At 35.0% G+C, this 144,179-nt stretch overlaps 1 protein-coding gene and 1 long non-coding RNA gene across 4 annotated transcripts in view; one reads left to right on the forward strand and one right to left on the reverse strand.

The window, feature by feature from the left end:
* Window positions 1-50,551: 50,551 nt before the first annotated feature.
* Window positions 50,552-107,693, reverse strand: LOC149804570 (globin-2-like). 3 transcript variants are annotated; one of them, XM_089941664.1, is made up of 4 exons: window positions 107,579-107,693; window positions 83,050-83,386; window positions 62,765-62,996; window positions 50,552-54,385 (listed from the first exon to the last, which is right to left on the reverse strand). In XM_089941664.1, the coding sequence occupies exons 2-4, from the start codon at window positions 83,193-83,195 to the stop codon at window positions 54,239-54,241; spliced, it is 525 nt and encodes a 174-aa protein (XP_089797790.1). In that variant the 5' UTR covers window positions 83,196-83,386; window positions 107,579-107,693; the 3' UTR covers window positions 50,552-54,238. The 3 variants fall into 3 exon arrangements, with proteins under 3 accessions (XP_089797790.1, XP_089797798.1, XP_089797805.1); XM_089941672.1 differs by lacking the exon at window positions 107,579-107,693 and adding an exon at window positions 100,164-100,180; XM_089941679.1 differs by lacking the exon at window positions 83,050-83,386 and having other exon boundaries at window positions 107,579-107,666.
* A 34,793-nt stretch (window positions 107,694-142,486) lies between these two features.
* Window positions 142,487-144,179, forward strand: part of LOC149804571 (uncharacterized) — an 11,291-nt gene continuing 9,598 nt past the window's right edge. The window contains exon 1 of the long non-coding RNA XR_016413963.1: window positions 142,487-142,685. This is a non-coding gene — a long non-coding RNA (uncharacterized LOC149804571). The remainder of the gene's footprint in view (window positions 142,686-144,179) is intronic.

Consider the following 144,179-nt stretch of genomic DNA (forward strand, 5'->3'; position numbering starts at 1 on the left):
ATTCCATTTGATGCACCTTTTTATATGATTCCATTTGAGCATCTTCTAACAATGTATACAATATATTCAATGTGCTCTTGACTGAATATATATAGGTTTTGTAGCCTCAGTGTTAAATTCCCCGTTTGAGGTTATAAAACGGCGTGATATTAATTCCCCTTAAGCCCCACATCATCCCACGCACTACTTCTGAACCAATATGGCTCTATCACTCAGGGCATGCACTACAGTGCCTAATTATCAAGCTAGCATATAAAATCGAATTGATCGGAAGTTACAATAGATTTCATCGTACAAAGTCAGAATTTTCAATATATTACTTTGGCAAATGAGTGGTTTGAAATTCGAGAATTTCGTTCATTTCCTTACATGTTAAAATTTTCAACCATTATAAGACACTTGATTTGCATTACTTTAATTAGATACTTGGTACTTAGTAATTAACAGATGTACGCTCGTGTATACAAACAGATATTGCTATGATATGTACTGTGATTGTTCTTTATCTGTGTGTTTAACATTTGGAGTTTATGGAATACGTTATTCGGATCGTGTAAAGAAAATTATAAGCAAAATTAAACTTTTAAAGCGATATTAGACTTTTAAAATTGTTAAACTAGACCAGAGAAGCCTCCACAGATATCCATAGTTTATGTTCGTGCCCCACCCACTTCGACTGCATAAATAATTAGAAGCCTTTTATCATCTGTCCATTACTTTAAATAATCGAACCAAATATGATCAAACTTTTTCAATCAGTTTACATGGAATTTATGTTACAAGGAGTCCATAATCTGTGATAATGAGACCTTTGACCACACCCCACTCTAGCCCATATTTCCTTGGTGCTGCTTTCAAGATCCAAAACATTTTTTGTCATCTGCTAATCGTCACTTGCCATGACATAATTTGGCGTAGTTTGGAATTAAGGTTGCAATGATAGCATTACGAGGATGGACGTACGTCGGGACATGACCTATCACAAGATGTTCACATTAATATTGATGCAACAATAGTCTGTTACATAACTATTCTTCTTAATGACTAGCAGACAATTACTATTGGTAGGATATGTATAATCGAAGTCCGGCAATAAATGCCATTCAATTCACTTGCAATGTAAACTCTGCTTCAGCGACTCTTGTCTAATGCGACCACTACATGTCCCGATTTTCTTACTATTGTGGATTTAATATTTAATCCAAAGTATATTCTCCATTTTTGGATTTGATACTTATTATCTAGGCTCAGTTCTCAGTCCAGCAATAAGGTTTTCTTACAAATCATGTTTTTCACAGTTCTAATTGTATATGCTTAAGTACAAAACGTAGGCGTGCCTTACAAACTTCTACTTCACATTTAACATCGACACAGAGAGCTATGTGTCGCCCTCTGATACTTTGACATATTTGTCCAACGTCTTTCTTACACGTATATGAATACATTTGTGCTCGTCATCTGCTGAAACACTGAAAATGGTGAAATACTTGGATTACTTTAACGTTCTTTTATCCCAAGCATATGCATGTAAGTGTCTAACACACTAGTATAAAGGCGGTCTTCAACAAATGCAAAATTAAATCTGAAAGATAGCAATAATAGCACATATATTGTGCAGGGCACTAAGCTTACACAATGTAAATCTGCAATAAAAATCCACAGTGGGTACTTCGTCTTATAAATGAACGAAGGACATGTTGATTTGAGCACGTTTTCTTTATTATCTGAGGATCGTCGTAATCAGTTTGACAGATGTAGTTTTCATGAGTAGGTACTAATGCAGTTTTTTAATTTTGTTTTCAGTTCAATAATGCATATCTGGAATTTAATATTCTGACTTTTATGGTTGTCCAGTTCATGTAAGGTTGCTCAGTTTAGGTAGGAAGACCGCGCTCATAGACACGAAAGAATGTATATATTGAACAAACCTTTTATTGATAGCTCCTACAGTCTGATGTATCTTCACTAGTATATTGTTACCCTATGTATACATATCTATCATGTGTGCAATTATATCTCATTCTGGAAAGTGACTCTATTTTCAAGAATAAGAAATCAAGATCGGATTTTTCTTATATTACGACTCCATTGTCTTAAACTAGGTTACAGAAAGAAGCAAAACCGACACGTTTAGTGAACACAGTACGCCATTATTTCCATTGAATACAAAGATTATATTCAAATGACACAGTACTGTGAATTAAATAATGTTCTATAACAAATCCATAACTATATATTGCTCCGAACGAATTCCAGTAATCTTGAATATTCTGATGTACCACAGTGATATTATCCATAATGGCATTAAATGAGTTCTCAATAATTACAAATAGTGTTTTAGTCCGCAAAGTCAATGGGCATTTTGTAATTCTAATGAAATATTTAAATTAAAAATCCCTTTAAAATTAAATATGAAAACAACTATAAGTGATTCCACAGACTGATCAGAAAACAGGAGTGATTCATTGTTTTCCAACACCTTTATATATTTCATTTGATCAATGTCGCCATAGTGTGTTCTGGAAAGTCCAAAAATCTTAATCCAAAATTACACCAAACTATAAACTGGTTCGTTTCCAGAACATTCTAAACTCGTAAACAATATTAGGCCTTTAACTCAGATTTGAGTAAATATCTTGTTTACTTCTTAGAATTATGACAAAACTCAAGAAGGAAAAATAAAACATTCACAACCCATGGACATGATAAAAGTCAGGTACACAATATAAATTAAATATGGATACAATTCACATGTGAAGGAGCGTGAATAATATCCTTGGTATCCTCTAATATTTTATAAGACTTCAGATACACATACATCAGTATTGCTATGGTGACTTCATTCCTTATAAGCACCTTGGACAATTGTCTTATCATTGTGGGAGAGTTTTAAGACAAAATGTCTTATACAGAACCTATGGGCGGAAAATGTTCACCATTGAGAGCAGTTTTCATACCAAGTAGTGTCTACAGCTTATCCTCGTGCACAAAGCAAATGATCCAATTCATAGTTGGCGTGGTAATGCAATTTCATTCTTACATAGATTACAGCAAAACGAGTATTTTTCCAAATTGTTTCTTTTCCTCTTCCATCTTTACTAGTCACTTCGTCATTTCAGGGAGAGTTTGTATTTTGCGCTAAATGTTGAGGTTGTTTTTTATGTTGTATGACATTGATCATATCGGGTAATTATTTTTAAGTAACGCTTTATTTCTTAAAGCAAAGGACCGGTCAAAGAGAAAAATAACATAGTCCATCCATGTGTAACCTAAAATTTCTTTGAAAAGGTATCATTTTTTTAAGTACAACTTGTCCTGTGGAATGAAAGCTGAAGTACATCGTAATTTTTGGATAGTAACCTCATTGATTAAAGATTCTTTAGGCGTTTTCGAGGAGACCTTTAGCTATCAATGATAGTATATGTTAATGGAACTCTGTAGAATACAATTTGTATCATTTGCTAAGGGCAATGTATGAGAAATATGGCAGAATTTAACCGGGGAAGAACACTAAATATATTTATCATATATCAAATGAACGAACGTAGCGATTGCGTGCCATGATAGATACATTTCTAGAATTCTATTAATGCTTTCGGCTGTTACTTTCTCGTACAGTTTATACAATTGTATAATAGTCCATGAAATGACCGACCGTGGTGGTAAGTGTGTCTTGAAAGCAATAAGGCGACAACGATTCGAACTTTGAAAATTAATCAAACCCCTCCAAGCTTGTGTTGTGTTAGTCCTATTCTGAGATCCATGCAACATTTTTGGTCTCATTTGATATTTTTATGCCAATCTATATCTTAATAGCATAATCTTTTTACGAGCTTGCACAATCCTAAATAGTGTAATGTACAAGCTTGCACAATCCTAAATAGTGTAATGTACAAGCTTGCACAATCCTAAATAGTGTAATGTACAAGCTTGCACAATCCTAAATAGTGTAATGTACAAGCTTGCACAATCCTAATATACAAGCTTGCACAATCCTAAATAGTGTAATGTACAAGCTTGTACAATCCTAAATAGTGTAATGTACAAGCTTGCACAATCCTAATATACAAGCTTGCACAATCCTAAATAGTGTAATGTACAAGCTTATGCAAGCCTGAATTATGTAATGTACAAAGTTGCGCAGCCACAAAAACGTAGCAATCAAGCTTGATCAAGCTAGCTATCAAATTTTGTGCGAGCTTATGCAAGGATCATTACTGTAAAGCTATTGGATGCAAACATGACATTATAGACTCATCTTGATGATAAAATTGTTGCAGCTTAATTAGAAAAGAGGTTATGTACAAAATAAATCTGAAATAAATGGAACCAATTTCAATTATTTCATAAGTAGATTTATATACAAACATACACATATTTTGAAACAGCCTTCTTTCAAGTATAAATTTATTTAAACTTCTTATAAAACTGTCTTTCTTATTCTCTGTATTGTATGGTGAAAAACACATGCTATCTAATTTACATCACATACTGCATTTACCAGACACTGTTATCGGTGTATTCATGATTTGCATTTCAAAGCGTGAAGGGTAAACCGATAAAACTTTATCATGGATCGCAAAATCCGGATGTGCAGATTGCAAATGTGGTATAGGTTTTATTTAAATTACCAGTTCTTGTGGATCATATTAAGAAAAAAAGTACTCTAGGGTATTTTTAGTGTAAACTTACAAGTACTAAATATGACTTCACAATTACAGCTCCCGCAATATATTAATTGCCTATGTCCCCACGAGATTCTCTTGCGAGAGTGTACCCTTGTTACTCTTGTGTGCATTTTAACATGTAAATTAGGTACAACTCACATGCGCAGTAGAATCTAGCAAACTCTGAAAATCACGTAAGCAGGATCATATACAGTGTATGAATAAGGGAAGATTCCAGAACTTCAGGCTGCTACACAGGAAGGCAATCTTTTCAGTCTAATGAATCTCTCACATTCGTTTTCCTGAATATGTTGGAAAGTCTTTCATAAAATTCTGTATCACTTTATAAACTTTTAACTTTATTGCCATATAGAAATGAATTTTGGTGAGGATGGTGTCAGATTGTCAGGTTCCCTATCCCATCTGTTAAAATCGTACACGTTTATATAAAAACCAAGAATGCTTACTACTTGATCACCTCTTCTAAACAAATCCTCTTCGAAAAAAATCATGCATTCTCCTCTGCTTCACGCAGATTTAGGAACCATCTACTGGAATGGATTACAGCAACATATACTATGTAACCTGGGAAAATATTTGGCTATTTACCTGTTTAGCAAAAGCATTTCAGTTTTTAGTTCAACATTCAAAAATTATTTGAGAATTCATAGGTATATTCTCTGCGTATTATTCATTTCCATCCTTTAAAGAGATCCTAAATTTAAGTTTTACCGTCAATTTTGAAAGAGCTATGACATCGGTTAACTATTGGTACTTTATATCTTTAAATAAAGAGCCATTAAAATTACTCACTTGATACCTTAATACCATTGGAATAAATTCACTGCCATCTTCTTTGAAAACGAAAACTCAAACATTATATATAATTACATCTGAACTTTCTCAGTTAAAGTTAATGGCGCGAAATCAAATGATGAATTGGATATGCGTGAAGAAACTAGTCCCTGAAAATAACGGAAAAGAAATTAACAAACAAGCACTAATATGTCAAATGAGATAACTTTATAATCTTTCCCCACACTATCATTCAGTCGACAACTTTGGAGATCAATATTATTTACTGCTAGAATGATTTGACAAACTGATCTCCTTTTCTAAAAGCAAAATTTATGAAGATTAATTATGTATAGAATGCTGGCGGAATAGGATGGGTCTCTCTTTCTCTCTCCCCCCTTGCTCTCATTCTCTCTCTCTCTCTCTCTCTCTCTCTCTCTCTCTCTCTCTCTCAAAGAAAGCAATAATTAACTTTATTTTTATTTTTTATTTTGTATGAAAATAACTGCCAATTATGTTTTTACTTTCATACAGAAGACAATAATAATAATAATAATAATAATAATCACCATCATAATAATGATACTATTGCACAGTATTCACAACAACACTTACAGTAATAACAACAGAGGCAGTTATAACATGCATGATGATATGACGCATAGGATTCAGAACAACGGAATTTAAAAAGTAAAAGTTTTATATAGGTATATGCTTGTATGCACATATATAAAAGGAAATATCTGCCTGGAATGTCATTACTTATCTTTTCACATGCATAAAAATGAAAACTACCATTATTCATTTTTATCTATTATTACCACTTTGCATGTATGTACAGTGCCATACAGTGCATATACAGTGCCCACTTTTATACTTACAGTAGCCTTTAATATATTAAAGAATACTTTGTTTTATTGTGGTATGTAAATAAATTAGCTAGAAATATGTGGGGCCAGAGTTGACATGCAGTATTCATGGATGAAACATAACATATCACATAATTTTTGCAATTTGAAAATCACACAGAAAAAAACTAATAAAGGCATCTGATGTATATCCTTATATTAGAGCTCGAGTCCAAACCAATAATACTGTTTGAAATATTTGGGACGCGTAATTATTTTATTCGTGCAAGTAATTTATTTACTGAGAAGCTTTATTCGTGCCAGACAATTAGGTAATTTGATTACTTTTTATTAGTCTTTAACCATTTTACAGACTAAAACTGCATCTGTTTAAAGTGGCTGAGTAAAAATCAGTAATTGCTTTGTTAAAACCAGTAAGCACATAGTTTAACATTTATTATCACTTAAAAAATGCCACGAATTTTTTTTTATCGTTTTAAGTAAAATCTGTCTTTTTCAAGTATAGCATTTAAGTAATTCGTGTTTGAAAATTTAGTAATTTCATTACACAGTAATAGTCTTAAGTAATTAATTTTATTAAAATAAGTAATATCATGTAAACTAATAACAAATAATTATTATTTGCTAAGTAATGACAAGTAATCGGGTAGTAAAATGTTTACTTAAATAAAGTAAAAATATATTGCAAAGTAATATTTGAGTGAAGAAAAGATTTTTATATATGTATATAGACTAGATAGAAAAAATATGGTTGTTATGAAGAATGAGGTAAATTTTGGACTCTCTGCTCGTTCAGAAGCAGAAAGTATATCAAGACAGTGGTTTAATGTGCAGATGCGATGAAGTGGAGTACAGGAATATTTTAGGTACCGGTGCGCGGACCGTTGGGTCTGTGGTGTTCCACAGTGTTTAGAAATGCTTTTGGTGCATAAAAATGTCGAGTCATTTCTTGGACGACCGGACCTTTGCTCCGGAATCTGATGCGTATAAAATTCTCTTAACAGTCCAGCTTCTTCAATCAAATATAAAATCATGTTTCATTGCCTTCGACAATCTCATTCAAACGTGTCTGGTAGCAGTTTTCACATTTGGAGAGTAGCTGTTTGGCGAATTCAACCCGAGTCTGTTTTTGATCAGCCGTTAGCAAACACCAGATCTCTCTTGTCCAAACCTTTATGAGCAATGATCCTTCAATATATTAAAAACTGATGACTAATTAATGCCCGTGATAATAAAAATATATCCCACTGTTCATAAAGTATTTTCACTATTTTCACCCTTTCACATGAGCCATTCACGCTCACAAATTGTTGATTATGGTCTTCAAGCATGTAGGTCACCGTTCATGAATCCGTTACAGTCTTTAAAACTATGAAACAATATCAAAGTTGTATGATAACACAGAAAATTACAAAATTAAAGAAACGAAAGATTGTTGAATGGATAAAAGGTGAAATAAGCTAAATTATTATTTCAAATCCATCCAATTTGACACTGAACCATATCGAACCATGTTTGTCGCACTGATATCGCAATGAAGTATCAGAATGTTTTAGCAGTAATTATCCTTGTAGAAGAGATTTAACATATCTAAACATCTCTAAGCTAATATGAAAAGGTAAGGTATTCACAAGCCTAGTACTGGTTCACAAAACAGAAGCGTATGCATATTATGTGGCTAATGGCTTGCAAGAGAATAGCGTACGTGAATTCTTTTGCAAAACCTATTCATCCTAGGATTCCTCATTGGCAAATGTTATTTCATGAATACAGTCACACGATACCAAGACTCTCGGTACTGTGTCCTCTCCAGTCAATGTAAAGACAAGGATGGGGGAAAGACAGCGCTGTTCCAATTACACATGTGCATGAGTCTACCTCAAATACATATCTATACATGCATAAGTGGTGCTAATATGGCATATGAATCACGTGCATATAAAACTCTTCATTCTGTTCCGGACGTGATCATGCTTTGTTGACATATATATCTACATTTGGACATAACCCTAATAAACCTAAAGATCTGTTGATATTGCCTTCTGATACATAGACATGGAACATGTCTAAAATTCTAATATTATGTTTTCTTCTTAATACCACGAAGAACATCATTAGGATGTTTAACAATCCAAAACAAGGAATGCAGCCATGATTTACCTATTTCCCCATGAGAGGGGAGCGTACAGACACCATGGTAGATATCTCACTTACATAAAATAGTAACACTCTGACAAACTAGCAATAATTTACAAATTTTAAATATCGATTTTGGATCGTTTATATTATACCTCATCAGAATATATTTGATAAAATTTGTTCATTTAAGTAATCGATTGGTACTGATTATAATTGCTAACCGAAATCATAATCACAAATCGAAAATATAACCTGGATATATTCTCAGTCATTCGTGATTGATCTGTACCAACTAATGACACTACCAAGTAACAATAAATATAATGTTCGAAGAGTTATCAGTTTGACTTCGATCACAAAACAGTGCGCATTCCTCTTAACTTTCTCTAAAATCGAAGCTAGAAAATTATTATTTTGAAACTCAGTCTTTTAGATAACGTACGCGTTATCAGCAGTATGGTACCTACAACTTCTACCACATTCGTCCCAAAATAGTTTGCTTGTTCGTTGTTTCGGTATAGTCAATCAGTCAGTCAGTCTGTAGGTCGGTCAGTTGTCAGTCAGTCGCTAAATAGCCGCTCGCATAGTTTAATTTATTCGATTCTTAAAAGTTTCTTTATTACCTTGTGGGCAAACTTGTTAAGAATGCCTTCCAAACAATAGTTTCTCCTTGTGAATGAATAAACCTATGACAACGTGATAGCTACCGCCTTTGTGTCTATAATCTTCCATTTATCATAATTTTAAAACCAAATATAATTTCGTTGTGTCATTGGTGCTCATAACGTCTGGTGAAGGAGTTTAAAAACTTAATGCACCGTACAAGATTGTCATTATACATTGCAAACCGTGTTACCTTATCTACAAGAGATTCAACTTCCTTGCATATTATGTGCGATAGCTAACATGAAATCGGGTCACGCTTGATAGGATGAATGTTTAATTTTGACATGCTCACGTCTTCTCTCTGCCTGCGACTTAATATAATATAAAGCCCCCATTGCCAATATCCCTACTCATTTGTACAAGGATGATTATAGCATGTCTAATTCAGCAAAGCATTGCGAAGGGCTTCGATAAAGATGCAATTTCAAAAGTGAGCATGAACGATATAGGATGATTGTAATACCTATTTGCTGCGATTTACTTTATTTTATCAGTATTTATCTTTCAAAAGCCGAACATGAGATTTATATGTGTGCGATGGTGTTTTATGTGTGGAAAAGGAGAACTAGTAAAGATATTTAGAAACACATATTTATGAACGATAGTTTGTTAAAATTTAACTTTGAGTTTCACGTTTATCTTCTGTTCTGAGACAGATAAACAAGCCTGTTATCTAAATTTGTCTTCAGAACCATTATCATGCAGGAATGTTCGGAATAAGGCATTTGCATTTAGTTTGACATTGTGTGTCTTTATTTAAACTTACATTTATTTTAATAGAGTGTTTAAAGGAACAGACAAAGCAAATTCTTCTGAGTCGTGGAACAATAAAATGGCAATGATTTTAAGAAAGCCTTCAGGGCTCGCCGGCAAGCCCCCATACAGACCAGAGACTACTAAAACAATTACTATTTTTTCTAGAAAAGATAACTTGATTTGTGCTTAATTTCATTAACAAATGTAGCCATAAATATAAGACTAATAATCATTAGGTAATACAAACATAAAATATATGTTTTCCTACAATGGTCTTATGACTTTCCAGGTTGACACTTATTTACACATAAGTGGATATTTCTTAAATACTGTGCAATGTGTAATACTTTTGTTATATATAGTATTTTACTAATATTTTATGACATATTTTCATTTTTCGTCTAGATATTTGATAAAAATGCAGCGCATTAGTATTTAGTTCAGATGCATCAAGGCTATCTTATTTATTTTCGAACTAATTTGGATGCATCATATAAATTCAGCATGATTATTTCTGTGAGAATGTATAGTCTTATTTTTATTTGATAATGTTTAAACTTTGAAATCACATCGCAATAAATATAGAAAGCTAATATGGAGCTTCGTCCTCGTACGAATGATTATCAGCAGATTGATTTAATCTCTACTGGCTGTTAATATCATCCGAGGGATTAGTGAGCTATGTTGTTAAAAGATTGTCCCAGATATGCGTCAGGTTGTGACGACACCCGTTACTGTGTAACGTCGGTTTGTGTACACGGGTGTAGATATATTCTTGAACCGCTAGCTTAACATCGCTCACCATTCCTTCATGTGATGTTAACAGTCCAGGTTAGCCTTCTATATTTGTATGTGATATAAAAAGTATCACATATCAGCATGATTATGTTGCATTTTGTAACAATAATTGCATTTTAATGAACTGACTTGAATGTTCAGTGAAATTAACCTTTCCGGAACCGAGTGAATCACACCTGTTTGATTTGTCATCGTACACAAAAGCAAAGAGGCCGAGCTCGAGAAGCATTTCTTTTCTGGGGTGCTCTCGATTGAATGCAACTAACACTCTTCACTGGACGGAATATATCTACACAAAATTGGCAGATTGGGAGTAATGATACATGAAATCGATTATTGAATATCATATTCTATTTTGTAAGATTTCCTGCAGCAAAATTAGTCCTGGCTAAATTGATATGGAGCCTAACCACTATTGAAATTGTCATCCTTTTCATCATTTAGAAAACAAATGCTGTCATTACCCTAGGCTAGGTGCAACGAACAGTGATCATAGATTATTTATTGATGACATGTGAATATTCATGGGTACTTTTAATCCATTTTCTTATCCAAAAGCGTCTATTAAAACAAACGTCGTTCTCTTTTATGATGACAGACTTATCGCCGTGGAAACATAACTATGTTTAATGATTATCAGGAAATGATCCCTTTTCAGAAACAAGTCCTAGCAACATATCAAATACAGATGTGCAGAAGTAAGTTAAATTAAAACTGCTCTGGTAATCATATCTTTGAGACAGTATTATATTTCTTTTAGCTCAGGTTTTATATTCCGATTATAAGGCCCTTTGATTATGTAAGCCAAATAATTTAATGTAATAAGACTGAATCCTGAAGTACAGAGTGTTACATAAAATTAGCTACATAAACGAAGAAATGCAACCAATTTTCGAATATCTCTATATGCTCGAATCCCGTTCTTAATTGTTTTGGTTTTTTGTGTGTTTATGCCCCTTTTAAAACATATTCAGAGTTTTTTGGCAAATACGACGTGTATGAAATCAACACAAATTTAATACTATCATGTTCACATTTTCCGAAATGTATGCTCAGTGATTTTATTATGCATTTCGGGCAAGCATCTTACGGGACATGTCCTGACAGAAAGAAAGATTGACATCTGCCTACCTTAACATCTACCTTGAAACCCATCGAAACCGAAACCCCTTTGGATCCACCAAAAATGTCGGTTTCGACAAGCTCTTGATTGATCAATATATTTGCAGATTTGAAAAATCTTTTTGTCAGCGAATTGGTGACGAGAGAGAGAGAGAGAGAGAGAGAGAGAGAGAGTAATTGTAAGAGTGCAAAAATTATGAAACCTGTTATTTTATTTTGTATCTTTAAATACATATCATTAGATGAACAATATACTTTTCCTTCCGAAAATCACATCTAGTCACACAACTAAATACAGTTCTTCCACAAAAGAAATACAGTCATCGTCACAAGAAACGTTTGAGGAATGAGATACTTTTATTACTTCACTATAAGTCCATTAGAATTATAAATACTCTGTACAGTTCATAATGTTTAAAGTTTAAGAGCATCGCTTGAGGAAAGCATGTTGCGTTGTCTTTTGATTCTCACATCTTTCCTTAACTATTGTGACGCGTTAATGACTAAATTTCTTGTGAATCCAGCAATCGGAATGGGTGATTGATAGGTAGATTTGCATGCATAATCTGCTCTCTCAGTATTCACTTATAGCAAAATGTCTGGGCATCAAAGATTATATGATACTTTTTTCCACGATTTTTAGCAAATGATTTTTCAGGAAGACTTCAGATACTTATGGATTTTCAAATGTATGGTCTTGCAGGGCTTTCAGTTTGAAAATTAAATTTGGTAAAGATAAGAACAAAACAAAAACAATGAAATAAGTTTTTGAGGGCTTTTGATATAATTCAAACATGGAGCTGAACTTTCTGCTGCGAAAATCTAGGCTTTCGCGATTAAGTGATCTGGTTTTACAACGACAGTTGCAACCTTAATTTTTTTTCGAACTGTCTGTGTAGATCGGAATGTAACAATGAGAAGTTCTTATTTTGGTGAATTTCGTCCGAAAATCAACAGGATTGGTAGAAAAAGTCACCAAACACTATTTTCAAATTCAACGGCCTTGTAAAACCTATTTTGTACTTCATTAAATTTTCTTAATGAGTTATGTAACTAATCATGTATTAATCCAATGAGGACATTCAGAGTACAATGTGTTTTGGATCAGTGCTACCAAACAATCACTTTTGACTCCACTCGCATAAGATCTATTTATATATGAAATCTGGCTCACTACTGGTAGTTCATTCTTATTAGAATAATATTGCTTAATTGTATATGGTTTGCATGATACATCGTTTTCTGTTATCTGGTTCTGGATCTCTCATGAGAATAAAATTAGCTTAATTCGACCTTTCTGCGTGTTCTATTGATTGTTTTGATATTGATTTTTCTCGATGTCTATAAATCAGGATCATAAACCTTTGATTAAGTAATTTGAAGATAGATAGGGCAGTCACGACTCACCAAGTCATACAATCTTATCGAGGCAGAATTATTAGGTTTTGGCAAAGGTTTCGAAGTTCTGGGTTGAGACGTATAACGTACACCCCGCCCGATATCATGTCGCGTAACTTAGAGTGAATAACAAATATTTCATCGAGTGAGTGAAAATACATGAGTTTGATCTCGCGAGATGATGAAACATTTAGTTTTTCACACGAAACAAGCAAATTTTCTTTTCATTTTAGGTTTAACGTATTGACTAGCAATATACAATACATCTTAAAATACTGGTTTCTTACGGTATCCCGCGCGATAATATCAGTGTATATTTTCAAGTAAAATATTGGTACTAACATAGTCCTCTTTACTAATTAAAGGCAAGAAAACATATAAATATAAAATGGAAGCAAACAACTTAAACATATTGTGTGATTTGAGCTTCGGACTCCTACTAGACCACTCTATCCACAAGACCAAGCAAGTGACAAAATAAAGCATCTAATTTTTTGGTCGTGATGTTATCAATATCTGCTGACTGCAGTGAAAATATATTTTTCACATACCACTCGAGTTAGTTATCAGAATTATTTCTTGTGGAAAATCGACTAATTCATGGACTAGTATGAAATAAGTTTTAGTTAATAATACTTTCGTGAGACAAAGAAAAAGATGCTTCTTCTCTCAATTTACTGCATTTCATTCACAAATAATGAAGTCAATAGTTTATGACACGTTAATAACATTACGCTTACTATTTTTATCCAGAGTTATTGAATATTTTGAGCCGGATCTTTTGCTTGATCAACACATATTGCACTTTGTTTGATTAATGCATTTAAGAAAACATTTACGCTAAAGTTAGACCAAAATAACTTCTGTAAAGAGGAGAGCGTATAGAGGCTAAATACCAACGCCATCAATTATGTGGGATTCATTTGAAAGTTTTGAATTGTTATATAAACATTCTCCATTTTATGTCAATTGCACAACAGGTTCTAACAATTCTAACAAAAGTCACGACGGCTCAGTTGTCAGCATGACGTGGACTTAGTGGCAAAAAAACCAGAGAACACGACAAAATGAATTGACCATGAATTGGCAACCACATCTCACTGAACATCCAGAACTGGGATTTGAAACCGGGACCACAGAGATGCAAATGGAGTGGGTTAATATAATTACTCAGGCCATTAAACGAAACAATATGCCCCGTAACAGAGCATCATTTGTAAATGAAACTGATCGACTGCGCGGTAACTCGGAAAAAATAATGGAAACAGAATATAGAAATAATCGTTTATGTCGATCTATTCAATGAAATCACTCTTATTGTCACAGAATTAATGTGCATGCATAATCTATCTTGCATATGAGGAAATAATTGTGAAATTATAATTCTGATTATTTTACAGAGGGAAATGAACTTCATCCTATGGTTAAATATTCAGCCTCAATAACTAGATATTTTAATCCCGACGAAATTGCAGATGTTTAACATGGGCAGTAGCCACATATGCATTAATGTCAATTGTATCTTTTAGCCTTCCAGGAGGACTTTTATGTAAATTGTATCCTTTAAGTCTTCCAGGAAGACTTTTATGTAAATTGTATCCTTTAAGCCTTCCAGAAAGACTTTTATGTAAATTGTATCCTTTAAGCCTTCCAGGAAGTCTATTATGTAAATTGTATCCTTTAAGCCTTCCAGAAGGTCGTTTATGTAAATTGTATCCTTTAAGCCTTCCAAGAAGACTATTATGTAAATTGTATCCTTTAAGCCTTCCAGGAAGACTTTTATGTAAATTGTATCCTTTAAGTCTTCCATGAAGACTTTTATGTAAATTGTATCCTTTAAGCCTTCCAGAAAGACTTTTATGTAAATTGTATCCTTTAAGCCTTCCAGGAAGTCTATTATGTAAATTGTATCCTTTAAGCCTTCCAGAAGGTCGTTTATGTAAATTGTATCCTTTAAGTCTTCCAGGAGGACTTTTATGTACATTATATTCTTTAAGTCTTCCTGGAGGACTTTGATGTAAATTGTATCCTTTAAGCCTTCCAGGAAGACTTTTATATAAATTGTTTACGAATTACATGAGGACTTTTATGCAAAGTATGTCCTTTAAGCCTCTCATGAAGACTTTTATGGATATTGAACTTGAAGTCTTCGATGGGGCCTTCCATGAAGACTTTCATGGAAATTGTATCCTTTAAGTCTTTCATAAGGTCTTCCATGGAGACTATTATGTTAATTGTATCCTTTAAGTCTTCCATAGGGACTTTTATGGAAAATGTATCATTTAAGCCTTCAATGTGGACCTTTTTATAAATTTTCCTTTAAGTACATTTATGCATATTTTTACCTTTAAGCCTTCTATGATGACTTTTATTTAAATTGTATCCTTGAAGAATTCCATGAAGACTTTTATGAAAATTGTCCTTTAAGTCTTACATGAGGCCTTTCATGAGGACTTTATAGAAATTGTATTCTTTAAGTTTTCCATGAAGTTTTTAATGGAAATTGTCCTACAAGCCAGCCATGAGAACTTTTATGGAAATTGTTTCCTTTGAGTCTTCTTTGCGGACTTTTAGAATCTTTGAGTTTATATTTTGTTCGCTTGTTTTCCTAGTGTTGCACATAATGGATATCTTCGTGGTTTTATTGTAACTGGAAATCACACTTTTGTGCAAATAATAGACCTAAGTATACCTCTTAGCAGTTATATTAAAACTGTAACAAATATTTTCCAGCCCAAGGTACACGTATTTAGCGAAGCATACTCTAAACCATGTTTTCAAAGACGTACCATCGTAAGTTTAGCTTTCTTCTCCGTTTCTTTGTTATTGAGAGCACTCATTCAAACTGGAATTTTGTTTCCTCTGGTAATCTCGTTGAAGTCGTTAAACCATATGATTGCATTTTATTTTTTGAATTTTGTATCCTTCAGACCAACAATAAGGATTGAGGATGTGTATTTAATCCAGAACGTAAGGGATTAGTGCGTGCAGGCGAGGTTATGGGTGCCGCAACCGTTCATACAGGGATATATTCTCGTTAGGGATTGAGAGAAACATTATCCAACTTGTATGATAATTTCTCTCTCCCTCTCTGTCTCTCAAAACTTTTATTCCGAAGAATGACCAAGCACGTTTCAGAGTGTTACTCAAAGCTTTAATACAATATTTATTGATTATTGTGCAACGTACGTCACATGTCCTATCAACCAACATATATATTCGATAATTGATACGACATAAGTGATTCTCGCTGACAAATTGCAACTCAGTAACGATACACGCTATAGAAAAATTAAGTACTATTGACCATAATCTATCCAAAGTGTATTCATGGTCAAATATTTCTTTTCAATTTTATTGTCAACGAAATGATGCAATTAGTCCAGGTGTACTGATACAATAATGTCCCATTGTCACCGATGTTACGTGACTCTCTTGGTATTCTTCATCAATTTCTCATCCAGAACACATTGCGAAAATTGCTCTGTTGGTGTTGTTAATATGATGCGAGACTATTTCTCTATATGCAAAATGGTCTTTCGTGACAATCGCGAAATATTTAATTGCAGGTAAAGCATCATCCAGTATTAAAAAGTATTCTCCCGAATAGGTGGAGTGGAATTTAACACTCGTGATTAACCTGTAGGGAACATTTTTCGTACAAGTCCTAACACGTGGATCACTAAATCCGATAACACTTTCAGCCACATATAGTCAAATGCGTCATGAAGTTTAATTCTAACGATTGTTCCGTGCTTACTCTATCGCTCTTACACACCCATACACACACACATACACACACGCACACATTTAAAGTATGCCATGAAGATGTTTTACATATATACATACCGTCTACAGATTTTCATATATTTCAGTTAGTTTTCCTGATAGCCTTTCCTATGGACTTTCATGCGATTCAAATGGCTTTTCTTATGATATGTTAGATAAATCAAATTCGTTCGGCACCTGCTACCAAATGATCAATTTTTGCGCCTAATCAAACGACGATCTCGTTTCTTGACGTTCTTCGACAGGGCTACGGTCAGCTCATTGTCAACAGCAAGAAGTGTCTTAATTTATTCGAGGTTTATTTTTATGCCTAATTTTAAAAGTTTACTCTTCCATGTAAACTCCATTGATATATTTGACGCTGATTTTTATCCACTGTCGAGACTGATCAGAAAATTCAAGCAAGAAGAGTAGAGAATCTTCAAATGTCGAAAAGACTACTTTAAAAATCGAACAAGAATTGTAAGACTTCACTAATTGTTTTGAGACATATGCGGCAAAAACCATTTCCTGTCACCACCCGTCGCCCTAAGATGTGTCGATGATTAATGTTTGCGCGCTCCTCAGCGTGGTGCATGATGCTAACTGTAATTGAAATGAAAAGTAAAGAGGATGTGAGTATGGTAAGTTGTTAGGATCATTATGTATTAGATAGTAGTTACTTAATTGCTGATATAGAAAATACATGACGGAATACTAAAGAACGGGATATTCCAACACCAACCATAATAAGATGTGAGTTGCGACAGATTTTATCCAAACGAACCCGGAGCGAAAAAATCTTGGAGTGCAAAAACATGAAACTGACGAATTACCACAAAAGCAAACTAGGACGAGCTCAATGAATTTGAGTTCTAATTACAAAGTCAATTGCGAAGAAATCATATATGACAGAAATTGGAGATACAGGCTGAGAATATAGTCTTACAGTGGTATATAGATCTTGGCCGTATATGCTTTGGATATATTGTATATGGAGTTTAGTGCCGTTTATATTAGTCCCATACTTTATGTCAGTGTCAGATTGTGCAGATTTTACCGCATCGCATGAATACGGCGCTCATGAGTTATTATATATAAGACCTTTAACAGTACTTCGTTTGCTCCTTCCTTTATTTCTCTGTCTTCTTTTGAAAAAGCAAAACCATATAAAAGGGCTATCTTGATAAATTGATGCAGTAGTCGACTATGCCTTCTCCAGCCTGGAGTAACTTTCAGTTTTACAGCACTGCAAGCTTATGAGATAGGCATAAAGCGTTGGTGAGATAAATAGATAATAAGTAAATATACAAATAAATAAAAAGTACGATATACTATATTGTATGCGTTTAATCGACAATAGCACTTATGGCGACACTTCATGTAACGGATCCGTTCTGATATAAAACTACATGTTCAATTGACAGTCTTATATTCTGAGACCAACTCCTTTTTTGCATACAGTAATATTTTAAACTGTAAATTTTGCAAAAGGGTTTCAAGGAAAAGACAAGAAACCCGAATTTCTTCTTTTGTCATTTATGTCAGTAACATATAAATAATAGCTGACATATAACGTTCTGATCTCGACATCTGTTCGAGTACCTGACCTACCTATAGACTTAGAGATGTTTCAGATGATTTAATTGTGCATTGGTCGTGGACCTATCCCACCCGTAGATTTAGGAATTTATCAAGCGATAGCACTGCACATTGGTTGTGGGCCTATCCTACCTGTAGACTTGAGGATGCATGGTGTCACGGAATTGTATAAATCCCTTTATTTATTAAATACATGTGCTCGGGTTTCGTTTTATTGTGTACAACGATACCCGAGGGTGATTTATGTATATTGTACAATATTTCGAAACAGTGAGATCGGTTCATCCTATGCCGCACATGCGATGTGCTTTCGATGGGAAGAACCGAATGCTTTCAGTGCACAAACGATGTATTGGCGACATCGTCTGTGTATAAACGCCTCTCCGTAAGACTAAATCGACACATTACGGAACGTCTTGTCAGTGAGCGGTCTGATTCACTCTGTTGTTCACTGGAACAGGAGTAATGCTAGCAAGAAGCATAGCCAGGGACGAAAATACGTGTATAAGCCTGACCACGAGACGAGAGTGAATCAGCTGGTACTTCTTAGGAATTATAACCCATAAAACAAATCTACAATACCATGGCAACAAAAGAGGAACGGATATGGACGTTGATTCATGACTTTGGATTAAATCAAGGATATTGGAATTCTTGACTTGGAATTTCTAAAGAAATAAAGCCGATAAAACATACCATAAAATAAATCATACTACGTAACGCCAACGGATCAGGAACAGATACGGACTTCGATTCAGGACTATAAATAAAATACATATAGAACTTTAAATAAGGTACTTTTTATGAAGTATTACCCATACAACGTGACTCTTCATGGAGCCTAACAAAGAACACGATTAGTAAACCAATGGAATATAACAGAACGGAAGTGGAAATGCACATAATTGATACAAACAGGACATAAATTATTCTAAACGAAGTGAAGAAAAAGGTCTCCGAAACAAGAATAGAGCACCAAATTACTCAAGTGCTGAGACAGTAGTATAACCCACAAAAACGAACTTGCACAATTTAACAACGAAACAGAAAATGAACCAAAAGAAACAAAAGAAAACAGATTTCATGCATACATAATTACTATAATATGCATTTTGCCTGTTAACTCACTCCTTTTCTCTATCTTCCACGCTTCTAATAATCTAATTGCAGACATGCAAACACCAAAACAAACACACATGCTATTAGACACTATATATATTACTATATATATTACTATATAATCATTTTGTCTTTAAAAACTGCTCAGACCACTTTGTTTTAATCTCTGAATTTTAATTTATACATTTACTACACTAAAGAAAATAGTTTCCCATTTTTAACAGATTATAAATAGAATATAACCCAAACCAAGATATAGATAGTGCCAGTCCTCTCACAAAACTGGGGCGCAACTCAACAATGCAAACACACCATCTAACACAGGACAAAATCCGACTTGGCAAAAGTCACTATAACTAAACAAATCTTAGGAATTTACGAGCTCCATGGGGCGCAAGTACGACCTGGACCCAGCAGAAGGGATAACTAAAAAAACAACACATTGATAGAGCAGAACCAAGATCATCCCCGACAAAATCTACTTATTTAGCACTGTTACATTTTTTACGTCAGCATTGCACATCTATCACGGGCGTGCAGAGAAACATTGCAAAAAACACACATTTGGAAAACCATGGTGCCATCTCTAGACTTCAAACCAGTTTTGTGCTGGGGAGAAATGAGAGATATCAGCAAATACTTTAAGGATTGCACATCTTCGGCTGTATATATATGTGAGTTATTTGATAATTTCTTGTGTATAAGTTATAACTATTGTACTACCACGTTTATTTTTGTATATTTTCTATGTAGCTTTGGCTTACGTAGTATATTGCAAATATTTTCAATTCTTGTATGTGACTTAACAAGCGATTTATATTAGCAATATAAAGTTGCATTTTTAGTACCGTAGGATTCTTATCGTGCACGGGTTCACTTCTGAACCTGTGCGTTGTTTTGTAATTATTGTGCCGATAATGTTAACTGCATAGCTTGTCGTATATAACGTCATTACGTTTTGTCTTATATACCCGTGTCATGCATAGTACACAGTGTTAGATGTATTTTCAACTGAACGGAGTCGTAGTTATAGAGCTGATCGGAGTCGACGTGGTACCAGCTGTAGAGCTAACTATAGAAGTTGACCATAGCAGCTGTAAAGCTGAACCATAGCAGTCGTAGAGATGAGTTAACGGTGCTGCTAGTCGAGTAGCAGTTGATCGGGCGTTGCTGATCGATTGGTGGGCGCTGCTTACTTGATTGACCAATGAATTGAATGGTGGTCGGTGACTACCTGGAATACTGACTGCTTGATTGACTAGTGTGTATGGTAGCCAAGTGTACTGGTGACGGAGTGTGTAACTCCTTACATGTAATCTTTTAGCCGTGGGCTAATTTTAGAGTTTGTAATACCCAGTGTTTCGAGATTGTAAAGATATTTGGTATATATGTCCCTTTGTTTTTATCATTTTACTGTTTGAGTAAAATACCACATTTTTTCACTATTAGAGGGAATATATTTTACTATACGAGTAAAGTACCACATATTTTTAATATTTGAGTAAAACATTATTTTTTGTCGTGTGAAATCACTGTCTGTAAATCATTAACCTTTGTCCTTGTACTATTGCGCACTGGTCATGGACCTAACCTACCTGAACACTTAGGGATGTGTAAAGTGGTAGCATTGTGCCCTTGGCCGTGTTTCTTACGTAGCTTTTAACAATTTTTCAGTCATATCCCTACGATGTCTGCAGTGTGACAGTTTATAGTGATGTCTAGCACTGGGGCATCATGCTGCAGACATGTAGCATCATGTCCCACCCAGTCACATTATCCTGACACCAGGCCGACCAGTCATAACACTAACCTCTTAATGCTGAGCGCCAAGCGAGGTAGCTGTTAGTAACATTCTTGTAAGTTTTTGGTACCACTCGACCGGGGATTGAACCCACGACCTCCCGCATACAAGGCTAACACTCTAACCACTAGGCCACCGGAGTGGTCGCAAGTAAGGTACCATCTGGACAGAAAAGTCGACATAAAAAATAACTCGCGGAAAGCAGATGCAAACATAACTTATCTGCATTCCTGAGAATTCTCCTTTCTTCATTACAGGTGTAAAACTATTTAATTATATATAGATTCTAAATCCTGTCACTTTGTTTTTGTAGGTTTTCAATTCATTTCTCATGACATATCAGCATATAATAATGATTGTACCTGAGAACTTTGTAGTCATCGTTTAAATGTTGTATTTGCCAAAATTCTCTTAAAACCGCTTCTTTTCGATTTTTATTACACGATTTTAAAAAAAATACAGAGTGTCGCAAATTGTTAGAAATGTATATATAGTAGTTAGGAAAATATGGTAATAATATTGGGACAATAAGGTAGTCATAGGAACGGATACTTCATTAATTTCGTCACTATTTTCACTATTTTCTTTCAGTTGATGCCACTAAAACACTTGTGTGTTCATTAATACTTTCAAGACTGGGCTATTGTAACTCAATTCTGTCTGGTTCATCTCAATATCTACTCCAGAAACTTCAAAAAGTTCAAGACACAGCTGCTCGGATCATACTTAGAGTACCACGATCAGAGCACACCTCCCCGCTGCTCTGTACTCTACACTGGCTATCCATTCGATCCAGAATCAAACACAAAATTTGTTCCTTGTGCTACATTTCACTGTCGGACTCTAGTCCAACATACCTATCTGATCTCACCCATGTGTACACACCAGCAAGATACTTACGCTCCTCTTCTGACAATTGTATACTCATTATTCCCACTATGAAAACAAAGTCATATGGACAGCGTTCTTTTGCATACCAGGGCCCAGCAGCGTGGAGTGAATTGCCCACTGAACTTAGACACAAAGACACAGTAATTACATTCAAGAAGGCTCTCAAACTCACTTATTTCGACTGCAAGAACAAACTTAAATACCTAATAATGTTTCCTACCTGAAAGATTCTCAGCATGTATTTTATTTTTTAATGTTTTTCTAATTTCATGTTGTTTGTTTTTGTAATAATATTATTATGTTTCTTATCGCATAGGTGTTGTCTAATGTTGTAAAGCGCTTAAAGCTTCTAAAGATTAGGCGCTATACAAAGTCCTCATTATTATTATTATTATTATTATTATTATTATTATTATTAAATGAGATTATAGGATTAATTGTTTTATTCTGCTTCATATTCTACGATACTCATCGTCGAAAATAATTCTTCATACTTCGAAAGTTACAATCCTTGATTGGTCGGTATTATTGGTCTAATAATCGAAATTTTAATACTTTTGATATGTTGTACAATGATTTGATCTTTGAAACCATCGGTTTACTACAACATCGCACGTTTATTTTGCATAATTTTAATTAATTGCTTATTGGATCATTTACACGATTTAAAAAATTAAGTTTGTAAAGCCTACTTTTAATTTTTAAAGAATAATCTGATCAAATTGCGTCTGCATTTTAAGAGTTCTCTTGTCCTCGTTACAGATAATAGTGTTCTGGTCACCCCCAAAAATCTAGCGTCCTATTCCGAATTAATTTGATGGAATGACTCATCTCAAGTCAATGTGACGAAGAGAAGGTGAAAATGTTCTCACATGCTCTCATCCTTCTATCTATGGAGTTTTCCGGCAAACTTGTTTATTGAAATCATGGTGGGAACGCAACTTTTACCATAAAATGGCAGACAAAACAAATTATTGCATCGTAATTGGTGTGGAAATTTTTTATATAACCGTACATGTGATGTCCACCGATTCACACGACTGAGAGGCCACGTCAGTGTATCAGCAATAGAAAGCATGACAACGTCTTGTATGTTAGAAGCTTAAAGAAATGCACTATCAACACATTTAACAAAGAGATGCGTATTTAATTGATTTGCAGCATTGACTCATTATGCATGCTCACGGTGAAGCGAGAAGCTGAAAAATTGAAAGGCATCCACAAGAAAACTTATGGCCACATGTTCACAAGTATAAGCTAATATGCATTTATCAGACATTTAGTCAGGAAAACTAATATGCATTTATCGGATATTTATTTAGGGAACAAATTTCATGAGATTAAGAAGAGTAGACTTCATTTATCGATTGGCAAATAAAGAGTGAGGCACACTGGGATTGATATGGAACGAATGACATGTTATTGACAGATATATTAGATCCGGATAGGTCGGTTTTTAGAAGAGTTTCATAGGCAAGTACTGTACTTTATATACGTGCTTTTAGACTCTTGCCATTGTTCGGAAATTGTTGTTCATCCCAAATTCCAGTGTAAATGCTAGTTTTACGCATATTTAATTTGTATCGTGTGTTGGCTTTTGTTGGTTTTAGTCCCTGATTATGTTATGTTTATTTTATTCATATTGCGTGATTGACCTTTGCGTGATTGACCTTTGTCCATAATCGAGAGTAAGTGTTTTTGGCCTACCTGACAAATGTAAACATATTACAGCACTAATTCTTGTCCATGATTTCAGATTGTATATTTAAATCATCATTACGTCGTGGTAAATGTGTTTGTGTCCGTTGGGCCTTGGAATCTGCTAGAATGGATCTTGTCTATGAGTTTGATGGGGAAAATAACCCTCATTCTGGTTCTATTATTGTGTTCTAGTTTCCTTTCATAAAAAATATGGATAACAACATAATTAATCATTCTCTATCTTAACATCAGATTAAGTGGAATCGACTTTTATTGTGTTCAGTTGAGAGGATTTATATTATATATTTAAATTCTTGACTGGAATTACAAAGTGTTCATTGATTTAGAATTAAGCCACTAGTATGGAATTATTGTGAATTCATCCGAGGACATTTTGGATTATATCATTATGATAAGACTTGTGGCCCGTTATTATATTCGAGCCTATTGCCACATCAACACATCCAATATCTAAATTCATTCGGAGCGTCGCTGGAATTCGTTTACAATGATCTATACTTTTGTACTTGCGATATAACTTTTATGACTGTTGTGGGATTTAATTCATTGTTACGTATATTTGATATAATTTATATTTGATTTAATTTCTGTTTGATTTTATTTTATTGTTTGTGGGTATTGGAGTCTTTTTATTTTCTTTACATGTCAATATAATGTAATTTTGTTTACTAGGAATTAGATATTTTCCAGAAAATTTAGTTTGACCTGAGTTTTCCTTAGATACCTAATAATAGAAACACTTGTTTATATTTGTGGCATAGTTCCTGGCCTTGATTGAAGGTCAAGTAACCAACATTTTTATAGGAGTAAAATGATTAATTCTTATCAAGGACATACAGGAGCTATGTGACTTTTACATGTAAACATGATCACATCATCCTCTATTTTGCAATATATTTCGCAATTAGGCATTTCCGAAATTGCCAAATACTTAGTATTACTTGTGATGTTTAGAGAGAGAGAGAGAGAGAGAGAGAGAGAGAGAGAGAGAGTCCAGGGGTTTTAAACACTTGATGTCAAGTTGTTTTCTTCTGTTTAACCAGAAATGAACTTTTGAGTTTTTGAGTTATTAATTGATTGTTCTCCAAATTATTTGGACTCTAAAAGATTAATTAGTTTCTCTGGAAATATTATTGTATTCATACAGCATTCTTGAACAAGGACATTTATTGAAAATTCTGTTTGGATTTCCAAGACCGGAGGATAAATTTTTATGTTTGTACAAGGAACTGTAGACGTCAACACAGTACATGCTAAAGCATACGTCATCGCCTTCCATCTTGGATTCTTCGTCGGGACTCGAACTTGGAATCATTAGAACATTACAATATTAGGACTGCAAAAAATTAATTCGTGGATTATTCTTGTATTAATTTTGATTTGATTATGGAAACGGTAAGTTCTCATATTTTTATTATTTTTACAGTATTTTTTCAGGGAAATAAATTATTTGTTATATTTTGCAAAGCTTGTTGTTTTCACTGTTTCTTACATTACTGTTTATTCGAGCATAAACATGTAACATAAGATCATAATACTGTAAGTTCTTTCAAAACTGTCAGCCCCGTATTGGAAAATAAGATTTCTTTCTTATGTCAGGGCAGCTAAATAAGATAAATAACTGGCTGGTTGCTAAAGACCGTTCTGCTCGAAACATAAAATAAAGCATTTATTGTTCGGCCGAACCAATATTGGTTACGCGGACTGGGCGATCTGTCTTACGCTTTTCTACCGAACCACGCAAATTATCTATCTTCTAAGTTATCGAGGCTGTTATCCAGCTCTTGCCATTAAGGTGATATGTAATGATTTCTTTTGGCATGAATCTTTGCAAACACTCAAAAATACATCTGTGAACATTTCGTACTTTTTGACATTTTCTGTTGCTAGATAATGTTATCATACTGTAGCCATTGTTATTAGTATATTCTTCGTAAGACTTTTATGTCTATCATCACCACTTTCCTTTGACTCGTACAGATTATAGGTATGATATTCTTTCCAAACTAGGCCATATAGATAGGATGTAATTGCTTAAGCGGTACATTTATTGTACGTTCTGACATAAGACAACATAAAATTTCAACTGTCTGCATGTAAAATATGAGAAGGTATCAAATACGTGAGCCGAACAATTGACAATGCCCTGCAGAATTTTTTTTTTACTTCTTCAGAAGCTAAGGAAACAGTTCCAACTCGCCATCGCACTGACCTGATCGACTTAAAAGTGAACGAAGTTCCAAACCTTGGAACGTTCTTCATCCGCTGGGCAGTGTTTCCCTCAAACATTGATGCGTACCTCGACTTCCGCTCCAATGCCAGGCCACCACAAAGACCTCAGATCATTTATCTAATCAGAGACACAACACTGTAAAGTTGTGTTGGGAAAACTTTGTACATTTTGTGTTACTAAAAATAAAATGCAAGCAGCAAAGGAAGTATTTCATAACTGCTGACATCATACCGAATCATAATGTTAAACCTATGAACATTTTTAATTCTACATTTTCCATTGATCCCGTAGCGACCCGTTATGCTAAATGTATGTACTAATGTCAAATTCCAATTTAAACCATATCGATCCATATTGTTAACCCAGTGAACATTGCAACATTGAATTCGTATTTACCCGATATCGACCAATTTAAAGACGGGTCCATAGTCTTTATTCCCACTGAAAACATAGTCGGACATAATCGACACCATCTTGGTTCATATTGCTAATCATATAAAACTAAAGGGGGAAGTGTTGTTTATATGAGATTATTAAATTGCGTCTTGCATATAATGTCAAATTCCCATTTACTCCATATCGATCCATAATGTTAACCCTGTAAACTTTGTAACATTGAATTCGTATTTACCCGATATCGACCAATTTAAAGACGGGTCCATAGCCCTTATTCCCACTGAAAACATAGTTGACATTTTCGATACCATCTTGGTTCATATTGCTAATTATATTAAACTAAAGGGAGAAGTGTTGTTTATATGAGATTATTACATTGCGTCTTTGCATAGAATGACAACATGTTTTTTTTCGATAAGATTTAGAAGCACATTCAGTTATATCACACAATTCGTACGAGCTTAGGATAGCTACAAAGGTTCATTACAATTTAATGCATTTTATTCAACTTCAGAAATTATAAACATCTGTAATAACTATATAGTAAGACCTCACATAAAGATTTACCCTAAGTTTAAGTGTGCATACGTTAAGCTTTCTTCTTCACTGTTGCAAAAGCGTTGAAGGCATTAACTTTTTCTCAGTGCAGTATACGATGGACTTGTCCTTTGAGACGGTTTTATACTTACATTTTTATTTAATTGTATATAAGAAACGTGTATTCACGCATATTGCTTACATAGACAAAACATTGCGTTTCTCTTCTCGAAACGCTTTTTCATTTTCATACATGATTAAAAGTGCAGAAATACTAACTATGGTCATTCCTTTGTTTCTATATATATATATATATATATATATATATATATATATATATATATATATATATATATATATATATATATATATATATATATATATATATATATATATATATATATATATATATATATATATATATATATATATATATATATATATATATATATATATATATATATATATATATATATATATATATATATATATATATATATATAAACAAGGGAATGACCATAGGTAATATTTCTGCATTTTTAACCATGTATGACTCCTACAAATTATACCGTGATAACATACGATGTGAATCGAGTTACTTGCATTTGTCATGTAACAATCTCATTAAAGACGCTGTGGAAAAATACAAAACAATGTCGAATCAGTGATGGCGATTGTTTTAATCAAACGTATTGGACATCGTATTTCATTATGGACCTGCCAGATAGTAAAGATATTAATCAAATATAAACAATAATTTTGATAGTAGGTGCAGCACTAACATTCTCCGTTGATATCTTGGATATATGTATTTATATTGCAACAACCTATCGGCTCGAATACGTACACTTCATTTAAGAATTCATGGCGTAAATCCTAAAACTTGCAATTGTTTTACTTGCATATCATTTTTGAAATACGTTTTACAAAATGATTGGTAAGGACACGTTTGCAATACACATAATTAATTTCAGTTATAAAGGTCTACTGCCGTGGTGTGGCATTAGCCGCTATTGTGCTCACATGCCATTAAATTTCTTTTTATGAATAAATAGGTCATTGTCCAACAAACGAACTTGAGGAATAAAGCCTTAAAGCGGAGTTGAAAGGAAAGGTATTGTGCATCTCTAATGCACACTAATATTTTCTTTTGAAACGTCTTGAATCTGTAATTGAGTAAAAATATAGAAAGTTTAAGTTCCACATATAAACAATAACGGCTCTATTGAGTTATTACTTTGGAATTAATATTAATATTAGAAGTCCTTATAAATGCTAAATTAAATGTGATTAGAACATCGTTCCTTATGACCTTGTGTGTTGGATAGGTTCAGAAAATGAGAAAACAATGAAAGCACAATTTTCAATGAAGTACAACTACCAAAGAGAATAAAGCTTGACATAATGAATTTTCTGATTTTTTAGACTCCTCAATATCCCATTTACTAAGGGTATATCATGCACATTTTCTGCCCTTCTCAATATCACATGTATTAACGGCATATCACGCACATTTTCTACCCTTCACTATAACCCATTTATCAAGGGTATATCACGCACATTTTCTACCCTTTACTATAACCCATTTATCAAGGGTATATCACGCACATTTTCTACCCTTCACTAAACCCATTTATCAAGAGTGCATCATGCGCATTTTCTACCCTTCTCAATATCCCATTTATTAAGGGTATATCATGTATATTTTATACCCTTCTCAATATCCCATTTATCAAGGGTATATCATGTACATTTTCTACCCTTCTCAATATCCCATTTATCAAGGGTATATCATGTACATTTTCTACCTTTCTCAATATCCCATTTATCAAGGGTATATCATGTATATTTTATACCATTCTCAATATCCCATTTATCAAGGGTATATCATATACATTTTCTACCCTTCTCAATATCCCATTTATCAAGGGTATATCATGTATATTTTATACCCTTCTCAATATCCCATTTATCAAGGATATATCATGTACATTTTATACTCTTCTCAATATCCCATTTATCAAGGTTATATCATGCACATTTTATACCCTTCGTAATACCACATTCATCAAGGGTATATCATGCACATTTTATACCCTTCTTAATACCACATTCATCAAGGGTATATCATGTACATTTTATACCCTTCTCAATATCCCATTTATCAAAGGTATATCATGCACATTTTATACCCTTCTTAATACCACATTCATCAAGGGTATATCATGCACATTTTATACCCTTCGTAATACCACATTCATCAAGGGTATATCATGCACATTTTATACCCTTCTTAATACCACATTCATCAAGGGTATATCATGCACATTTTATACCCTTCGTAATACCACATTCATCAAGGGTATATCATGCACATTTTATACCCTTCTTAATACCACATTCATCAAGGGTATATCATACACATTTTATACCCTTCGTAATACCACATTCATCAAGGGTATATCATGCACATGTTATACCCTTCTTAATACCACATTCATCAACAGTATATCAATTATATCTAATGTAAATTGAGTAAACACATTGACGAATTCTTGAGAACGTTTGAAGATGAGATCAAGAAACTTTCTTTACCCAGCCTGCGTTGATGGAAGAAGTTTAAGGATATTTTTGGAATAAATTGTAATGAATGCCAAAACCAAAAATAATGAAAGAAATGTAAATTAAACTAATTGTGACAGGACAATCGTTTCTCATTATCCTGGAAGAATTCGACCATTCTATAAATTATGCAAGGAAGTGCTATTAATCTTGTTTGTTATATATAACAACTGTTATTGATCTGACAATCCTGTGATAAGTCTGTTAATAAACCTTAGCATGCAAACATGATTACGTAGATAATGTTTCACTTAGTTTTGTCTTCATAATTAACGTTTAAGACATAAAGGTTTGGGGTTCATTGTAAATGGACGGAGAAGAAACTGAGTAGATTTCTGGATAGCATAATGAATGATATTGGAGAGAAACATTAGCCGCAAACGTGTTTCAGGCTTGTGTGCTTTATTTTCATCTTGTAAATGTATTTATGTTGCTGCTGTGGTGGGTATTAAGATTTAAATTCGTTAAAGAAGATAAGTCTTCTCTTTTTCGTTTATATTGTAACTGATTTATACAGAGTTAAATGTTCACCTCAAGAAAGTTTCTAGTGTGAGATGATTAACGTGTAGTATAATACGTATGATAGGCCGTTCATATGCTTTTAACATTCCACAGCGTTGTTATGTTTGGATCACGTCAAATACATTGTACCGGTACAAAAGAAACTTACGAATAATCTCGAAAGGCTCCGAACAAATCTTTAAATCGTACTCCAGACGCTTAAATTAGACACAAAGCTTTCTAACTGAAAATATCGTACAACTTACAACTATATTTTGCAATATTGGTTATGCTATCTCTTTAACTTTTATGCAAAATAAATAAAATATAGAGTCTAAGTTTGTTTTTTGAGCTTAATACGTTTCGAAGTTATATGTAATTATATGTCCTTTTCCTCCAGTGAAGATTCTATGAATGTTGTCCCAAACGTTCCAAGATAATTTGTTGGATGAGAAGTTTGTATAAAAAGTGTAAACGTTATGCATTTTTGTGGTGTTAGATCCAAACACGGCGCGTTTATTGCCTCTTTGATAATTTTTTTCGTTAGAACTTTCAAACTCCAGATAATATGATATATATATAAGTGTGTGCATGTGTGTGTACGTTATTAAATATAGGCGAATATATCTCTACGAGGCTGGTATATATTAATAGACAGCATAAACAACATATATATGCATAAATAGTTGGCATTTAAAGATTTACACATTCGTAGGTAACACCACAGGTTAAATAATGAGGAGTGTTAATCGCTCAATCCCATCTTTTCTGCATTTCATGGCTATCAACTAAGAGCTGTGCGTACACTTTTTGAAAAACAACGATTTATGTAAAATCAAGAAGAAAGGCATCTAAGTTACGAAGTGAAAATTTAAGAGAAACAGTATTGTGAATTAAATCCGAAATATTCTCAAATTTTCCATCACAAGTCCAAAGTTCCTAATGAATTTCAATAATTTTGAAAGTCCTGATCTAGCACAATCTAGAATGTCTTTGAATAAATTCACAATAGTCCCAGAGAAGTGTATATCAAGTCAACGATCACTTAGTAATTCCATGGAATAACTGAAGCATATAAACACAAATGTAAAATCTGAAAACAAATTTATTCCAGAGACTCATCTACGATAAGAATTTGTTTAACATATTAATATTTGTACACACTTTTACGTGATATATGTCGTAGAACAATATGACTCATTCTTATGGAAATTTACTAAGAGTAAAATGTTCCAAACTCAAATAATACGTCACAATTTTGTTGACAACTTATTAAATCACGGACAAAAGTTAGCCATGTAAACATTCTGTTTACATTATCAACAACTCACAATCAGGGACAAAAGTTAAGCACACAATTACATTAAATATACACAACAAATCATATAATACAAATACACTTATATATACTTTCAATAGGTTTATTGTAAGGAAGATCGTTTTTCGCATCATTCAGAATTAAGGTCCATCTTGGAACATAATAAATTATATCTATATTTTTTTATTATACGCTCATTTTTGTTATTATTATGTGCTCATTCTTTTCCATTACCTTTGCATTGTCGAAATCGTGCTGTATTTTGTTTTCTCATTGCTTGGCTTCATATTGCACGACACGTTTGTCTAAAAATAGTATCGTACTTTGATTGTAAATAAAAATGTACGCCCATAGAGCTTTTTGGTTTATTAGATTTGTTTACGAAATAAATTAAACAAGATGTTTCGTCCATTTGAAAGTAGAGATGATAACGTTCGCGATGTGGACAAGTTTACTGACTCACAAATAAATCTTCCAAAGAAGCGAACGAATGAACGTGATATTCGCACAACAAACGCGAGAAAGCAGCATAACATAAAACATTCTGATCGGTTATTTAAAACATTCTGATCAGTTATTTAGAAGCAATGTTCGTAAACTTTTCACAAATAGAATGTTAATGATTATGAACCGTGCTCTCTTGGGTCTATAACATAAGCATGATAAAGTATATTGAGGCCATGGGCTGTTGCATATCTAGAAGATAAATAACATTTTTCAAGTCAGTCAAAATAATAAATTCGAGAACAAAAATGGAACTGAAAGTTTTGATGCAAAACTCAGAGCCTCAAAGTCACTAAGCCAAGACGAAGTCTTATTTCCACTAGCTGTCACACAGTAGCTGTTTTGCAAATTTCCCCGTTTAGGTTTATTGATAAAATATTTTGAATGTATGCTTGCTATATAAGCCATACAAGTCATGTGCTTAGCCTGGGTCTCTCCAACATGCGAAAACATACGTCTTCTTTCGCTGGAAATATTAATGTCAATAGATATACTTATATTTTTTCATCTTGAATTTCATCAAAATGCACAGTCAGTTCTATAACTCTGAATTGCCTCACCCATGTCAATGGTTCCAAAACTTGATACACACCGCAATACTTTAGAGTAATTTCGACTACATTTACAAGAGATATCACATTCTCACAACGAAATGAATATGATTTTCTATAACGTCATTTTTATATTTTCAATTAAAATAAATATTATTTCGCACAGTATCATTCCAAACAATGAATCACATAACAAAAACAGAGATGTTGTTCATTCAATGCCATTCCTCTGGTCAAATCACGTGTACATTGCACGGAATTGACTCAGGTATGAAATATCTAGTTCATCACAAGCAGAAAAGCAAATATGAGTTGGATCAAAAGTAAAAAACAAATTTCATCGAATCCATTTTAACTTGAAAAGTTGTTTCAATGTGCATTCATCCACAATATGACTCTAATCTTCTATTTTGTGAGACCAAAACAAGAATTGTTTAAAAACTAATGTCAAGCGCGCGACGAATTTCAAAGGTCGCTCGTCTGCACTATTTGCACATTAATATTGTTACTGTGTATTCATGAATCTATAGTTGTGTATTTACTTTAGAATATAGCATAAATTCTATTTACCTTGTTTCTTGTAGTGCATTCTGTTTATTATTAAGCTTTAGTAAGAAAACAAAATTAGTATTTAATAAAAAGGTTACTGCATTTTTAGGGGGAAAAATGAACTCGTTCTTCTTTCGGACTAATACTGCACTTCCGACTAATACTGCACTCCCAGGCCGGTTCGTATTTACCAATACAAACAAGTAACATATAAATCATTGGTATGATATGAGGGTAAACATTTCAAACTGTATATCTTCTATAAAATCTTAAATGTGACTATAAAAGAGATATGACAAACGGGAAGGTGTCTTGCAAGTATTATGAAAAATACGTCTAATGTTGTTTTTAAAATGTAATAACTGTCCATGATTCACGTGTACTGTAATACAGTTTTCATAGAATTGTATTAAGACAACATAAGTGACTTCTGTCATATTGCATCAGTTGCATGACGTACACAGGCATAGTAGTGAAACCATGGCAACGTGTTTTGACAAGACACGACGCTGGGATATTCAGGATCGGAAATGAGAAATGAGAGAATACGAAACGCAGGCTAAGATTTGGTCTCAGATATTTCCTCTCATTGATAAATGTCGTCTTTTTCTTTTCAGTAAATGGGTCGAAGTTAGACATTGACTTAAACTCTGATCCTTTTTACATTTCACACGTATGACAAATGTATCCCTTTCAGACCTCTCAAATACAAATCCACATCGCTAACAATTGCGTATTTGGAAAGCTAATCTTGTTTAAACTAAGCAGCACCCTTGTTTTATCTCATTACCGAGATTTGATATTGGTTGCTTTTTTGTCATTACCGACATGTGATAAATCATTGCTAGTATCGCTTTCACAGTATTATCAGAACATGTCTAATGTGTGCATTCCGTGTATGAAGAGAAAGTTTCATTTCAAACACTATTAGTATCAAATTAAGTAAAACATAAAAATACTTCGTAATGTATCCGTATCAAAATAATTGCCTTTCTTGAAATGGTGCACATATTTAATTCCTTATCCATAAAAACATCAAATTAAAGAAGAACGTTAGAATGATAATGTTACCGTAAACGTGTTGTTACCTCCATCAATGCATTTCCAATAATTCAGTTTTATTTGCTAAAAAATTTAACTGCGGTGAAGAATAGAGAAACAAAGTGTCAAAAACAATATTACCTTAAGGAACAATTATAAACGGAACGAAGTTTATAGGAACACATCCTAATACATGCTGTCTTTGTAAGCATATCTGACTGTTACCCTTGGAAAGGCCGAAATGAGAAGTCGTTTCAGCGCAATCGACCATCTCATACAGTCGGGCACAGAGAATACACTGAATTTCTAAAGAAAAAAAAGATTCCGAAAACGAAATGTAGAGTTGTCTACGCTTGCTACGACAAAGATCTACTAGCAGAAGTAACAACGAAGAATCAAACAATAAAGCAGCAATGACCTCTTGCAATATAAAGGAAAGCACAACGTTGATTGGACACCATTTATTCTGACATTCCATCCAGACAACTCATTAATAGGTCACATCATCTACAAGCACGAGTCCATTGTGAAATGGTACGATACACGTTAATAATCCTCTCTAGCAAAGCTTTAATAACCTAATGCATACAGAAAACTTAACACATAATAATCAGAGCAAGCCAATTTTAAGCAAATCAAGAGCCAAGACATAAGTGATATATCTGGATGATGTGGTGATACAAGTGCTGGACATGTCAACATAATCTAGAGATAAATCGATTTTCTAGCATAATAACAAAGAATAATGGAACATGCAAACTGAAGAATATAATTTATATCATCATATGTAAGGATATCGGAGAAACCGTAATGCTACAAAAATGATCAATCTTCACAGATCGGATTGGATGACAAGGAAGCTTGACAGAATTCCAGTAGCAAGACGTTCATCTTATCCTGCCATAATACGCAACTGGAATCCCGGGGTCAAGTAAGAAAGAAAAGGAATTTTACTTTATAAGACGCCTGAAGACACTTTACAAAGCGGTTTTAAACAATTCGAAAAGGTACACGTATTCAAATAAAATAAAATAAAGTCACTTCTTTAATAGCCCAAAGCTCTACAAATTCCTATTTATATTCGGTGATAGTAAAGGACATATATATTTTCAGCTGAGTTGCCAGATTCCAGTGCTCTTTCGTTCATAACAATACCAGAGAATACATACCTAATAGTCGGCCCTCCTGAATTTCATGCGACATAACTTTATAAAATTTTCCTATATTTAAATCTGATTTGGTATGCGGCTTTATACTGATGACACCTTACACGAGTTGGATTTCCAATGGCCCACAATATCATTTGCAGGAGTAACGCATCAAAAGTATATATATCATTCTGTACGGTCGACCTCTTTCTCTTTTCAGGTCCTTGCTGCGATAATGGAAATGAGATTGACCCCTTGCGACTCAGCCATCGCTAATAGTTATAATATTTGGGGAAATTTCTCTGACGCCGTTGCTTATAGTCATGAACGTGAAACTGTGGAAAGCTGATTTCTAAAGTACCACATTGCTATTTGAGATCCATGTCGTTGATATACAATGGATATATTTGCACAACTCATTCTCATATACACTCGTATATTCTCTCTGTATTAATGGGCATAGTGATACGGCATTCTCGCATAGTACTACACTTGGCTCAGATGAACCTCCTTTAGATTCTTATAGCTTGTTATGCACAGAAATGTGACATCAAAGTTGTTGAGACTGGTACTTGAAGAGTGGCTACCTTTTCCAACCATCCATCATGAATCACAACGTTTGGGTGTTGACTCCCTTTTTCCCCCATTCTGTCAGCATGGTCCTAGTCATAGGGATGTCGTCAGGTTCCTTAGGGTGGAGTGAAAGTATGATATGTGGGTAGGTTGTGATTTTGTTTGCACTCAGAATGTTTAGAAGGCAATTGTAAAAATTCGTTACTAACATTTATATATATATATATATATATATATATATATATATATATATATATATATATATATATATATATATATATATATATATATATATATATATATATATATATATATATATATATATATATATATATATATATATATATATATATGACTAGCACAATCTCTTGCAATCCAGAACTCATGTTTCCAACCCAATGCTTAGCTGAAAGGTATGCTACCGTTATATTATTAGAGCTTGGGAAACCCGGGGAAACTTCTATCTGATAATACGTATCCTTTTGTAGAACATCCCCTAAGCAAGATGATGTACAAATGGTCAGATGCAAGCATGCCGAAAGCAGCATGGATTCAGGACCCACGGTAGCCCAGTAATTATCACGATGAAATCGTGACCGAAAGGATACTCGTTTGAATCCTACCATTAAACCAGCCAGACCGACTATTATGGTATGCTCATGCACATGTCACTTGTTTTCATTACATTGCTTTTAAGTTGTGCTGCGCTGCAAAATACCAAATTCCACAAACTATTAACCATTTGCAGATTGATGTGAAGGTTGATTGATGGTTTAAACAATGCACTCGAAAATTGTGAGCTTTTACTTCATGTTTATCCATATTTTATTGCTAAAGTGATTAGGAAGAACAAAACAGATGCATTTATTTCATGCGGGTGAGATATTGAAAAGATATCAGCAAACGTGACATTATTTGAAGTTAAGATCATTGCTTTTCTTGATTAGTATTCACCTATATTGATCAATGTTTTTTAAGTAATGATAATAAACTGGTTGTATTTGGGCCATAGCAAAAACTTCGTTTTCCTAATTAACAATATATGTGTTTACATAAGATGAAGCAAACGTCTTCCACATAGATAAATATATGTTTTTATTTAAAATGAAGTCTTTCTTTTTAGGACATATTTGCATTAAGGTTCAAATGTCTTAAATTAAAATTATAATTTTTTCTCGGATTTTTCCACTGAACCGATTGCATCTTTACCAACTCTTTCTAATCAGACCTTTTATAGACAAACTTATACATTCGGTAACACTGTCCCTTTCATTCAATTGAAAAACGAATACTTTCCAATTACTGTTATTTTCTTCAGAAGCACAGAAATATTCCTTTCCCTTTAAGATGCAGTATAACGTATGCATTGATATTCAGTTTTGAAGCGTTTTTTCTCTGCTAACCCACCATTATTATTAGTCCTACGCATCCTTTAAAAACTGTTTTACAGTTTCATGCATTTAGTAAAGATAAAAGGTACAGTTCTCTTTCCAAATAGCAATCATACCAAACTAAAATGTTACAGCTCTATTTTATTGTACGCAATACAAGAATAGTAGCTTTAAAAAAAGTAAAGACAATTTTTACCGATGAAATCAGCAGGGCTACAGAATATATAAACATTTCATCTTCTACATTGTCATCTAGGCAGATAATCTAGGAGTGGTTGATAAGAAAATAGGTTATGTCTATAAAACATATCGTGTTACCAGCTTAAATCATGTTCCTCGCGATCACATAATTTATAATTTATGGACGGAAATTATATATTGATTTCGAGACCCTGACAGATAAATGGATACCAATGCAACAAAATACAAATCAAAACATAAGCAACACTAAAATCTCTTTGCATTTTAATTAATAGTCAAATCTACAGACCAAACATGCCAATAATACCATGTACAAGATTGAATATCAATGAAAATAACCTCTTCTTTTGGTAAAATAAAAGAAGTAAATGCGTCTTGTGTTATTTTTATTTAGTTGTGTTTTACAGTTTGTGCATGGTTGTATATTGCAATGAATTATAGGTAGTTGATGTCAAGTTTAAAATCAATCGTAATAATGCATCTGTTTACAAGTTTCATCTAATTTACCATTGGATGAATCGGTCAGGTGGGTTCTGTTGCTATGTGTGGTGTTGTGATAACATCACGTATGAGGTATTGCAATATAGATCGAGGAGGAAAATTATTGCACTTTACATCCGTAGGTTGTATGTAAGCTCAAAGACGACATGTACAACTGAGTAGTTCTTATTTTCTTTTTTCTTTTTTAATATATGTCTGCATGTGTGTTTAATGTTGTGTTTACATATAATTTGAGAAGACAGCCTTTATTTAAATGTTTTATTGGAGTTACAAAGTGTTATTTGACTTTATACACACATTTATTTAAATTATTTATTGGAGTTACAAATTGCTCTTTGACTTTGGACAAAACTATCGTTCGGAGATTATTTTAAATGTATTCAATGGAGTTTTTGACAATGCCATTGTGATACATCAGGACTGTTGCAACGTCAGGATAAACAAAGATAACGAAACTAGCATATTCGAGAACCATGAATTCATACAGAAGACTTCATTCTTTTTAATTTTGTATAGAACCTTTTACCAACAATATGGACGCAAGTTAAAATGTCATAAGGTCGTCTTAAAGTTTCATTTTGTAGCATATAGAAATAAATTATTTAAGTTTCCCAAAACGTGTTAGTTTTGCTTCTTCCTAGTACTTAGTTTAATGCCTGCGATTTGTGACACCTGTCACTTTCTAATTAAATACATATTAGGAGAATTTTTTGTATACAAACGGTCGACTGTTGTTCACAGAGAAAACAATACTAACCATACAACAATACTTTGCATCATTTGGCATAAGGATCCAATATATTGATTTAATCACTTAAGTTCTTGTTATGGTTGCATCTGATGTTGTGACTACCTTGTTAATCTAGCATGACATTTTAAATTTCGATAGACCTCAATCTGACAGACAGGAATCCTGCTTCTCCAAAACGCTTCACTGACAACTTAATAGCCCATTAAGTTTATGTGGTATTGAATTTGGTAAGCTCCTTTTCTTATTATTGGAAAATCAGCGCAATAATATAGGCTGTACGATTCTTCCTATGTCCTTATGTGCATGAGTCATTAAGCTGCCGTACAAAACTACAATGACCGAAGATACGTTCGTTTGAACAATTCAAGTCAGAATGCAATGATGTTAATTTAAATAGCTGGTGCCGAAAACGTGACCCTGTCGTAAATGTGTATGATATTAGGTACAAATATACTGCATCGTTTTCATATCAATCAATTGATGTAGAATTTTGCAACATTATGTCGCGAATATCAATATCTTTCTATCCCCTATTAATGCCACACCTATTCCATATCAATGCAACACCATGTTGTCGACATTTGACAAAGTACCATCTATGCAAGTGAAATAAAAATAATAAATACAATATTTTCTGTTTTGATATGTTTTTAACAGTTGCATCCGGTTTGTCATTTTAAATGAGAAACCATATTACTTCTACTTTGAAAGAAAAATAATGACTTCTCTGTACAGTGTTTCTTGTTCTAATCTAGTATTCATTGGTAACCTTGTATCTTTTGATACACTAAATGCTTTTCTAAACTTTTTGTCTTTTTCTTGGCTCATTATGAATTAAGAGTTCATATTAATGTAGGATATTGACAAACATTTATTTTTATATTGGTTTTAAATATTATCAGTTTTACCTTTTCTATCAAATTTCAATACTCCTTCACCTGAAGTTTCCAATAGTTGTGGTATGGCTTCATTACCAGATTTGTTATTATTCTTATGTTTGGTAATGCATACCATTTTAAAATATTTTCTTTCCTGTATGCTATACTAATTTATATTCCTTCACTTTGATTAATAAGCAAGTTTTGCTCTTACCATTTTATAACATTCAAAAACTAAACTTGTAACATCTTTAAATAAATCTTGACTATTTTCCCTTTGGAGTGATGGTTTAGTTAATCGTTCCGAAGTTTGTCAACTTTCTTTCCATAAACGTATTTTCAATATAAATTGCTAACACATTAGTATGTTTATCAATTAAACTTCCTGCTCTATCACTAATTAGCTTGATATGGTCATATTTCAGGTCTTAATTGAAATTCGTGCATTTCAATATCTTCAGTTATTTTATTATATATTTCAAGAGTTCAACAAAAATGAATAAAGAACTTGGACTTATTGAACAACACACAAAGCATTTTTATGATCACCTGGAAGAATTCAAAATGTCATTGACAATTGCTCATGTTAATGGATTTTGCAAATATTCGTTAGTAAATACATAACAGAAAAGAACTGAAACAAAGATGAAAGATAAATGTTAAAGAAAATTTACTAACATCAGTGTTATGTGCTGCTTTTTGTGCATTAAAACAATTACAATGCACAAACCTTCCAAATCACGACTTGAAGAAAGTGGAATCATATTTGATGGATAACTAAATGTTTGGCCAAGAAATATAACAAGGATCAGAATTTTGTACTTACATTTGGAATTCATGTTGTCACCATTGTCTAAAAATATTATAACAAGCCACGTATATTTAATTAAATAAAATGTAGGGAAAAAACAAGAACAAAGAGCATTAAAATTTTATTTCATTTAGAAATAATTAAATATAATTTTATGTAAGATGAACGTTAATCAATATTACAAAAATTTACTACTGACACATGTTGCCACAAATTCAGTTACTGTGGTATTAGCTGTTGCAGTTATATATAATTGTTATGATGTTTTATAACCTAATACCCAACGATCCCAGTAAAAGAGATACACAATTTGCTGTGGAAGTCTACCATTCAAACATTCTTTTTGCGTCATCCATATCTGACATTTAATTATAGTTTGAAACTATCCAATTATTAAAAAATATCTGGAGATTATTCAAATCTGTTCGGATGTAGTCCAATTATGAACGAACATTTGGAAGATTTATGTCATATCCAGAAAATGAACACCATTAAGATATTACCAGTTCAACGATCAATAGATAAACCTTTAGGGTTTACCACGAAGATCTAAATGTAACTTCGACATATTGTTATATAAATATGCTAATATAATGGAACGGTGATAATACAAAATTAGTTTTTCAGTTAACAGGCAACATTATTCAAGGCAGACGTCACTATTCTCCACCCACCACTACCACCACCACCACCACCCACACACACACACACACACACACACAACGATGGGGTGAGCAAGTATCTTAGCACATAAATGTGGACCTTAATCTTCACAATTTCTAAACAATAAATCTTGTTGAACAAATAACACTGTTAACGGGGAATGTGTTATGAAAAGAATCAAAAACCAAAATAAAACTTCAGGGATAAAATAACAGATTTAATAATAAGATATCAACATCAGAATAATTATTTAAAGAAAATAAACAAGATAACAAAAATTAAAATGATTAAAAAAAAGCAGACAAAAGATATTGGATGCGCATAGTCTACTTAAACAAATTGTTATATGCTATCAAACGCCATTCAGAATTTGGCAAAATGAAAGATGGTGTGGAGTCAGACTAAGACCCAGAATGAAAGATGGTGTGGAGTCAGACTAAGACCCAGAATGAAAGATGGTGTGGAGTCAGACTAAGACCCAGAATGAAAGATGGTGTGGAGTCAGACTAAGACCCAGTATCAGACGAAGGAAAAAAATATCAGATCGGATAAATCGAGAGAAAAACTTCATGAAATATGATGTAGTTTGTTTTTCAAAGTGATATATAAATTTCACACATTGCAAACAACGAAACGAGGAACATCAAAAAGGTCTGGATGGAAAGGTTGCTGATAGTAACCAAAAATAGGCAGCTATGAACAACAATAAATAACATATTAAAAGAATTTAAAAATGAAAGTATTGATAATTAACATTACATAAATGAAAATAAAACAAATAATGAAGATATAAAAATAAAGATTGATTTCAATGAAAGATAAATAATTCTATGAAGGCAGCTAACAGCTTATCAATAACGGATTTAAAGGATACGTTCAATAAATTAGACACGAATTTACTTTTCTTCAAGCACAAGAAATCATAAAATAAATAATCTTATGGGTAAATTTACATCCCTTACAATTAAAGTTGAAACACTAAAATAGGAACTTAATAAATGTTTCACATGTGCAAATAATTTTCTGGATAAACGATCCAAGTAATGAAGCATTGTTTATGTAAAACATTTGACTATAAAAAATTTCTTTTCATGCAAAGATACATCAAATAATAATTCAAATAGGTAAAGAATATTTGAATAAAACAAAATAAATTCTCCATTTAGAAAATAAAAAGGAACAAGTACAACAGCACTAAGCCAGGTACATAACATACTTTTAGAATATATTTATATTGGTGATTGATATAATGTTTAATATTTCCTACTTTAAATATTCTCAGCATGTTTTTTATGTTTTCTAATTGCATGGTGTTTGTTTTTGTAATCATATCATTATATATATTTTTTATCTTATAGAAGTTGTCTGATGTTGTAAAGCACTTAGAGCTTCTAAAGATTAGGCGCAATACAAAGTCCTCATTATTATTATTTATTATTATTATTATATATAAATGAAAGAATATTAGAAAAGTATATCAACCTTGCATTTTTTAATAACTACTGTCACAGAATTAGGCAAAGAAATAACTTGGTTTTGCCTTAGACCTATTTGACTATTTCTCGTTGTACGTGCGTACAACGTTATCTAGGGTGAATGCGTATTTTTCCAGATAAGCGATTGTATTAACATGTACCTCGCCAGAAATTACTTGTGACGAAGGAACATTAATAACATGATATGCACGGGTATTTTACCCTGACCTTCGCTCACTCTCCTATGGATTTAAGTAAGATCAATTTCTAAAACTGACACTGGTCGTTTTGGATCACGTCAAGGAGTGTACGCTCTCCATTGTTCTCCAGCCATAGAGGTAAGTGTTAAATTTACATTTCATTTGATATGCGAAGCTTATTCGGTTTGTAATGTCTTATCGCGTAATAATGCATTTATTACAACGCAGATTTGAACTTTGAATTACAAGTCACTATTAGAGGTTAAAGTATTATCATATATCTAGAGATTATACAGAAACTATTAGTATGACCAATTTGGTTTTATTGTAGCTGATTGTGACTGTCACTGTGATTGTGACTATGAATATGACTAGAGCTGTCTGAAGCTGTCTAAAGTTGTTTAGAGCTCTCTGGAATTTCCAGAGTGTTTAAGGCTGCGTGATGTCGTTACGTATGTATATATGTACGTATGTTTGTGCCACGGACGTAGACGTAGCAAATTAAAAAGGGTGATGTATGCTGTCTGTACGTGTGTATACGTATGACTGTACATGTGGTGGATCCATCAAGGATGCAAGCGGCCGATAAGAGTGTGGGCCAACCCAAGGAATCGTGCGACTGTGCAAGGGGTCTAGAAGCATACGTTTGGTTCAATTATTGTTCCAATTGCATTTTTATGTTCATAAGATTATTTTGAATCTTAGTTGTGTTTCATAAGATTATTTTGAATCTTAGTTGTGTTCATAAGATTATTTTCAATCTTAACAGGAGTTCATATTCGAGATTATGTGAATCTCTCTTGTAGTGTAAAATACTGTTTGAAGCGTATCTGCAGTCCAAAGGTTTCTTGGATCTGTACTTCATAATGATTTAATATTTTTGGTTTATTTTCAATGTGTAAATGTTGTGTAGTGTGGTTTGAGTCAGTCGTATGTTGAGAGCGTGAGAGAATCATTATATTTTTTACATCATATATTTTTTTCTTTCTTTATTAATTCATTTCATAAATTTCACATCTTTCTCACATTGTGTTTGTCTTATTCATTTAGTCAAAAAACCCACTCGGTTTCTGTTCTGCGGCAACTACTCTCATGTATTTATGTTTCTTACATAATCATTAAAATATATTTCATCCCAACAAATAATTATTTACCACAAATTAGATTTAATATCAGAAAATTAAGTGTACATAAACATTCTGCCTCTGTAATATCAGAGAACATATACATGATAACGCATATTTAATATCAGGCTTACTAATTAATTAAATATAACCTGGTAGGAAAAGAGTTGTTCAGAGAGTACCAAGATGAGATTGCTAAAATAAAGAATTGTAATTAAACATGCCAGTTAAATTTGATTTATATCTAATTAGGTGACTTTTTGTGTGTCATTATTTTCGTAAAATATCAATTTAAAAGAGCTGGATCATTGGAAAAGTACACTGAACTTATTTGCGACCGGCATGTACACATAAAAAGCAGAGACGCATGGGAATAGTATCAAAAAAGATTAATTATCACAGTGAATATACCTATAGGAACTGATCTTGTTTAAGCCAAATATAGATGGAAAACGACTAATAAGTAAATGAATGAATGATCTAATGCAAGTACCTGCTCAAAAAAATGCATTTAACCGAACGAAAGAGGCAGATATATATATATATATATATATATATATATATATATATATATATATATATATATATATATATATATATATATATATATATATATATATATATATAGTTGTACAAGTTGGCTATAAAATGAGTATCATTCTCTTTAAGCAATCTGTATCATAAAGTTCCAAGAATTTGTTCAATCCTGCTGTAAATAATGCTGAAAAATTGCTGTCATTTCCCTGGCAATTTTCCAAGAGTGTTTCACAATATCACATATATAGAGTAGCTGCCGCAATGCGTCGGCCAACCCCTGTCATACACGCTTCAACGATAAAACTGATATTCATAGACATGTCAGCTGTTCAACAAAATATGAAATTCGGTTTATGAGTTTAAATGAAGTTCGTATCAGAAATGTTGAAATCTTAAGCAATTGTTTTGTAGTTTCAGTTATGTTTCAGATTTTATTATTTTATCTGAAAAGTTAAAGGTAGAAAACCAAAATAGCATGATTATAGTCATGCGATCTTGATTGCTAGATCACGTGTTGCTGTCTGGTGCTGACAACTCGACGTGATCTAGCAATTAAGATCGCATTACAGTGATAATAACATATACGTACTGCCCCAGTAGTTTTGGTTTAGAATCCGATTGTAAAATGTAATTAACTTATTGATTGTGTACTGATTATGTACTTAATGATATGTGTTTGTAATATGATACAATACCATCTGAAACAATTCGACTAGAACATGACATATATAGAAATCGAAGGGGACTTTTCCATGATTATTATCACACATTCCCCCAGACAGTCATTAAAGGGAATCATGATACTGTGTAAAAATGATTCGAAAAGATTGAAACATTGTTTTAATCAAGCAATTACAAATATAAAGCAAAACCAGTTGATGAAACTCCCAACATGTATTCTGAAAGAGACAAATTTAAATCAACAGTTTAGTGAAACACGGAAACATTTCTTTCATGAATATCAAAATGTTAACCTATCAATATAAAGTCAATGTATCCATATATAGGTAAATTTATGATTAATCCATGACCATGATTTGCATGACCGATAACTTAAATGTTTATCTTCAAATTTCAATATACATACTGAAGAAAGCAAAGTATATGCTCACTTTATATCAGATAAATAAGTAGGACAATTAAATTATGTCCCTTTCTTAATAATAAACAGAATGATTTACAAGGAAACAAATCAATATCTGATTGATATACTACGAATATTGGCTTAGAAAATGAACGAATAAAATGGTGCGAAGTCAAGAACAAGAAAACTCATTTAAAAACTTGTTAGGAAGAACATTGGACAAATATTCAGATGATTTTAGAAACAAATTGCACGTATGACATATTGGGATCTGAAGACACGAATTGAGTAATGAAATTTCCATATAGCATAAAGTGTTATAATTAATCATATAACATAATGTGATATAAATTAACATGCTATAGCATCAAAAGGAACAGCTAGGCGAGTTCCACTCAGTGTTGCTATTTTGATGTTGAATGAAGCCAGTTCTCTACCCACTAGAGTTGTTCTTCTCTCTGGTCTACCAGCTGATGTAATGATTATTAGTGTGCTTACGTTCCAGGCACTGAAGTTACATTGCGTGCCCTTTGTATCGTTTGCGTCTCCCTTATGGTTAAAGTGTCCGCTTCGGGTTCGAACCACGGCCGAGTCATACCAAAGACTCATAAAAATGGTACTAACAGCTTCTCGCAAGGCACTCCACATTAAGAGGTTAGTATTAGGACTTGCCGGCCTGGAATCAAGATAATGTGACTGAGTGCGACATCATGCTACATGTCTGAGGCATGATGCCCTAGTGCTAGACATCACTATAAACTGCAACATCGCATACATCTTAGCAATATGACTGGCAAATTGTTAAAGCTACCTTAAAAACCAACATACAAACAACCATTGGCTAAGATTTGTGACCACCGCGGTGATATTCCGCCAGCCGCGGATTCAAACCATTTTTAAGGTGAAGCATGCAATATTTAGTGCACCTTTTTAGTCCCTATATCATGATTTGCAGGTGAGCAGTGAATCTTAAAATGGTTAGATCAGTCGCCCAGGGAGCTGCCAAGTTCCACTGCTACTTCGGTCAAGTGAAAGTGGCCCAAAGGAATGAACCATATAAATACAAGTTATCAGCTCCGAGTGTATTCACACCTGCTGCTTTTCCGATCGCCCATCGCAACAGGAGCATGTCTTCTCGGCCGCCTGATCAACCAGACAGCACTTACCAGAGGGAGCCAGGTGTAGCCGTCCAATCTGCGTCAACAGCCACAGTCTAAGGTTACTTACAATATCAAGTAATTCGTGACGTGACATGTATCCATCATGACTTATATATTTAAAACTGTGTTTTTATATAAGTTTTATGTCTCTCTTGTAACACTGCATGCGACAATTTTCATGTTTTAGATAAAGTCACATACGCAATTAAACTATGCACATATGTAGTGAATAACATTGTTGTCATCCCGCATTTACTACGAACAACATTAGATTCCTTTCTGATAAAATAAAAACTGCAATAAACTTTACATAAACGTTACATTCACAAATTGGCAGTTAAATAAACCAAACAAATAAGCCATGAATGTCAGTAGTCATTTAAAAAGAATATATTTAAATAATAAAAAGTCAGCAGATATTTGTTTTAAATTTAATAATTGTTGCAAATGAATATGAACAAAATAGGGTTATAAAGATAAGTGCTCAATGATGTAACAACTAAATTTAACCACGAGGCTGCATTTCTTACTTCACTCGTGAATATTAAAATACTTACCAATTTTAACAATTTGAACATAAGTACCGACAATGATATAAAAGCTAATTTAAAGACCTGTCCAAAGTTTCCTTTACCAAAACGATATCTAGTTATAAAGAAATAAACTTACTTATTTTGCTAGATTACTGTTATAGATTTTTGGCTATGGCAATGACTATGCCTATATATGTTTACTGATAAACAAATAAAGAAAGAACCAATTGCTGAAAGATTTAACAGAACATATCATTATATATATATATATATATATATATATATATATATATATATATATATATATATATATATATATATATATATATATATATATATATATATATATATATATATATATATATATATATATATATATATATTACAGCTAAGAATAATTATATAGCAATACGTGAAACGGTTATATTGGTATGAAACTATTGAAAATCATCCATACGTTTGATATGATTTACATAGATGTATGACAGCTGAACAAGTAGATAAATAAACGATACAATTGGTTCTATTATCGAAATAATAAGAAAACTTTTTTGGGCAAAGAATTGGAACTAAATTTTAATGAATAAATATATCAAATCATATAAAAACCAAGAAGATTAATATGTTCTAAAACGATGTTTAGAATACAGACACGTTGGAATTTCATTTTAGTAAAGTGGAAGGGATAATATGATAACTACAATTCATGAGATTTGACTGAATATAAATATTTAAATATTGGAAACTATAAACTTGGAAAAAAGTACAACAAATTTCTTAAATATATTGACGAACTGAGTGACAAACGTTTAAAGTGAAAGTTGAATGTGATGCATGTTGGCATTGTAAAGATAACTCTTGTAGAATCTGTTTAAGCTAAACAAACTACGGAAATACTGAAAGTAAAATATCTGATAAATGCTCAGAAATATCCATTAACGGTATAACAAATATTGTAAAGGTTTATAATAAAAAAGAGTTTCTGAACTTTTATTTCAGTTTCTTTTATGGATTTGAAGTACATATAATACAATTTTTATCTTCTACGAAATTCAAGAAATAAAATACAAAATATCCGGGTATGAAGATTTAAACAAGTAAGGTAATGCAAATTTGATTTGCAAACGTTTAAAGTTAAATGTTTAGGACTGAAAAGAATATTATTTCAAAGGAACTAGATGGTGTGTTATGGTCAGTAGAACATTTCGTAAACGTATCATTTGTCAGCTTACATAGCTTTTAAATGGCACCACATCACCATTATTGTGTTGAGCTTCCGCGAGAAGTCTATACATACATACCAGTTATAAACGTTTCATTTAAAAGCTGAAACAGTTTAAAAAATTCGCAAAGAAAAATAATAATGCCAAAAACAATACATGATGATGTTAACATATATGTTGACTAATGTGGGTTTGAATATGGTTAATGTTAGAAATAAGGTACTTCGTCCAGCCATCAAGGAGGAATGCAATGATTAGTGCCTTACAGCTGGAGAAAGGAGCAGTAAGTGCGACTTGGACACTTTTCCTGGTGTTAGCCGTATTACTGGTCATTAGTGAATCAGTCGTAATGAATCTCTTACTTGTAGGGGTTACTTACGGGGTAAAAGAAAAACGGGAAAGATTATTTTTTTTTCTATTCAGGGAATGTCCGTCTTACTAGACCTGCTTTTCAACCCATAGATGAACCTGGATTGGACATTGGAAAGGCTGTGCAGGCTATCTATCACGAGTTAAGTGCCTTAAACTTAATCTAGTCTAATATTAGCACTCAAGTACACAAAATGAATAGAGAAATAAGGGAGAAAATGTGATATTGTGAGATCAAAACTAATATCTTGAGAAATGAGTAATACATCTAGACAGTAAGCTTGATAAGATAACTCAAGATAAACTTGACTTTGTTACTTCATGGGCTTGAGGGCAGGAGTAGTGAGACAGGGAAATGTGAGACCTTTCCTTAAAGATGCAAATGAGATACAGACTGAGACAATATACAGATTTGCTAGTGAACGTCATATTACTTTTAAAGCCCCAATGCCACATTTACGTGCAAAACGTCGTATGTGCCAAATCATCTGAAAAATACTGAATCTTGAAAGATATTGGTTATAAACATAGTTGGCTTCTAGTAAAACCAAATATCGACGTTCCGTCATATTATGAGCAATGTATCCCTCGAGCTGAAAAACCTAAATATATTTCACGTGTACAAATTAACCCAATGATGATCTGAAACATACGAGGACAATCCGAATTCAACCCAAAGCAGGAAGACAAGAGTTAATGACGTCACCATCGTAACCATAAGAAGCTAACACCTTGCTATGTCAGATTGTCTTCAGCCCAAGTTCGTCCTTAAAGCATTCCAGAGCCTCATTTGATCACCAATATTCACTTATTTTTAACCTATGCACTCTTTTTCTTCTCAGATCTGCTTAAAAAGTAGGACAGCCTCTCTGTATTCCTTCTCAAATAAGTTTGTGCGCCAAGCGTTAATGTTGTTGTTATTAGATTAGTTATTAATGTATTTGTTCGAATTTATCACATCATTACTTGTGGAGCACTCGCTAAAAAGAACAGAATTACGTTCGACGTCAGTGACTGAATTATGGGGTGGCACCTCTTAATTCTAAACTGAATATTTGAACGTCATTTAAACCTAACATCTTGATTATTTCAAACAATAGTTTATGTCAGATAGCTATTTTAACCAATCATTTCCTTCCTCCAAACTTCAGTTAGATTGGAAGAACAGTGAAATTTATGGCTTTTAGTTCATTTGGTATACAGATAAAACAAACGCGTATTTGCTACAGCCCGGAAAACAGGACTAAACACAAACGTGAGGGAGAATTTGGTGTTTTACAATACAGAACACTTAATCTGAGAAACTATTATATATATACAGAGATGGATGGATGGATAGACGGACGGACAGACAGACGATCTAATCGATCAGCGGTAACATCATCTTGTCTTATGGCTTACAAACATTTGGAACAGTCTGCTTGATGCGCTAAATGTAAAACGTTTGTTCAGAGCACTGATTAATGCTTATTTGATTATATGTGTTTCCCGACATGTGTGGCTGACGACGCTGAAAAGCCATTTTTGGAATACCCAAACAAAGTAAATAAGAAAACACTGTATGGATGGATTAGTACTAATTTATTGCAATTATATACCGACACAGAAAATGTGTGAATGGTTCTTGTCAAAATTAAGCTTCATTCAAAAGCGAATTAGTAAGAACAACATCCTGAATATCGAATCATGTTCCATCACAATGTGGAAATGATTTATCATCTTTCCATGATTCTAACATTCTCCCAAAATATCACCCTCTTATCTATGCTGAAAATACACAATTGTAACCTCCATTACCGAAGAACCAGCAAGTGCTTCGATTCATTAAGGTCAAGAAAATGATGGTATAAGGATGCGTTATTCTTCTGAAATACTGCCATCGCTGATAAAATTGTTGCTCTAATGAGGACAGGACAGCTTGGTTGAGGGGAGGCAATTTACGCAGTTTCTTAAAAATGCACATCTTTTTGCTCATATAGCTGATCCCAGTCATACAAGCCCCAATATTACTGTGGGTGATAACCTAACTGTTGCTCCAAATTGTCATACAAATGTTTTCAATTCATGTAAGTATGTTTATGTGATTATAGAACACCTGTATGCGTATTAGTATTGCATATCAGTTTTATCTTTGAAGAAATGATCCATCGACAGATTGAAATAATCTACCACGAAGATACAGCATATTGTGTGAGTAACATTATTTGGTTTTGCGAGAAGTATCAGAATAATGAATATTGGTTGCATGAAAGGTGCTGCATTACACGACGTTTGCTTATATAGTTGAAATTTTGATTACTGTGATTAGTGAGAAAGGGAGGTTTCCTATATCTTGTGATACATTTAATTAATTATTAATTTCGTAATAAATTTAATTATTTGGTATGAAGATCTAATATTGTAAGACATGGGTCATTGCGCTAATATGAACCTGCCACGCTGAGATCATGAATGCATCGTTAAATCCACTAGGGGTTAACACTAACAAATATTACGCTGCGTAACATGTCAAGAAATGTTTACATCTGAGAAGTTTATAAGACAAAATATTTAATACACATTATTGCAAGAAAAATCAGAACATTCTCATTGAAAGTAAATACTGAAACTGAAACTAAAGTAGTTTGCGTTGTTTAAAAATGGATCACTGTCTTTCTAAGTATCTAGAGCTAAATTCCCTCAAAAATAATCTCAAACCTTGATAATTTCATGACATGATTGTGTTGCTCTCCTAAAGAATATTGGTGACTAAATATTTTGAACAACGGTACACCAGGATGAAGAAAAATGGGAGAATCCGAACGGAGACTTAAAATGACGTGCAGATTTAGCTTTGATATAATAAGGCAGGGTGTTTTTCTGTACATTGTTCATTACGCATCTGTACCAGGATGGCAACATATTGGCAATAAAGGCGCGTGGCATATAATTTACTCGAGGTCTGAAAAGCAAAGTATAAGATGTGGTGCTTTCACTGTCCCGGGGTAGCTAAAAGGAGATTTGTGTATGACCTACAACCTTATCTACCTTCAAAAGTGTAATACACTCAATAAAATATCAATATCAATATCAATATCAATCAATCAAATGAATAAAGTGTGCATTTGCAGTTTGGGTAAATATGGTCTCGTTATCAAAATTCACACTCTATTGATTGAGTGTAATGGTAATAACTAAATCACACCCGTCAAGTATCAGTTGTCTCAGGGCCGTCTTAACAACATTGTAGGCTCTGGACAAAGCAATGCACTGGGGCCCCCTACCGGCCCTATCCACTCACAGGAATTCCGCTAGATGTCACTATTTTTTAAAATTGGGAAACGTGTTTCCCACTGCACTTTTAAAGCAAATTAAATTGCCAAAAGATCTTTCAATATTCATTAACAATATGGGCAGCATGATGCCCCTAGAAGCGTGAGGCCCTGGGCAACCGTCCAGTGTGCCCATGCCTTAAGACGGCACTGAATTGTCGCGATAAACGCCTTTTTCCTAATCTCAAGGATATCTGAACGCAGGAGGTGTAGGACTTTTTCCCACCAGTGTTTTTTTTTTTTTTCTAACATAATACATTATGATTTTGTTCCATGCAGCACAATACAATAAGTAATGGAGGGTTTTCTTAATTTATAGTCGCTATCTACTGCTGATAATTTATCAACTAAGCCCACCGCTTACATTAAAAGTAGCCAATCAGAATCATTCAAGTTATCAGGTGATTTCAAATTTGGAAATGCATATCCTTAAAATATTTTCATAAAGAGTATTTTTAAATCATCAAATTTTGCAATACTACTCTAATTTTATGCATTACGTAAAGAGAATGTTTTTGAGTGAACCTTCAAGCCATCTTACTTTCATGCAGAATGTTATTCTCAAATGAAGCAGAAAGACAGTGGTATACGAAAGCTTGCGATTTAGTGATAGTATTTCATAAGTTAATTGCCAAAATTCAATGTCAATATTGGTTCACAAATAAAGGATCTAGTCAAATATCACATCGATATTTTTTTCACTGTCTTGGATAAAAAGAGAAACAATTGCGCTGTTCTATAAATTAAAGAAATCTAACAAACTGAGTATTGTTTCTTGTCCAGAAAACAACGTCAATATCTTAGTCCAAATTTTGTTATTGTTGCTGATAAACTTCAAAAGACTTTATCTCATTTTGAAGAAGGCATACACATGGACATAATTTCATTAGTCATTCCAAATCACATAAGTTAATCAAATTTATAACGTATTGTGTCTTTATGATATTTTGGGTGTACCGAGCGAATTTTCCGAGTTGAAAGTAATGCGAATTGCCAGTTTTGTCGCAATATAATTCTGTCAAAAATTTAAAATATATTAACATGGTGATTTTAAACAACCATCCACGGCATTTTGACACAGTATAGACGTCTTAAAGGCGTGCGAAGCAAATTGTTATGGCAATATCTTAGCAGGTTGAAGATAATTACGTTGCTAGAATGATTTTTCATTGCTATTGTAAAACCCTATTAATGATTGCAAAACTCACATATCTGTTAACAAAAACCTATTCAAATTATGTTAATATTAAGACTAAACTAACTTGTGAAGGCACCCACGTCCGTGTTACACATGCATTCATTTCTTGGTGTGCTGTTAGAGATTGTAATTGGGCACAGAAACGATATCTTCTAAGTAAAACAGAGTGCAGACAGAAAGGTATCAAGTGTTACGAATTAAATGTCATAAAACTTAAATTTTCTTGATACGAAAAGTGAAACCGTAAGTCACAAGTCTCTACCTCGGTTAACAGCATATAATATGATGTAACAACTACTGACAATGTCTCAATCTGGATGAATCTGGAAGTTCTTTTCCCTAACAGTAGACATCAAAGAAAACGATACACTTACGGAAATTGGTATTAAAGCATAGTAATTACAAATTACAAAGTACGGTAAAATCACATCCCCGAGGTCTTTCACTCAATTTTGTATTAGTTTGTTTGTTTCAAAAATCATTGTGTCGGAAAGCTTTATGAAGCAATTCCTTTAGTACATGTAACACCACATTTTAGTCACACATCTACGTGAAATACATGCAAGATGCCGATTGTCTTCTCTGCAAATAATAATTCCAACGTTTCATGGTGAAGATGGCTCAAAATGGAAATGTCCATTTATTTATGCCATATTGAAGTTCAAATAATCTCGCAAAGAATTTTTCTTACATCACAGAAGTGAATTCGTGCTCTAGTTTTCACTAGAAATCTCTAGAATTATCAAGTGACACAGTTTGTCTCAGTCATTCCTTGCTCTAAATGTTTCAACAGGAAACTGATAAAAATTTTATAGATAACATCCATGTTATCCGAATATCTATCCCCCAATGTGATTTTGACTGCTTCCAGGAATGGCTTTTCTATATGCTGAAAAAAAAATTAGAATTCGGTCAACAAATATACACAAGATGTTACACGAGGGTATATTATATCAGCAATATGTGAAACTAGTTGAATAATGTCACATTTGCCATGAGTTACTTGCAGCGTGTAGCACGTGTAGCACGTGGTATTGTTCAACGAGTTTCATCCCAAATGAAAACAAGTTTCAGATTCTATTTGTTACACATTTATATATGTTTATGATCATATTTTTCAATGCGGAGCACGGTCGAACATATCTCTCTTTCAACACGCGACTATCGTGGTGCATAACGTGATCTATGATTGTCAATGGAACAAATTCGTTGTGTAAATAAATCATCTGCTGAGTTTGATTTCAATTATAGCTTCAAAAAGACTTCAAAAGAATTTACGTGAATAAGTTTGTGAAAGGAAACGAAACACAGAAAACTACCCAACACACTCTGCAAGCACACAAGACTTTTAAGGCCATACCTAACGACCAAAGGCTAGTGCAAGGAAGTTCATGAAATCCTCCACCACCACCTACCCTACACCCAAATCATGACTCTCACCTAGCTAGTTGTCTGGTAAACATTCGTACCAGAGGATGGAGATGAATATGAAGAAAGCGGTACGATAGGAATGCTTGAAAGTTTTCAACTGTACCTGAAAACAAATAACTATAGCTATTCTGTGACAAAATGTTTTGAATTCAATGAAACACTAGACGCAGTCATGACAGGAGAAAACGATCTAAAAGGCAGGAATAAAGGCAAAAAACGTTCTGGCTCTCTAGCCTGTACTGAACTTAAACAAATTATACACTGTTGGACAATTGGTCAACTCCAACCCATCAAGTTTGAAACATAGAGTTTCCATAATACTCATGAGGTAGTATGGATTATCATAGTATGAAGTGTAAGTGTGGGGGGGATGCTGGGGGTGTGGTGCAATGAATGCCTCGACTGTGCATAGTACCACGTAACTAGAATTATTGGTTATGTAAAGATAAACATCAACTATTATACAACCCAATCCAAGAGGCCTGCAAGGGTGGCTTCCCACTGAAAGGCTCAGAGCATTAACAAAGCTACATAAACAAACTGCATCAGCGGATTCAAGTGATGTTTTTATGTCACTGATATTTCCTTGAAATCAATTTTACACACGATATAAATTTCATAAGTAATTATAAAACAATCTCATGGTAATAAATAAACTCAGAAGCGCGTCATAATTTTTCTCAGTTTCGCATTATTTAGAGATTAAATATATGTTATATATCTTGACTGTTAGCCTGCAGTAAACTAAAACTACAAACTGCCATCTTCATCAATGAATTATTTGACCCCTTTATTATTTTTCTTCGTTTCTGATCTTTCCAATGAGTTTCGTTTTTATTTATGGTTTATCTGATCGTAAAGTTTCATCAACGTACCATTTGTACACTGTTCGATCTTAATAATGTATCTCTACACAGCAATCACATGTTTATTGATTATTTACCAAATTTAATTCATAGTAAGAAAATGAGGCAAGTACAGTGATTATTTCCACATACTATGATCTTCAGTATCTAAATGGACATGATTCTATCTATTCAACAACATTTTGTTTATTTTAACTTTCGTTTTGAGGACCCAGGTAGCTAAGTGGACCAAAATGTTCCCCTTTACCAATCAGTGCCATCTCACCTCTGTAAGCTTGGGTTCAAGTCTCTGGCTCGGCCAATGTGGATATGTGATAAAGTAGCCAGTAGCATCCCATGGCGTCCCGTGGGTTGGGGATTCTTACATGGTTTTCCTGAATGCATACATAGTCCATCTTGCGCTGAGAACAGCAACAATATTTTATATCACAACTCAGTCAGTAAGTTTGACATTGATAGCTGATGCACCGGTATGTTACACAACAAGAGTTTAGTCAGGAAGTCAAAGCAACTTCGGATTTTAATTTCCTTTGCTATCTTTATTAAGGATGTGCGACTGGGAAGTTATGATTTCATTCGATGGCTTCATTGTTTACTTTTCAGTTTTATGATTTATATAAATACATTTACAGAGGAGCGTTTAAAATTCAGAACGCATGTTGTTATGTGAAGGCGAGTTTCGATTTATTAAAATATATCATCTGGAACTGGTGATAGACGAAACGTTTTGAAAGTAGCTTGTTGAATTAGAGCTTAATGTTGTTTCTCTAAATTCAATATATACATTTATCGATTCATGGAATAAAATTCACACACACTGCACCTAAGATGTAATGGCTGTTCAGATTGCTTTCTACGCGTGTGTGTGTGTGTGTGTGTGTTACGATTTACGCCACCCATTATCTTGTTTGCACGCACAAACTCAAATACCTTCTCAATTTATCTCCAATCCGTTTAATTCTTGCGAGTTTTAGTCCAGAAAAGTCATGAAGCCTCGATGATATGACAACTAATATATTTAAATGGTAATCATGGATAAACTTTGACTCACTTAAAAAAAAAATAGAACATACATACATACATATAGATATATACATACATACATACATACATACATACATACATACATACATACATACATACATAGTTGTCGGGTCATGTATACATTAAAATATTAATAATATTATTCTTCACCAAAACCCAATTTCAAAATTTAATTTAAACAAAATATCTCACATTTTATCATTATACTTATATGAAACTAATTTCACGTCATTCAAGCAAATACTGAAGACTAAACGAGAATTTCTCGTGTCAAGTGTTCCGTCCACTCAGTTTGCATTTTAGCTTCAAGATACATCACCAAATTACTCCATGGTCAGTCTGAGTTTTAGCATCAAAGTAAAATTTGCATCTTCCGTGGAAGCTTTTGTAAGAAGTAGATTTGATATGTCTGTAATGGCATACAGTATAAATGTGTTATATACGCTACAATTTATCTTATTCATCGCAGATTATGAACTTATAGTTTTAATAAGACATATGTTGGCTATCCGTATGACGTATATTACGATTTTATGTATGTAATATAAATTTTCAGTGTTACTCTTGCATGAGCCATAGAAGTGTACTCATGTAATTTGTCGACTGGAAATGTGCACTAGTCTTCGCATATGATATAGTAAACTGCAGTAGTCTTAGCATATGATAGGGTAATGTGCACTAGTCTTAGCATATGATAGGGTAATGTGCACTAGTCTTAGCATATGATAGGGTAATGTGCACTAGTCTTGGCATATGACAGGGTAATGTGCAATAGTCTTAGCATATGATAGGGTAATGTGCAATAGTCTTAGCATATGATAGGGTAACGTGCAGTAGTCTTAGCATATGACAGGGTAATGTGCAATAGTCTTGGCATATGACAGGGTAATGTGCAATAGTCTTTTCATATGACAAGGTAATGTGCACTAGTCTTGGCATATGATAGGGTAATGTGCACTAGTCTTGGCATATGATAGGTAATGTGCAGTAGTCTTAGCATATGATATCGTAAAGTGCAATAGTTTTGGCATATGACAGGGTAATGTGCAATAGTCTTAGCAGTAGCAAATCACTCTATATCTCCTCAGCCTACCGACCCCCAAACTCCCTCCCCTCATGGACTGACCAATTTAAACACGAGTTAGAGGCTGCTTTATCTTCCAACAATGAAGTAATTATCATGGGAGACTTTAATATTGACCTCATCTCTGATACTAACACTAAATGGCTACATATGATTCAACTGCACGACCTTACACAGGTAATATATGCTCCAACAAGAGTAACAGCCTGTACTTCTACTCTGATCGACCACATCTACACTACCCATCCAACCAATCTCTACGAGATAAACGTACCATGTTTCCCTATTAGTCATCACTATCCTATATGTGCAACTCGTAAGCAACAGAGCGCAAAGAAAAATAACTTACACTCCTACATGCAGTACAGATGCTTCAAAAACTTTTCTGAAAATGAATTTCTCTCCGAACTATCACAAATCATTAACGCAATATATTTCCCTAACATAGACCCAGATTATGGCTTGTTTAACTGGAATCACTGTTTTCTTACTATCCTAAATAAACACGCCCACATACGCATCAAGAGAATTAAACGATCAAAACAACCAGAATGGTATACTAACGAAATCGCATAGGCACAACGCAAACGAAACTACTACCATAAACATAAAGACTTCACAAACTATCGTTTATGGCGAAACAAAGTCAAATCAATCATTGTAAAACACAAACGCTCCTTTTTCAAAGAAGCCATCACATCAAACTCCGATAACAGATCCATCTGGAATCACTTACGAAATCTAACTTCAACGAAACCTGCGCCTCTAGCTGCATGTGAAATTATAGCTGATGGCACTAAATATACTGAAGAGCTCGATATTGCAAACCAGCTGAACCACTTTTTTTACTAATATCTCCCAAACGCTTGACAGATCTTAGAAAACAGAGCCTAATTTAGACAAACTTACTAAATTCGTGAATGAAAGGGTACCCGATCATGTTAGTTTCAACATTCCCTTAATAACAATAAATGACACTTTTGATATTATAAAAAAAACTTGACACAAACAAATCAGCTGGTCTAGATGGAATTCACCCCAAAACTCTGAAAATGTCGGCTTTATCAATCTCAGAGTCGTTGAAAGAAATAATTAACTGTAGTATCACTTCCAATAAATTCCCGGAGTCATTGAAGTTAGCAAAAGTATTCGCAATTTATAAGGGAAATGAAAAAAAATGACCCATCCAACTATCGACCCATATCTGTTCTATCCGTACTTTCAAAAATTATGGAAAAACATGTCAGCAAGCATATTTTCAGATATCTTGACAAGTACTAACTCCTTCATAGATCACAATCAGGTTTTCGAAAGAATCATTCATGTCAGACTGCAATGAAAAAACTTATAGACCATTGGCTACTAGCAGTAGAATCAGGTGAACTTACTGGTGCAATCTTCATTGATTTTAAAAAAGCATTCGATTTGGTTGATCATTCGGTGCTCATTAAAAAACTTTCAACCTACAAGTTTTCTCCAAACTCAGTTGCCTGGTTCACGTCGTATCTCACAAACAGACAACAGGTTGTTTGCACGGGTAAACATATATCCGAACCAAGTCATATCTTAAGTGGTGTTCCTCAAGGATCTATATTAGGGCCTCTTCTTTTTCTACTATTTATCAATGACTTAGCCTTGTATCCAGCGCACGCTAACACAGATCTTTTCGCTGACGACTCGACATTGCATTTATCCGATAAATCTCTAGACTCCATTAAAAATAAACTTCAAACCAACCTCAACAATATATCAGTTTGGTGTCATCTAAACAAAATGCATATCAACATCTCTAAAACGAAATGTATGACAATTGGAACAAGGCAGCGTCTATCTACTAACATGGATTTACTTCTAACTCAAAATGGCTTAGACGTATCTATTGTCAAAAATCAAAAACTTCTTGGTATCTACATTGATCAACACCTCAGCTGAAATGCGCATATCGATCACTTATGTGCAATGGTAGTCAAAAGAATAACTCTATTAAAATTGCTTTCAAAATTTCTACCTCCACAATCACTTGAAATTTATTTTTCGGGTTATATACTACAACTGATAGATTACGGCTGTACCATATGGGGAAACACATCAAATTATAATCTGTCCAGAATTGATAGACTCCAGAAAAGGGCAGCCCGAATAATACTGAAACTTCCTGTTATGACTCCCTCAAACGTGTTGTTTTCACGTATGAAATGGCTACCTATACAAAAACGTATTCTTTATTTTAAAGGAATCATGACATATAAGTCTTTAAACGGTCTTTCTCCAGATTATATCTCTAACATAACTGAACTAAGATCATCGAAAATAACGTAATATCCGATCGACGACAAACAACGATCTCCAGATTCCTTGGTCGAAAACCAATCATTACAAAAGCTCATTTTCTGTATCAGCACCTACTGTATGGAATTCCTTACCAATGAGGATAGGTAATTCAACTTCCCTTGCTTCTTTTAAAATATCATTAAAGAAATTCCTTCTAGACCAGCTGGAATGACATATTAAAAGCTCTGAATAGAAAACTTTAAAATCATATCCATAATTGAGATATATTTGTATGTTTCCCAGTATAGTCACACATAGTCATTCATGTCAAATATGTACGAATGAGTCTGCGACGATACATGGTTATGTGCATGAACTTCTATTTTTATTTTTTTATTACAAAAACTGAGGACCACATGGCAGATGGGTCAGCCATGACCAAATGTGTTATCCTCGTTAAAGATAGTTTATTATTATTATTATTATTATTATTATTATTATTATTATTATTATTATTATCATATGACAGGGTATTGTGCAATAGTCTAAGCATATGACAGGGTAATGTGCAATAGTCTTGTCATATGACAGGGTAATGTGCACTAGTCTTGGTATATGATAGGGTAATGTGCACTAGTCTTGGCATATGATAAGGTAATGTGCACTAGTCTTGGCATATGACAGGGTAATGTGCAGTAGTCTTAGCATATGATATCGTAATGTGCACTAGTCTTGGCATATGATATCGTAATGTGCAATAGTCTTAGCATATGACAGGGTAATGTGCAATAGTCTTAGCATATGATATCGTAATGTGCAATAGTCTTATTGTATGACAGGGTAATGTGCACTAGTCTTGGCATATGACAGGGTAATGGGCAGTAGTCTTAGCATATGACAGGGTAATGTGCAATAGGCTTAGCATATGACAGGGTAATGTGCAATAGTCTTAGCATATGACAGGGTAATGGGCAGTTGTTTTAGCATATGATATGTGTTTTAATGTTTGCACGCGTGACTTGCATTTCGATTTCACATATCTTATGTTATTATTTGTCACGAATTATGCATACGTAATGCTTGTTTCATAGCTGAAGTCAAATGTGCACAGGTTAAGTTTCCTAGTACAGCGTCGAACAGAAGTGGTTTATTTACATCCTATTTTATTTCAAAGCACTACATTCAGTTCACCGCATTCTGAAGGTCCAAAGTGCTTGTAAAGAGAAAACCGATGAACTAGCCGTGGATTGCACCACAGCCAGGGTACGTACAGAATAGGTAGACAGTAACGTCACAACACAAAGACTTTGTCAGGAAGCTGTACGCTTTACGGAAGAAATATTTTCAGCTGTACAGCCAAGTTAAACATATTCTAATATTTATTCTAAATTGTACAGATAGTCACACATGTGTCGTATATCGCCATATGATTCGATGCCCTATAATATGTTTTTATGTAAGCAATTTTATAAATGAAGAGATGAATTGAATTTCATTTATAATCTGCAGGTATTAAGGAATCAGAATGTTTTAGTTCTTAAAGTTTTGCAATATTCTTCTTATCGGATACATACTCATATTCAACCCTGCTTATTAAGATAAGAATAATCTTTTAAAGCAGTTCCGATGAAATGATTTAGTATGTAATAATCATTTCCACGTGCGCGCATGCTTAATGTATATCACAGCATTTGCACATGACCTTGTGACATGTACTACACGGCTTTTGTCAGTATATTTTAAGCTGTTTGGCTATTTGAAGGTGTGACCGTGTGTCTGAATTTGGGGGTTCAATCTTAACCGTAGAGCTAATAGCTTGGATGCAGAGTCGTAGTACTCCGTGGTTAACCTATCTGCTGCAATCGGTGATGACGTTGGCTGGGAGGAAGATAGTGGTTGTCTCGTATTGAGGGAGCAAAGCTTCGGACCAACGGGTCTGCAGTGAACAAAGAGGGCTCTTAATCGGATCCTGCAGCAGACTGAGAGAGTCGGGTCATTCGTGGTTGCTCTTTAATCATCGGACAGAACGTGGTGACTGAAGATACCCGTGGTCGTCAACTGGACGCCATACGTTATGTTCCACTTTTTATTTATTAGTATCATTATTTGAGAGAAAATCCTAAATGCATTCAGTGCCACTATTTGTATATGTCGTATCATTGATGGATCAAATATTTTCACCAATTGTCTACTTTATCCACCCTGGGTGAATCATTACGTATCCTAATCGTATAACTTCATACTTTGATACCCTTGGGGATAGCTTTAATGCTGTTTTTCTGTTCAATTCTAAAGAGTGATCACCCACGGTGATATTTCCCTAAGTCAATCATATTTTGTTAATAATTTTCTAATTCATTCGTTCGTGTTTATTAGCCGTTTTAAGTTGCAAATTATCATTAGTTCAAGTTAGCAACAATATTAGTTTCCTTTTATTAGTGTATGTCGGTGCGCATCATTTTGTTAAATCCATTGTTGGATTTTATGGGCACGACTTTGGTGACAGATTTAATGTTTCAAACACAATATAAATAATCATCTTGTTAATGTATTCATACTTCAGGTTACTTACCCAGAAATAACTGGCAGTAAATCCAGCGAATTTCCTGTGTATTCGTCCGGTATTTTTCATCAAATCTAACACATAGTCAACATTCTCTATGTTGGATATCACTTCGTCTATTACTTCCATCACGGTTTTCCCGTGTAGTTCTACATTCTCATCGAGTCTCAATTCATCCACTGTTTTCAGATTTCTGAATTTAGTGAACAACATCTTAAGGTCATCGTTGTTTCTAAACATCCTGAAAAACAAAAGAAAAGCAGGTAAATAAATTATATAAAAAGTTATTAAATCCAAAACAGCGTCGCAGACTCTGGAATTCTCTAATTATAAATCCACTTTATCCACAATGCTAAAGTAAAATATTTAAGATTTGCCAAAGCGTTTACGAGATTATGACTTACAATATACCTTATTTTCGAATCGCAATATGATTGATTAAAGAATTAGACAACAAAAATCGCAAATTTATTTTTAAGTCAGCATGAACCTACCTGAAAGTTTGAGGGTGGGGCGGGGAATCATGCCAACTGGTGTGTTTTTAGGACTGCTTTCAAAATTGCTTCTCAACGATTAAAGAAGCAAGTATTTGAAATACTTCAGTCAAATGTTATTGAAAAGTAAATGAAACAGGAAAAAAAAGGAAAGAAAAATGGTTAATCCCTTTGCAAAATTAAATGTTTTTTATGTTTTGGAAAGTACTTGTAATTACCCATGGCAACTGCCGTAGTTTTCGGAGAGGTGTCTCGTGGAGCTTTATCTTACAGTGCTTAACCTGTGCACTCCATGCGATTTCAATGAGCATATTCAGTAACTTTATCGCATGTATTCATTCTTAACTTGTAATTATACAGTTGCAATACAGTGTGGTTCATTTAAACATGATGGCGTATCTTCCGTTATATATTCATGTTAAAACATCACTAAAACTCAGGGTAATTAACATTTCTTTCTTAGATCTAATACTGTTTTTATGTTTCTACTCAGTTTTATTTACATACTAATTGGTATTAATGAAGAATAAAACAATAATGAGCCGACAAAACTGAGGTAATATTAGATGGTGTTTGTTGTACTTTTTTAAAGTCAGAACACGGAACTTGTAGAAATTAGTCTGGTTATGTTAACCATAACAGATGGTTATTTACAGTTACTTAAATCTCCAAAACGGGCCATCTGTTACTGAAGACTGACCACTTCGGACGTGACAAAATATCACATTTTGGATCCGATATCGCCTTCCTTTGTCTACATCATAATGTCGTAATTGTGCCAACATCTGATAAATACTGTCAATTATTTTACTACATGCACGAGGTGAGAGGCTTCAAGCAAAGCTCTTCAAACTTATGTGAAACAGCTTGCTGAGGTCTCCCTAAGATGTGCACCTTATAGCTTTAGATCAATATTATAAGCTAAACTTTCAATCACGTTATACGTAAAAACGTATCAGATTAGTTGTAACTATAATGAAACAATATCATTCAATTTTCTTGTATTTGCGGGAGAGAAATAAGATCATCCTGGCTTGTATGCAAAAATTAGGAAACGAAGTCTAATCACAAACAGTGACAATTCTCACCTTGAGGATTCTATAATGGAACTAGTGTTGAGAGCTGTTCAATGAGTTCAGTGCAAAGAAAAACTAAAAATAATTAAGTACCTCACACTTAAGCGGTTAAAATAATCCAGATTAAATCTAGGCAAAGAACTTTAAAACATTCATTATCGGTGACGTCAAAAGTGATTAGGCGCATGGGGCTCGCACTTCCTTCTCGCTGACAATTATCAGCAAGAAAAATACCATAATCGACAACTATAAAGACCACGGTTTTGAGGATGCATCACAAAAATGACATCCACGACGGGGTAGTCAGATTTGATAACTACTGCTACATCTTCAAAGAAAGTGTCACATCCATGCTGGATCAGTACCAATGGCATCGCTTTATGTCATTTGTAGATATGAACTAGATGTACAACAATCAGTCTACATTCATTATCACACATGGTGTTTAAGATCAAACTTGCTCTACAACGTTATATGATCACGACCAACCACAATAGCTATAAGCGCTAATTTCTTCATAAAACTATCCGCGACTGGAATGCATCATATTCAGACCGATAAGGTGAAATTCCGTAGATAAATGTCTGTCTCTGATACATTAAACCAGGCAGTAGTTGTACACGGTACTTTAGTTTTTCTATCTGTACCTAATCTGCCAATAATGCGGTTTTAGCAGGAATTCATAACGAGGTATGGCTTCTGCATATGGTGCGTAAGCCATGTGCTATAGGATTATACAAAGATACAGTAAATCACCTTTTAACGACCAACCACAACATTGTTTAAACTTGAGACTATTCCGCTTTAAAGATGAAAACTGCAAATAACTATATTTCACCATATGTATTCCCATGTTGAAATCACCCAATATACAAAATCACGGCCACCCAGTACGCTTAGATTTTAAAATACGTTCTTACATTTAAACGGAATACATCATCAATGCGAATCAGCCTTAGTCTTTCTCAACGAGCCCTCGCAAAGACGCCCATAAACTGTTTGCAACATGCAAAGAGTGAGTTTCTAATTTTTCTTTCTCATCGTCTCCTTGACAGCATAAGAAAGAAATCAAAGAAAAATGGGATGAAAATCACAGATTAACACGATTAAATGTGAAACTTAGAAGCCATGTAGTACTCACAGAGACACCATGAACGAGATTTATGCGATCTTTGCAGTTTATCCTAGATCAGAATTGAATGTTTTCACGTTTTGTTCGGGGTCAGGCACAAAATTCAGTGGGCCTTGAACTATTGATTATGGGAAGCACACGATTATTCTACCGTGGATAAAGTCATTCTTCGTCCGCCTTCACTATCGTAGTGATAAGAAAATTAACACGAGCATATCCCCGGCATGCCGAACGTAATGAACTACCTACTGTCTAATTTAAAAGACTCCAAATTTGCATAGTTCATGTATAACATATATTGTAATAAGAAGCACCAAAGGAAGGCACTTATTAAGTCACAGTTTACTCAGTGGATAAATTGCGCAAGTAGCAAATATTAATTTTTTTAGATCAGAGGCGTTAATCTGTTCCGTTATTTACATATCACTCAAAATCTAAATGAAGTCTAAACTAAGTATGTATGACTCTCTAACGAAAATGTGCAGTATTTCCTAGCATTCAAATGTACTCGGTTCTTGTGTATTCTTTGGTTCGAACTGCTGCGGTATATCAGTAGAGAGTCGAGCTCGCAATCCAAGCATCGCGTATTCGGTGCCAGCCCTGTCCAGTTCTGGCCAGCTGCCTTGGTGTGTTCTTGAAACTAGCACTTTGCTCCCGGTGAATGATTCAAGCAAAACTGTGGTACAAGTGTCGTAAAACCAATAGAAACGAAACCAAGATGTAGTGAATATCTTTGATACTAATTTATACGTACGTGTTCTATATACAAATAATATTTTAGACTTTAAGAATCTTTCCACCAGTTTATTATAAATGTTTGTAAGACATGGATTCTAAACACGTATACATCTATAGCTATCTTGAAATATGTTCCAATATTTCATACACATACACACACATAGCATATTATTTTTTGTATTAAATATTAATTATGCCTACTAGTATCAAGAGTTCTCCTAGAGAATCCAGGGATAGCATTTCCCGTCCTGTCTGGGGTATATTTGTAATTCTTTATAATAAATCATATATACCTTAATTTCTTTCATAGTAATCCGGAATGACTGTGTAGATAGGTGAAAATTAATTACTAGGCCGCCATGCGAGTGTGTCTGTTACACACGAGTGCATATAACACCGACCCAGTAGCATCTTTTTTCTGTTGATGTCAGCTTAGTCGTGATGGAATATGTGTTAGTGTGTGCAAGCAAGGCGATGCGTGCCGTTTACCCGCGGACCTGCGTTAGAATCTTCATAGAGTACGAATCGGACACACCAGTGTAATAGTATTATTTGTATCTGTATGCTGACCAACTGCTAGAATTTCCGTTATTACAATGCAATCTGCTTGGCAACTATCCAAAATAACAATAAAATTGAGGCCCGCGATCAATAGTTACCTAATCTTTATTCTTCAAATATTTGGCGTAGTTAAATTATTAAAAACATCGAATATCAGTTTATACAGGGGAGACTGATGGAAACGTATACGAAGAAAATAAAGTTCAGTCTTGTTTCTACTTACCGATATCGACAGAAACTGTATCGACAAAGGTTCCTAGAATTACAGCCAAAGCCGTAAAAAAAAAACATATAAAAAGTTTGTCGATGAACTGTTGTACAATGTGACACTGTAGACATAACTAGTTCTTTTCTATTTAGTTAGTATTCCCAGATGTAACATATCTTCAAATGTTTGCCTGCTTAAAAACAGTTTAGAAAACAACACACAAAAATACAGTTCTGCCACTGAATTTTCGTGGTATATGACACGGTAGAAAGGCATATTTCTGTCTCTGACATTTTGTTTCTGAGTGAAACTATTTTCTTCGCAGCTGAAATGATTTGTATCATCGATATTAATGCTTTTAAACCAATCATTTTCCGTGTATTTTTTTTTAATGTAGCTTTAAATAAGGGATGCAGATATAAATCGCTTTCCGTTCGAAGTGTTTTCGTCTCTCTGATGATAGAATGAGAGTAAAACCAGATGCGGGAATGTAATTAGGCATAATACATATTAACAATACAGATGGCTATGCGTGCAAAAGTTTCCTCTCATTGTATGCGTAATGTACGCCACTCATTATACAATATCACCATCAATATAATTTAATTCACCAAAGTGTATTAATTACCGTAGCCTACGAACGGAAAAATTACAAATTATGTAGATTAAATGCCCAGGGGTGTTATATGCCCTATGTTTAATTAGAGTCAGCAATTATTTATTATATACATCCAGTGTCAGATAGTGTCATTTGCCCTGTATTTATGGCATTATTATTTTATATTTCTAACCTAGAAGCAATGTGGAAACTCATCATTATCAACCCTAATAACCAACTCCCACAGGTTCCGCAATGCGTGACTGATGATTTATTCCATAAAGACCAAAGCTTCTCGAGAATCATGCATATTTCTATAAGCTGCATTAATCCGATTTTAAGTTAAGTGAGTTTTATTGTTCGACCAGCTCTAACCACTTTTATTGCTCCAGTAATCATTATTTCCGGGACACCATTGTAAACAACACCTAACAAACAATTACACTGTATACATAATAATAATATGAGTGATGTGTGATTGTGTTGCTGGAAATAAGGAGAACATGACAGTGGGTTTTATTAATTCCTTTTTTTTATCTAAAAAAAAGGGGGGTCTTTAAACAAAAGGCTTTAAACTCTGTAAACCATACATTGACGCTTGCACAGTAGGGAGTGGAAATATAAACGACACCTATAACTATTTAAGTCTCAATTAAAGCTTTGGATCAGGTAGTTCTACAATGCAGCTGCTTTTCCATAGTGTATCTGCAGATGTACCTTGTGGGGAGAACTCCGTCATTCCTCTTACATGCAGGGGATACAAAGCTTACAGCAAAGAGCAGCCTGGGTGATTTTGAAGTCAAATATATCATCTCTCTCCAACAATTTTTGATGGATGCCAATTAAGGACTATATCAATTTTTTGTTAGACAAACCGCCCATACCCTCAGGACTTAACCTCTGAGTACCTTAACGCCTTTAAGTTTTTGCCGAACATTAGCACAAGGAATATACAGTCGAGTGAAAACAATAATTTACATATACTAAAAGTTCGGACAAGTTATAATAGGAATACACAGTCGAGTGAAAACAATAATTTATATATACTAAAAGTTCGGACAAGTTATAATAGGAATACACAGTCGAGTGAAAACAATAATTTATATATACTAAAAGTTCGGACAAATTATAATAGGAATACACAGTCGAGTGAAAACAATAATTTATATATACTAAAAGTTCGGACAAGTTATAATAGGAATACACAGTCGAGTGAAAACAATAATTTACATATACTAAAAGTTCGGACATGTTATAATAGGAATACACAGTTGAGTGAAAGCAATAATTTATATATACTAAAAGTTCGGACAAATTATAATAGGAATACACAGTTGAATGAAAACAACAATATATATATATATATATATATATATATATATATATATATATATATATATATATATATATATATATATATATATATATATATATATATATATACTTAAAGTTCGGACAAATTATAATAGGAATACACAGTCAAGTGAAAACAATAATTTATATATACTAAAAGTTCGGACAAATAATAATAGGAATACACAGTCGAGTGAAAACAATAATTTATATATACTAAAAGTTCGGACAAATTATAATAGGAATACACAGTTGAATGAAAACAATAATTTATATATACTAAAAGTTCGGACAAATTATAATAGGAAATATTTTGCCTATTCAGTAGAATTTTATGGAGTAGTTTTCAGCATAGTATTAAACAGCACAAGATGTTTTAGCTTTTAATAAATTATGCCTCTACTGTCAGATTCCGACCCCAAGTCCAATACGAAATATCAACCAATATAACATGCTTACATAAATTTGAGTTAACGAAGTTTATTTCATATTTTTAACTGTACATGAGGAATGAAATCCAAAAGAAATGAAATGACTGAATGGCAAACAAATCGCGTTACTCTTTATTATTGCTGTATGTATAATTATAATATATATATATATATATATATATATATATATATATATATATATATATATATATATATATATATATATATATATAAACTATTAGGCTTGAAAGACATGCATTATAAAAAGTGTGATGAAATTATTTAATTATTTAGATGGTTTTTTGCTTCTTGTCTCTTCATTCAAAAGGTGTCATTTCTGTTTTTTTATTGATTCAAACATGCATTTGCATTAGAATTACGTCCACCATTCAAAAACTTGTGACATAATCCATGCTGTATCCCGAAAACAAAATAGTGAAATTTAAAGCCAAGGAATTATTTCAGATTTGTCAAACATTAATTTTCAATTACAAAGAAATACATTTTCAAGGCACATTCAGAGACTGTAATTTAGAAGCATGATACAAAGATTGTGAAGCTTGCTGCATATAGACCCCCTCCCCTTCAAAGGAGAAATGTAATGACTTTCTAGATATAACATCAATGGGTCTGCTTTCAAGCTTCATTTGGACAGACCCCTGTCTGTTTTCATGATATTAATATATTTTTCAGAATTAATAGCATGTTCAAGTATCTAACAAGCCATTAATTCTAAGTGGAATCATTCTATGTCGGTCTATCACATTATCCGATGAACGTCAATACCACCTCCCGCCAGATTTACCAGGCTCCACTTTAATTCCAATGTCGATAGTTCATCGGAAAAGGAACCTGTCTTAAATTATAATATAGGACATTGTGGATTATATATCCACATATATAAAAGGAATGATGTCATTTCCTTTTATCATCACCCACTTGAAGACGTAAGAAAACTAAACTGGGGTCATCTTATTTTCTTAATTGATATAAGCATTTTGCATCATGTGTATATTATTAACAGGTACAGAATTATGTTGCGTGTCGAGGCATGTGTTTCCTCATTTACATTTTCAGCCGGAAGGACCAATATTATATAGCTTATTATTGATTGTCAGTAACTTGGTATTAATTAACTTTTCAGATCTGCATATTTAAAGTAATTACATTTGCTTATAATAGCAAGCTTTGAAAACAAATTAATGAGATTGCAGAAGGCATTGGTGCAAAACAAAATATTTGCCAGTACTAACATTTTGCGTGATTAAAGTAAATACTCTTCTTGAAGGTTTTAGGATTTGGAAGAAAGTAAATGAAGACGACAAAAATCATTTAAGAGAGAGCATTTTTTGTCATCATATGATCAAAAGTTGAGCTAAATTGTGTATGCCAAAAAAGGAGAAAATTAATTTACTTAACATTACGGGTTCGGAGTGTGAGCTTGGTTCGTCTTTGTCTCAGCAAACAAAATAAGATTTTCCAGCATCAACAACAGTGCGTTCAATATTCTTGAAATACCATCTACTTAATTCTCAAACGTTCCATTTGAATTACAAGGATATAACCAATTCCACTTCCAGAACATTCGCTCATTGGCTGTAATATGTTTTAGAACCCGCACTCCCAAAACAAAATTAAACCTAGGTACAATAAATAAAATACATTGAGAGTAGCTTTCTAATGCAGGAACTGAAAATAGCATCTTAATGAAGAATCTGAAACTACCTTCCACTTACAGGAACAAACATTACGTCCAACCGTTGGGATGTATAGTAACTTCCTATTTCGGGGATTGCCTGTGTACTATTTTTACTCATTTTAATCAAAATTTTACGTTGAATTAGAACATATGCTCCCAAATAGCGTTCGTTTAGTATAGAGCGAAAATTATCTGGATGCAGATCATTCCAGTTATTGCGCTGAGTTTTAGAGCGGTCTGTATTTTGTTTGGAAACTAGGATGAAAGTGATCATTTTAGACTGTTTAGAATTTTCTATATTAAAAGTATCTAACCGATTACTGAAGCAAACTCGAAAGGACATAATTTTATTGGCGCAATAAACCAAGCCGACAAAAGCGACGCAGTAAGTAGCCACCTAACTACCGGAACACGCCCGAAATGACAAACCCGTATGGAGCGCAATAATTCCAAGTAGCATGATTGAATATGTGAAATCTAAACCAACCACAAACAACAGTGAGATAAGTGGTATCGGGACCGCGGGAGGTCGTGGGTTCGATCCCTGGCCGAGTCATACCAAAGACTTACAAAAATGGTACTAACAGCTGCCTCGCTTGGCGCTCAGCATTAAGAGGTTAGTGTTAGGACTGGTCGGCCAGGTGTCAGGATAATGTGACTGGGTGGGACATCATGCCACATATCTGCGGCAAGGTTCCCTCAGTGCTAGACATCACTAAAAACTGCCACACTGCAGACATCGTAGCGATATGACTGAAAAATTGTTAAAAGCTACGTTAAAATCCGAATCACACACACACACACACACACACACACACACACACATAAGTGGCATAAGAAAAATAAATTACAACTCGGAAGAGTAAACAGTTTTTTTACAAATGGAATTGAGCTTCATTTCTCGTTGACTCGTCTGATAAAAAAATTAGAAGGGAAGTATGATCTAAAGAACTTCAGGGCCTTAACTTTGCGCAAATTACTTATATGGTTCAGCAGTAAAACTCATTTCGAATAATCTGCTTCGCTCAAAAAAGTGATGGAGATACCTACCAAGATATATCCACACCAATCTCCTAACAGATGCAGAGGTGTAGTTCGATGAATTGAGTTATTCGGTTAGGTGGGTTTTTTGTTGGTTCTAACAGTATTTTTAATACAAATTATAGCTATATATTGCCGAAGAATAGGGAGCAAAGTACCTTTCCCAAGAACATACTGAGGCAGCCTAGATGGGCTGGTCTAGTCTGATAACATACGAGTCGTGTATTACGAGTCCTGCGCTCTACCATACGAGATACCGCGGTTCCCAGCTGTAGTGAGACTGACATGCTCGGAGCTCGCAGAACGCAGAGAACCGCCATCAAACGAATCAGCATTCGTTGTAAGGACAAGTTGATTCCCATCAACCCTACATCCCTACATACAGATGTTCGACTGAGCAAATTTGCCTACATCTTTCAGGATATGTTCCTGGATATCCTAGTAGACTCGTTCACCCAATATCCCTTCTTGTGCTTTGACTGTCTGAAGCATAGTCATCAAAAAAGTTACTGTAAAGGAAAAGCAGTATACCTGTGCTGTGTACAAGAGAGACAATGTACATCTTAATACAAGGAGAAAATCTCATGAACGAAATGCGTGACTTTCCATTAGGCCGGAATTTTTTGCTGCAGGATTGGAGAAACAACCTCCATAAAATTGTGCCTGTGCCCAGACCGACATTTCATGGCCGCCAGATTACGCCAAAGATAATCAATATTCGATGCAGTAAATTCCGCTTTTGTCTGTAATTGCATTTTATTTTGGTTATATGTATCAGATTTAATCTTCAGTAACGATTAGCTTCAGTTGATCTTATTAGCAACCAGTCTACATGCCATCAATGTATCATATTTCATTCATTATAACGGTTGATTCTACGTCAGCATTAACGTCATCATTCATCTGGTTCGGATCAAATGTAATAAACAATTATGAGTGTGGCATTTAACAAATCATTCCGTTCGGAAGCTGTTGCGATGGGGCTCTAATGCAGAGTCTTGTTTCATGTTGTTTTCATGTGGCAGCACATAATAAGCTATATATCTGATATCACCGTACAACAAATGCGACCATGATGGCAACACCTAAACATGTACAAACGTTTTGCAGTGACTAGGACCATGTTGGGGAACACCTAGACACGTTCCCTCTTCCTATAAAGGGGTATATGTATTGATTGTCTCCAGACTAGAACTCAAAAATTCGAACTCAAAATCTCAGAATCACCTATGGAACACGTTCGTCCACAGAGTATTATATTAACAAAAAATGTAATACAATATTTTCTAAATATCAAACTGTCTCAAAAACAGCCCGAATCACAGATTCTCGTTGATCTGGACAGCTAATATTTCCTTTGAGAGTTGCTTGTCATTATGGCATTCAGAGCGCATAAAAGTGTTAAGTCACACACACATATACATACACACGCACAGATATATATATATATATATATATATATATATATATATATATATATATATATATATATATATATATATATATATATATATATATATATATATATAGTATGTATGATTCTATTTACTTGCAGTTATATGTTAAACATTTTTTGTTATATTTCAAGCAGAGCGAGAGAAAGACTGATTGATGAAAATCGAACAATAAACTACAACAGCTGTATTTTCCTTCACTGTGATTGTAATATTTTTGCCTGATACTAATTGATAACAGTACCGTCAAGTCTTCCAATCAATTCTTACTAAGTGTATATTCAATAGAATTCGTTTCATAAGCGGTTGAGTTACTAAAAAAATTGATTAACAGCCATGACGAGGTGACATGGCAACTCGTGAAGAGGACACAATACTTTATTGAATCCTTTTAACGTGTTCTTGATTTGTGTATCGACAATGTCTTGAACAGACCACGTCTGCTTTGAGCCAAAGTTATGTCAACAATACTTCAAATTTGCATCAATAACATTTTATGGAATATTACGAAAGTTACAATGGATACAAATCTTTTTTTTTTATTTGTTATATGCATGACATCATGCAAGAGCTGCAGCACATAAAACCCACTGGCAACTTGCAAGGCCAGAAAAATCAATCGAATCAAGTCTTGCGATTAGCGAGTGGTGAAGCACTGATTAGTCAACATGCCTCATGCCTCATCTGAAAGACATAAATTGTATGGTTAGACGACCAGACGTTAACTTGCACTGGCAACATTCACAAAATAACTCTTGTCTCATCATTATGTCCTGCTTTAAACGCGCATAATTAAAACTCGTTTTCTTTTTCGTTTAGGAAATTCAAGAATCTTATATGGGATAGGGTAGGGGTTTGCTATGGTAATCATATGATATGCTATAACTCGAGTCACCTTTATTCCTAACTGCATGAAAGGCATATTCACTGCTCATTTCTTTACTTCTCAGTAACTGTCGTCGCTGCAAGATGTATTTGGCCTAATCGACATGAATGATGCTCTTTCATATTTTATAGTCAGATATGAACACTTATTAAACGCATGAAGCCTGTCTTGACTTAAACAAAAGCAAACGTATAATCCTCGAAACCATGTTCACAGAAGCATAGTTAAAATTTCAAGAAAGACTTTTGTCAGTTTTGACAACTGGATACAATGTTGTAACTGCATGTTACAAACGTGAGCTTTTCTAAAATTGTAAATTCGTCAAGAAGTTCAATAAATTGCTCTGTTAACAAGTTAAAAATTTAATTTGCTCAGAACAATGCGTCACATGAGGATGACATAACAATATGACTAAAGTTTAATAAAATTTGATCGTATGATATACGGATCACTTTCGAGATGTGCATTAAAGAATAAAAGGCTTACATTGCAACAATCGTGAATTAGTTATGCAATAGATGAGTAAGAAAATGTCTTACCTAACAAACATAAAAATGCACTTTATTTATTTTATCTAAGACTATTAAAGTAACACAATATTTAGAACAATGCAGAAGTTAATCACATTTTTGTAGCATTTCGACCATTTAATACCCAGTATATCTTTAAATATTATGTTTCAACATAAATGTTTTACAAGTACAGGTTATTCTTTTACAGCATGCCTTTCAAATAGGATATGGTATTTGTGCTTAACAGATTAATTGTGAAGATACAATTGTCTTTCGAGGGATGTAATAATGTCCATCAGTTTCCATTTTACGGATATCCCTATCCCACGTCAGTATCTGTATTCGGAAATCACCTGATCATCATACCCGTCTCTCTCTCTCTCTCTCTCTCTCTCTCTCTCTCTCTCTCTCTTAGCTTAGAAACTTCTAATGGTTTGTCTAACAAACGTCGATATTCTCGTTCCTCATCCAAGTTAAATAAACACGAACAAAACTAACTGTACTACGTCTAATGGTGTGGTATTACAAAACAATTTGGCACTGCTGGAATCATTGTCATGTGAAAAATAATCTTCTTCCCCATTACCTTGAAGACCCATTTAATTTTTCTCTACTTTGAATAATACTGGTCTCTGTTGATCGATTTCTTTTTAGAGTGCACGTTTATGGGCTGCAATAATCATCAGATGGAGACGAAAAGAGATTGGCTTGTTTACGAGTTTTACAGCACAGCAACCTAATTAGGTAATTCAGTACTGAGGCAATTGGAGTAATGTGTCTTGCCCAAGACACAGCATGGCAGTGACCTGAGCTTACCCGTGGGTATGATTCGAACACACACCCTTCCTGTCGAGTCCGGTACTCTAACCGCTAAACCAATGATCCTGCCTCCATTAATCGCCTCTAACGACACGCAGAAAGAGCGCATCGGACATACTAAACAATGAAAACAAACCATAATTTATAATTTTCAGAGAATTTCAATTCGTTCTACGCTATTGTCACTAGATAAAAAGAAAAAGGAGGAACGAAAAGAAAACAAGACGATATTGAGAAAGGAAGAAGGTTACTATGGTGACGACGATTTGTATGATATTGATAATGATGACGATGAGTACGACAATGAGAAGGATGTGCATGATTTCAGCATATTGAACTATCGTCTATTTCTCCAAATCAATATTAATTTTCTTGTTTTCTTTGTTTGGTATAAGATAAGTTTGACATTCTTTAGCTGGTTACAGCAAAATCTAACTCGTTGAACTCATGATTTGCCGAAATCTTTGAGCTTGAATGAGACGTCAGAAATCATTTATTTTTCTTTTCGGTACCCGCGTCCAATTGTTTGTAAGCTGAACTCCCTCATCTATAAACCCACTTCCAGTATGGAAAATGACCTGCAAAACAACCAGTATAACAACAGACTGGAACGTTTTGGCAATTTTTAATTGCATTAGTAAATCTCAGTCATTTCTAAAACAACTGTATTCTTGCTTTCCTTGAACTTGCCTGAGAACTCATTACAAGCAAGAAAAGCCACATCCGTTAGACCAATAATCAGCTCCATCTGCCGGTAAGTATGTTTATCTTTCTATACAAAATACAGACTAAAACTAGAGAATTTTGTATCTACTCTCAAGCATTTAGCTTAGAATAGGACTTTTAATAAAAAGTCAATACCAATAATAGATATGCAATGCCTACTTGTCATAACTTTCGTTTTACTTAATCTATCAATGGACGCTGAACTCAACATTGGACAACGTGATAATGAAAATGGTACAAACACTTGAACGATTTACTGTAACAAGGACCGATAAGAGACTATCGTGCAACGCATGTTACATCGTGTATCACACCAACTGGGAATATATTAGCTCCACCTTAAATGAACTTTTTAGCAGCTCTAGTTTCGAATAGCTGTTCAGTAAATGCTGTTGTACAAACTATATATATATATATATATATATATATATATATATATATATATATATATATATATATATATATATATATATATATATATATATATATATATATATATATATATATATATATATATTCTCCGTACGATGAGCGGGACTCGAGTGACCGAGTGGTCTAAAGCGCTCACCGTTACGGATCACTGTCATCTCATCTCTGTCTGTGTACGTTCGATACTGGTAAGCAACTTAATTTACTGTAGATCCCCTTTTACCGATGTATAAATGTGACTTAATATGCTATAACATTCAATTGGTTTATGTTCATGTTTGCAGGAAAACGGCCTAATTTGGACCAATCCTATTTTCTCCCTCGTCGTTGAAGACACTAACATTTCATCCAGAATAATTAGCGTGTTAAAAATATCCGACCGTAATTGATTCGGAGTGGAACTGCTCTTAGTCGGTATCTATGTTTTCCTAAGGTCACGACAGCTACTTTATTAACCTGCATCGATTATCATTCCACGTAAATAGGCCGACGATTATATATATATATATATATATATATATATATATATATATATATATATATATATATATATATATATATATATATATATATATATATATATATATATATAGTGTGTGTGTGTGTGTGTGTGTGTGTGTGTGTGTGTGTGTGTGTGTGTGTGTGTGTGTGCGCGCGCGCGTAGAATTTTACTGAATACGTATTGTATGTGATGGTGATAATCCTGAAGATGAGCCTCACCTTTTGTTTACATGCAAGAGATAAACATAGTTAAGACGCAGGTTTTTGCAAAATAATACAATGAACAACTGTCTTATGCTAAACCGTACAAGGTTATTCGGCTGACGATTCTACGAAGACGGCACGGTTTGTTTACTTTGCTTTCGAGTTAAGGAAAAATAGCTCGAAGAATTTGGGGTTTTTATATTTTATGCACGCTTTGTAGTACGTTTTATGTGAATTTTTACTTGGGCATTTGAACTGATACGCAAAAGCAAAGTTATTGTTCTATTCGGTATATTTCCCATCAAGACAGCATTATTTTACTCATATATAGCACGAAGTCCATAAAACGGAAATTGAAAACATCTCGAAGTCTCGCGAGAATACACTGTGCTATCGAGTTACAAGTCTTTCCGAATTATATGCATCAGCTTTTGAAGCGTGTGGATGGCAAGCGTTTCCTGACTCACATCTGCAACAGCTGATATTTCTGGTACCTAATTTACTGTTAAATATAGACAATTAAGAATCCCACAACTGTCCAAATTCAGTAAAAATCTAATAAACGTCCACAAAATCGATATAATCCCATAGACTAATATAATTATGGATCGATTCTAAGTATTATACATACTCTGCATATGTAAACAATGAACAGTGCGCATGGTAAGGTCTATGAATATCTCACGTTACCCAATAGAAATGCCAATGACAATGAGTTTATAAATAATAGTTCAGTAAGTGTTGATATAAATAACTATACTGATTTACTGAACGGAAAAATTACATTTGATGAAATATAACAAGCAATAAAGAAATTACAACAAAAATATTAAGACATTAAGTTTACGAATGTATTGATTGACAATATTAAACCGACCGATACGTTATATTAAACCGACCAGTAATTTATATTAAACCGACCGATACTTAATATTAAACCGACCTATACTTTATAGTAAACAGACCAATACTTTATATTAAACCGACCAATACTTTATAGTAAACAAACCAATACTTTATATTAAACCGACCGATACTTCATATCAAACCGACCGATACGTTATATTAAACCGACCAGTAATTTATATTAAACCGACCAATACTTTATAGTAAACAGACCAATACTTTATATTAAACCGACCAATACTTTATAGTAAACAGACCAATACTTTATATTAAACCGACCGACACTTTATAGTAAACAAACCAATACTTTATATTAAACCGACCGACACTTTATAGTAAACAGACCAATACTTTATATTAAACCGACCGACACTTTATAGTAAACAGACCAATACTTTATATTAAACCGACCGACACTTTATAGTAAACAAACCAATACTTTATATTAAACCGACCGATACTTTATAGTAAACAAACCAATACTTTATATTAAACCGACCGATACTTCATATCAAACCGACCGATACGTTATATTAAACCGACCAGTAATTTATATTAAACCGACCGATACTTAATATTAAACCGACCAATACTTTATAGTAAACGGACCAATACTTTATATTAAACCGACCAATACTTTATATTAAACCGACCGAAACTCTCTTTGGCTCAGCAGAGGTTATCACGCCAACGTAGAAGGAAACTGGTGTTCATATCGCCCCAAGTAGTTATAGACCTATTGTTACTATCATTTGTCTTGTGTAATTATTAAGACGGACTAGAATTAAATTAGGCTGAATTTAGAAGCGGGTATTCCACGAATGACAATGTACAAACATTTTTCTACGACGGGTTGCCTGACATCTTCAGGTATAGAAAGAAGTTAGTGTGTAGTATTGTAGCTTCTGAAAAATCGTCCAACAACGTTATAACAACTGCCACTTAATTTAAAATACTGGGAAATCCTTATATATATATATATATATATATATATATATATATATATATATATATATATATATATATATATATATATATATATGTGTGTGTGTGTGTGTGTGTGTGTGTGTGTGTGTGTGCGTGCGAAACCATTATACTGTCAAAAAGTACTGAATATCGAAAACTCGGAGCCCCGTGGGTTCACTTTCTTTTCGAGGTCACGTGGTTGTGGACACTTTACATGGCACTCTGTACTCATTCAGTTCCAATAATAATAATTCTACGAAACCGCCATAATCTTGAAAATTTAATATATTTTAATATCACAGAAAAAAGACCTATCCTTGACGTATGCTTCTATTTTTAGAAAACATTTTTAACCTTTATGCTTAAAGCCTGATGTCCTAATTCCGCACCTAAGTGAGGTTCGTTAGTATAACCTTTTCTTGTTTGAATCGTGATCTCCTAATTCCGCACTTAAGTGGAGTTCTTTTGTAGAAACTTTTTTTCATCTCATTTCGTCAGTGATAGACTCAGATTTGAAAAGATAATTTTACTTCTTTTTTCATTCTCTTTCTTAACCACTTATAGCTCCTAAACCCAAATATCCTCTATTTTGTTTGCTTCACCCTTTTCCAAACTGGTTCTAGTCTTTCTGCGTGATTAGCACTGTGAGTCCTACACTGTGACACTCTCCTCACAACTTGCATGATATATCGCTGCCCTAATGATATTTTCGACCCCGTAGGTCATACACGTCCAATCCCATTATCTGCTTTAATTAATCCACGAGAGCCAAGACGGGCTCCGATTATTGTTCAGTATGAATGCATTGAAATTGCACACACACACACACACACGCACACACAGACATAGTAATGGACGAAAACTAAATATGTATGTTAAGATTCATTGTATTGTAACAATATCTGTGACTATGACGACTGTCAAAGTGCCGATTTATCATGTCATTTGCCTCCTGTCCCATCTCTGAATATAAAGTATTTTGGGATGGTTCTCTCCGATGTTATTATACAAAATCTTCAAATTATACACCAAAGACACGTAAGAACGAAGAATACAGTAAATGCATTCTAAATGTTGTTGTTGTTGTTCTAGGGTTTAACGCCATTTTTCAGCACAAGATAGGCTATACATGGCGGCCAGTATAACTGGTGGAGGAAGAACCCTGGAAAACCCAGGGAAGAACCACCGACCCACGAGAAGCTACTGGCAGGCTTTCCCATGTACCCAGGCTAGCCGAGCCTTGGACTCGAACCCACGCAGACAGAGGTGAGATGGCAGTGATCCGGAACGGTGAACGCTTTAGACCACTCAGCCACTCGGGGCCCCGCATTCTAAATGAAATGCCAACATGCTATCCAAGAGTAGGGTGTTCTTAGGTGGTATTTCACCACCATGTTTTTGCGGATATGGTGGTATCCTCTAAAGCATGGCTCCGGTGACCTAGTGGCTAAAGCGTCCGCCTCGGATCGGGAGATTTCGGGTTCGAACCTAGACGAGTAATACATAAGACTTTTAAAAAAAATGGTACTAACAGCTGCCTCGCTAGGGGCTCAGGATTGAGAGGTTAGTGTTAAGACTAGATGGCCTTGCGTCAGTATAATGTGACTGGGTGGGACATTGTGCTACATGTTTGCGGCATGATGCCCCAGGGCTAGACATCACTATAAACTGCCACACTGCAGACATCGTAGCGATATGACTGAATTTGTTTTAAAGCTAGCAAAAATCTCAATCACTCACACATACACGTATCCTCAAAAACTGAGACAACACAAATAATATGGCTTGAATTTTACCGAAATAACAGTAGTACTGACTAACATCTACTCTTAGAATCAAGCGATCTGAGTGGCTGAAATATAAGACCGACTTAAAATTAACCATTCGTACGTCTTAAGTCTAGTGTTAAATTAAGACTGATTCGTATGAAAATGTAGAACAAGCACTAGTCTTAAATATAAATCGGAACGTAACACATTTGATGGGCAAATTTTAAGTCCGGTTTAAATTTTAAATAACTAATCAGTTATAATATATAATTTGCAACAAACCATAAAGTCATGGGTCTAAAAGCATCTAATTTAAAAACTCTTATGAAGAACTTGCCGGGGAGGGGGGATAACTATATCAAATATACGTAGTGGGTTTGGCTTGTGGTCGATGTGTGCCATTTTTGAAGGCAGTTGACGGTGCCGCTGTTGCTTCTAGTTTCTAAACTGACTTTATACCACATTCAATTTCGTCCAATCATACTAAGTACCATACATTCACAAAGGAAATTTCATACATGTATAGTTTTTCTTTCTTCACACTGATATGATTTACTGGTGCTCAGTTCCATTACACAGATCGGTATTTCATTCCTCGTACCACGAAGCAGAATTCAAATGCGTTATATACACAGTTTTTCATATCTTTAAAATTAATAAATACGTATAGGTGAGAACATACCAAACAATTTCCTATTACTAAATGTATCAGATACAAGTTCACAAAATTATTCCTTGCAACTCTAATGTCCAGTGAATTCAGTTCAGAATGACGAATATACTTACAAAATGACTACATCAGCTAGTTTGATAAATATCTCCCCAACACCGATACCCCATAATCAAAAAGTATACAATAAAACCTTGTCAATGCCTTAAATGGAGATGAAGTTACATTTAGCATATACCTTATGATTTGTTCCAAATTATCAAACTATAATCACTGAAATTACTATCTTCCATTTTTGACATTGTCCCACAACAAACTTGTGGTAGCTAATATTTCTATAAAAATTCTGAACCAATTGTGTGGTTGTTTTTATTTTGTTGTTTTGTTTTGTTGTTGTTTTTCCGTTACTAAAAATGTATCAAAATAAAACTGGTAGTTCTACGGCAGTTTTTCACCAATAAACAATGCAAAGACACCACCACCCACCCCGTTATAAGAATAAGATGCACTGTAATCTACACATTTCCATTACTATTGCAGACCGTGATCAACCATACATTTATAATACGAGTTTTCTCCACAAATCAGCAGTTTTAATTCGGAGAAAGAGGTGGACTCTTGCCTTCATACACTTTGAAATCAATGACAAAAAAGTCATATACATTTTGTACAGACACAGAGACACACAGAAACATTGAGGTAAACATTTTTCGTATGTTTTAACTAAATATGGGTGATTGCTAAACATGTGCAAACCTTCAGAAGTACTTCTGTTTTAATTCACAATACACCCTTCTTATTTTTCTCTGTACGAGAGTTATAGTAAACTATTCGGCAAAACACAAATGATCAATAAATGTAGAGTGATGAATGAAGGGTAAAAATATATTGATTTAGCCCAAGAGCATCTAACATGATTCACACATACATGTGATAATACAAGTCTGTAGCCATCATACACGAGATACTACAAGAACAATAACAATATACTCCATCCCTTCAATAATTTCTAATCTAATGCATCAAGCCGTAGGCTATAAAGCTGCATGCTTTATTTCCTACACAGGACACTTACGCCTGCATATGATAGATTCACTGTGTCAATCAGACATATTTCCTACCTTACAAACATCTCAACGCCTGTAGCCTCCAGATTCCTTTTGATTCCTTTCCAGGATTTCTGCAACTTGAATATCTGCCTGGCATTAAAGGGCAGTCTAGGATCTGTAGGAGCTGGTGGAGCTGGTTCGAGCAGTTCGTCAGCCATGTTTGCCCTTCATATCTAGCAGACCTGGTTTGAAGAGCAAAACGATTGCTTACAGGGAAACGCGCCTTCGCCTGCTTGGCTCCTGGCTTAAGCGAGGAGTGGCTGAATTCACTGTTATCCTTATATCGACTTTTTGCACATATCGCTGTGTAAAACATCCATTCAGTTATGATGGCCTCTGAGTATCGACCCTAGAAATGTGAAGAGACAAGCTAAAAGCTGATGCAAATTGATTAGATGGGAAAACACCCCCGAGGGGGAAAAGATGTCTCAACGGACTCGAAGGCATTAGTCCAGTGTATCGATACAAGCTTTCTCTAATACACTTTCTTGTAGGATTTAATTTTAAAAGAATATAAATATTTTTTTTAATGATGTTGATCCTTATATAACAATATAGAACAATACACCATAGATAGGAAAATTATGTGGTGTCAATAATAGTTGGTTCACTTTTGCTTTTAAAGTTTATCACTTTCAAACCAAACACAGACTTGTACTTGCTCCTGGTCTGATATTACAAGTTATGTATAATCGGTCTCCAGATTTGGTACCGACCCTGCATAATATCCCATCTATCTATCTATCCATATATATATGTTGTTGTTGTTGTTGTGGGGTTTAACGCCATTTTTCAGCACACGATAGGCTATACATGGCGGCCAATATTAATGGTGGAGGAAGAACCCGGGCAAACCCCGGAAAGAACCACCGTCCATATATATATATATATATATGTGTGTGTGTGTGTGTGTGTGTGTGTGTGTGTCTGTCTGTCTGTCTATTTATCTATCTATCTATGTTACAAGCTCTCTCTCTCTCTCTCTCTCTCTCTCTCTCTCTATATATATATATATATATATATATATATATATATATATATATATATATATATATATGTGTGTGTGTGTGTGTGTGTGTGTAGTTGTATATGTATATATTAGCCTTAAGTGTCCTTATGTACTGTACTGTTCTTAGATAGTTTAAGAGAAAACGTTTTTTCTTCTGAGCAGAACTTTATTCTCATTATCCTTTGCATCATTAATAAGCGGGAACCAATTCGCAAAAGATTATTAAGGACTGAGTCAATTTAGCTAAACAAGGTTATCTGATTACGATTCTCCTCGTGACAATAGATTAAATGAAATTTATTTTGAAGAACGCATTTTGGGTGTGCGCGCATACATGATTAGTTGTGTGGAATTTAACGCCAGTTTCAACACGTGATAGGCCATACCTGGCGGTCAGTATATACGACGGAGGAAAAACCGTGTATTACACCCGAAAGGAAAAAAAAAAACACCAAAGGAAGGGAAGTTACTGGCATGCTTTCTAAGAAACCAACGTTGTTTGAGCTAAGACTCGAATTCACAAGGACAGATGTAAGATGTATGTTTGATCTGTAAAGACGAGTGCCTCTTACCACTCGGTTCCCCATTTTGGGTGCCCTTAGGCTCCTAAATTTAGCACTCATAATTTATAGGTTTTTACGGAAAGAGGTCATAATGAATAATGAAGGTCGTGATATGAGTTGAGAAGGTACATTCACATTATAAACGCGCACGGTACCTGAACGCTATGCGTATGTAAGGCATACGAGTGTGTTTGTAAGTAGAGTGTGTGGGTGTGATTTGGATTTTTAACGTAACTTTTAAAAAAATTTCAGTGAGTAGTATTGATTGGTGTCCGCCACTTTCTCATGAACTCTCACATGTACCCGATGCAGAAAAGGGTTGGAGACCACTGAGATGGAGTATTTTCTCGTAAGTTATATAAACAATATTAGTTAGGGTTTCAGAATTTGACACAGGCATATTTACAGCCAATACGTAAAGATGATACGTGGAGAAAGGTTTTCTTCTCCTTTGCATATTCACAAATCTCGAAAAATATTTGATTTTGTTGATATAAAATATAGTGTATATTGATTTAATACCAAATTTATATGTGTGTGTGTGTGTGTGTGTGTGATTTGGATTTTTAATGTAGCTTTAAAAATTTTTCAGTCATATCGCTACAGTGTCACAGTTTAAAGTGATGTCTAGCACTGGCGCATCATGCCGCAGACATGTAGCATGATGTCCTACCCAGTCACATTATCCTGACATCAGGCCGACCAGTCCTAACAATAACCTCTTAATGCTGAGCTCCAATCGAGGGAGCCGTTAGTACTAGTTTTGTAAGTCTCTGGTATGACTCAGCCGGGGATCGAACCCACGACCTCCCGCATCCGAGACGGACGCTTTAACCACCAGGCCGCCTGAGCGGTCCCAAATTTATATCTTAACCCCTTAATCTGCTAACACGTGTGGTTTAATGTTTTATGCCACAGATATATTTCAAAGGTTATATTATGCACGTGCAATCTTCAACTCGAAAGTAACATTTGTACTCATTTATAAGACGAGTCAAACTGCTAACAACAAAGGTCCTGATTTGCAGTAGTGTACTGCCTCTACAGATCAAGGTCTGTCTAGTTTGTTCTACTGATTACTCCTAACAAGCTACACAGATTCCGGTCTGCCAGCACATTATGCGCCGGTAGATTTGGTTCTGTACAGTTTGCAGTTGGACTAGTCTTAGACGCGAGTACAGACAGTAAGCACGCTAATCACTGTGCCGCGACGGCTTCTCTTCTTAAACATAGTAAATGAATGAAACGTTTTTTAATATGAATGAAATAATTTGGTTCTCAATCTGAGATCAGTTTTGTTAAAAATTGTTAGATTCAACAGACATAAATTTGAAACGGAAGGCGGGATTAATGTGAGCTATGTATACAATCGATATAGTGTGTGTTATTTATTACATATAGATCTGGAAGACAATATATTAGCGTCACTGGGTTATTAGACAAGGAAAAATCGGTTCTTCATTTTTCGATTTTCATAAACAGCAATCACCATTTTCTCTTGAAGGCCGCTCATTGCATATGGCATGTATCCGGCACATAAGTTTCCTGCAATGTTACATTACGTTCGTTTAGGTGGCAAGGGACAGTTTCGCAATTTAGCCCCTGGCAAATTTCTTAACTTAAGGCTGTGGAGTGACATTAGAGCTACGATTGTCTAATACTTAAAGATATGGTTCTTTTTGTGAATTTGGTCTTTCCGGTTTGTGTTGTTCTTGAAATTGATGTGAGGCATGTTCACCTCAAAACGTCATTGCATAGTATGTAGCCAGTTAAATTCTAATTGTCGGCTAGGAAGAAGAGCTGGCCACTGACAGCAGTAGACACGTTGGTTCAAGGCAAGTAGAATATCTCAAAAACAGCCTGGATGACAACTATTTTGAATTGCATCAAGCTATTAAGCACACAGTGTTTTTAAAAATTATCACCCAGAGAAAAGGCTTGTGTTTGCACCGTGAGCATCACGTGTTCTCGGAAATGGCCTTCGGACATGGAAAATGCATGTATAAATTTGGGGTGGGATGGGGTTGAATCAAATTTTTAGTCTACGAATTCTCACTGACTTGTCGGGTCAAGTGATTGATATTCTCATGTTTGGCGTTTTTATACCTATCCAAAAATATGAACGTTTTTGACCTCACTCATGTATTTTATTTTTTTATAAATTTTTATATTAGGCAGGTGTATGCAACATTAAATTTGTGCATAAAATCTGTCCCTTGCACCCTTAGTTGCATGAGAGAGAGAGAGAGAGAGAAAGAGAGAGAGACAGACAGACAGACAGACAAGCTGGAGTGGCAGTTATAATCACTCCAATTTTTTGTCTCAAATTACGATTTCGCGATTAGCTGATTTTCCCACTGCTGCCTGACTCATCTAACAAATTCCCCACCCCACCCCACCCCACCCGCTTAAAAACCGTTCTACTAACTGCATCATTTCGACATTAGTGTAGGATATCATTTCCACGTCATGTTGACGGAGATCTGATCATAATTTATGTATTATCTATGTATGCACGTGGTGTGTGTTTGTAAGAAAGAGAACGTGCACAAACATCCGCAAGAAAGGAAGGACCTACCTACCTAACTACCTATCTATCTATCTCCCTTCCATTATATCTTCCTACGCTCCCCCTCTCCTTTTTTATATATACTCCAACTTAAATTATGCACAATATTTACACCGAAATTGTTTAGTTCGTCCGGCCCCGGCCCTAGGATGTACGGAGCCACAAAGGCAGCAAGCGATGGGTAGGGCCTCAGGCAAAAACGTTGCATTGCGGAGTTTATTTCCTGAAAGCGCGAACCCAAGGTGGTTGCCTCGTTCGCCTTGCCTTAGGAACGGGCCTGAGTTCGTCATATGTCCCAGATACGGAAGATTCAATCCAAGTAACATTTACACTTATACATATTAACTCTTTCCAAATAAAATTCAAGTAACATTACAATTGGCTAGGAAACACCTAATTCGAAAAATGGAGACTTACATAATACAAACATTTGTCCAAATTTGTATTGAAAAATGGTTATATATATTATTTCCAACATCATTACGTTTATTAATATATAATATTGGAAAGATAATTTGAATATTCATTAGTGTAAGAATTTAGCCCATCCTCTAATAATACGCGGTCTCTGCATTTGAAATGTGATCGATAAATGTAAGAAGGTGTATGTATAAAAAGAAAATATAAATGTTATTTCATTTATTCATAGGTCAAAATTACATGTTCAGTTCCGTGTGATTGCTTTACTTTAACGCAGCCTCAGAAATGAATCTTGAAACAGAACACTTGCATTTATACACTGAAAACCAGCATTCAGAGGCTGATGTCATCATACCTTCAACGTTTTGACACATCAGTACATTAAAGTATCAGACTCTCGATTTACAACTTCCAATCAGTTCAAGCAAAATGTACGCTTTTTAGACGATAATGAGATGGGTGCCACCGCCCGTGAAAACGTCTGATATTTTTTGTCTACAATCTTAACGGCCAAACAAATCAGTAGATTAAGGAACACATATAATTAATTAATAAGTACCGCTAGGCATTTGCATGTAATACTTACCCAGCGATTCTTAAATAACACCGTTTATTCACACCTCGAAACTTTGTTTTTTTATTTGGATTTTTTAACGTAGCTTTAACAATTTTGTTATTCATATCGCTACGATGTCTGCAGTGTGGCAGTTTTTAGTGATGTCTACTACTGGGGCATCATGCCGCAGATACGTAGTATCATGTCCCACCCAGTCACATTATCCTGACACCTGGCCGACCAATCCTAACACTAGCCTCTGCTGCTAGTATCAATTTTATAAGTCTTTGGTATGACTCGACCGTGGTTCGAACCAGAGACCTCTAGCATCCGAGGCGGACGCTCAAACCACTTAGGCCGCCAGAGCGGTAATCACACCTTGAAACTATTCCAATATGAATTTTGAAAACGTCCATCTGTTTAATATTTGGGGATGTGGCTATGAAATTCAACTTTATAACCTCGCTATAGGATCTTACGGGAATTTAACATAGAGGAGTCAACATAGACATCGCGTCACGCCTTGTGCGCTTGCACATTAAACTTCTTAAACGTTTTTGCATGCGCACTTAATTTATTTTATTTTATTTATTTTTTTAAAACGTACAAAAAGATTAAAAATTTACAAACAATTAAAACCATTTTGTAGACAAGCATATACATACACAGCCCACAAAGAAACACATGTAATTTGAGGGATTTTAACATAAGGGACTCATCATAGAGATCACATCAAGCGCACTAAAATTTTAACATATGTTTGCATACGCACTTCATTTTAAACAAAAATAACAAAACTAATATTAAACAAAATCCAAAAAATTAAAACAATTTTGTCGACAAACTTATACATAAACGGCCGACAAAGAAACACAAATATAATTTTAGGGTTGGCAATATTGAAGAGCAGTTCTAGAAACCTGGGTGGTTCTGAAAAAGGTAGTTGGGTTCGTCCTAGGATGCGCATTGTAATCTCAGTAATTTTCATTAAGATAGTAAAGTATTATCATTGTAAATACTGTATCAGTTAAAAACGCTGAGATAGGCTGAAAACGGTTCTGTCAATATCAAAATATTTCTTGCATTTGTCAACGAAAAGGGTCTCAGCCTAAGAACGGAGAATCCAGACCACGAGACAAAAGCCAAACACGAATGTTTTGTGTGTCACGAGCAAGGACATTAGTTTCCGGAGTGACGAGAACGCTTTGGTAAACAAAAAACCAAAAACATTATATAATAAATTTAATCTGTATCGGTTTGCAGGACATGACGTATATGTCAAAGGTTTATTAACGGAAATACCAAAAAGGTGGCAGTAGTTCAAGTTAAATTATACACATATGAATTAATATTTTCTAAGTTTAGAAACATAATAAAAAGTTTTACCAAACCAAAAATCATAGACATGTACCAAACTCTGTTTAAACAGGGAACAAGAATGAGTTCAATTATTTTGTATGTGCAGATATAAATATATACGGTTACTATCACTGGTCTCTGAAATAAAAAGTTTTAAAAAAAAGCATTAATGAAACATAGCTCGGCTTGTTATTAAAATATGTAAACTGCAAATTTATAAATCTTTTTCATTAAAAAGTGAATGGGATACGAATGGGTATAAATGGAGTAATCTCTACCCTAAACAACTCTAGACTTGGTCTTTGATCGATCTTACTAAATGTTAAATTCCGACCATTTAATTCTCGTGTAGAAGATGGGACAAGGAAGGCTGGGATTTGTTTTGAAAACATTTTTCGCCCGAAAACAGCTTGAACACAATTTCTTTCTCTGATTTGTGGAGAAAAAGAACTTTTTATATCCATTATTTACTTGAAAAAAGAAACAAAATCTTGAGGTTAAGTAAAAAAAGGAAGGAATTTAAATAACAGCATCCCATCTCCAGCCCTCACCTTTATGAAAATGAAAAAGTCAGCCCCTTATTGCACAAAGCAGACAACACTGTAGTTAGTAAAAATAGTTACTTTCACAAGACGTTCTTTATTCGTCTTTTTTTCGCCCAAAATTAGGTTTTTGTGTATATATTCGTTTATGTATATTTTTCAAATAGTTCATACCATGAACCATCTTGAACCTTAATTAAAACCAAGGAGATGCAATACAAGCACCACCACAACCACCCTTCCCCTCAAAATGGCTGGCCAGTATCTATGTGTGTGTGCGCGCGTGCGTGCGTGCGTGTGTGTGTGTGTGTGTGTGTGTGTGTGTGTGATTTGGATTTTTAACATCATCATCATCATCATCATCAGTCTCATGACCTAGTGTGGTCGTTGAGGCACTGTGCTGCTGAACATCTGACCAGTTCCCTCCACTCCATTTTTAACATAGCTTTAGCAATTTTTCAGTCATATCGCTACGATGTCTGCAGTGTCAGTTTATAGTGATATCTAGCACTGGGACATCATGCCGCAGACATGTAGCACGACGTCCCACCCAATCACAGTATCTTGACACCAGGCCGACCAGTCCTAACACTAACCTCTTCATGCTGAGCGCCAAGTGAGACAGCTGTTAGCACTATTTTTGTAAGTCTTTGATATGACTCGGCCGAGGATCGAATCCACGACCTCCCGCACCCGAGGCGGACGAGGCCAGTGTCGCTAGGATGCTTTTACTACGGGAGCATTGGTTAAAAATTTTGTACCAAACAAATGTGTGGTTAGTGACTGGAAAAACTGATTTACCGAATGCTTGCGCTCACAAGGCGGTCAAAAAAGCAAATAGGTCGCCTGCACAGTGTTTGCTGGTAGTTCTGGTAATTTGCACCCGAGGGACCTTAATAAAATGTAGCTTCAGCGGTACGAATTAAGATCCTTTGGACGGACACTACGCAGCCTATTAAAAATTCCCAGTGAGATTTTTCATGATCTCGCGAGCTTCGGCTCTTCTGCGTAATATAATTTGTTTATTGCCACTTCAACACTTGCAATACAATGTATGATTTGTGTAATGTAACCCTTATTTCGTTTACATGTTTTTATATTTATCAACATCATCGAGGATAAGCTTGACCTCTTCCTCCTATGTTCGGGGAGCAATGGCTCGAGGGTTTTGCTGGTTTCATGTTTACTACCAAGTGTACATGTCGTGCTATATGGCTCTGTTTCAGACTGGTTTGAGCTCCCAGCAGAATGCCATTGACATTGTCGCCTACTATTGCTTCTACAACGAATTTAATGTGGACAGAAACAATGACTGTTTCTACAAGCAGATCTACAACGACGGGCTTGGGATAAAGTCAACTATTTCCTCCCCCCCCCCCCCGCATCCCGGGTTGGAGCGGTTCAGTGAAAGTATCCTCTCGTACGTGTTGGCGATCATGGGCACACACATTCAAATGTTCGGCTCAATAACAATGAGACTGAAGAATTTTAACATGAAGAAGCTGGACTTGGTCAACGTGGAAGATATGGTCGCCCCTGCGATGACGCAACCGAACTGCTATCAAAATATCAGGAGCTTCTCGTATACGCGAAAAGTAAACTTGGCTATGCCAAAAGGTGGATGGGTGGCCTTTGCCCGTTTATATCTGACATGGAGCTCAAGGTCTGCACCTGTTTCAGCTACAAAACAAGCTCCTCGTTGTCGACTATATGCACACAACGGCCGCAGTCAACAAAGCATCGTGTGGTGGGCCACCTCGGTCTCTTATTGTGAGCACAATTATGGTTATGATAAACGCCAGTGCCATGATAACCGAGGCTACAGTGACACCCTGTTAACATAAAAAATATCGCAGTTTTATAGCTAGTATTGTGTTTGCTCCAAGGATCTGGTTGAAGGTCATCCAAACTCGAGCAAATTGGCTACGTAGTATCCCTCGGTTGATTTTGGCAAGCCTCTAGCACGGTAAACACCCATCTTCTAGTTCATATGATTCGTGTTGTTTTTTCTATCTCTTCTCTTTCCTCGTTGGTTTGACTGGTGTCATGTTTGACCTGGATCAGCTTTCTATTTTCCATGTTATTGTGGTTATAGAGGTATCTAAGCTTAGCAAGGTTATCGAACGCCATACACAATTTCCTTGACAAGCCGCGTGTAGGCCCAGGATTTCTGACACTGGAATGGTGTCAGGTTCGGCTTCGGTCGCTACTTCTGTGACTGTGGATCCCGCCACAGCGAAGAGCTAGGGATCTGATTTTCTAACATAACACCTCGAGCCATGGCGATATTTTTTTCCAATCTTTAAAACATACCTCTCGTACGAAATAATCTCTCCCTTGCTGTTTCAGCGTCGCGGGACCAAGCATTCACTTGAATTGCTTTCACGAGTCAGCATATTTTATGTATTACGCCAACATTATTGCGAGTGTGCCATCTTGATTTGCCTTGAAAGGGATATTGATGGCGCGTTCTTGAGTAAACACAACGTACCCATGGTGAGCTTTGAAATGGGTAATGCGTCGCTCTAATCCGCCTTCTGCGTCCATATCTTCTTCCTTTGACCCAGACAAAATATCACTGTTGTCGGTCAAGGAAGATTTTCCTTCTGCAGCTCTTACGGCTGTCTCCGGATCATACTCTGAAGACAACACGGGAAATGGGGTCTATTATATTTTACCTTCTATAGCAGCGACCCTTTTAGCAAACTCATTCATTTCAATATCATGACTTCTTGCGCTCGTATATTAAAGAAAGATCATACGAATTCCAAAAACAGTACCCCTTTCATCATAAAGGAAAAGTGGCCATCCTCTATTTGCTAGTCCTGCGGCATCTTCGGATGGATGTTAATAACAGAGACCAAGTCTGAAATATCAATGTCAATACCTTGCGAAAAGTATGTAGACGATAGTCTTGCTCTTCATGCACTCTACAGTAAGCGGATAGCTTGAACTGGACTACTTTTATAACTCCCTTATCAATAAGGACTCAATAAGGATTGAACGTATTTTGATGGTGTCCCGAACCAGATATATGCCCATATGCTCTCAATTGTGCAGCAGTGGCATGAAGCCTTCAGATTCACGTCTTGAAAGAATATCAATGGCGCGGAGATGTCGGTGATTAAAGTTAGCGCCTTTTATCAAAACAGGTTTCAAGCCACACTGCGCCAAAATCGTTGACCTTTAAGAATGTGGGCAAGAGAATTTTTGCATACTAGCTTCTCGGAACAGAATTTAAGGGCCAATTTGAGTAATTGTCATTATCTGCCATTCTATTTACCTAAATAAGGCAGAAAACAAACCATTGTCCCGTAGTGACGTAGATGCGGCGATCTTTCTGGCCAACACTGAGGGCTACGATGTTGATGAGCTGCCCTCTGTCCTGGCAAAAAGAATTGAAGGCTAACCAAATCTTTTTCTCAGACATATGGCATAAAGAAAAGAACCTCACAAAATTATGTCAGTAGCAGTGCCAGAGTCTGGGATCGTGCCCCTTTACTAATAAGACGAAGATTCATTCAACAACATGCTGAGAGAAGAATGTCAGTGCGCCCGAACATCGCACTGAGACATATGATATTCTAAGTAACGATAGTTTCAGGAAGCTACTGATGCATAGTGAACCTCTATGACTTCATATAGTGTATCTTGCCAAGCCACGCTATAACCCTTGGATTCATAGCCTATTATATACGTCAGTCAGTTATAGCTAAGCACGCAAATAATATCGTCTGAGACTATACACGATCCATGGCAGTTGCTGTAAATGACATCGATTTTAACGATTTCTTGCATGGTTGACAGCACAAAGACGGCTATCAGCTTTAGATCGAACGATAGGAGTAACGGTGGTCACTAACACCGCGCCTTCCCATCTGACGTAGATCAGAGCGACCGCCTGTCAGAGCTTCTTGCTTCAGGTGCAACGAAAGAGTACCGCATCCGCAATCCTACCTTTCATGGCCTGATGATGATGAGAGGTGAAGAGGTCGGAAAGACCCGTACCTTATTTGATGTTCCAACCCCTATCAAGGTGCAAAGGCCACCATTTGTTTCTCCAGAAAGGCAACTTTTTGGACAATATACGAGCAAGGATGCGTTGATCGTGGTTGATGTCAGTACAAGAAGGCAGAAACTTTGGCCGCGGTGGAGGCTTACAAAGTTGCCGACACCTCAGCATGTATCTGTACGTATTGCTTTTGTACTGTACGGTAGTGGCTATACTTCCGCATTATAATGCCGTCTGCTGCTATCCACCTTTGTCGTCCAGTGGACAGAGGCTGGTCTCGACGAATCTGTACATTCTCTGTTTGTGGTAGCCGCTAGGACGTACAGAATTTCTGAGACCAGTGGGTAGTCGCTGTGCGCATCGTTAAACTCTTTAGTGTGATCAAGGTCTACTTGGAGAATATAGCCTTTTGTGCGTCCGATAAATCTGAGTGCAATAGGACTATGTACCCACAAAGGTGCGTCCGATAAATAGATCTGAGTGCAACAGGACTATTGGGGAGATGTACCACGGAAAGCTGCAAACACATCCACCAGTACCAACACATTGATTTTTATATACAGGTCTTGAAAATCATCCAATATCGTTAGAAATCACAGGAAAGTCGATTTATGTAGGGTCAAGCTTGCCCAAATGCTAGCCGTCTATGGCTGGCCGTTCAGCATGATCGCCTGTTGGTATAGAGCCAACAGAATAGCCCACTCGAAACAGCGGTTGTTGGTGCTTTCCAGATTGATGACGGATCGCGGGAGGACTGTACCTTGTCGCGGTAAAGTAGCCGTCGGCCCCACACTGGCGAAATGACGAAATGGCGAATCAGCAAACTGAAGTCAAGCACTTCGTAGTGCACAAATACCTATTAAGACCCCTCTTTACATTTACTATTCGATGCGACTTAGAATTGTGACATTAGCTTCGGTAAACAGCCGCTTGATCTTATCAATGCGTAGCACGGAAGCAGAATTGCTGAAAAGTGGACCGTGTCTTTAATGCTGTCAGCTAGCACGGCTTCTTTGTCGTAGACGTTTCGCTGCCTCTATACTTTTTTCTCCATCCACGATGTTAAACTTAAAGCCATCCAAATGCCTCAGTTCTTCTTTGCACCAGGCGCCATGGCACCTGGAAAGGTCAACGCGTCGGCTTCAAGACCTAGCTAGTCTGACACGGTGGTCCGGTAATCGTTCGTTTACAATTACGCTGCCATTACTAGGTCGCTCTGCAAAGCTGAGAGTCTTTGGAGATCAACTAACAGTCTCTTTAATTCTGCCATGTACGAAACCGTATTGTATGGTTAGGCAGTCTACATCAGGGACGTGATGCCGATGTTAACTCTCTGCTTTCATATGTAGCGTTTGCATAAAATCAATCAGTTTTGTTTCTGGCTGATTTAGTTCATTGACTAATCATTAAATAAAACATTATGTGTATTGATAACGGTGTATGGTTTTCTACTGTATGAAACATAATTTTCCTGGCATTTCTTCTTTTCTTCTGTAAATGTGGTGGCAATAGTTTCCAACGTGTGACACTAAATGTCGGAAAAGGGAGGAAAGTTTCTCCCTGCGAGTTAAATCAGTTCCTCCACTTATCAAACAGGAATGCAGGTTGGGTGGGATTGCAACAAATATTATCACCACAATTTCCATTTTAAAAATACTGGAATCTGGGATCGGTTAATGCTAAATATTATTTAACATCTAGATTTTATTTTCTTGCTCTTCTTCTGCGTTAATTCCATCCATAATGTACATTGCGTCTTAATATAACGAAACTGTAACAGTTTCTCCAAGCTAAAGTCGTTAGATAACGTCATCCTTCACTGCGAGGAATTTTAGTTTGTATCACAAATTTAAGATCAGTCGCAAGCAAAGTAGCTTTGCCATCCGTTGTTCTAAATGGTGATGCATTTTACTGATGGAGACAGAGTTTTGCAATGATAGAACAAAACATTTTTCTTAAGAATTAAAAAGACATGTTAATTGTGTACCTAAAAATATTAAATTGATACAGTACATTTACATGCCTTTTTATTTATCTGTTTGTCTTTATGTGAACTGCCAATGATTTTTGTAGTATTTGAGATTATCCATCTTATTTCGACGAAATGAATGAAACATAATGTAACTTAACCTTTTACTTAAAATCTAAAACAATTAATTTTCTGTTTTGCGTATAAATTTGAGCACAGTGCGTCTTTTGCCTTTTCAATTAATATATCAACTTTGGCTAATAAAGGTTCTGTGAGTAATATGTACTACCTACGGCAATTCCTAATGAATAAGCTTCATTTCTTCGCATTTCAATCGTCGTTTTGCCATAGTTTGCTTTACATAACCTTAGGATATTTCAACGACAAAATATGTGTGTAAATGTTATGGAACGAGTTGGTATTATTCTTGTGGGCTTAAAGCCATTTTAGCACAAGATAGGTACACATTGCAGCCAGTATAACAGGTGCACAAAGAACCCGGGAAAACCTCGTGAAGAACCATCGACGCACTAGAAACCATTGGCATGCTTTCTCACATACTCACATAGGCCAATCCTGAGAGTCAAACCTATGATGACAGACATGAGAAGGCTATGATCGATAAAGGCAAGCGCTTTAGACAACCGGGCCACACAATGCCCATGGAACGATTGGAAATATTTATTAAAGAAAAAATAAAAAATAAAAATTAATCATCATCCCCGTCGTCATCGCCACCATTATTATCACGTGAACAATCGTGAAAGCTATTGATTGGCCTGCTCGAGATGACGTGTAATCATCAAGACAGCATCTGCCTAGAGTCTAATAGGGAACTGCTTGAACCTAGATATTACAAGGCACAGAACCAACGAGTTTCATGGTAGTGACATGTGTAAATTGTGTACGTAAGATTTCCTAGAAGATTCGAACACTGATATAAAAGACAAAATCACCTTTAATGATTAAGAAAGATAAATCAATAGTATCCTTTACAAAAAGAAGGATAGGCAAGAGAACAGGAGAAAATGCTAATATGGAAATCAAAACAAACTGTATGAAAGGTTTGCATCCAATTATGGTGAAAACTGAAATAATTTTCTTGCCAATCACACAAGGAAAACGATCTCGAGGGGAAATAGCTTTCAAAATGTTATCTCGACGTCTCAAGGGAACGGTTTTGCATTCCAGACATGCAGTTCACAATGATAAAACAGCTTTCGTATGACAGAGGAAGGAATTGCATCGATCAATTAAACATGTCCACAAGCAGGGCTAGCTTTAAAAGCAATCTTTCTCTTGCATCTCTTTGGAAATATCAAAGTGATGAGTGTAAAACGTTTACCTTTTTTACACAGTAATTCATAATTTGATAGAAGAAAAATAATAGAATATCAAGATATCTGATCAAGAGAATTTATCACCCACCACCCACTCAAGCAAACAGGTCCTGTACTATTTTACCACGAATGCCTTCCATCAGTTTTTTCAATTTTATTCTTTTAGCTTCACCCGTGCCTTTACTAATAAAATTCTTTAGACTCTCCATCTAGATGTCATATGTTACATCTCATTTCATGTTATATTTTGAATTGAACGTTTTTGTAGCATTTTAATAACCTATTAATTCTCATTAATCTTGCAGAGTATTATAAAAATATCAATACGTGAACGTCCTCTCCCCTTTGAATTCTTCGTGGTAATCGTCCATCATAAACCATGTTTCTCTAACTATCGGATCAAATAGCTCATTTGTATTGAATATATTCATTTCTGTTTCCTTGTATCTTGCACTGATTCCCTTTGCTGAATAATGGGTATAAAAAAATTACAACAATAAGTAAATCCATCAAACGTGACTTAAATTTATATGACAATTGTATTGCAAATTTATGGAATCCATGAAACATCTGCATGACGTTTACAAGAAAGCAATATTATATCATTTGAACCAAAATTAAAAGCCCCTTTCCATTCGATTACATCGTATTCTTGAAAGCAATAATAAACGATGTCACCATTAGATAGCGTTAGCTCGAAATGCAACAATGGCAACAGCAACTGTGTCTTAGCTTACTCTCAAGAGAACGCTAAGATCTGGAGCAGGTAATGCACCAAATGCAGCCTCATAAGGTTTTCAGTGTGCAATATACAGAAAGAAAGTTAGAGTACCACTTAACGACTGATACTGTCAATTGTATCATTTTTTTCTTCAGATATTAGCCATTACATAAAGTCTAGGAAATTATAGGTTGTGGTTACCATGACTGCGAATCGGAAAATATTTGTATCCCGTACGATACGATTACTTCAGATTCAATTCATAAATCAGTTAACAAGTAGTACAAGAATGGAATTTTCTTCTTCTACAGCCAGGTAACTAGAAAGAGAACTACTGATGTGGCAGCTAGTACGACTTTAACAACATGTCATACTTGATTCACCACAAATAAATTTAAAGGCAACCTTGATACCGTGAAATCTGTGCAACACAGACTTTTTACAAAGATACAAATTAAACTGAAAATGTGACATATTTAAGAGGAAATAATTTTGAACTAGTCATTACACGCCAAGTACAGCTGGAAGGCTGAAACAAACACAAAATAAAAAATACTTGTATGTCTGGATTCGCCCACTGATTACAAGATGGTAGAGTAATCATATGGGAGTGTGTTTATGTTATCAGTGAATTATGTATTGTCATCATATACAGACAAATGAATCACATTAACCGTAATGTTGTATATCGCCTGATGGTACATTCTTACAAAAGCCATCTATTGCTGATTTCAAGTCCGGTCAAAAATATAATCATTGTACGTGTTAATTTGAGATTGTTATTGGCCACACATTCGTATATGTCTTTAGTACTTCGATTTCATCTCTGTAGTCCTTAACCAATAGCGATTATTGCCAAGGCCACAAAAGGTAAATATAAATACATCGCATGATTCATCATGAAAAAGACCAGATACCTTCGTATTAGTCTAAGGAATATCAAATAAACTTTCGGTTTTATAATCCTTTGTGTCGTAAATCTGGATGAGATATGTTATGTCATTATAAAAATTAGGTCTCTACATGAATACATAAAGAATCTATATCTATCAGTGACATTTAATAACCATATACTGATTTCCGATTTTTCGTAAAAGTAAGATTCCTGCACTAACCACTTGTTTAACTCGAACACAGGAAGTCTCTAACAAATGGGTCTGGCTAATTAGACTGTTTTATTTCTTAAACTAACACCATGTTTTTATATCTGATCGGAATCCTTGTAAATATTGTTTCTTGTATATAAGAACTGTGTTTTCAACGGCATCTATTTTGAACCTTCATTCTCTTGCGTCAATTATTGTATCTTTTCAGCAAAGACATAATTATTCACGACTTCAAATAAATCACTTTCAAAGTCGACAGAATGGTCTTCAACTCAAAATGTTAAATAGTACTTAGTCATATAACACGATCCTCCATGTATAATTTAGTTTCAAACATAATTAAACATACAAATTACGAGATTGGATAACAAAGCCCGCTTTGTTGTTTAACGTGAACAATAATTTAAGTATCAATGGTTTGTGCAACTTTTATCTCTAGTAATTTCTTTTACAATGACGATAAATAACATTCTCAAGAATTTTATTTTCATGCTCTAATGGGTAAATTTAAATAGCTGTCGTAATTCTACACCTACTTCTACAATACCGATGAAACGTTAATGATCTTTCAAGGACATTACTTTGTCCCTCTTTAACTTTAATGTATTGTTTGCCTACCCATTTAAAATTCTTACATTGAATCATGACACGCGATCTGAATTTTTAACCGCTGGGTACATAATGAATGATGATTTTCTTTTGCGTATGTGTGAGCTATCCTCCGTCTTAAATTCCTGATTCTACCAACAGTAAAATAGTATAGTCTGAGAGCAATTTTAAGTATAGGATGCCAATTTTTATGGACAAGTCCCAGCGCACTGAAATAGTGTACTGGGTTAAAATTATTTGTTCAGACATTCCTAAACAAAAATGTCACTCTGCATTAAGTTATCTTCAACCATGTAATAGTCATGTATGTTACCAACGGATTCAATCTGAAATACTTTTTCTTTCACTTACTGGTAAATCTCCTCTGTTATCATTGATCCTCGAGTCTCTATTAGCATTTAATGACTGGTGGCAAGTTGGTTTCTGAAAATCATTTAATCATCCAAGACTTTATACGGAAAATACGTCATTTCTCAAGGATTTGGGTGTCATGTTTTCAAAACGGTTCGTTTGTCAGTGAATGTGACATTATTACAATGGTTTGCATGTGACTCTAACGATTGTTCCACAAACTAAAAACTACGACTTTCGAATCTGTCTTTTTTATGGAAGCTTCTTTACCATGCTATTAAAATATATTAACTAAGAAAAAAGTCTTTACCAAATGAAATGTATTTCTGAAATAACGACTTGATAAATAAACGAAGATGTGCTCGACTTCTAACTTTGAATTATCATGACTTTCAAATCAGTCGATGTTTTATTCTCCATAGCTGGCAAAGCAAACCCATACAAGTGTAAAATGCCATGCGGTTAATTTCACATTTTGCACAAATAAATGTATATAATTATTTTTCGACTGTTATTATTTCGTTTTAAAGAAATTAAAGCAAGTCGACAAAAACAATTAAAGCAAGTCGACAAAAACAAAAGTTAAATTTACAGAAGGTATTGTCAGATTTAGAACTATCTGAATGATTCTAATTTATGAATAGCCGCTGGTAGCTTCAACGTTAACAAGAACCAATTTAAACTTAGACATGAAAATATGTTTAGCTTGAGTGATTAAACAGACAATGCAACGTTTGACATGCAATCGTGTATTAACCTGACGGATTAAATAGTTAAATAGACAATGCAACGTTAGACATACAATTGTGTATTAACAAGAGGGATTAAATAGACAATGCAACGTTAGACATGCAATCATCTATTAACCTGAGTGATTAAACAGACAATGCAACGCTAGACATGCAATCGTGTATTAACCTGAGGGATTAAACAGACAATGCAACGTTAGATATGCAATCATGTATTAACCTAAGTGAGTAAACAGATGAAGTAAACTTAGACATCAAATTATGTTTCAGCCTGATAGATTAAAATATGTTAGCTTAGACATGCATTTAAGTATCAACATTAGTAATTAAATAGACAATGCACGCTTAGACATTAAATCATGTATTAGCTTGAGGAATTAAACAGATCATGAAAGGTATGGATGGTAACGATTTAGTTCCGAAAGATTTTTCAATTGGTCTGCTATTGTTACCACAAGATGATCTGTCAAATGTAAAATATGCAGTCATGTATTTATCCAGGTTAATATAATTTGATATATACACATGGATTTAATAACTCCTGCTGTCATTGTGACCTATATTTTAACTTTGGACCTTTGGGTTCTGTTGTGCATGTTGTATTCTAGCTGAACCCTACCAATCTTTAGGACTGCTCCAGTGGCCCAGTTGTTAGAGCTTCCGCTCCGGATGCGTGAGGTCGCGGGTTCGAACCCCGGTCGAGTCATATCAAAGACTTACAAAAATGGTACTAACAGCTGCCTCGCTTGGCTCTCAGCATTAAGAGGTTAGTTTTAGGACTAGTCGGCCTGGTGTCAGGATAATGTGACTGGGTGGGACATGATGCTACATGTCTGAGGCACGATGTCCAAGTGCTAGACATCACTCTAAACCGCCACACTTCATACATCGTAGCGATCTGACTGAAAAATTGTTAAAGCTACGTTAAAAATCCAAATCACACACACAATCTTAGGCTTGCCTTAGCTCACAGGTGCCCAAATGAGAAATGCATTTTTGCACATTTATGACAGGAATCAAATTCAACCTATGCTGTTAGAGTAGCTGAGATCTCAAAGCCTTTTATCTTAAGACCATGAAACCAGTTGTAAATCAGTGATAAAAGGATTGATTTTCCACTCAAAGAGTGGTAACTATTGAACTAATTTTCATGTCAAATATATACTAAATTTATAATAGAACTGAATATATTTATGTCGGTGTGCAATTTAAGTATCGCCATTGAGAATACTGTAAAACTAAAGTTGCATGTACTGAACATATGAATTGCTTATAAACTAATTATACTGGTCAGTAATTTCCAGATAGTTTTAAAAACGTTTCAACCGTAAAATAATGATTACTGTGCGTATTGATTAAAATACATACAACGGAATACATTCTGATCTTAAAGTGCATTTCTTGCATATACTCCCATTAATTATCATAAAATAGCAAAATATCAACCTACCTCGCACTAATTAACGGTCACTATAAATAGACAAGAACAAAGCAACAACAATACATACGAAAACTGGAAATTTTCTAGAGACTAAATTATCATCTCTGTCTGATAGCTTCAACTTGCTCTATTGTAACGTACATGCATAAACGCGTGCAGAACAGAGCTTTTCCAGATTACACCATCCTTTCTAGTTTGTTGTCTCTTATGCAACTATCACATTTTACTGTTTCCTCTTATTTTCAAGAGTAACTTTACAACACCCAAAGTAGTAGAAATAAGTAGTAACGATAAGACTGATGGTTATCAAGTACTTTCTACTGACATACTTGCCTATTTTTAGGGTGAATCTCTAATTATCAAGTACAGAAACACATAGGCGACTGCATACCCTAGTACGTTCTGTAGTACGTGCTGTAATATCAAGATGTATAAGAAAGAGTTAAAATAATGAACCACAAGACAGCAACATATTGTACTCAAAATCAGCAGATATGCTTCATCTTTAAAGGGGGCCCTGAGTGGGGGCCGAGTGGTCTAAAGCGCTTTTCGTTACGGATCACTGCAATCTCACCTCTGTCTGCGGCGGTTCGAGTCTCGGATTCAGCCAATGTGGGTATGTGAGAAAGCTTGCCAGTAGCTTTTCGTGGGTCGGTGGTTCTTTCCGGGGTTTTCCCGGGTTCTTCCTCTACCATTAATACTGGCCGCCATGTATAGCCTATTGTGTGCTGAAAAATGGCGTTAAACCCCACAACAACAACAAAAATCATCTTTAAAGGTTTTGAGATTTTGGTTTGTTTCAGAAAAGGTTTTTCTTAATGGCAAAATTGATTGTAGATGATGTCTGCGTTTCTATTGTAGTACTTATAAGTAAAGTACAATATTAAAAATATGGCGTTATTATACCTCGAAATGAAATAAGGAGAAAGGAAAAACCACAGAATGCGCCCATATTTTACTAGAATTCGATAAGAAAACAACCACACAATCAGTGTTTTAACTATTACGGACTCCGTTATCGGCATTAAATGTAGTGCTAAACTTAGGAAACTATCACAGACTTTAGACGTTTGTTAGTGTCGTATTCCCTTTCAATAGCAGGAGGTTTAGCCCTCTGGTGGCATCCACACACCTTCCCAAGATGACTTTGGGAATTGGAAACAAAAAAAAAAGTCACCACACATCGCATACACGCATACTAGATTTTACCTGGAGTTACTATCATCTATTCTGTGCAGGTTATTTACAAGTTATTTCCAATGTCTTCTCACACAGCAGTTCTGATTTATATGCTCCAGAGTCGTCAGTGAATATTAAAAATAAATCGCCGTTACTTGTTTTGCACGTGGTTTTTATTAATTCTTTTAATATGATAAAATACACAAATTATCAATTAAATTCAGTCAAAATACCAACTGGCAAGAGCGACTGGCTATTTAGTTTTGGAATGATAATCCTCCGTGTCCTCTCTGTGGTAAAATAGGTTTCCTGGAGCACATCTTATCAGCATTCCATACTTAAATAATTCAAGACCTTTAAAGATATATGCATAACATGGTCCTCCGACACCTAGCAGACATGTTGGAGAGGGAAACAATGAAGAAAAGACCGGCATCAATCACCAGGCCAAGATTTACCAATGCTGTCAAAAAGAAGACACTAGTAACACCTCACCGGGGGGGGGGGGTCCTCATTGAATCAGTGAGTTGGGACAAACATGTGGCTCTTATGAAAAACTTGGTTTTCCCGGAAATTGTCCAGACGTTTCTTAGTCCAGATGTAGTGATTTGGTTAGAAAGTAGGAAGAAGTTGGTGGTCATTTGTTTAACTGTGCCTTGTGTTTAGAGGTGTCATGTGGCTCAGAAAAGAAAGCTGACCAAATATGCAGAGCTGATGGAGCCAAGCAAGAGCAGGGGATGGAATACCTGGTTGTTCCAAGTAGAGGTGGACGTAGAAGGATTCCTGCCCAATCCATATGGAATATGTTCAGTGTTCTAGGGATGACAGAGAAACAAAAACGCAAAGGGATGGTTCAAGAAATTTTCCGAACTGTTGCAAGAGCGTCCACCTGTCTGTTAAATTGTTAAGTTGTTAAAAGCTACGTTAAAAGTCACACACACCACCTGGTTTTGTATGAAGCGTGGTGACACAAGCTGGCTGCCTACCACCAACAGGTACTGACTGATCAATACTGCATCCCCATCATCAGGAGTGTGTTTTGGAATAAGAGGCTAAACACCCCATTATGTATAGTCCCTGTTAATGATGTTAGTCTTGGAGCGGCAGATACGCATTGTTGCAATAAACAGTGTATAAGCATTCATAACCTTTGCATTTTTACAGACCGCCACAAAATTACTTTCTTAAGTTCAAACACTCTATCATAATGCGTATAGCGTTAAGTCAGTCAGTATGTATTTCTCTATTCCAGTATGTCCATAACGTACCAGTGTGGAAATTGTAAAAGTATAATTATATGATACTTTAGCACATATAGTAACACTTTCCATAACGGTCATTTTATTATATTTTCCCTTTGTTTTTTATTCTCCGTTATAGTCAATGACAGTTTTGTAAGTTTAATACTACTTTTGGTCTCGGCCATTATCATCTAATCGTCTTGATTGTTATCCAGTCTCCGCTATGCTCTGTGACAGTAATCGAATTGTATTACTTCTTTTAGTCTCGAGCAGTCTTGACTGTTATCCAGTCTCCGCTATGCTCTGTGACAGTAATCGAATTTTATTACTTCTTTTAGTCTCGAACAGTCTTGATTGTTATCCAGTCTCCGCTATGCTCTGTGATAGTAATCGAATTGTATTACGTCTTTTAGTCTCGAACAGTGTATTATACTGTTCCAGAGATGTCTTCGTCTATGGTAAATACGAGATATTTTCTGAAGTTGAGTAAATTTGTGTGCATTTACTAGTTGGTTCCCTCAAGCTACTTATCACATTAGGACAATATATGCAAATTTTCTGACACTTCTAACACGAGCTAGGTATATATATATATATATATATATATATATATATATATATATATATATATATATATATATATATATATATATATATTAGTCAGCAGGACATTACACACAGCGTAATGATGGTATAATGCTGTTGGATAGTAGATGATTATTTATCGATAATATCGATAACTATAGACGACGTGGTAGACTGTAAGTGTGGAGTATTGGATACTACATATCGCGTGTTGTATAGTATATGATTGTAGGATAATATATAACTAGCTCAAGTACGGAATATAACTAAGTGATTGATATTATACGTCGGATGTTGGTTAGCATATGACTTAGTACTGATAACTATACACGGTGTGTTAGATGGTTAATTTGGGATGCATGAATTGTATATATGGGGAGTGAGATAAATATATAATTATATAATTAATGATATATCACTAAATGTCGGATAGTAGATAACTTTTTCAACAACATCTCCTATCTAAACATAAGGCTTTAAGGCTGCCATTTTTAAAAGAAATATACGGGGAAACGGAGGATTTCATGTTAATTAACCAATACATTTCCCGAAGAGCCCTATGCTGCTGCTCCTAATATAGACCTACAGTGTGATGTTAATTCCCGTAGAAACCCAAAACTACTTCAATTATTCAGCTCTGCACATTCTAACAATGTAACAATGAAACCCCATTTGATGTCAGACACTTCTATTATTACGCCAATCAGATTTTAATCCGATTAATTATATGTGTACATCCTCCCTATTTTTTGTAACCTGCATCTCCCAACGCCACACACACCGAATTTATAAACGAAAAGCATCATGGCTATAAAAATTACATAAAACGTTTTTACATTTTACTCGTCAGTTTATAACGTATAATTTGATTATTATAGTTTCAACACAAACGAAAATCTGGGACGTACACAAGCAAACACTGCTCACTGTTCGGTTCTAGTTTCCGGAATAGTCCCATTGAGAAGAAGGAAAACAACTCTCTGCGTCCAATAATTTGCAGTGTCTGTTCTTAGTATTTCTAGAACAAATTTAACAAATAAAAAGGAGGAACTCTTGTACACATGTGTTCAAAGAGATGAAACGCCAAAATATCGGTATTATTTTGATTATCAAAGACGGTAAACATACATGACATGTGATGCTTGAAAACATGCTCTAGCCCAAGCAATTATAGCGACTGTGTTACTAAAAATAAACACATCCCGTTTGATTTGAAACAACCAGAAGTTGACAGTGTTTGGGGCACTCTTACGACAATCAGGTTAGAGATTATAAATCGATGAGTGAAATTACTAATTTTTATACATTTTCATACCCTTCATGCCGTTTGTCCTTCAAATTCGATGGTTACAAAGAACACGTCAAGATGTGCGAATGCTGTAACCATGTAACCATAACATCAACCTTAAATTCCCGTAGCGCCTTCGAGGGTCCCACAATGTAAAAACTACGGCGTAATGTAAATTCCCTAAATTCCTCATGTAATGAGGTCAACAATTTCAAACAATGTAACAATAAATACAATGTTTCCTTTATAGCTTCAGTGTTAATTCCCATACGTCTCTACCTGTCCTCCTCTCTTTCCAGCCCCTTACGTCTCTATCTCGCCCCGGTACTCGCTTTCCCCACCCCCAGGATGTAGTGCTGTAGGAACGACGTTCTCTTACTCTTTTCAGGCTTTTCTGCTCTCGCCATTGTCCACACACACACACACACACACACACACACACACACACAATTCTGAGTAACATGCGTTCCCACACTTTTTAACTGCGTTCTCTCACGTCTCTATTTAGCACTACACCGCTGCCCACCTCAACTCACCCAAACCCCGATGTAAACCTACATCATGTTGTTCATTCCTGTTCGACTCTCAAGTACTGAGGTCAACAATTTCGAACAATGTATATACTAAAGTAACTGTACAGCCTGTGTTGATTTCCTATTTGTCCGCGTAAATGTATGACTATTTAACATTGATGTTCAGTTTGTGACTCTACTAACCTGCTCAATCACTATCATGTCTCTTTATTTTACTTCAACCCTGCCAAGAAATACATTATTACTAATGGGCACTTCGCTGAAACCTATGTATATAAATCTTCCAATGCATTATTACAAAGGCAGGCAGTAAAATAATACTGAACATATAATGCTTTAGGAAATACATGACGCAGATAACGCCTGCCAAATCTGCAAAGGAATTAAAGCGATACTTACGCTCCGAAATTCTTGTGTGTGTACCTGCTTACAGAACGTTCCATGGAATGTTTTTCAACTTTTCAGACATTATTGACATGAGGTGAACATGTATGCGGATGTTGTTTAGTCGTCATGCGCCGGTGCGTTTCCATAGTTATGCCCCTTCTGGTGATCAATGAATGTACTTTACATGTCGATTATTGTGTGCCCAGTTATTTCCATACCTGTCACATAAGGATCTGTAGTGGATAAAAGTGGATTGAAAATATTTTCTATGTTGAATTATAGAGGTCATTATTTTAGTTCAACAGTTAGCATGTTCGATTTTCCATTTCATACATCCCATTTAACACAGCAAAGATCATGTTTACGAATTTTGTTTTTAGTCTTTCTATTGGTATGTTGATATATGTTTCTATGTCTGAATTTTGCATTTTACGTTTGGAAATTAATTCCACAATCCACATCGCCCGTTGAGAATATTAATTATCGAGAAGAAAATTCCACTGTATGTATGCCAAGAATAGTTGTGCATTATGACAGGTGAAACTTTCTGATCGCACTTCAAGAAATATCCCCAATATTAACAGACATGTAATCTTAACCCACTTTTTATGTTCAAAAATGGTGACAGTAAGAACTCATTTCGATAATGCGACATATTATTTATTTCGAAAACATATTTTTTATGATTCAGTTGGTCTGTTGAGTATTTAGCTGGATCTGGTTTGTGTAACACTTTACTCTACTTTCCAAACATCGAGGTCAGTTCTATTGATTATATTCCTTTGCCTCCCATTACAACCACCTCACCGCTCCGGTGGCCTAGTGGTTAAAGCGTCCGCCCCGGATGCGGAGGTCGTGGGTTCGATCCCCGGCCGAGTCATACCAAACACTTATAAACATGGTACTAACAGCTGCCTCACTTGGCGCTCAGCATTAAGAGGTTAGTGTTATGACTGGTCGGCCTAGTGGCATAATAGTGTGACTGGGTGGGACATAATGCTACATGTCTGCGGCATGATGTCCCAGTCCTAGACATCACTATAAACGGCCACACTGCAGACATCGTAGCGATATGACTGAAACATTGATAAAGCTACGTTAAAAATACAATTCACACACACAGACACACACATACACAACCGCCTCAGCTTTTACGAAACAAGGATTGACTGAGAAGTTGTAAATGCATGGAACTATTTTTTTAATTTGTAACTTCTCGGCTAATTTTAAGGTGAAAGTAATTGTGTAATTAGCCCAAGTGATCAAAATAGATTTTGGTTTCTTTATTTTGCAAACAAAAGCCCTACGAACAAAATATATGATCTTTCAGCAACTTACTACAAAACGTATTCCAAGGCATGTTGTTACCTCGCAGAAATAGCTGAGGTTGTCAGAATCCTGTTTCCGTTTGCAATTGAAACATCGCTCGGCCATTTCCGTCAGATCGTGAAATAAGCCTCGGATGTGATTCGTTGCAATTGAGAACTATATATCTGAACTATTTTCATTCACATGGAAACATGGTTACTAGGGAAACAAAGTGGAAATAATAATAACTTCGGCATTTGCTCTCATAACAAAGACAAATCATCAAACACATCAAACTGATGTGTATTCCTAACACTACTTCCGAGGTTATATTTTGACCTGACGGAAATAGCCGAGCGATGACTCTTGTGACCCTGAAAGATCAATACCTAACGAGTCAGGAAAATACATATAATTAATTACTACTGCAAGCTGTTACTTCCTTTTTTGCTTTCTTTTGTCAGTCTGAAAAATATACCATATGTACCGTAAAGGTCATCAGCACCACATAAAGAAACCAACGAAAAGTGTGTGCATATATGTGGTCATAGATTATATTAGGAATGTTGTCTAACCTGGCAAGCAAACAGCAACTTTGCAAATATTTTTAATAACCCTTGTTTTGAGCGTTACAATCGTTTGTCTGGGATTCACAATACTAATTCATTTCTCATAGTAAACCTAAGCAAACATCATGATAGTAAAATATCAAAAACCTTAAATGTATGCGTGGTCAAGATCAAATATATAGATGCATCCTGGATGACAGCTTCTGTATAGAGAAAAAGATATGATCCGCTGCATTTTCTGGACCTACTGTGTTTGCAACATGGGTTTTCAATTTGGCATGAACGAGTCAGGTGCTAATTTCAGTAAAGAGTGTTTCAAACTCAAGGCCGTTAAAGAACTGAAATTCCATCAATAAAACAATGGGGTTTTTTTTAGTTATAACTAGGATAATCTCTCAAAAGATTCCTTTTATTAGCCAATCGTGGCTAGCCAAACTCATATATACTCTATCTTATCTTCACCCATTTCTAGACTGGTTCCTATTTTTCCATACAGTTAGTACCGTGAGTCTTATAGACCTTTTTTTCACTTGTAGCAAGCCTAAACTGACAAGCCAATACCACTGGCTAGTAACTTGCCCGTTTTTGTCCAGATTGGTAAGTGACGTTGTTCGCTGAACCGTTATTCCTATTATAAACTATTTGGAAACCTCCTCCTGAAATGCAGTAATTGGCTAGTATCGTCACATGAGCGAGATGCATCACGAAAAAGAGTACGGAGATTCCGTTATTTCATTAAAATGAAGGATGATACTTATCTGTGTTTTCACGAGAAAAGGAAATATTACCCAGCTGTCGTGGACATAACTATTCTCCTTCAGCAAGACGTCTCGCGTGGCTGAGTGAGACGTTTCACATACGAGAGCATGGTAAATGGATGGCTGTGATATCTCACAAAATTTGGATATATGTCTCAATCCTAGAGTTTAATTCTCACGGAATAACTAATTTGTTCTAATTTTTAAACTTGGTTTTATTGTAAAGTAATTGATAAATAATACATCTACGTCAGATGGAAAATATTTCAAGATCAGTCAGTGGAAATTCTTCACAGATTTAGAGAATATAGAAGTGACAGCCTGCTTTTGCAATATAACACACACACACACACACACACACACACACACACATATGTCCCTCTCTTAATAAGAGGGGTAGTTAATTAGATTTGGCTGGCATTATCTAGAGGATGACCTCCCTCGATATTATAGCCCGGCGGAAGTGAAAGACGAATGGAATTTCAACAGAGAACTGAGCGAGATTACTGGGGAGAAATAAAGCAATATTAGCCCCTTTTGACAAGAAAATAACATATTGAATTAGAACAAATTAATAACAGCAATTCCAATTCAAGTTAGATTATTTCAATAGAATGTAACAGGTGTGTCTCATGTGGATTTATTTCATCATCAGAAGGAGAGGTGAAAAGAGCGCGATGTCCACGATTGATTGCATCACCTCCCTTCCCTTTGACCGTATATCAACGTCTCCTAGTTCATCCTTCCTAAGCTCTATGCTTTGCCCCTTCATGGACTTCCTGATCCCTTTATTCTGACCTCGTCTAACTTTCTTTCCCCGGACTTCTGTCTTCAGACTGTCTCGTCTTTCTCTCAGAAAGCTGTTCCTTATTGCAGTTCTCTTTCAGAAGTTGTGCGTCCTAGTACTAAACCTGTCTTTTCTTTTACAAGACGACCACCTGGTTCCTTTCTTGTTTCACGAGGAAAGCACTAACCTCTGTATGCTTTCCACGAAGTCGAAACAAAGTTTTCTCTTCTAGGAAATTTTCAGACTAAAGAATTGCGACTAAGGTCGCCAATTTAAAGTCTGATTGCTCTAAAGTGTACGCACTAATTTATTCTGCCCAAACGTAGGCAGCGGTCCCTAATTTTTCCCAAATAAATAATTCTTTTCATCGGGTTTAGACAGCTCAGAATATGTGAACGACAGTGCGTGACAATTTCCCTTTGAAAAAATGATAAGTGGACATAGGTTCCTACCAAGCTGTTAGGGTTGGTAGCTCAGATGTTTACTTTCTAAGGACCGTGTTAAGATACCCCGGTCAATTTCAATGAGTTGAAATGCTGTCCCTTTGAAGTTTACACTGACATGGATGAGATGAACGAAGAAAAGTCGAAGTGACACTTCACAAAGACTTTTCTGGCTTAAATGCGATAAAATTGTAATGCTCAATGCATCCAACTTTAAAGTTCGCTGCAATTCAAAATTCGACACTTAACACATACATACATACATACATGCACACACATCCATGCATGCATACATACATACATACATACATACATACACACACACATCCATGCATGCATACATACATACATACATACATACATACATACATACATACATACATACTTGTCTAAAGGATGTCATGCAACGATTCGTAACACTGTTGCAGAGAGAGAGACTTGAAACCATCGATGTGTACAACAGTTTGACTCTTGATTCAACCGCCGAAATGACTTCAGATATTTCAGTTGGACATGCCTGAGAATACCCATGTAATTACCGCCTAACGTATCAATATATTTGAATTTGATCATTTGGGTAACTCCCGGAATGTGATTGGCCTCTGGCTGTGCGTGGTGATTTGGAATAAGGTTTCTTTGATAAAGCCAGATAAATTGCTGGAATCGGGGGTCGCATAAGCATATGTAGTTAAATAAATTACACCTTACTGTTATTTTTACTGAAACCTACCATACTTAATCATGCATTGGTACACTAATAAAACTATCTTGGTAGGTATATTATGCTCTAAGCAATTTTTCAGCTCTTAAAACTTTTAATATTGTCTGGACCCAAGATGTTTTCGGACAGCGCATCCATCCCAGACGCATGGGATTCCTGCGGTTGTGTTCTAGTTGCTAAATTTGGCAGTACAAACATTGACAGCGAACAAGACTTCCTCTATCTTGATCATTATTAATGCACAAACTCGAAAGTTTCGTTGAAAGAATCGTTAATTAGCGCACCATGTACAGCACATCTCTATCCTCGGCACTTTATCTGCTTCTCTTTCCAGTTCCAGCGCTGTCACCAGCTATTGTGTGACGTGTGTAAAAAAACGAATATTGACATCTTTGTTAGCGAATCACCCCCAAGAGGTTAGTATCAACTCCTTATAAATCTTTACTAGCCCTGAAGCTTGCCTATGTGAAAAAGATAAAACAACAGTTCCCTTCATCACCTTTAGTGCCGCTAGAATTGCAGAAATCCTTACTCGTGCACTGCACCCAGGCCCAGTTATTATACTAGTTACCTCAATATTATCTTGACCATTTTTGCTCTTACTGTGAGCTTCTTGCTCTGAGGACGATGCACATTCGAATCTCGAACCCGCTCGGTTTCAGCCGTTATATTCAGTAGATAATAAGTGACCTATCACGTTACCAGACGAGCCTTCTTGAGGGGAAAGTATCTCTTCCGAAGCAAAAGTCATGAGAACTTAGATACACCCATTAGGTTTCAGTTAAGAGGAATATACAAGCAAATGCTAAAAATTAGAAGAAAGAAAGAATAAAAGAAAAACGGTCTTAGGACTGGTAAAGTACACTCCTAGTGTATGCTGCTGTCAGTGCAACAATATTCAATAACAAAAACCAAAGAGATTATCGTACCCATCACTCAGCGAACCAAAATGTTTTCACCTAATTCCTGTTTTGGAACAAATCTGGGACACCATGCGTGGCAAAATATCAACGCCATCAACACAATTAATAATATATATTCAAATAAACTTCTGCATGGAGGTACTATGGAAATATTTTAACAGCTTCGTGTAATGGACAACGATAATAATAATAATAATAATAATAAGACGTACTGGATATTTGCTTGGGTTAAATATTTAAGCAAAAGATTGTTTGCCTCTTATAAATTAATAGCTGGCTACATATATGTCATCCGCTATGTTACACACCTTGTGTCTTCTGTGTAAGTGTTACAGTATGCTACATTCCCTAAAGTATCTGCTGTAGACTAAATTTATTTAGTATGTATTTAGTATGTATGCCGTTTGAATCAGCTGGTAAGAATTCATTTAGAGCAGGCATCTGAAATCGTTTTACTAGATATATGCAACGTGTGTGTAATGGATATAGGTAAGTGCAAGATCTTAATTCATAAAATAAGATTTAAGCTTGTTCTGTCATTTAACAATAACAAAATTGATAGCATTTACATTCAGAGCACGAGTACATAGAGCTAGTCTTTGTTCCTAAAGGGGAAATGTGAATGTATTGAAGCATTAATTTGTTTCTTTTAATGTCCTGTAATCGATGTGTGTGCCTAATGAAAGAATCTCTAACAAATCTACAATTCCGCATTGTGGATGGCTGAAAATATTGATCCATTTTGTTTTAATGGCGCTTTGTTACTATCAATAAACGCCACCTTGCTTTAATTCAAACCACGAATACGAAAGGTCTTGTGACGGTCAAAGATATCGGCGTGTCGTGGCTTGTTTGTGTAAAATAGTTTGGTTTCTATGTTAGAATCACCAAGAGATGGGAAGAAATATGAGTGCGGAAAATAATCAAGTTAAGCACGTACAAATGTGCGCTCTGATGAATTCAATTAGTGATAACTGCAGTATCTCCTAGGTGGTAAAAAGACGGACTTCACGTTTTGTCAATGAAGCTCCTTTTTGTAATAAATAAATTTATATATCTTGATGGAATAACAGTGTAAGATTTTTGAAAATTGCATATTCATATCTTTATGGTTCAGCAACAAAATCTGTCATTTGAACTGTCGTTGATATTCATAGCATCTTGTCTTAGACAAAAAAGCGTGGCTTCTTTATTAATATAGTATACACGAAATCTTGGTGATAGATATGTGTCGTGTATATACAAAAGCAACATAATACGATATATTTTGGTTATTAACGTCTAAATTGCCCTTTAAATCAGACCCAAAAATAATTAATAATACTACACGTCTAGACTGAAATTCTGCAATGTTGTCTTCGTCACTTCACTTTTCTTCTGTTATCAATATAGTGGTTGGAACAAAAATATACCACCAGTAGGAAATAAGTGGATTTCAGCAACTGAAATCTTATCGGACCCATTGACCCTATTTTAGAATACAACGGCATAGCTCTAACGTATTAGATAAGGCCTAGGGAATAAGCGAACTCGATCTTAGGAATTCAGTTTCGGATGACGATGTCGTCCACGAAAAGCTGCTGATCATTCAGGATTCAAATTTCTAGCTTTTTCATTCGTAAAATACAATGAAAAAACACATAAAACACATTCCGACAGATGTAAATATACTGTAGAGGTCGACTGAGGCGCTGAAGTTTAACTCGTTTGCTGGATATTAAACCTACAGTGTATACTCGCTTATAAGACGAATCCAACTGCAAACTGCACATTCACAGATCTGCTGTCGCATAATTCGCCGGTAGATGTGGGTCTGTGCAGTTCGTTAGGGGTAATTTGTAGAACAAACAGCACAGACTCTGCACTGCAGGCGCATTATGCTAAGGCAGATCAGGATCTTTGATGTTCCAGTTTGACTCGACGGATAAGCGAGTAATTGGCAAAGACACCCTTCAGCAACTCTTAGATATTATTTTGAAATGGAAAACATTTAGCCAGTTAAGCATATTACTTTCCATTAATTATATATTTAATATCAATATCAGTGAAGAGGTTTGGGTGGATAGTTGAAAGGGCAAATTTCTGGCGATCTGTGAAGAACACATTAGTTTGAGACCAGAGAACAATTAATTAGATTTATGGGGACAGGCGCGTATCAAATCGGCATACTGCCATGATCGGTAATGTCTTTTCGAGGGGATAATTTCATTCTTAATGAAGCATTCGTTTATTTAGCCAACAGAAGACTGGTGGAGACAAAAGCTAATTTCGATTCCATAATGTAAATGTCGAGATTGAAAGATTGCAGAACACTGTTACTCAAACTGCAAGGTGAAGATGACCACGACTTTGGCGCCTCTGGAATAAGGGGGCAGATATATATTTGATTCTGATTGGTTACGCTAAATAAGGGGCGTGTTTCCCCACACTAAATTTCTTAGTTTTAATATTGATACATCGAAAATTTTAATCAATCTAAGCTTTGCTGCAAGAGAAAACAAGTGTAAAAACACTCCGCGGGTACATTTGAGAGAAATTCTCTCGCTAAACTGTTGTCCACGATGACTGTTGTCGGAGAAAACTGACCAACAAATGTGACGGTAGAAGCAAGGAACGCTGAAAGCTCAAAGGGAGAGAATAGCTTCTGCGACGTATTATCGTATTATCTATGAAACGTATTCTGAGACCTATCCTGTGACGTATTATCTCTGAGACGTATAGTGAGACGTACTTATCCTGAGATCCAGGTATCTGTGAATCTACGTGCTACGCATAGACTTGAGGACCGAAAGAGGCAAAACAGAGGTAGGTCGAAGGAACATCTACAGTGGAAGTGGAGAGAACGGAGAAGCAGGTTATGCAATAGTACAAGGCATTTACATCGATTGTTCACTCGATCCTATGATGAACTAAATCTATCAGTAAAACAGATCGGCTACTTATATTTAAATATATTTGTGTTCTTTGTAATTCGGTGAAAGTTTTATTTCTAGAACAAGAGTATATTCTTGATGTAATGAATTCTCACAATTGTTCTAAGTAATTGATTAAATTGTTGTTTATATGTACGGGGGCTCGTGTTGGTCTGTTCTATATCTCTGCGCTGATCTCTATCTATTCCACCTATAAGTTTCACCACTTAATTTATATTTACTCGAACCGGGCAATAACATCGAGGGCGGTCAACCTCTAGATAACGAGAACCAAATTAAGCGGACACCTTGAAAGAAGGTACAATCCGCCAACCCGCAAACCTCTTGCAAGAAGAGGGGACTTTGTGTATGGTTTCTACAAAGTGGACCGTGGGTACGCTTACAATAGATAAATACACTGCGTTATCATTCAGGTTGACTTGGCACCTCTCCTCCCCACGTCTTGGTACATACACTCTACATTTGACCTCTGACAAACAACTAGTACACAATAATTTATATAATGATTCTGTTGTGAACGGACAGCAAGTCATGTGAATAGAAAGAAACAAAACACAGAAATGAATAGAATGCTAACTAGTGCTAAATCAACATCTATCAAATTGACGTTTACTTTTTGAAATAAATTGTCATAGGTAATAACATATTTGTTTGGCATGCATGAAAATGTTATGAAGATTTTATGAAACATGTTAATATTATAGACATTCATTATTTAAAAAATGATTATCGTAAAATAGTAAAAACTACAGAGATGTCTAAAATCTTTGGTCCAGCAACACTAACACCATAAAACCAAATTTAGTTGAACATTGTGTCTTTCATTCTTGATGATTTTTGTCTGACTCATTATTTCTTGTTGTCTGACCCGCTGGGATCTCTACCACTTCTGACCAGAGGGTTCTCTTCTTCTGACTTCGGGGTGAGGGCAGTCCAGTGGTTTAATGTTTAAAACACTAAGTCAAATGAAAACTACTGTTTATATATAAATATACACATTAATGTTATGTCCACCTACAGTTTAGCTACATGTTTTCTTGAAATAGTTGTCCACTCTCTCTTCTATTAAGTCTCCATCTTGTATATCACTCTCTGTTTCTTTTTCTTGTAAGATCTTCTCTTTTTATCCCTCAGTTTACCAACCCACTTCCTTTACATCATCAATATGATTTTCTAAACTTTACTAAACGAAGGATAGTCCCCTTCCCCCACAGACGATACGACAAATAAATGTGCTGAAACAGCATTATATATGACCCAGATTTGTCATTGCTTCTTCCACAACCGCCCTAGATATTGATATGTTTTCCGAATTTTCATATTCAAGCTTATTGCTAGTAATACATTTAATATTGCTACTACTGTTATTTCCTGCCCATTCCAATTTGTATATTTTAAGTTTTTTCCCACACAACAAATCCATTTGGTCATAATTGTTTAGTGGTTCATTGAAATTTCCGTTGTGTAGCAGCTGGTTAACGGGTGTCACTTGGGACAGAATTATCAATTGGTTTGAGATCCTCCAAGATCATCAATGACCGATAATCGATTAACAATATCTGAAACGTCATTCAAACACAACACGTGTATCAGAATTAATTTATGAGACAATTTAAAATTAATTACATTTTCAGAATAATAGACTCTAAATTTTTCACGAATCATTCTTGTATTAGTTTATATGGTTGTTGTTGTTGTTGTTGTGGGGTTTAACGCCATTTTTCAGCACACGATAGGCTATACATGGCGGCCAGTATTAATGGTGGAGGAAGAACCCGGGAAAACCCCGGAAAAAACCACCGACCCACGAGAAGCTACTGGCAAGCTTTCTCACATACCCACATTGGCTGAATCTTAGACTCGAACCGCCGCAGACAGAGGTGAGATGGCAGTGATCCGTAACGAAGAGCGCTTTAGACCACTCGGCCACTCGGGGCCCCAGTTTATATGGTACAAAATAGGAAAAAAGTTAACCTTTGAAAGAAAGTTTAGAATACGTCGACAGATAAAATTTGCCTACAAATAAATCGCTTAAAGAGATTATCTTAGCATGACACATTCGCTTTGTTCACCGAATAGTTTCTTTAAATAGCAGCACCACAGCCACGCTTTGCCTTGTCTCAAATGTAATTTTTCCTTTTAATTCTGACGAGAATGGTTGGTGAGTGACAATGACAAGACTAGATGTTTTTGTCAAGCTGTGAAATTTCAATACTTTCTGGTACTCTTCGCAAATCTTGAGAAAATTAAGGAGCAAATAAGTAAGGACTAGTTCAAACAATATTTTTTCAGCATGCAACGCATAGTGAAAGCTGAGTTTCAAAAATAAGCTAAAGAGCCACATAGGGAATAGCGTGATTCTTCCCTACTGTTACACTATTTCGAAACACACACTGGATCGTAATTATTTTTAATCAGTACACAATAGTCATATCATTAAAAGTTTCTTGACGAAAGATGTTATTTGAAAACCAAATTATCAAAAACTAATTATTGGATAGTCATAAATGCTCCAGTTCAGTATTCTTTCCAATTCACCTCCAGCTATGAAAATGAAGAATACTGAAGAAGCAAGCACTTACAAAATATAGTCTGAATAATCTCTTTATGCAATTTCGGAACAAAAAAGATGTAACGATTTTTTTCATTTCGTGAAGCGTGTGAAAGCCTATCAGATGGGCACCCCGGGCACAATCAAGACATATTTGCCTTGTCACGAGTACCTAATAATACCTATTTTTCCACAAATGGTTTCTTTCCTCATCAGATAGAAATAAAGAAACATCTTTCTCTCTCTCTCAAATTCGAACTCGAAATTACAAAGTTGAATTTGCATTTAAAGACTCATCCTAATGGAAACTTATAAAAAAAAAAGGGGAAAATTATCTATAATACTGTATCTTGCTGTCTCAACCGTGTGGGCTTGAACACCCGCGATGTCTCGATCTACACTTAGTTTCTGGCAGAATCCGTATGTGTTATACAGCAAAGAAACTCCAGGTTGGTCAATAACGCCCTCTAGAAATCTCAAAATCCTTCCACGGCTGCTTGAGTGAAACAAAAATCTGATTTAGTCTTCCACCCTCCAACCTTTTGCTAGCTTTACGAAAACAGTGCTTACTCGGGTGTTACATGTCACCACACAATCCGTCAGCTTCCATGCGGCAGTCTTTACAAGGTTATTTAGCGATTTAACGTAATGAATAAAAGAGTACTGTTCTACAGTTTCTTTTAATGAACCTATCAGCAACGGCACTGAAACAGAAATTCAGCGTTTACGAAAGTTCTCTTGCTGCGTAAATTAAAGACGCGCGGAATGGAATTTGACATGTCTCTTTGAAGAAATTTAAAACCTGGTGAACATCTACTCACAATGAGTTGGCATAGCACGGAATCTTTCAATTTTTCAATCGCTATCTTGAAAGATGAAAAGTAAACAAGTGTACCTGCCACTAGAAAACATTTTCTTAGTTCATTTAGTGGAATAAACAGGTCTAAAAACACGTGAAACATGCTAAATTAATGATGAATTGCAGAAAGGGTTTAAAAAAAAGCCTGTTTCAAGCAATCATAACATGATTCAGCCATGTCAGTCAAGTCGAGAAATAACCTGAGATGTAGCATTATGAAAACACACGATAATGATGAAGTTTCGTGATTTGTTTCCGGTGGAATACGCGACATATGTTACAACAGAAAATTTTGACGATGTATGTTTGTCTTCTTCTATTACTCCTTTGTAACATGTGAACAAAATTAGTCATAAATATAGTTCTTAAGGGCGGCTAAAGACGTCCTATGTTTCTTTCTCGAAAATTTATGTTGTGAGAGAGACAGCATGTGTATGCATCGCTCGCGGCGAGCTCATATTCTCGACTGCAAACGGTTACAATCCTGCACCATTCACTGTCAGCCCGTACAGTTGGATTGTTAGCCTAACGGTAGCCTTATTAAACACAACTCTTATGTAAGGATTTTATCTTCTTTGACACAAGCTAAGTGATATTTAAATGCACCAAACTTTGCTTTATCTTCTTTATGAAAATAATACTGTCGAAATGATTTTTCTATATTTTCCCTATTGATCTGCTTCTTTCAGTGACATATATGTACTTTTCAATGTTTAACGTACATTCAGCATCCCAGACAGTCACTCTTAAAGGTAATTTTCTTTCTCTTGAACGATGCATACCTTGAAATGGTATTCCCTGTTGCCTTGAGTTCGAGTAAACGAGATTCTATTGTGTCTAATATTTGAATGTTAATTGTGTTCTAAAATTACACCCTGACAGGTGTGCCTTGACGAAGGCATTCACGTAATTGGAACTTATTGTTAAGCTTTGATGACTAATTACAGGAACTATTTTGATCGATATCTCATGAAGTATGAAAGAGTGTTTGGGACTATATGAGACAAGTCTTCGTTAGTTCTGAAAGGTTAATAAGCAATCAATAAGATAACAGAATAATATGTCTGACATTTTACACTCTTCCTTACCTTACATTCCACCTTATCTTCTGAAAACAGAATGTTTAATTGGAAGCACGTGGCAATATTAAGTGGTCTAGACTGCTGAAGGTTCACTTGTTGCGTTAAGTTGCCAAGACAAAATCGAAGAAATGCTATTGATTCAGGTAGAATTCAACAGCGACTGTATTTACTAATGGAATTTACAACTCCAGGCAATCTTTGCCCCGCATCTAATGATCACGTTGTGTTTTAAAGAAAGTACGATTTTATAAACGAATTACGATTTGTTGTAGTGTGGTAGGGGCTCTTTTCAATAATTCGTTGTTACTGTTATGTCACATAGGATAGAAACCTCATTTGTTCTTTCGGACATTTCGGGGGTCATAAAGTCTAAGCTAAGGAGAGAATATACAATTTTTTAGATGACTCAAGTAAATGAACACCTTATGGAAGCGAAATAAGTCGAAGAAATATAAGATGCGAGGAGTTTGAGCGGATGGCGAAACCCTTCACTATTGTTTATAACAGTTTTTCTGAGACCGTGCATTATCGCAAAGTGTTTCATAATCACATTTGATCTGTACAGAAGCTTTGTGCATTGTTTTAAAGCTTACGCGTTGGTATGATTGCATTACAACCAGCCTGAGACATGCCGACAAAACTTTGGCAGACGTTATGCGTTTTGTTTCTCTTTTCATTTGCACGTGTCAAGAATGTAGCAATTATTTTAAGTTTCCATAGAATTTCAATCACCATCACTTACACACTGAAATTTATGTATTATATTCACAACGATAAAAAAAAAAAAAAAAAAAAAAAACTACGAGGGAAAGTCTTCGTTTTATTATCGTATACAAGAATAGCCAAACGATTTGAAATACAAACTACTTGGAAAAATAAACTGCTGCCTGGATATCTCAAACGGGTTGTGATGCAATAATAAGAAGGGCATTAAAAAAAGTTCTGATTTTTTGTTGTTGAGACTTTTATGTTCATTTGAATATGTCAGTTAATTTAGTGCCAATCTTTCGACAAAATAACCTTCTATAACATGATCAGAAGCTGCACATGCAGCAAGCCAGATAACTGTGGATATATGCCTGTGACGTAACTTAGGCAAATGACAGTGACGTAAAAATTTCGGAGAAGGAGAACAATTCTCATACTGTGCAAATAGTGAACTGTAAAGTCTTGGCGCTCCAGTTAATACTCTCCGACTGATATCAAGTCTGCCCTGGACAAGTTTACTGATGAAATGGTCTGTTATATTCTACAATTTTAAGATGGTTTCATAGTTTTAAAGATGGTTGCGAATCCATGGAAAATGACCCACGTTCTTGAACACCATTTTTGCGAACGAGTTGGAAGTGGCTGCTATGAAGGGAGCAATAGATGTAGATTTCTAAACACCATGTACGATATTTGAAATCATGGCATTAAATTGCCAGGGTGTTTATAGTGTATTAAAGAATGGTTTGAAACTCACAAAGGTTTATGCAAGATGGTTTTCGCCCTTGTTGTCGCCTGATCAGAAACATCCTTACGTTTGAGTCGCTAAACAGCTGGTCGCCAAATATGAAAAAAAATGACCATTGACGTTAGAATGAGATTGTCATAGCTGGTGAAACATGGATTTATATTTTTAAAGATCCACGTGCGCTTAACACACAATATCGGTAATCAAATCGAAAAGCATTTATATCTGCACTACTGTATCTAAACAGTATTCCCTTTTACATATGCATCTGCTATGCAATGAGAAGGTAAGTGTTATATTTAGAGACTACAATTAGCATGTACTGTTTACATTTACTTCTAATTTAGCTCCATGATAAATTCCTGGATCTATGTAGTTTTCACCTCTGTGGCTGTTTACTTAAAAACGCACTGACATCAAGGCAGCAGAAATTTAGTGTTCTGTTGAACTAAATACAATGAGCTCTGTAGCTGATACTAGGCTTATATCAAAACAGTCTCTGGGATAGTCTGAAAAAGCAAATCAAATCCCCCAACCCAAAATCTGTATTGATGCTGGTGGACTGTTTGTGGAACAGATGTCACTGGTTCATTACAATGTGCAAATTATATGCAAACAAATCTATCCGGAAAAATACCCAGGTACAGTTAAGACATTTATCTGTATTTGGTAACAGCCACATGTATCCACGAAATTCAAAATGGCCACAGGACACTGGGTTGTGATATTTCACGCGCATTTACAATTCGTCAGACATGGAATTTTGATCCGAAAATATCCTCACATATCATAAAAGGACCTTTCAAACGACGGTAGCTCAAGAGACGCAAGAAGTGCCGGTTCTAGTAATGAAAAAAATGAAATAGCACATCATGTGTGTTTATTATAAATCAACACTGCACGTATGTATATTGTAAATCAACACTGAATGTGTGTATTCTGTGACTCAGCACTGCATGTATGTATCCTGTGAATCAGCACTTCATGTGTGTATCCTGTGAATCAGCACTGCATGTGTGTATCCTGTGAATCAGCACTGCATGTGTGTATCCTGTGAATATCCTGTGAATCAGCACTGCATGTGTGTATCCTGTGAATCAGCGCTGAATATTATGAACTAACACGCATGTATGCATATTGTGAGTCAGAATTGTCCCATTTACTCCCTTTGAAAGCAGCGAAATAATAGCATCAAACATGATAATACACATCAATTTTAATGACATTGAGAACCTATTTCCGGGCTCTATGTTGAAAGTTCTAAAGCTAAAGAAGCTCTTTCTTACTTTTGAAAATAAATGTCCAGCTCCTCCCCACCTGGATAAAACTTAATCGAAATTCACAAAGCGTTTCGATGGACTACTCGATCAATAAAAACATTTCACAAAGCGTTTCGATGGACTACTCGATCAATAAAAACATTTCACAAAGCGTTTCGATGGACTACTCGATCAATAAAAACATTTCACAAAGCGTTTCGATGGACTACTCGATCAATAAAAACATTTCACAAAGCGTTTCGATGGACTACTCGATCAATAAAAACATTTCACAAAGCGTTTCGATGGACTACTTGATCAATAAAAACATTTCACAAAGCGTTTCGATGGACTACTCGATCAATAAAAACTCTTGAACTAATCAAGAAACGTGTTGGATATTCAATTTAGTAAAAACCAAATTTCATGCATGTAATTATTGTTCTCCATTGAAAATAAATGCAGTGAATCTTCCTTTTAGAATATTATTTTGTCCATTTCCGTTGGTGAAGCATCAAAAGCAATGCCACATGCATGGTTAATAAAGCCGTGCTATTTAATGTTTACAACAAAACAGCAATTCGTACATGTATTATTAATTGAGGGTTCGAATATATAGCTTCAATCAAAATTAGATAAATAGTAGATAAATATTATCTGTCTTAAATGGCTTACCTACTGGCATTTAGTCATAAATAACGCATCTTAACATGATGGCTCTTTTTTCATGGTGCAAAGAATTCAGATTAGCTTATTGTCAACATTAATCTTTGTCCGCGCGCTTGTCAAATATTGTTTTAACCTCGCGCGGCCTTAGGAAATTTTCGATGTATCACCGATAAGCCTTCAACAGTAATTGCTAACCACAACTAATATGTCCAGCGTGTTTAAGGATTTTAGCAGCTACAATGCATTTACAAGTTTACAATGTGCTCTTTGTTGTTTTTATGGAGTGGAAATTAACGTAAAATTGCAATTTGAGATTAAATTTTCTTCGGAGGGGTGTTGGGTTACTAGGAGATACTTTACTCAAAATAAATCATAAGATTGGCTGATGGCCTCGCTTTCCAAATTTCAAACACTATTTCAAAGGCTAAGACAAGTTTTCAGTGAAATTGTGACAGGCTGTGAAATAATAACTGAATACCATGTGGAATTAGCAAGATACCTCAAAACAGGTAAATCACTAATTGCCGGTGAAGAGCATATTAGATGTGCAGACGAAATTCTGTTAGAACTACCAGATGACTGAAATACTGATTGTATTATATAAGTTGATTTAGAAATTGTATAACTCTTCTTGCATAAATTTTTCAATGGCTACTCATTGTCTCTAAAGGAATTCGTTTTCGATGAAAGTCATTTTTGTTTCTTGCACAGGAATTTAATTCATGACTACTATTCCACAAAATAAACAGCAACGTCATAACCAATTAGGTGTACTGAAAAATAAAGAGAAATATATTATTCGCAACTTGGGGCCAGGATGGCCGAATGGACTAAAGCTCTCGCCTTTACCGATCGCTGCCATCTCACCTCTGTCCGGGTGGGTTTGAGTCTCGGGCTCCATCCAATGTGGGTATGTAGGAAACTTCAAGTAGCTTCCCGGTAAACGGTTGTTCTTATCTGGCTTTTCCCTGGTTCTTCGTGCACCAGTTATACTGGCAATCATGTTTAGCCTCTCTTGCTCGGAGAAATGGCATCAAATCCAAAACATCAATAACTGACGTGCAACAGAATCTTATAGATTTACAACTCAAAATAATACAACTGGTGGTCTTGTTTGAACAACAAAAAGGACTTAAATTCTCAACGGAATTGAATACCAATTCAAGACAAAATTGATTTTAAACAAGACATTTCAAACTTAAAAAAACAACCGTGTCTTTGGCAAACAGGCGGAAAATGTTGGGAACAAAACAACGTCAAGAACACGTAAAGGTCAAAATCAATTTTCTAATGTCAGAATAACCAGTCATGTGAAGCAAAACACTTACTGGCGATGACTTTGTGTTAGTCAGTTGCACAAACATTGACATTAAACTAACCAAGCCAGTTTACGTTACAATTATGTCTTTTAAACATTCAGTATGGTTGGTGTAAGAAATTCACTTCAGTAATGTGGAAAAAATGCGTTGATAAAATGAGACTTTGACTGAATTGTACTGATTCTTGATGTTTTCAGACAGCAAAAGTTCAAATTCAAATGAAGGTTGAATTCAAGCTCTGTATACTCTGGCTGACAAAATGACAACGTATTTTGCATTTCACGAATGAACAAGAACGTTCACGACCTTTTTAAAAGCAAGTGAAACTAATATTCCAATTAGAATATGTTGTGAAGTAAGATAACAAGTTTTTGTCATTCAAGACAGATAAAGACTAAAATAAAGTTGCCAAATGAATGAGAAAGTATGTAATCTAGCTGAAGTTAAAACTAAACATGCGCATAAATTATTTATACAATAAAAGACATTGAATAGTACCTAGAAATAATATTGCTCAGACCATACACTCCTGATATGTGCAACATTAAAATGAAAAGGCAGTGTTTTTTATTTGACAAATTAAATACATTAAGCACGCCACACATCATTCTTATCATTGATAACATAATATTCAAAAGAATACTCAAGGTTTAAATCTTACTTTGAATTTCTTATCTTGGTTGTGCAATTACTTTTCGTGTGGAATAATATGATGTATTCTTGAAAAACAATTTGCATTGCTATTTTGTCTTGAGCATACAACTCCACCGTAAACCGTACACTTTCGCACTGGTCCATTCAAACAGAGTTGTTCTTTTGCACAATCACTCATACTAATATTACAAAATATCTACCAACAACAAATACTCTGGCTAGGTTAGTAGCTTTCCTTGTTGCGAAACTGGGCTTGCCATAATCATCAACAACAACAAATTATTGGCTCCTTGTTAGACTTCCACCAATACCTCTAACTGGCTACCCAATTTATCCCCGAGATCTAATGGATCAACTTCTCATATTTGATTTGATTTTGTACAAGCACACACACACACACACACACAAATGTTGCTAGCATCAACAATTTCATTTCTCTTGATCTGGAAACGAATACCTTGTTTAACGTTAGTTAATTTGAAACCACTACCATGCAATCAGTGATCGTATATACTTCTCAAATTGAGACAAATGCAATGGTAACTAGCGTAAATATTGTTAACATGTACGTTACTAATTTATATACGCTTCATTTATACATCGAATAAATAATGTGTTACTTATGTAAACTGTTGTATGAAGTGGAAACCTTGCGAGTAATCTATATTTAGCACAATATATCTATTCAATGAGACGTTGCATATTCATGAGCAGAAAAACATTTCTGGATCACCGTGTCATCTTTTTTGCACACAATACCAAAACATATGTAAGCTCTTTCTTAGAGAATGAAGCTTGAGATTTATTTAAGTATTATTAGCTTCTACATCTACAATTCTTCCCACCCACCCCATCTCTCTCTCTCTCTCTCTCTCTCTCTCTCTCTCTCTCTCTCTTTGTCACTCTGTCTCACCCTCTCTGTGTCTCTCTCCCTCAACCTCTCTCTCTGTCTCTCTGTCTCTCTGTCTCTCTCTCTCTCTCTCTCTCTCTCTCTCTTATACAAAGAAGGCATGAAAGAAACATCTAGTTTAGTATGTATCATTAACTGATTGTACAAATGAATCTGAAGATATCCTATTGTACTAGAGGCAAATATTGTCCAGTTCTTGTCCTGGTTTCCCTTCCGCTAAAATACATAACGGGCACCTGATCTATTAGTACTAGTATTCTACATTTCTTCCATAGAATGGGAACTGTGTGGCTCCAGTATCAACATTTTATTATTACCTGCCCTTGACTTCGTCTTTTTTAATGTATCATTCGTTCAGCCGTGTAAACCACTATTTATTCTAACCGATTCAGGTAGTATGAATATGCATATCATAAACATGTTGTAATTTAACTTGAAAATTGCATCGTCTCCATAAGATATACTAATTTCTTTCAAAAGCTCTCTACCTAAATTGTTTTCCACTGCATTGCCAGTATCTCTTTTTACCTTCATATCAAACGACCCAAAGAAACTTCCTGTTTCAAATAATATAAGTTGCCTTAGCGTTGGAATTTATACTGGTACTATTAACTCTGGCTTAATGCCGCTCGGTATGTCTACGATACATTGGCATTGAACTCTTCGCGTTATACGAACTGCTTATTTGGAATTATACATTTACGGTTCGTTGCCATTCAATTAATTACCATGCAAACAATGAAACGGCTGCCTACAGGCAAGTATAATCATTAAACACACTAGCCTTCAATATAAGTGCAGTGAACATACATTTGTATTTTACTTGATCATAATAATGCTAGAAATTAAAAAAATGTTTAGGTTGTCTTGTCTTAAGTTTTATATTATTTTCTCGTAAGCAAATTTGTTATGTAGACTAATGCATAAAGATAAACAAAACACCACTAGGTTCGTTAAAGTATGCGCCACGAAGTCTTGTTCTCTCAAATGTTCCTTCAAGTAATCCATTGTTTTTACTTTGGCTTCATTTAACTTTGTGATATCTAATTATTTTTTCATCATGCCATTAGAAGCAAGTAAATTTTACTGGTAGTCGCCTCATGCGAATATTACATCCTTATCTACAGCCTTGTACTCCTTCTGCAGCCGTGTTATTACTTATATAGTATGTACAAACGATATAGTATGTACAAACGATATAGTATGTACAAACGATATAGTATGTACAAACGATATAGTATGTACAAACGATATAGTATGTACAAACGATATAGTATGTACAAGTAATACATGTTTCCACTACTGCCGGTTTCTAAATAAAACCCTAACTGATTGTCTCCAGTTTGCTTTCTAATCGAATAATTAAAAGGTTGCTCTCTTAGCAAGCGAGTGCTTCTTTTACTCTCAAAATAACAGATCAAATTTATCATCTAATTAGTTTTACCTTTACTGTGCTGACCTTTAACCCCATGAAAATTTAGTATAAAAAATTAATGATATTGCAGCGTCATTCAACTAATAATTAAAATAATTAAAAGTTATGTTTGCTCCTGAATTTTCTTACTTGATTTGTAATTTAATTGATGCGCATGATGTTAAACGTGACTGAGAGTGGTTAAATCCATTGTTTCTGTTATTTGGTGTGTAGTTTATGACGTTAAAGCAACTAACAAATAAAACATGATTTGTCATGATCGATTTCTAATGCAAATGCAATAGTTTTTAACGTCCCTTTTATACTTTTTATTCTCATTTTCTGGTTATATTCAGCTTGAATTTCTCTCTGTTGCTGTGTATTTCGTTTTCTAATTGTATCAATAGTACCATTTCATTCATGGGTTGATTTTTTCTACTTTATATTAAAATGTATGTTTTTCCTCAAAACTCAAAGTCATTCTCTAAAGTAACTATTTCTCTTTTTCTCCTCTGGTTGAGTGGTTTTAAATATTGTTGGATGTTAGGAACTCGCCTTTGTACGTCTACGTTTTCGAGTACAGTCAGTAATATTTGTACGGAAATAAGATTTTGAATCTTGTTTGAACAATTCCAATGCATGTTAAATCTATATTCTATTCTAATCAATCATTTTCCGATATTTTATCAGTTTTTCCAGTGTAACCCAGGTCAATTGATGCTAATTTATAGGCAACTATTTGTCTCAAAGTCTTAAGATATTATACAGTAATATCTTCCACTCTTTCGCTCCTGTGAGTAAAAGACCTTCTCTGCAAAATACCCCTAGTATGTGAAACAGTTACGTTAACTTGATCACATAAATGTAAGATAGTGTTACTGTTGAGGTTTACCCACTGTTAATTGTTTTGACCTGATGCGAGATTTTTCGATTGCTTTTCTTGCCGTAATTAAAGGTAACTCAAAACGCTATGACCTCTTGGACATATCGCAATTTTTGATCATAATTTTACAATTTGCCAAACAATTCAATGAAAGCGTTATACTATTTGAGAAGTTCAATTTCCATCTTCATGTTTTATTATGGTAATCAACTTGTTGACGGTACATTTTTGTAACTTTTTTTAATAACCAAATTTAAAGACCATAGTTCAATAACTATAGTTAACTACTTCTAATGACCATATTTTACTTTCGTACAATAATAAATAGTCTTCCCGTGAGAAAATGGTAAACATGTAGGGACTAAAGTAGACAAAATAAATAGTCTTTAGAGTGACTTCTGTGTTTTGATTTGGTCAGGACACATGTATAAACTTTTGGGTTTCAAAAACACACAGACCATTTCAAATGATCTTGCGGCTTGTATGTGTCCTTCGTTATTACATTCTGCCATTATAGTTCGTTATGTACATGCTATGTACTCAAACCTTCGACATCAATACTTTCTAGTTGTCATCGTGTGTAGTCGCTTCCTATTTTTTTTTTTATTTTATTCAAGTACCATTCGAAGTTGCAAAACAATCAAGAATTAAAACAGTATTGATTTGATTATTGCCATTTGTTTGAAAGAAGATTTTATTAATCGTAAATATTGCAATACCCAGGAACACAATTTATTTCCTTCAATGAATTTGAATACAGGTTTTGTTATCAATTAAATTTGTAAAAATAGATCTCCTTTTCTGGGCATCCATCACACCATGTCACGTCTTCATGATGAAACGTTGTCTCGGTTGCGTTGTCTGTTGTAACATAAATTGTAGAAATCGCACATTCAAAACTGGAACAACCAAGAGTTAAATCTATTTTAAATAATTTGTATTTGTTGTTGTCCTATCTGATCAAATAAACTCCTGATGGTTGATTATCTGGTCGCCGATCACCGTGCTTATAATCTCAGTGATAATGTTAACTTTATTCATGACAAAATGTTACTACTTCATCGTGTTGCAGACCAACATATACTGAAAAGTTTATAATTCTTTGTTTTAATATTGATCAAAAACTAACCCCGCTAAATGCTGAAGGAATGACAACACGGGTAGTTATTCCTGCAGCAGCATATCTAGCTGGCGATATTAACATACAACCTTAACTCCACCTAACTCCAAACTGTACATTCTATTTTGGATTCCTTTTTCGCTCTTCCAATGACAGAATCACTTCATCCTCGTTAATTTTTGCAACCTGGAGTTAAGAACAAGCCTGTGCATGCGACGATGAAAGACATCGGCACACGGTGGAACACTTGGTCTTTTTTCACTCATATGCATATATGAAATAGGCACAAGTATGATCTGTGTTTGACACACGTGGTGCATATATGAAACAGGCACAAGGGTGATCTGTGTTTGATACACGTGTACTTCCACTGTTTTAGATTGTGCATCTATAGTTTCTCATTGAAATGTTTACTTTTTCTTTTTTCAGAGGAGACTTGTGACTTTTTATTTATAAAAGAAATGTATCATCTGGCATATTAATACTCATATACTGTGCACGGTACGTTAATGGTTTCCTTTTGTGACCTATTTATTTGTAAAAATTCTGGCTTGTCACCCATCCAATGTTTTGCTTTAAGTGCAAAACCATGGCAAGAAGTATACAAACAAATGAATCCCCACTGTGGGTTTAGTTGATACTGCCAACGTAGTATGTTACATTTGTTCTATATATGTTAACGGAGCCATCATAACGAAATTTTAAAGTGTGGATATCAAATATGGTTATTAGCTTGTATGTGGAAAATTGAGTTTTAGTATATTAAGCCCGTATCTCGTTAAATGCATTGGCTATGTTGACTTGGTTAAGGCGATTTACCAAATGTAGTGTGTTAAACTGAATCTCAGGACAAAGGTATGGTGTTTTACTAGTTTACTTCCTCGCTACTTCTTCTTTACTTCTTTTGATCATGTGCCATTTAAATATTTACTGCTCATTCAGTAGTCATTGCACTTCACGTTTCTGTTATTTCGCATTTTATCTACATCGACTGAGTTTGGAAGAATATACTTCCGGTATATCACCCAGTGAATAGGTTTTAAAAACTTTTAATTAATGTTATTGTTTTAGCTTGGACTGGAAACAAACAATAACCAGCAATCAGAAACGTATGTGATTGCCACCACAATATACTTTTTCATAGTTTGTATGACCATTCATAAGGAGAATTTAGACCTTATGGAGTTTTTAGCATTTTGATGTTGTGATTTCAAAGGTAAACACTCCCATCAAGCTACATGAATGTATATACAAGTGTTTGTCACTAGCATGACTCACTTTCGAAAACGTCAGCAGCAGCATCCCGAGCAAATAAGAGGAGAAAGAGAAGAGAGACTGCAACACTGTATAGTACTGGGTCTTAAGAAACTCACGAGCCATAAACGGGATAGGTCTGTTGATACTGACCAAGATACAGAACTAAGGCCCTGTGACATTTCAAGTAACCAAAAGATCGGCTCATGATAAAAGCTTAGGTTCAGTTTTATTGGAAAGGATGGTCTTTTTCAACATTAATATGTGAACTGTGATGTTGAAAAAGGGGTGTGAGATAGATGACGATCTTTCTTGCGGTAAATACCTATTCAGTCGTCTTACGGCAGTGTCTTCCTCTTCTTTCCCAGCCCCTACATATCCGGCAACATTACTCGATAGGATTTGTCATACGTGAGATGCTATGCATTCGATGGGTCTGCGCAACTGTGAGTTTTTGGCGTACTTTACCAAAACAATTGTGATCATTGGACAAATCTAGCTACAGTATGTTTGAAAACACATTCAAAATTAAGGTTTCCTAAAAAATGACTTTTGAAAAGACGCCCATCTTCAGTCGAACCTATAGTTTAGGATGCATCGTAGAAGGCACTTTCGGCGAGATCTATAATTACATCGGATGAAAGAACAGACAATCAATATTGAGCCGTTGTCAGAAATGATTGAATACTACCTGGCTTATTCCGTGCAATTATTCACATGTTGTGACTCAGGGTCTTCAAATATTTAACAGAAAGAAAGAGAAACCAACAATTTAAGTAAAATCAACAAACAATCTCCCTACAATATAAACAAAACTTTAAAAACCATACTAGTGTGAATAAAATCCCAAATGTCCTATCACAAGTCCAAAAATATAGAACGTTCCGAATGAATTCCAATAGTCTTGAATGTACTGATGTGCCACAATGGTGCAATCCTAAACGTCATTCCAAAGTACGTATTAATCCGAAGTAAATTAGCATTTAGTAGTTCCAAATAACAATGTAAATAATAAATTCCTCTCGTATTATATCTGAACATATTTATAAAGGATTCCAGCAGGCTGGTCTTAAAACAGGATTGAATCATTTGCTTATCAAGTCCCTATATATACAGATATTTACTTGACATATAACGTAATAGACTGTGAAAACGTTCTACTGGAAAAAAAACTAATCTAACTGAAAACAAGACTGACATTGAACTCGTTACGTAAACATGTTGTTTACAACTTATACTCATGGACACATGATATCTATGTAAACATGTTGTTTACAAGTGACCATTATCTTCAAATGCAATCCACAATCATGGACAAAAGTTAACCATACAGTATAGATATACGTAACAAACAACATTCATTCTCTTTCCGTTATTACATGTAGATCTTTCTAGAATGGCTTTTTTGAGATAAGTAGAGAGAATTACATCCTTTCCAAAGTCACTTATGTCTGTATTTCATTACTCTCCAAATTTTGAAAAAAAATACATTTTTTTACCGAGTCCCTATAGAAGGAGGCCCAGTAGTATATAAGGTTAAATCATTGTCAAGCAAAAGTTTAGTTTGTTGGTTTGATGACTCGAATCGGCGTCTCTTTATAAACATTATTTTGTTATTGTACAAAAGAGGGATAACAAAATAAATTACTGTCTTGTATTTCCTACTAATCCAATATAATGATATTTAGTTTTATATTGCTTACCCAATAAAAGACCTTCTGGGATTCTTTGTAAAACTCGTGTCAATTATGAATCTATAATTCAAATATTTCAACAGCTGAATTTAACATATATTTCGCAATTGTCCGTTGTCGTTAAAAAAAGAATTCTAAATCAGATGAAGAGATCTAATAACCCGAACGAAGAGTTTGGGATAACTAATCTTTCCTCTACCTCAGAAGAATATCTTCTTTGGGTGTTGTAATAGATTTGACTGATACGTAAGATTTTTACTAACATAAATATTCCAATTAAATAATTGGATGCGGTAAACAATTGCATGCGTTTAGACTTAGATTTTTTGATTATATGCGGCCTGTCAGTGGAGTGTGTTATTCCTCACCCCAGCATCTTCCCTCATTTTTCTTTCTGAGCATTTCTTTTCTCTCTCTAGTACACTAAAGAACAAACATCCCAGGTCCTTCGTGTCAGTGAAGCAGGTTTTTGCCCTGAAAAGATTTTAGTAAAAGATGTTCTAGATTTGTTTTTGCTATATGAAGAAAGTACAAAGTACCCCAAATATTCGTAGTATATCCTGGGAGGATCGAACAATTTAAGAGATGTCACGGTCTCTACACTCTCCAACTAATCCTAAATGTTGTGGTGAAACTTTGCGTTATTGAAGTCATGTGGACCAAACCACTGGATACAAATATTGTGAGAATATGTCATGCAATTAAAATGTTTATATATGATACAGTAAGAAAATCCCCTCAACATATATGGGGGAATGCTCTAAATAAAATGCTCGAGCCTAAATATGGTCTGTTTCCAGTCAACTCTCTGTACTGATTACCTGTTACTCACAGAGACACTTGTATGTTATTCAATTTTGGCAGTGTTAATAAGGTTTAGTTAAGGAAAAGACAGGGTAAACGATACAAAAGATCTGATTTCTCGAATTCGATTGATACAGGTAGGACACATTGACCTAAACATTTTTGAATATTTATTGCACTGTGATAGCAGCTTTGGATAAAACTGTACCATTGTATCATAAACACATACTGAAAATTAAATTTGTTCATTTCTTTTATGCATTGTCAAGCAGAAATGTACCTTTTACAACCTCAAATCGAAGCTGGTATGAACTGTTTGATTTCCTCTAAAATCAAAAATATGCATGTGAATAAGATCGCATAGTCCGGGACGATTTTGTGGGTATACTCTATTTATTTTATGGTCAATTAATAATATTATTGTTCGTGATGAATATAATTTTGTGGGTATGCGTGAGCCACATAAGAAAACGAAATTAAATCCTCCTCAAATATTTCTGACTTGACAGTAATCGAGACAGAAACATGAGGGAGCATTAATGGACACATATGGCAAACTATGCTTCAGAGCCAGTACAAGAGTTAGTACAACGGCAGGGAAGTAAACAACTAGTGCAAAAAGTAAAATATATGGTCTAGCAAACTAGGAGGTCTGAGCCCTTGAGACGTTTTGATCGATGTTCTGGGGGAAACCTTTCCTTTGCTAAGAGCCATAAAACACAATAAACTTTTAGATACATTAAAGTACATTTCAAAAGTCATCCATTATGATATGGAAAACAGTTGTGCACATATTTTAAAATGTAATGCACATTTCCAATTACTGTAGATTGTATGTATTAGTTTGACCCTGTAGATAAATAAAATTGCATTGAAGCCATATCCGTAAAGTTGATAATCAAGATTAAAAACTATAGAGTGTACGAGCATCAAAGGAGCGTGTGTATTTTAGAGTTTTAACGTAGCTTTAACAATTTGTTCAGTCATATCGCTACAATGTCTGCAGTATGACAATGTATAGTGATGTAGCATGATGCCCCACCCAGTTATATTATCCTGACACCAGGCCTACCAGTCGTAACATTAACCTCTTAATGCTAAGCGCCTTGCGAGACAGCTGTTAGTACCATTTTATAAGTCTTTGATATGACTCGGCCGGGTTTTGAACCCGCGACCTCCCACATTTCTGTACCTCAGGTGACGCTTTAAATAATTTAATTTAATCCAATCTTCTCGGCCTAATAGCGGAATATCGTCTGCTTGTCTCACATATAATTTTTGGCACAATGAAGCATGGAACGTTCTAGATGAATTCAATAATTGCAAATTTAAGGAACAATTCAAACGGATGTGTTCACAAACATATCAAACCAAACACGCACACACACGTGCACATAATACGAAATCTGAAACAGCTTATTAAAGTTTAAAGGCATTTCTGATTTAATGCTCAAGGTCCTGGACCAAGATGTTTGTATTTGAATGTATTTGTTTGGCATGAAGAATGTGTCTCTCTGCATTATGCAAACATTTAATTCTCACCAATCAAATCTCGCGAGACTCGTGTAAATCTTTTGAAATGTGGTCTGAAGCTCAATGTATCTTTTTGAATTGCCTGTTGATAGATAACTACTTTCGTGGTGAAAAACGTGGAAGTGTGCTGAATTATATTTTCCTGACTAACTGTTTATACTGACAAATATGAACTCAATAGATCAAGAAAAACGTAATTGGTGAACGTGGCTGCAGGATGTGTGTGTCTGGCAAAACAACTAAATTCAAATTTCTGGAAGTCTTGTCACCTAGGTTAATAATAAACCACATATGGGAAGAGAGGTCGAGGCAGCCAAGACCTTTTTTTATGAGAGCTGTTCAAAAGACGAGCCGAATAACACTAAATTGTGAAGGTCTAGTGAATCTCAAAACTAGTAATCTTAATAATCCCATCGATTCCTCAGCTATGCTCTTTTAATAGGTGTTGTCACAGTAATATATAAACTGTTGTATGCATGGTAACCGCACGAATCATAAACTCGTAAAAGTGTCACTCTCATTTGTTATTTTGTTTTCATAATTTCTTGCAAACATTGTGAAAGCTTGTTAGTAAGATGGCCCAAGTAGGTACTATGACGCACAAAGGGGCCTCCTTATTGCCTCCCACCCTAGAGGGTGCCAGATGTTAGATTTCGGGAATATTGCAGAATGCCCCAGGCAATCTGACATTATTACCGCCCTTAAGGCAAAGGGCATACCCATTGAAGGGATTGAGGGCATACATAATGGTGGGAGAAACAAGTTCATTGTATACCCTTCAGATTATGACACCCCCCTACTTGACATGACATAAATTGAAGTAAAGGGGCTAACATCAACAGTATCAGAGGCACCCCCAATAACCCGAGGGTTAGAGCCCAGAACAAGAGACGTTATGATCTCGTGGCTCCCCTTGGAGATCGACAATGAAGTCTTAGTGGACAAAATAAGGCAGAAATTCAAAATCCCCATCAAAAACCAAAAAATGGCGACCATATGGGATTTCGAAAAAATCAAATCAGAGTTAAGGATAATTACAGTGGCCAAGGAAGACGCCGCTAAGCTGCCTACTTTTTTCTATGTGTTAGGTTTCTTGCTTAAAACATGGTACAGGGGATGTGAATATGAGCGACCCTGCACACGCTGCCGTAAGGTTGGGCATGCACCCAAAGATTGCAAGGAACCAATGGCACAGTATACTTATACAAGTGCGGCGGCACCCAAACCAGTCGAGGAGACTGAAATAGAACTTGAATTTGAAAAGCAGGATGAAAGGGATCCCATAACTTCCAAACTAGAGACAACTACACAGTATGGTAATACGCATACACCTACCATAAATACAACGGGAGGCAAAGATCTGGAGTGGGAAGATTTTACTACTCCCAAAAAGACTTGCCACCCGGGATCCCACAAAGAGAAGAGTGAAATACTGACAACCAATCCATATTTCCTCTTACAAATTGATGAGGACAACGCCTAAGAAAGTGAAGAAAGTGAAGGAAAGAAAAAGGGCCGGTGGACTTAATAGGAACCAAACCTATGACGTCGACCCCTGCACCGTCCCAGAAACGCAAATACAACACGTCCTTACAAAGCTCCTCCCCAGAAGGGGAGTGGAGTGCGGCTGGACCAGACCAAAACCAAACCCAACAGACAATAATCCCGCCAGTAAAGACCAAAATAATAAAAAGAATGGGTAAGAAGGCTAAGGACAAAGACAAAGACACAGACAAAGAAACTTCAAAGGAACAAACAGACAACGACAATGAAACGGATACGGAAAATGACAATGACAATGAAACAAACAACGGCAATGGAACGGATATGGAAAACGACAACGACAACGAATCAAAAATGTACAGCTCACAAACTACAGAAAATAACAATCCATCAAATGAGGCTCTGGAGGCAACCCGGAGCCCCATAAAAAACTAAACTAAAAAAAAATATGTATCTTAACTAGAATATAAGGACAATCAGTTTACATAAAGTGATGCGGCACCTGGGAAGTGAAGCAAAAATGGAAGAACCAAACTTCCGAACCGCTACTATCAACAGCAACGGGATAGACAAGGCGAAAGCAGAAAAAGTAACCAAAGAAACAAACTTTGACGCAATAATGATACAAGAAACGCACAATGGAATTACACCGGAGCTAAAATTTCTACTTGAAGACAAACTAAATGCAATAGTTAGAAGTAATGATTATATTAGCAATGATATCAGAGGAGGAGTAGCAACGATAATCAAAAATATACCGGGGTTAAGCTGGGAAAGGATAGAGGAGGGAGAGTTTTTCAAAGGTCGCTTAATACATGTAAAAATGTTAAACTGGCACATAATAAATGTGTATATGCCAGAAAACAGAACTAAAGAACAAAATTTTATCGAAAATTTAACAAACTATCTACAACTTTATTCAATGGAAAATTTAAGAATGGGGGAGATTTCAACTGGGTAGGGGACGAAAATGACAGAATGACTGACTTAACAACAAGCGACAAAATATACAGGACCGAAATGATAAACTTACTGAATAAATATCAATTACATGACATTTACAGAAAACTCAAGATATTAAGAAGAGAATTCACTTTCAATTACAAACAAAACCAAGCTAGTAGAATCGACAAATTTTATGGAAATTTCTACGATCCTTCAACCTATATCAACGCAGCCATAACTAATACCAAGCTATCAGATCACACAATGGTTACAATGGATCTATGAGTCAGGAAAAGGATAAAATGGGGGCCAGGAGTATGGAAACTGAACGACAAAATCTTAAATGAAAATGAATATATAGAATTAATAAAAAAAGAAATTGAAACTTTCCAAAATGAAGAAACTATAAACATAATAAACGAGTGGGATATTTTAAAAAATAGAATAAAAAGAATTTCGATTCAATATTCAAACAGACGAGCAGAGAAACTAAAAAAAGACAAATATGAACTAAAATCAAACCTAAAAAGGACGATACACTAGTACGAAAAAAGCAACTGACAGACAAAATATAAAAAAATCGAAGAAGATGAGAATCAAGAGAGAATAATAAGGCGGGAAAATTTACAGAATTATACAATAAAGCAAATGGTCTATATAAACGGGAAGAATTTAGAAATGGGGGCGAAAAAACTCTAAATAATATAAAAATAAACAATGTAATTTACACGAAAAAGGAAGAAATTTTGAACAATATATTTAGCTACTACAAAGAACTCTACTCTATACAGAGTATAGACTCCATCACAATCGACAGCTATTTAAACAATGTTGATTGTATGACGATATCATCAGAACATAGAGACATATGTGATGATGTCATCTCAGATGAAGAAATAAATGAGAATATAGATTCACTAACTAAGAAAAAATCACCAGGGACAGATGGACTCACCGTGGAATTCTATCAAAAATTCAACGGTGAACTAACGCCGATCCTCAACGCCTTATTTAACAATTAATTTTAAGCAAAAAACACATGTCTAAATCAATGAGGGAAGGGATTATTACAATCATATATAAAGGGAAAGGAGAAAGAGATGAAATAAAGAAATGGAGACCTATATCGCTTTTAAATACAGATTACAAAATTTTAAGTAAAATACTAACAAACAGGATAAAGGGTGGGATAAACAAAATAATCAATGTAAACCAAACGTGTGGGGTAAAAGGGAAGGATATACAAAATAACATTCTAAATATCAAAACCGTAATAGACTATATAAATGAAACAGGCACGAAGGGTGCCATGGTACTCTTCGACCAAGAAAAAGCTTTTGACCGGTTAGAACATAACTATATACAGAAGGTTTTAGACAAATTTGACTTCGGACCGAATTTCCTAAAATGGACCGAAATCCTATACACAGGGATAACTTCATGTGTACAGGTAAATGGAAAATGTACGAAAGAATCTGAAATACAGCAATCAGTGAGACAAGGATGTCCACTATCGATGCTATTATATGTAATGGCAATAGAAATCCTAAGCCACAAGATAAGAAATAACCCAGATATACAATGCATACAAATACCTAACCTAAAAAAAGAATTAAAAATGCTCCAACATGCAGACGATTGCACTGACTTTATAAGCGAGGGAAGATTTTGCAAATACTTAAAAGAAGAATTTGAAAAATTCGGTAAAGCGTCGGGCTCACAAATTAATCACGACAAGACGGAATCTTAAAAATAGGAAACTGGAGGAGCAACCATCCTGGGCAACACACACACACACACACACTGAGAGATACGGTAAAAGCTCTAGGGGTGTACATTGGCGAAAAAGAAACAATAGAAAACTACAAATTATCCAAAAACAATAAAGGGAAATGTGGATATCTGGGCCATGGCACCACTATGCATTATGGAGCGAGCCCAAGTGGCAAAGACATACTTATATTCAAATATAAACTATATAATTAAATCCATAGACGTAGATAACAAAATTTTAAATAAGATAGACAAAGAGATAATAGACTATGTCTGGAATTTTAAAATGCATTACATAAAAAGGAAACGTAATACAGAGACAAAAGTAGATAGGACTTGGGTTTGCCAAGCCCTCTACTACTAAAAGTAACAAATATAATTAATAGATTTTTAAAAAATACAACCAGACCCAGCTACAGCATGGGAAGCACTATACATTTACTGGTTCGGCTTCACTCTGAGAAACTGACCAGAAATATATAAAAATAATAAATTGACCCAAAAATTAGAAGTACCACGAAAATTCAAATATATTAAAGAAATACTTGTACATGGATAAAACGGAACTATGGAAATTAGAAGTAAGCGAAAATTATGCATGGATTAGAGAAGAAGTAACGAAATATATCAAATGCAGAGTAGAGCAGGAAAACTGGGGGATAAACTGGACCAAAACTTGGAAAAACTGGGGGAAAATAAGATCTTTAAAAACACAAAGTATCATTTTTAAGTATTTACACAACGCCTGGCTTACAGGCGAAGAAGCAATTAAACATCGTATGATTAGGGAAATGCCAAAGTGTCCGCAATGTAAAAAGGCCAATTTCACCAAACTACATACGATGGCCCAATGCGACAAAAACAAAAAAATAATAGGATCAAGGTAATAATGGAAATTTGTAAGAAATACAAGTATCATAGAAATAATATTTTATATTTAGACGCGGATTATGATAACAAAATTGTTTTAATAATTAATAGACTACATAATAACAACTATGACACCCTGCGGACAAGTGATTAAGTTTTTTTAAATAAGAAAACCAAATAGAAAATAAACACCATATCTACGATCTCGAGGGGGGAGGCGGGGGAGGGTTTCGGTAGTACCGATAGCAGTAACGCAGATGCGAGCCGAACCCTGCCCCACCGCGCGACTAATATTTCCCTGCAGATAAAACATACTTTCAACCCCAATTTAAAAAGACCTTCAACCCAAACTTATAGGAGAAAAACGATTTGATTTTTTTCTTCTTTCTTTCTTTGACGTTTTTTGTTAGTAGGGGATACAGGGAACCTCTACGTGGGAGAAGTATGTTGCATAGACGTCGCAGGGCTAAGTTACAAGGCGCTACGTGAAGTGGACAGGCCTGCGAAATAGTGACAGAAAACCCCACGCAGAGGATATGGACAAACATAACAGAAACATGGGGAAATAGTAACATTTAAAGAAGAACAAGTCTAACAATGCTAATTTAACTAACACATAAATACAGGTTATAACTTTTGGAACTTTCAATTACACTTTCAATAAAGGAGAGAGCTACACTCCTGTAAAGGCGAAACGTTCAGAAAATAAAAGAAAATCGAAAACTTTTATCGAACAAGCCTCTCATTCAATAAAAGTAGAGAGAAAACGACACATATGACCACTCACTCAAAACAATAAGTTTCTTTTATCAAAAAAATATCACATCTTTTTCTCTACCAAATTTCGAAAACTCAGTCTAAATATTTAATGAAATAAATATCCTATGAATGCAAGAGAGGACAACTGGGGAAATTCGACAATAAAGGCCGTCCCAACGTATAAACATATAGCACACATACACACTGCATATACATATAGCATACACGGGACTTACGGATCTCTGGCAAAGATCACCAAACACGTAAGGGAAGGAATTTCGACATCTGGGATACAACCCAGTGTCGGATGAACAACCCTTTAGATAACACTAGAGATTAAATACCCCATCAAAAATTCATAAAATTTTTGATCGAAATTCTATTATAAATAATACAAACATACACACCGTCGGGCGAGACAGGAACACATAACAACCTTTTCCTTTTTTTTTGGAAATGGGGGGGGGGACCAGACAGATTCCCCCCCCCCCCCCCAAAAAAAAAAAAAGTAAAAGTGTCATTCTGACTGGTCATAAGGGAAAGTTCGTAGTGCCTTTGTTTGGTACACAGGAAAGTTCAAACCGAAATGTGAAAAGCAAAAAAATATACATGATATGTTTTGTGACCTTGAAATATTGTGTGCTCTCGCCTACAAATGACGGTTCAGAACAAGCTTGTTTCAGATTATACTGTTTTCTTACGTATTCCTGCATCAAGCTGTTTTGAATCTAACCCATCTAAGCCTAAGTTCATGGATTATTTTACTGTTATACGTATCTATATTTTTTGTAACTCTTGGCACATGATTTTGTCTATTTTTCGTACATTTTTATTTGTGTTTGTCAATTGTAGTGATAACCTTTAATTGAAATTTCGTACGTGCGACCATTGCATTGGATCTAAAATTATGAGTATATATGTTTACAAGATTCATGATTTTTCACATTGGACAAGTCGGTCAAATGGTATCTTAGAAGAATTAAGTTAATTCTCATTTGACAAATTAAATCATAAGAGTTCTTCTACGATGTTGGAAATTTACAATTTGTCACGTAGATAGTTGTAGCAAAGAGCGTTTTCACCCTTTCTTATGGTATATAAGTACGTGTAGCTGGGCAATTTTAGTCATTCTTATTGCTCGTGTTGTTGTAACAGAAAATCTGCAGACGTATTTTATTATGTATTCAGTTATTATTTGAGAGGAAAACATTTCTTTGGATTATTCAGTTGAAACAGAAAGTGCTCACTGGACTATAATATGACGATGGGACTATTGAGAATTATTCAAAAGAGCTCTGGATAACGGCATTTTGACAATGTCAAGATTCTAGCCGGACAAGTACATTTCCGGATCTGAAATGTATACGTATGATTTAATTCTTTCGGACTTTAATGAAACTTTTTCGTGATTATTTTGGAGTCAGTTCATAATACTGTAAGTTCATATTAAGTTTTCATTTTGTAAGATTGAAAATTTAATTGTTTGTTGAGTTTTACAAAGCTTATTGGTTTTGCTTCTTTCTGTAACTTGGCCTATGACCGCACAGTCGTAACAGTATCAGGACAATAGCTGGATCCTACCCACCTTCTATAATCGCATATTGCAATCTAATCAAAAAAGTCTGAAAAGGAACCAAACTATGTACAGCGGCTCAGATGCGCTCCATTTTTGACCTTTTTAGTATTGTGATTTCTGCCGTCTGCTACCTAATAACGTTGGCACAATGTTCCATCTGTACAAGTAAAGAATTCCTGACCCTCTCCACTAGATAAGCAATTGTACAGGAAACGTTGCAGAGAATTCGAACCAGATTGTGTATGATGATGTTTTCAAAGTGCACGCTTTTCTCCAGTTGGCAATTTACCAGCAAGTGCATACCGTTGTGATTGTGGTATTATACTTCCCAAGTTAGATTACCCACCGTATGTATGTATGTATGTATGTATGTATGTATGTATGTATGTATGTATGTATGTATGTATGTATGTATGTATGTATGTATGTATGTGTGTGTGTATGTATGTATGTATGTATGTATGTATGCATCTATCTATCTATCTATGTATGTGTACGTACGTACGCACGTACGTATGTATGTATGTGTCTGTGTGTGCGTGTGTTCGTGTGTGTGTACATAGCTAGGTAGGTAGGTAGATAGGTAGGCAGGTAGGTGCGTCTGCATGTGTGCGTATGTGTGTTTCGAATGAAACGTATGAAGTATGAAAACTGACATTATCAGCTTGTTTGCTTTCACTTTTTCTGACATTGTGCCAGAATAATATGATATCATGGTATATTAATGACATTTATTTTAATTTACAAAACACAAACATGCATATGTCAAAAAGAATAATCGTAACCTTTAAGAGTAAATAGGTGCAACATACGCGTATTTTGCTTGTGAAAATGACATGGCGACGTCATAATAATATTGGCATACCAATCTCTGCTGATTTAACACATGAATTCTCTACACAAAAATCAAATGTCCAAAAGAAGCATCAGGTTGTTTTGACAAAGCTGCCATAAACCTTATTCTTCCTATTAATGCTTTCCATTTTTGTTGAAAGAGTACATCAGATAATGATATTTATTTGGAGTACAGTTTCAGCATGAGTTCTAAATGTGGTGTTTACAAATTCCGTTCATTTATTAATAACGTTCTTATTTTTCGTTCTTACCTTTTCGTGAAAATACGTGACACTTTCGAATAAACATTTAAGCACCATGTTCTAATTGGAAAAAAGATACCTTGGACAACAATTTAAGAAACAGTATGCGTTATAACTGATACTACATATTCATAGCTTCCATATTTACTGAGTAAATTGTCGTGTACATAACAAAGTTTAATGAACA

This window comes from Sinohyriopsis cumingii, chromosome 2, assembly GCF_028554795.1.
Source record: "Sinohyriopsis cumingii isolate HCF-2022 chromosome 2, ASM2855479v2, whole genome shotgun sequence".
Classification (NCBI taxonomy): domain Eukaryota; kingdom Metazoa; phylum Mollusca; class Bivalvia; order Unionida; family Unionidae; genus Sinohyriopsis; species Sinohyriopsis cumingii.

Excerpts from the sequence above, each read along its gene's own strand:
- LOC149804570 (XM_089941664.1), bottom strand. The coding sequence starts at position 83,195 with ATGGCTGACGAACTGCTCGAACCAGCTCCACCAGCTCCTACAGATCCT. Across the intron at positions 62,997-83,049 it reads GGCGTTGAGATGTTTGTAAG|GATGTTTAGAAACAACGATG; the intron begins GTAGGAAATATG and ends TTTGTTTTTCAG. Across the intron at positions 54,386-62,764 it reads TTACTGCCAGTTATTTCTGG|CATATAGAAAAGCCATTCCT; the intron begins GTAAGTAACCTG and ends TTTTTTTTTCAG.